The 124036-nt window shown below is 36.0% G+C and overlaps 5 protein-coding genes across 7 annotated transcripts; 3 read left to right on the top strand and 2 right to left on the bottom strand.

Moving 5' to 3' along the window:
• The first annotated feature begins 1018 nt into the window (after window positions 1–1018).
• Window positions 1019–6825, top strand: LOC129274054 (bindin). The gene is made up of 5 exons (XM_064108503.1): window positions 1019–1224; window positions 2002–2073; window positions 3242–3408; window positions 4169–4720; window positions 5468–6825. The coding sequence occupies exons 1-5, from the start codon at window positions 1019–1021 to the stop codon at window positions 5833–5835; spliced, it is 1365 nt and encodes a 454-aa protein (XP_063964573.1). The 3' UTR covers window positions 5836–6825.
• Window positions 6826–17060: 10235 nt separating this feature from the next.
• Window positions 17061–43252, bottom strand: LOC129274043 (sodium-coupled monocarboxylate transporter 1-like). Of its 2 annotated transcripts, XM_064108505.1 has the most exons (16): window positions 42921–43252; window positions 37337–37686; window positions 36826–36891; window positions 35857–35908; window positions 30612–30679; window positions 28575–28729; window positions 27888–28025; window positions 26954–27083; window positions 25787–25875; window positions 24234–24346; window positions 23432–23502; window positions 22934–23020; window positions 20994–21223; window positions 19955–20049; window positions 19057–19196; window positions 17061–18133 (listed from the first exon to the last, which is right to left on the bottom strand). In XM_064108505.1, the coding sequence occupies exons 2-16, from the start codon at window positions 37676–37678 to the stop codon at window positions 18017–18019; spliced, it is 1893 nt and encodes a 630-aa protein (XP_063964575.1). In that variant the 5' UTR covers window positions 37679–37686; window positions 42921–43252; the 3' UTR covers window positions 17061–18016. The 2 variants fall into 2 exon arrangements, with proteins under 2 accessions (XP_063964575.1, XP_063964576.1); XM_064108506.1 differs by lacking the exon at window positions 42921–43252 and having other exon boundaries at window positions 37337–37872.
• Window positions 43253–51197: 7945 nt separating this feature from the next.
• Window positions 51198–77670, top strand: LOC129275038 (sodium-coupled monocarboxylate transporter 1-like). Its single transcript, XM_064108143.1, has 16 exons — window positions 51198–51294; window positions 52845–53208; window positions 54568–54633; window positions 55683–55734; window positions 59206–59273; window positions 59982–60136; window positions 66613–66750; window positions 67430–67559; window positions 68601–68689; window positions 70205–70317; window positions 71348–71418; window positions 71989–72075; window positions 73749–73966; window positions 75170–75270; window positions 76505–76629; window positions 77459–77670. The coding sequence occupies exons 2-16, from the start codon at window positions 52867–52869 to the stop codon at window positions 77594–77596; spliced, it is 1893 nt and encodes a 630-aa protein (XP_063964213.1). The 5' UTR covers window positions 51198–51294; window positions 52845–52866; the 3' UTR covers window positions 77597–77670.
• Window positions 77671–83304: 5634 nt separating this feature from the next.
• On the bottom strand, window positions 83305–104532 carry LOC129274057 (sodium-coupled monocarboxylate transporter 1-like). The gene is made up of 16 exons (XM_054910919.2): window positions 104317–104532; window positions 103685–104060; window positions 103093–103158; window positions 102209–102260; window positions 101548–101615; window positions 100657–100811; window positions 91719–91859; window positions 90645–90774; window positions 90208–90296; window positions 89397–89509; window positions 88744–88814; window positions 88077–88163; window positions 87524–87729; window positions 86687–86787; window positions 85561–85697; window positions 83305–85120 (listed from the first exon to the last, which is right to left on the bottom strand). Exons 2-16 carry the CDS (start codon window positions 104048–104050, stop codon window positions 84992–84994), a joined length of 1911 nt encoding a protein of 636 aa, XP_054766894.2. The 5' UTR covers window positions 104051–104060; window positions 104317–104532; the 3' UTR covers window positions 83305–84991.
• Window positions 104533–106256: 1724 nt separating this feature from the next.
• On the top strand, window positions 106257–121286 carry LOC129275039 (uncharacterized). 2 transcript variants are annotated; one of them, XM_054911813.2, is made up of 9 exons: window positions 106257–106825; window positions 107744–107855; window positions 108602–108763; window positions 109082–109258; window positions 109850–109923; window positions 110423–110620; window positions 113365–113592; window positions 115514–115657; window positions 118779–121286. In XM_054911813.2, exons 1-9 carry the CDS (start codon window positions 106589–106591, stop codon window positions 118902–118904), a joined length of 1458 nt encoding a protein of 485 aa, XP_054767788.2. In that variant the 5' UTR covers window positions 106257–106588; the 3' UTR covers window positions 118905–121286. The 2 variants fall into 2 exon arrangements, with proteins under 2 accessions (XP_054767788.2, XP_063964214.1); XM_064108144.1 differs by lacking the exons at window positions 113365–113592; window positions 115514–115657; window positions 118779–121286 and adding an exon at window positions 111939–112248 and having other exon boundaries at window positions 106260–106825.
• Window positions 121287–124036: the final 2750 nt, after the last annotated feature.

A 124036-nucleotide genomic window follows, 5' to 3' on the forward strand; every position in this document is an offset into this window, starting at 1 on the left:
ATCTGCCCTTGTCCCATCCGACTATGGACTAGACCATTTGAGATGAGACCAAACAGGGAATTAATCAAAGCCAGAGATTTACATAGATCTAGATCTAATTTAGCAATCTAAACCCTTTTGAGATTTGCTATCAATCCTCACTAGGTTGAATACTAGTACCATTCAGTGCAAAAGGCCATCGCCGCATAATTCGATCCTCCGCGCATACAGTCGACAGATTGACAAAGAAAATATCGACAACAGATTACCCTGGAAATAACAAAGGTGTGAAATTAAGATAAATTCCCTATTTCTAAATATTTTGGGGAATATGTCAAAATCTTTGAATTATGCCGGGTTGAAGTACCCATACGGTACTTAATTTGATTTTACATCTAGATTTGCCCCGGGGACCTCGACACGTCTTAAGACAGTACGTGTTCGGGCTGCCGCAGTAACATCTAGATCTACTACTACTAGGTCTAAATGTTTTTATTTTTTTTATTATATTAATGTCACGTAGATCTGCGCATATTTATGTATTTCTTCACATCGATCGGAATTTCGATATGTTTATTGATTGATTGATTATAATTATATAAACCTATTAAGTTATATAGGCCTATATTATATTTCTACCCAGTTGTTTTGTGTCCGGACAATCGATTTCAAACACACATTTAATAAAAAAGTTACAGAAAAAAGTTTCATCAAGTTTGAGTACCATAAACAGTTATTAAGCAATGTTGGTATCTATGATGATGTTGAGCCATAGAGATAGAAAACTAGTATTACATCTCTGTTTTGAGCCCGGCCGCACCCGCACCCCCCCCCCCCCCCCCCCCCCCCCGCTTGATTCCTGCGCCTGTTTCTAACTGATGATCTTGGTGACTACGATGTACCCGCTTCAGCCCCTGCCACACTTGATCCACACATGACCAGCAATGATTACGATGAAGAAGAATATGGTTAACAAACGGTTATGATAGATATATTGGAATAATAAGTTCCCTGTTTTTATTTCATATATTTCAGCATCATGGCTCGTCAATTATCATCAGTCATTCTGGTTGCTTTGACTTTGACCACTGCCCTGGCGGAAAACTTCCCATCTCGCACATCGGCGCCATCTGACTGCCCCCAAGCCGATCAGGGGTGCTGGTGCCAAAACACCTTTGCACAATGTTGGAGAACGTACGACCAATCAAGATTAACGGAAGAAATTGGGAGCAGGATTACTCGATTGTAAGTGCATACTATCCTTGGGTATCAATTACCCATACTTACTTGATGATAATAATTGCATCCCATTATCAAAATAACAGTAATAATAATCCTCAGCCATAATAAGTGTGGCGATGCCGGTAAATGGTAATAATGAAATGATGATAATGACGATGATGATTCACTAGCTCCCTCTTAGGGTTCTTAGATAGTTCTGTACTTGTCCCGTATAAATGTTCCGCAAAGGCTCTCACGTGTAACAGCCACTTGGGAATATTCTAGGTTCTCTATTAAATCGTTTAATTTGAGCACGTTAAGAACCTTAGGAACCCTCTTTATCGAGGGTTCCAATACGGGACATAAAAGTTTAAGTATATATGCACCTTTTTCTCCAAAAGAGTGTATTCAGATGATTATAATTATGATGATGATGATAATGATGATGATGATGGTGATTATGATGATGATGATGAAGATGATGATGATGATGATGATTGATAATGATAACAAAAAATATAATTCATAATTATGATAAATGACTATGATGAAATAATCGATGTATGTCATATCAAACATAGAATAATAATCAGTAAGATATTAATGATAATTTAATCAATTACAAAATATCAATGTCACTCAAAAACATCAGTTAATAGTTATTGGAGCTGATACAATAGCAACATACTTAATAGATTAACCCAAAATTAATAAAATCATCATACTTTAAGGACGCTTATCATCAAAGCAATATAGAAAAACATAATTCCTTTTCTTTCTTTAAATAAATTATTACCACAGAGAGTTGTTGTACCAGCCAAACGAAGAAGTTGTGACCTACATAAGACGTATGAGCGCCTTGAGGGAAATAAGGTAAGTTTTCAGTCACAACAAAAGAGTGTAAGACAAGAAAAAAGACTCGACCACTTAATTCATCTTTACAAATCTACCTGTTGAATGGTAATAACAGAATGATTTAAAAATAAAACGGTGAAATGGAACAAGGAATGAATAACCTATTGGCACGAAATACATGTATGTCTGTTTATAAATGAAATATTACATGAAGTCCTACAGATATTCAGTGGAAAACACGCTCCGCCGTTCGAAGTTCAAAAGGGTTCATCATCATTTTGAACCTCACGAGATAATCGTCTTGAATGGTTCCTGGACAAAGAAAAACACCATCTTTTCCGCGTTTTCTTTCCTGGCCACCACCTTAAACTTTCGATAATTTCACGGGAAAATAACTACGTTTTTATCTGTTAGAGTATAATTCTATTGGATATCACAGGTGAAAAAATGTAAATGGCATAGGGTTGGTGTTGATGCCACTCAAAGAGGCATCCACGACCCAGTCTTGCTCCCCCCCCCCCCCCCCATCCTGACACCAATTTGGCTCCCTCGTACTATATACAGATATACAGGCTCAGTAGCCGCAATTAATATAGTTGATTCCTTTGAGCTTTGAGCTTTATTCATCATAATTGCCAGAGTTTCATCGTTTTTTTTATTGTGGTGATAGGGCCGACCAATACTTTATTTTTTTTTCAAATAAAAAGCAAAGAAGACATTTAACTCCAGAGCGGATCAAATTGGCCCTATGAGTGGCGGTTTATATTCATTTCGCGTTCACACAAATCCCCCGTTGTACGAGTTTTAGACTTCTTTATTTTTTTCCGGAAGGGGGGGTGGAGGTGTATTTGGGCTTTTTGGACATCTTCGATCATCATCATCTTGAACCTCACGGGATAATCGTCCTGAAAGGTTCCTGGACAAAGAAAAACACAATCTTTTCCGCATTTTCTTTCCTGGCGGATGCTGTTCACTGTCCAATGGCAGTGATCCTCCGGGGAATTTAGGAATTTCAGAAAAATGCTTTATTTCGATGAAATTCTCGAATGACGATCGGTTTTCTGCCATAATATCCTATCCATTCTAAGTGTTCCCAGTCAAAGATATTATACTTATGATTATTGCTGTTGCATTCATTATCTTCTTCCTTATACACTTTACATGTTTCAAAATACACCCCTCACAGAATTTCAGAAGACGGAATGAGCTTAGACTGTTCTTGTGACCTTGTAGACGCCATGGATGATAAAGGGATAACACTCGTCAACCAGGATGAGCTCGAGATCAGTAACTGCCGCCAGCAGGGTTGGTCACGTGATACAATGACCGCCCGCCCTTTCCTTATCGATTGCCGTAAGTTGACAATAGGGAATTTTCGCACAGCGACGTACGGAGTATTTAATAGCAGAAAAAAATGTGTTGTTCAAATGCCCTACACGACACTGAACAACCCAGAAGTTTTTTGTCGAAAATTGGTAAATCGAAACAGTAGTATCGTCAGGACTCGGGACAAACGACACGATTGCAATCTTTTGACGGCTCCGAAACTTGTGCCGAAACTGCTGTTCCTGTTCATTCATTTTCGACAAAGACCTCCCAGTGATCTTTGTTATTTGAATCATCCGTACATCGCGGAACAAAAAGTGGCCTAGTATGAACCCTACGCCGCCAAACGTTCGAACTTATACGAATATCATTCTTGGAAAATGAAAAAAGAAATATTTTTTTTAAACCATCTCAAACTAGAATCTAGAGTTAGTGGCGAAATGAGCCCAAAATTTTTAAGGGACTCGATATGGCGTATCGGGTAAAATTAATAAAAAGTTGCGAGCTTTCGAAGCGAGCTAGCAAAAATTTCGGCATTATTATTTTTAAGAAAGTCTGTGATCATCGATTTGTACATAATATATTGAAAATAATATCGTATTTCACACTTATCCCTTTGCTTTTCTTTATTTTTTATTCTTGGTCGTGATTTTTTTTCAAGTATCTTTGAAAAAAAAGGCGAAAGACTCTGGTCAGTTGCATATTGACCGTAAGACGTATTACAAATTGAACATTTTTTGTACCTTTGCCACAACCTGTGTTGCATATTTTTTACAATTAATTACAGGCCGTTTTCGCATCCAAGACGACGACAGACGTAAGAGGAGAGAAGCTGATCAAGACAGTGACGATGTCAGCAAAAGGGCAAGTCCTCGGAAAGGCGACAAACCAGCTGGACACAAGCTCAAAGATCTTGCTCCTAAAGACACGCATCACCTTGTCAGCATCGATGATGTCGAAAAACACCCCGCTACCGATTTCTTCAACTTCATCTCGGGACATCGTCGGACTCGACGTTCAACAGATACCAACAAGGAAGTCTCGGACGATTCTGGACGAAGCGCTCGTAAAAAGCGTTACGGCAACATGAACTATCCACAACCGATGAATCAACCAATGGGCGGTGGTAACTACCCTGGACAACCACCGCAACAAAATTACGCTCCTCAAGCAATGGGTGGACCAGTAGGTGGAGGTGGCATGGGTGGAGCGGTGGGTGCAGGAGGCATGGGTGGACCCGCCGGTGGAGCTAATGGCATTGGTGAATCAGTTGAAGATGAAATGTCAGTCGATTCTGATTACAGTAGCTTAGAAGGTGAAACAACAATCAGTGCAAAAGGTATGTTTTACTTTTGTTGAAAATAATTTTTCTTTCCACCAAATATGTAGAGCGAGAGCAGCAGTTGCCTACTCTCGGAACTCGTTGAACACTTAATTATGCAGATTCATGATACTCATTTTGTACAATGCAATTTTTTTAAATATAATTATTGTAAAGAAATGAAACGAAAAACTCACATAAGGTACCTTGACCAAGGTACTTATGTATCTTTGGGGCATCTTAACAAGGGAATATTTAAGCAGGGAAAATGATGGGACTCTGGCTCATCGTTGGTGCACTGTAAAACAAATAATAAAAACACGTAAACAAGTTGGTATCAAGTAATGAATAAAGCATTTATATCTATTTGATGCAGGATAAAAGAGCACTGTTGATAATAAAAAAAAGTGCCTTGGTCAAGGGCCTTACCGGCTATCAAACCCCTTATGCAAAGGTCTCACCGATATTGTATTTTTTTTCATCAATGGCTTACATGAATTAGCAGAGTTTCAATGTACGTGCCCTTATTTTCATAACTGCACCTTTTAGTTCTCAACGACATAACATAATCACCAAGCAAGTGTTTTTTTTTTTTTTTTTTTTTTTTTAAATAGTACATCGTCGGTGGCTTTTTTGAGGAAGATAAATTCTGCCACTGTCGATTTATATTTGAATTCATGCCGAAAGTAAACCATATCATTTATGATTAATAATTGTTTCCCCTATACAAAAAAAAATCGAGCTATTTATTTTCTTTCACTGCAGTTATGCAGGACATTAAGGCGGTGCTCGGTGCCACGAAGATTGACTTACCAGTTGACATCAATGACCCCTACGATCTTGGACTTTTGCTACGCCATCTCAGGCATCATTCGAACCTTCTAGCGAATATCGGGGACCCTGAGGTCAGGGAACAGGTCCTCAGTGCGATGCAGGAGGAAGAAGAGGAAGAGGAAAACGATGCCGCCAATGGTGTCAGGGAGAATGTCTTGAACAACCTGAACGCAAATGCACCTGGACAAGGGGGCTATGGTGGCACTCAGGGAGGGACGTATGGCGGGCAAGGTGGGGGCGTGATGGGCAATCAAGGAATGGGTGGACAAGGTTACAATCAGGGTTATATGCAAGGGTAAACCTTCCGTCACATACCGGAAATGCGGATCAGTCTCAAGACGTTTGCAAGATGAAGAGACTGTCGTCCTTTAAAATGAAAATCATTATTTCAATTGGCTTCCCATTTTCTATTTAGTGGAGGAACAGAAGCATACGTTTTGCCTTGTCTCCAAAGTCAACCCTGAATTAGAACGACATTAACCAGTTGGCTATTGGAACCGGGTGGCCCTAGTACAAATCTTTGGTCAGTTATAGAATTCAGTAGTCAAAAGGTTAACATAATTAGTGGGATGACGGAGATGTGATAAATATATTGCTACAAAAGTAAGACGGGATTATGGTACAGGATGCTGGTGGGAGCACTAATGATTACAAGGAAATTATGAGAAAGTTCATCACATTTAAAAAGGAAGGACAGATAATGAATGGTGGGTGCGGGATATAAAAGCAAGTTTTCGCGGGGACGGATTCTACAACATAGAAAATCTTTGGGAAATGCCCATTAAATCAAATTAACAGCTGAAGGGTTTTAGTCGAAAATTGGTGAACAGGGGCAGCTGATCGTCGTATGATTATGAGCTGACAAGAAATTGCAAATATGTTGATTGAATATGAATTTAATACCAAACATCACTGTCAGGTACAATTACATGGAAAAGTACATCACATATGAATAAAACATTTAGTAATTGGAGCTAAAAGAATAGCAAGATGCTAATCGAGGTCCAGAGTCCAGTACGAAATTTGGTACTTTGATTTTTCAACGATTTTCGGCAAAGACTGATTTGTCATGAAGGGCTTTTGCGAGTCGATTTTCTATGCTGTAGAATCCGTCCCGTCGCGATTGCGAAAACTTTCTAATGACATGGAGCGGACAAATTGATATCCAATGTGGTTTCATTATTGCAATCATTGTACTGTATGAACACTGTGTAATGACGATCATTGTACGATGGTGGATATTTTTGTGTTGCCTTGAGTTATCGATAATAAACATGGATACAATTTTCAACAAATATAAGAAAATATGTCTGTGTTCGTATGACCTATAACTAGTGATATTTTCAAAACTAATTTTCCATATTTCGTTTCATTACGTCAAACCCCCGTTTGGAGAAAGACCGCAGTTCAGATTGCAATCTGCGGTTCTATACCCCTTTTTCTGTTTGGAATTTGAAAAAATCATTTCCAAGCGCCGATCAACCCTGATTGGCCAGGTAATCCCGCTGTCTCAATTTCTCCTCCACAGCTAGCCAGATTATGAGCGTTGAGCCAAGGACGAAATGATAAACAACAGCTGTGCTATTACGTAAGACTTCTCTGCCTGTAGTAGGACCTTCGGAATGAAATTATTGTATTCGATATTTAATCACGTTTTCAAAGGCATATTGTATTCAGAAATCCAATGTTAGCCCATTTTCAATTTCGAACAAAGAAAATCGACCTCGAAATTAGGAAAGTAGGGGGATAAAATGACGACATGGTTTGCAGGGATGCTACCGCGCTCACACATTGCCCATAGAGCTCTATGCATAGAGCTATTATGCTCTATGCACTGCCATATATCCATTTTGTGTGGCCCCCTACTGTGACTGTATATGCCGGGCTGTTGTTATCTTCGGACCGAGGTCAAGACACAGGTGTTTTGATACTGCTTGGGGCAGTAAGGGTGTGTTGTACTTGGAGAAGAGAATTGATGCGGAGGGAAATAGGGGTATAGTGTTACCAAATGGAGGTTTTTCGTCATGTAATGACGAAAAAAATACAGATTACATAAATTTGTTTATATATTAAACAAATATATCAGGCTTTGAGAAAGTATAGTGGAATTATTTATCTGAGGTCGGTATAGTATCCCTAAATTAGACCCCAAAAGAGCCAATCTGGAATAAAATTATTGGAAATGTTTTTTTGACTGATTTGAGTAGGTATGGGTGTCAACATTTACCAAAAAAAAGTTAGGAGGAATACGGGTTGGGGAAAGTGCTTTTTTTCAAGGTCAAAGGTCAATGACCTTTTTGTACATACTGTATAATGGTATCTTTGAGATGGAAAGGCGCAGGTTGGTGATAATGGTGTCAAAATGCACAAATTCTTACCAGAATATCAAATAGAATAAAATTAATGACCTAGAATGCACATTCACCTATAAAATTTAAGGTGAAAGCCTTTCAAAAGGTCAATGACCTTTTTTACATTATATACCATACCGTTTAATGGTATCTCTGAGATGATAAGGTACATGCTGGTGATCATGGTGTCAAAATGTACAGATTCTTACAAGAAGATCAAATAAAATAAAATTAAGTACCTAAATGCACATTCACGCATAAAGTTTAAGGCCAAAGGTCAATGACCTTTTATACTACATATACCATATTATATAATTGTATCTCTAAGATAAAACGGTGCAGGTTGGTGTTCTTGGTGTCAAAACACGCATATTCTTACAGAAAGATAAAATAAAATTAAGCATCGAGAATGCACATTCACCCATAAAATTCAAGGACAAAGGTCAATGTCCTTTTTAACATTAGATAATGATAATGGTATCTCTGAGATAAAACACTGCAGGTTGGTGATCTTGGTGCCAAAATCCAAAGACTTGTACAAGAAGATTAAACAACACTAAAATAAGTATAAAGAATAAACTTTCACCCTTGAAATCCTAGATCAGAGGAAATATATAATCTATATGATATAAAAATAACCAAAAACAGTATCTTTTGTGTTCATATTTTATATCTGAATAATGTAAATAACCATGGCTAATTTGTAATGAAAACATGGCGGTTTCATAATTTCGGTCTGAAATAATGAAGGCCATGGAGAATGTATTTAGGGGTCAGAGGTCAATGACTTTCCAAAATATCAGTGGAAATTAAGTTTAAAAAGTTGATAACCAAATAACACTTTTTCATATACTGCGATGCATTGCCAAAAGCACTGAAAAAATAAATGAAATCAAGTATATAATTTGAAATGATTTTTATCTTAAGTAGCAGCATTTAATGCATCATTATATCTAAATCAAGGTTGTCGTGTCTTTTCTCTCCAGCGATAGGCCACTCACCTCAATGCTATAATAAATACTATAAACTATTAGCTTAATCTTCTGAAAATGGATAGGACAGGTCTAACTCTCATGTCACAGCTAGCATCATCTGAGAGCATTTCCAAACAGCAGAGGGATGATGATGATGATGAAATGAAGGCCATCATTAGAGCTGCAGCTTCTGTCATATACATGTAGTAAATTATATATATATCAACTTCAACAAAGGTGAATTCCCGTATTATTAGTACCTTTCATCAGTTCATTGCGAGCTGCCAGAATCTCTTGTGATGCTAATGCTGCAAGACAAAACTTCATATCTCCTCTCTGCCGTACGTCACCCATGATGCTATTTCTACTAGGTATCAGTTTGTACAAGGATCATGTTTTTGGTCCAGAACAACTGATTGTTATCATGCACAAATTAGGCATATAACAATGAAATTCAAAAGGAGATAATAGCTTACAAGTACACATCCATCGACCTTACAAAACTCCTACAGCACCACTTCCAGTTCTTGAGAATCAAGCTGTGCAATTATCAGTAATAATATAGATCCTATCATCCTGGTCTGATATCCCTTGACAGAACGTTAGGCTTCCATTGAATGGGCCAGATCAAAGTCTTGAAAATGTCAGAAGGTTTTCAAGAGTTCAATTACTCTTTGCTGAAGTTGAGACACTTAACTTCATCTATGACAAAAAAAGCTGCAGCTCTAATGATGGCCTTATTTTAATTCTTCGTCATTGTCCCTTGCTAAATGAAAATGTTCTCGGATGATGCTTGCCATAAGACTTAGGCCTATCCTTTCCATTTACATATTAAGTTATAGTGTTATAGTATTGATTGTAGCATTTGAGGTTAGTGACCTATTGCTACAGAGAAATTAGTACCTTGATTTAGGTTTATAAAATGCATATCTAAATGCTGCTACTTTAGGTAACGTCACCATTGTCACCATTTCAAATTATATCACACATTATTTTTTTTAACACTTTTGTCAATGCATTACAGTATATTATAAGAAAAAGTGCTATTTGATCCAATTTTACCTCGAACTTGTATTTTGACATCATCATTGGTCAAGGATTCAACTATTAAATTTGTGTTCTTTTTCCACGCAGGTCAGTCTTTTTCCCATCAGAATCACTATACCTACATGCCACAATCACGTTATATCGACCTATTTACTTAAATTCCCTGACGCTATTGACATAGTTTGATTGACCTTTAACTCCTAAATATATTTTCGATGGCCATTTTTTCTCCTTATTTCTTTCAGAGTGAAATTATTAGACTTCCAAGTGTTCATTACAAATAGTTATCTTTCATTCTATTATTCACAAATAAAATGTGAATATAATGGATTAATTTCTTTTTTGGGGGAATCATGCATGGATATATAAATATTTATCAACTTTTGACCTTTGACTTTGGATATTGGATTATTCTGTATGATTATTTTGAGTCTTTTTTATCTTCTTGCAAAAATTGCTTTTTGACATCAAAATCACCAACATGTAGCGTTTTATCTCAGAGATACCTTTATACGATATATAGCCTATGTAAAAAGGTCACTGACCTTTGACCTTGAACTTTATGGGTTAGTATGCATTCTAGGTGATTAACTTTATCTTATTTGACCTTCCTGTAAGAATCTGGGAATTTTGATACAACGATCACCAACCTGTGCCGTTTCATCTCAGAGATACTATTATACAGTATGATACATAATGTAAAAAAGGTCATTGACCTTTGAAAGGCTTTTACCTTGAATTTTATAGTTTAATGTGCATTCTGGGTACTTAATTCTATTTTATTTGATCTTCCTGTAAGAACCTCTGCATTTTGACACCAAGATCACCAACCTGCACCTTTTCATCTCAGAGATACCATTATACCGTATATGGTATACAATGTAAAAAAAAAAGTCATTGAACTTTGAAAGCTTTGACCTTGAATTTCATTCATTTGGTGAATGAGCATTGTAGGTACTTGATTTGATTTCATGTTATCTTCTTGTAAGAATCTGTGCATTTTGACACCAAGATCACCAACCTGCGCCTTTTCATCTGAGAGATAGCATTATACCGTATATGGTATATAATGTAGAAAAAAGGTCATTGACCTTTGAAAGGCTTTGACCTTGAATTTTATTGTTTAATGTGCATTCTGGGTAATTAATTTGATTTTATTTGATCTTCCTGTAAGAACCTCTGCATTTTGACACCTAGATCACCAACCTGCACCTTTTCATCTCAGAGATACCATTATACCGTATATGGTATATAATGTAATAAAGGTCATTGAACTTTGAAAGGCTTTGACCTTGAATTTCATGGGTGAATGAGCATTGTAGGTACTTGATTTGATTTTACTTGATCTTTTTGTAAGAATCTGTGCATTTTGACACCATGATCACCAACCTGTAATATTTTATCTGGGAGATACCATGATACAGTATATTTAAAAAGGTCATTGACCTTTGACCTTGAAAAAAAGCACTTTCCCCAACCCGTATTCCTCCTAACTTTTTTTTGGTAAATGTTGACACCCATACCTACTCAAATCAGTCAAAAAACCATTTCCAATAATTTCATTCCAGTTGGTTACTAATTACGGGATACTAGTATGGCAATTACTATTTTTCCCGAGGGGCGAAGCAACGAGGGAAATATAGTAGCTTTGCCAGTCCAACCGAGGATTAATCAATAAATTTATTTATTGATATATTCATATTCCACAATCATCAAAGTACATTTCGTAATAAATCATTTTTATTACGAAAGTTAATAATTTCCACTATGCTTTCGAATGAAACGCCTGATATATTTGTTTTATATCCTACTTTTAATATTATTCATAACCAAAATCTATGCGCTGAGCTTGCAAAGTCGGGTTACTTGCGTTGAATTACCTACTCTTCTCCGAGCCACCGCGCTCAGCGGAACGCAGATTAGTGCCTGCGCCGACGCATCACGGGACTTGCCCGGGAGAGAGAGCTTGCTGGCCGGTGCGCCCAAGAGTCTAGCTAAATATCCAGTTTTCTGAGATAATGACGTCAGAATATTGGTATAGCGAAAAATATATCGAGGTCTGACGTCACGCAACATCATAGTTGAAATATATTTGGTCACATGATGCTATTTTAACCAATCACTATACAGGATTCAATCTATGTATAGGATATTAAACAAATATATCAGGCTTTGAGAAAGTATAGTGGAATTATTTATCCGAGGTTGGTCTGGCAATTACTATTTTTCCACGAGGGGCGAAGCCCCGAGGGAAATATAGTAGTTTTGCCAGTCCAACCAATATATCAGGCTTTGAGAAAGTATAGTGGAATTATTTATCCGAGGTTGGTCTGGCAATTACTATTTTTCCCCGAGGGGCGAAGCCCCGAGGGAAATATAGTAGTTTTGCCAGTCCAACCGAGGATTAATAATTCCCACTAGCCTATGCTTTCGAATGAAACGCCTGATATTTATATTTGTTTTATATCCTACTTTTAATAATTTATAACCAAAATCTATGCGCTGAGCATGCAAAGTCCTGTTACTTGCGTTGAATTACCTACTTTTCTCCGAGCCACCGCGCTCAGCGGAACGCAGATTAGTGCCTAGCTGCGCCGACGCATCGCGCTGGACTTGCCCGGGAGAGAGAGCGCGATAGCCGGCGCGCCGAGATATCCAGTTTTGTGAAATAATGACGTCAGAATATTGGTATATCCAAAAATATATCGAGGTCTGACGTCACGCAACATCATAGTTGAAATATATTCGGTAACATGATGCTACTTGAACCAATCACTATACAGGATTTACTCTATGTAGGATATTAAACAAATATATCAGGCTTTGAGAAAGTATAGTGGAATTATTTATCCGAGGTTGGTCTGGCAATTACTATTTTTCCCCGAGGGGCGAAGCAACGAGGGAAATATAGTAGTAATTTTTGCCAGTCCAACCGAGGATTAATAATTCCCACTATGCTTTCGAATGAAACGCCTGATATATTTGTTTTATATCCTATTTTTGATAATTTATTACAAAAATCTATGCGCTGAGCTTGCAAAGTCCGGTTACTTGCGTTGAATTACCTACTTTTCTTCGAGCCACCGCGCTCAGCGGAACACAGATTAGTGCCTGCGGCGACGCATCGCGGGACTTGCCCGGAGAGAGAGTTCGCTGGCCGGTGCGCCCGAGAGTTTAGCTAAATATCCAGTTTTCTGGAATAATGACGTCAGAATATTGGTATAGCGAAAATATATCGAGGTCTGACGTCACGCAGCATCATAGTTGAAATATATTTGGTCACTTGATGCTTTTTTAACCAATCACTATACAGGATTCAATCTATGTAGGATATAAATACATATATCATTCATGAGTCCACTGTGTCCCCTCTTCAAACAGTGGACTCATGAATAAAACAGCATACTTAACCATGAGAACTGGGTGGCGTTTCATGAAAGGACTTGTCAGACATTTTGTCCGACAGTTACCATAGGAATAGTGCCTCTCAGCCAATCAACATAAGGGAAAGATGTCAGATCTGGGGCCCGTTGCAGAAAGAGTTGCGTTTAATCGCAAGTCAGAAATCAATCGCAAGTCCCAAATGCACGCTGTTGATTGGTTGAAAATCAAGTTGCGCATGATTTTTAGAGTTGCAATTGATTGCAACTCTTTCTTCAACGGCCCCCTGACAACTTGTCGGGTGAAAATGTTGATGATGCTGATGCGCGCTTTTGTCACAGTGCGCCAAATTGACGCCTGTTACCATGGTTAGATACACTATTTTATTCATGAGTCCACTGTTTTTATTCATGATCCACTCTTCAAACAGTGGACTCATGAATAAAATAGCGTATCTAACCATGGTAACATGCGTCAATTTGGCGCACTGTGTCAAATGCGCGCATCAGCATTGGACATGTTTTATACACGCGCCCGATACGCGCTAAATTAAGCGTAATTTATACAGGAAATCTGCATAAACCATGGAATCAACCGTGGGTTTTCAAAACCACCTTTGTGAATTCGGGCCTCAGTGTCCAAAGTGTTGCGAGTTGGCTTGAAAATCGTCTAAAATGCGCCGAAAACATGCAAAAAGTCTGATAAAGTGATAATACCGTCTTAAATGCGAATGGTTCAGTATTTCTGCTGAACACTCAAAATCCATGTCATTTTCATCATACTCTTTAGAATTGTAGAGGACTTTATTTTGAAGATGTTAAAACATTAAAAATATGGGGTCCATGTGCTCGTTTTTAAACTATCAGTGTCCAAAGTAGTTGCGAGTTGGCTTGAAACAGCCCAAAATGTGCCGAAAACGTGCAAAAGTCTGATGATACCGTCCAAAATGTCTAAAATACGAATGGTTCCGTAGTTCTGTTTCCAAACATTCAAAACCCATGTCATTTTCATCATACTCTCTAGATTTGTAAAAGAATATATTCTAAAGGCGTTAAAATACTTAAAGTTTGGGGTTCATGTGCTCGTTTTTAAACTTTCAGTGTCTAAAGTGTTGCGAGTTGGCTTGAAATAGCCCAAAATGCGCTGAAAACGTGCAAAGTCTAATGCCGTCTAAAATGTCTGAAATACGAATGGTCAGTAGTTCTACTCCCAAACATTCAAAACCCATGTCATTTTACTCGTACTCTACAGATTTACAGAGGAATATATTTTGAAGACGTTTAAATATTAAAAATACGGAGTCCATGTGCTCGTTTTCAAAATATCAGTGTCCAAAGTATTGCGAGTTTACTTGAAACAGCCCAAAATGTGCCGAAAACGTGCAAAAGTCTGATGATACCGTCCAAAATGTCTAAAATACGAATGGTTCCGTAGTTCTGTTTCCAAACATTCAAAACCCATGTCATTTTCATCATACTCTCTAGATTTGTAAAAGAATATATTCTAAAGGCGTTAAAATACTTAAAGTTTGGGGTTCATGTGCTCGTTTTTAAACTATCAGTGTCCAAAGTGTTGCGAGTTGGCTTGAAACAGTCTGAAATGCGCCTAAAAACGTGCAAAGTCTAATGCCGTCTAAAATGTCTGAAATACGAATGGTCAGTAGTTCTACTCCCAAACATTCAAAACCCATGTCATTTTACTCGTACTCTACAGATTTACAGAGGAATATATTTTGAAGACGTTAAAACATTAAAAATATAGGATCCATGTGGTCGTTTTTAAACTATCAGTGTCCAAAGTGTTGCGAGTTGGCTTGAAACAGTCTGAAATGCGCCTAAAAACGTGCAAAAGTCTAATACCGTCCAAAATGTCTAAAATATGAATGGTTCCTTAGTTCTGCCCCCAAACATTCAAAATCCGTGTCATTTTCATCATACTCTCTAGATTTGTAGAAGCATATATTTTAAAGACGTTTAAATATTAAAAATACGGAGTCCATGTGCTCGTTTTCAAAATATCAGTGTCCAAAGTATTGCGAGTTTACTTGAAACAGCCCAAAATGCGCCGAAAACAAGCAAAAGTCTGATAATCCCGTCTAAAATGCGAATGGTTCCGTAGTCTTGCTCCCAAACATTGAAAAACCTTGTCATTTTTATTATACTTTGCACATAGATACTTTAACACCTGAATATTCAAAATATGCAAAAATTAATAAGGGTCCATTTGCTTGATTTTTTGCTATAGAGCTTCAAAGTTTACCCGAATGGATGTTCTTAAGAATTGTGCATGCAAAAAAATTTGTCATTTTTAGATCTCACGAGATCACAACAATGAGTTTAAAGCTCTATTACTCAGTCAAATTCATGAAAATTTCATCAGATTTCGAAATATAATTAATAATTGTATCCTTAAGATGGATAATCAATTTATATTGCTATTAATTGTTTGCTCTTTTAAGTCTAACAGCACTCTAAGTTCTTAAAAATTGCGCGAAAGAACTACAAGAAATGCTGTTCTTTATTCAAAACCTATGTCATTTTCACCAAACTTTGCAAAGTTGTGGAGGAAGGTATACCTAAGGCTAAGAGGTGCAAACATTAAAAGGTATGGGTTCATGTGCTTGTTTTCAAACTATCAGCACTTTTATTAGAGCAAATGTGCTTTTTAAAACACCCCAAAACGCGCCAAAAGCTTTGTATCTATGAGAGGAAAAATTCCTAACCACTCTACCATCAAACTAATGGTCATACTTCGTTGCTTTGCAGCACTACAGAATAAATAATTTTGAAATAGTGGAGGAATAAAAAAAACATGGTCCTTGGAATGATTCCAGTTTATTAGCTTCATAAAATAACACATCCGGATCTGCAGTTAGTGCAGATAAATCACCTGCTCATCCATTTTGCTCATCCATTGTGACTTCAGCGCGCAGAGGAGTGTAAAATATGTGCAGAAACATAACTGTGGAACGTCCTTAAACCCCCATTCCAAGAAAGCAAGACCTCTGAAAGACTGCTGTAAGACCGTGAAAATTGCTTGATCTTTCAAGGGTCTTTCAACGAACTTTCAAAGACATTCGAGGTCTTTCACGATTCCTGATGGATCTTTTCAGTGGTCTTCGTGGTCTCCATGATCTCCAAAACTTTTTGAAACGGTTCAAACGGTCTTTCAGCGGTCTAATACAGGAAAATGGTCTTTTGATGGTCTTTCAGTTGTCTTTCGTTGAACTTTCAAAGTTCTTATTAGTCTTTGCATGATTTTTCGACAATCTCTCAAGATATTTACGGAGATCACTGTAAGACTAAAGGTCAGTGAAAGATCATTGAAAGACCAGGCAAAGTCCATGGAAAGAATTCTGAAAGATCACTTGTTTCATAAAATATCTCTAAAAGACCATTGAATGATCTCTATAGGACTAGTCTAAGACCAGTAAGACAAGAAATATCCATCAGTTTTTCAGAGTTCTTTGAGGGGTCTTTCTGAGCCATTCCGCAGAGATTACAAATTTCAGTGATCTTGGAGACTGCTGTATAAGACCTTGTCAATTTTTGGTCTTCCAAAGGTCTCCCCTCTGTGGGATGGGGGCCTATGAAGATACAAGCATTTTGACGCATTTTTTGTGTTTTTAAAAGCACATTGGCACATGTCCACACCTCTTTAGTTTACCTTTCTCTACAACCATGCAAATTTGGGGAAAATGACATGGGTTTTAAATAAAAAGCAGAATTTATTGTACTTTTTAAATTTGTTATGTAAATTTCTTTTTTTGTTAGATATGTTTTTGTTACCTTTCACACCTTATTTTTGAAATTGAAGGTGCTCCTTCTCTTTAAAGAGACGAATATCAATATGAGTGGATCCTTTATATAATTCTGAAGTACAATGTAAAATTTTGTGAAATTTACTTGGATTGTGACTGATTAATAGAGGTTTGCACTCAATGTTGTGATCTCGTGGGGTTTTAAAACGCAAAATTATTTTTGTTGCGTATTTCTCGAGACCTTGCAAATGGAGAACTTCAAAGCTCGATAGCAAAAAAATCAAGCACATGAACCAACGTTAATTTGTGTATATCTGGAATAATAAGGTGCTAAAGTAACTCTGTGCAAAATTTTGTTGAAATGACATGAATTTCCTTTTAACTGTGGAACGTCCTTGAACAATAATTTTGACTAAATCACAAATTCACAATATTGTGCATAAAATTCAGTATTAATTCTACTTTTTACTGATACAGACAATTGCGGCCATTTTCAGTGAACGTATTTACATTATTTACGGAAAAATATCCTAATTATTCACAAAAATGTTTATACTGAAATTATTTGTTTTTAGGCAGTAAATACAATACCATAATGAATAATTATTCTGTCAGCATTAGCATAAATGTCGGGTAGGTGCATCTTAGTAATAATGACTGTATTATAAATATAGATTATAATTGCAGTTATGATAAAAGTCTACGACGGCAACTTTTAATACAGCGAGCGGTAGGCTCGTGTTTGTTTCTGTTTTCTGAATTGACATGTTTTATCCCACGGTTGTCATAGGGCTAAAATTGTTGCTATACATGAGATACATTTTTGCATAGGCCTACATTTTTGTAATACATTTACTAAATGAATCGAACCGTGTTCAGAAGTTGCAATTAAGTCAGTCATATATGAATGTCGTGCTGATACATGGACATTCTCAATGCCACGAGGCCTTAATTTCTGTCTTTTGGTCTAGATCTCATTTTGTTCATCATCATTCATGAAAGAATTATTGAATCCTTGTCCGTTGATTTCTTTCATTTCTGTTCCATTCACCTTAGCTTCTTTAGTATCTACTTCTTTGGTTTCCTACATGTCAAGAGAAAAATAAAAAGGAAAAATCATATTCACACGTGCATGTTATACTTCTGTGTTTCAAATGCATTAATAATTAAACTGGTGTGCACTGTCTTCTAATAGTCAATAAATGATGGTGAAGGGACAGTAAGAGTCATAGTCATAGGCCTATTTTCAGTTAAAGGAAACATTATGGTGGTGATTTATGGTGCATTGGCTGTTAATGTTCTTAAATACAAAGAAAATTAGCCTAAACCCGCATGTTTAATGAAAGTGAACTATTTGCGGAGTCCGTAGTCGTTTTGAATGATGAATTTGTTTTATTTCATTTTTCAATAACGAAGCCTGACTCTCGTTATACATGAAATACCCACACACACACACACATACACACACAGACGATCATCCATGTATAAGTATCGTTAAATCATTTAATCAGCTTGACCTATAAGTGAGTATTCTAAAATGAACATTTTTTTCAGTTTGCGTTTGAAATATTAACATAAAAATATTCTTTAAAATATTGAGGCACAGAATTATATTGGGCAGTCCCGGAGAAGACAATTTTGTTTGCAAATAAAGTTATTGTTGATGGATGGAAGGTGATAATAATGTCGTTGCATTGTTGAGTAGTTGCGGACATTATGCATATAATTTATTCTAGAAAATAACGGGAAGATCATCCTTACTTAAATTGAACATGAATTGACCAAGTTGGAAACGATATATGCAATCTACTTTGAGAATGTTATTACAAAAATAAGATATCAGTATGGAATCTAAAGTGTGTTTAAAAATATTATCAGGGCTTTTTTATTTATTCGGTAAAATAAGGGTGAAATGAAAGAGTAGACATGATTAATTTGATCCAGTTTAAAGCTCTTGATTCGAAGGGATCTCAACGGAAGAGTCACCAATGAAGAAACATATTTTACCCATGGAGGTGGAGAATCTCGTTTGATTGGAGGACTTCCACAGCGCATCCTAAACTTCACGGATTCCGGTAAGTACCAAAAGAGGGCATCTGTAAAATGCTCTATCAGATTCGGATCAATGGTGGAAGGATCTTGGAAACCTAATATAAACATGGACAAAGTTGTTCAGTTCATAATCGTGAAAATACCTTGATCACAAATACAACGGATATATACATTTTTTCATTAAAAAGTGGCACCCTACGATTTCAATTTTTGTTTAAGCGTGCGTGTTTACACATTGCACGGCGCCAGTTGTGGAAATTGGTGCATCAATTTTTTTTTCAGATTACCTTTCGTGTGACCAATTTTGCGACTCTTTCAAGCAATTCAGCATTGTTTTGGGAACGTATGCGGTGGTACTTTAATGGATCATCAGCAAAAATTTCGGGTATTTATTAGCAATGTCATTGATATAAAGTAATATAAGGGGGCCAACAACAGTTCCTTGTGGCACTCGAACTGATATAATACAACATATTTCTCACTTTCAGTTTGAAATTTCGAGAAATAGAGTCTTTTCTACATACATACGTATGTAATCTCAAAACCATTATCATGAGATGACGTCATGAAATTTAGGCTGTTGAGAAGCACAACGAATCGCATAACAAAATACTGCATAGAAGCTAAGAACTGAAAATAAATGGTACTGATTCATTCAAGCTTTAAATAGTTTTTTGGGCTTTCGACACGGTATTAAATAGTAATTGCAGCTTAAACCAATTATTTCTTACCACATCCCCTTTACATACGCAAACGCGCGCGCACCCCTATCAATACCCCACACCAAAGCACCACCCTCTCTACACACACACCCTCACACACACAACGGCTAAGCTCGTTTGCTACAACCTACCTGTAATTGCACTTACTACCATGGCTATTACAATCGTCAGAATAAGTGCAATGGGGTAGTAATAGTAGAATGATACGTGGTAGAGGTGGACCAAGCTAACGAAGAGAGAAAGAATAAAAAGCAGATGAGGGAATCAATAGAACAAAGTCTCATATCAGATCAGAAAAGCAAAATGATGGACAGACTGCATGCATATGAGGCATGCTAGATATATATATCTTTCTTAATTGAAGCTGAGGAAAGATGCCGTGAACATCCAGCTTTCCAAGGAGGTGATAGCTCGCCGCTTCAGATGAAATCAAGAAGTGATTAATTGCTTCATATTTCAAGTCTTAGCAATTTAAAAATCAAGGAGGAAATATAGTTCCAAAAAATAATCGATACAAACATCAGGTAAAGAATTAAATGCAAGACGATGGTTATTATTTTGTATGTTCGCAGGTATGTTATCTGTGCGCGCGCAGCTTGCTCCAAGACGGATATTGTGACGTCACAAAAACTTTCATGATACTGCATGTGATGAAAAAAGATGCAAAACCAACTAAGGAATAATCGAGTGACAGTGCGCTTAAATTTCGCGGTACTCAAGACAATTGATTACGCGATATGACTCCATGGGCCGAAGTGATTCGCGAACACAAAACGTTTTATGACCGCGATTGATGATTGAATTACCAATCACAAGCTAGAATCTAAATATGTGTTTATTATAATGCTTTATATATCGATTATCTTCATTTCATCAATGTTGCGACTCGAGTAGACCATAGCACTCACGAGGTAAGTTTTTGTTTCATTGCTATTTTAAAGAAACAATTTTCGCATTAAAATTATATAGTGCCCTTTTATTTAATATACATCGGTTTTACATTTTATTAAATGTCAACTTGCATAGCGCAGCAATGATATGCTATATGCATATATACTACGCTAAAGACGTGATATTGTGCCATTGTATAGGCAATAGTCAGAAAAGGACTATTTTGTTAGGCCGACAAATTTCAAGAAGAGTTGTGAAGCATATTACAACGACACTCACCCAGAGGGTTCTTCCGGAACCACCGTGGTTGCTGCACTCTGCATTGGGTCAGATGATAAGGTCATGAACTCTGACCCCATAGAGGTGAAAAGCTCTGTCGTTGATTCGTTAAGAGAGGGACAATCATCGATGGAAACCGGGCTTCTTCCTCTGCTATTGGGGTGAAAGATGGCCCCAATCCTCATCCAACAAACGAACATTATACTCCCCAGGAAACCCGCCAAAGCACCCTGTCAACATGAAAATCAGGGACACCGGATCGAGATGATTATCGTATTTGTAAATTATTGCTATTTTACAATTATAACATATTAACGTTCACAACCATGATATGACATGACAATAAAAATCCCCAAAACAAAAACAAAATGCATTAATACCATATAGAGTACTGAAGTGATGACGTAACAAAAAACTTTTTTACTTTTTGATTTTAGCGTATTTTATACCATACATCGGCAGGGTATGATGAAAAATACCCATTACCAAAATTTGGTTGGAATTGGTCCATGGGGGGTGGGCATATATATGACTTCAGGATTATAATTAGCCCCACTGAAGTCAATTTATTATTGCCCTGGTTCCTGAAATTTTCGAAACAATGCAGGCCAATGATACATTGGGGCTAATTATGTATTCATGAGGTCATATCTAACATGTCTAAAGCCCGTCTCACACTATGCGATCCGTTTCGGCGCGATTTTTCAAGAAATTGCATTTTTCATTCCAAGAAGTCAAATTATTTCATTTAAAGTTTGGCATATTGTTAGGAAAACTAAAATCATATTTTTACTTTGCGGCAAGCCCTATGGTCGGAGTAAAGTCCAAATCGGCTTCAAGTCGCAGCCAATGATGACGTCATTATGATTTTGATTTTTTTTTTTTTAATCATTCAGGGAGGCTCTAAATGGACTGAATTTCGATTTCAGTAGTCCTACCACTATTTTGAACTCTGATCCGTAATATTTTATCAGTTGGAATATCCATATCTAATGTTATCAGAATTATTTTGAAAATCGGATCGCAACGAATCGCATAGAGTGAGACGGGCTTTAGGCCCCCACGGACCGATATGTACCAAATTTGCATTGTCGAGGTAGGCCTGTTTCATCATGCTCAACCGAAATATGGTATCGAAAAATGGTTAACTACCAAAAAAGAGAAAATTGATGATGTCACACTTCGGTACTCTAAAGCTTTGCCACTTTTTATACACTGTCTCGCTTTTAAATAACAGACATAACTTGTCTCTTAAAATGACTGGGATTTATCGTAAACATTTAAATTCAATATTTGGACACTAAAAGTATCCAACCTTTGGGTGATTATCCCCCCTCCTCCCATTGGCCAACACCTAAGAAACATGCCGTTTCCCAAAATTAAGTAGCCCTTAAAAGAATTGGACAAAAGAAGAGGGAAATTTTGCCAACATGAATGCGACCACAATATGCTAAGAATATGACGAACAGATTGAGCGGCATTTTCTCTGTTCATGTTGCCAAATTGATGTTGATATTGATTATGCATGAAGTGCAAAGTTTTTGTCAAAACCCTAAACAACGATGTGGTGTTTTTACAGAGCTTTAAGGTTTATAACCAACCACTGTAAATATCATGAGTGTAGGCAAGATAATTATGTACACTAATTTAGCTTTCTTTTGTGTTATTCTAAGTACGCATTTTAGTTATCATTTTGCAATTAATTGATAATAACATTGACCAAATCAAGTGATGTTCAGTACGCATTTTTTTCATTTTAACATATCCTTTTCTCTCTCTATTTTAGGAGGAGGGGGGGGTGGCGGTGGCGGTTGCTAGGTAAGGGCGTAGAAGGTTTATATTATGATGTACGAGTAAACATTATCATCGCGATTTGTTATTACCTAATGTGACACAGCATGACATTGTTTTGCCAACGTTACCAGTACCTTGAAACTTACCTTTCCATTACATCTGTGGAAATATACTCCGAGGAGAAAGACCCCAAGGAGTGATCCGACGGGTATACCAGCCACGGAAAAAGAAACCTATGTCCAAACGACAGTCAATGTGAATATTATAAATTAGCGGTATTGATTAAACAATTAATTCTGGATTTTTATCACAATAAGTAAAAATGATAGCCATGTTTGCTCTTGTATTTCTGTCCGAAAGCATTTATATTTTCTGTTTTTTATTTATTTTTATTTTTTCCTGTTCTAATCTGGCTACTCTATAATAATTTTACGGCATGAGCGTTTCCGATTCAATAATTTATTCATTTGATTGTTATATGTTCACTTTTTATGTATTTTCTTGAGGGGGTCGATTTAAAAAGCTCAGTTGGAGGGATACCGAATGAAATATCTTTAATAAGCTTCCTTTTTTCGCATTTTCCTCAAAAATGATTTGAAACGATAGAAAAATTAAATCAGTCCCGTCTATCATTCTGATCTTACCTGTACGACACCTGTACCTAACAGTCCTGTTAAATAGGCAAACATAAGTGTTGTTCCGCCTTGAAATACAGCTGAAAGTACACAATTCAAAATGACTATTTACATGAAAACAAATCTGTTGTACCAATGTTTTACAGACGTTGGACAATGAGCAATATTTAATGGAAAATACAAATTATTTTTTTAGGTATCCCCATAATTGTTCTACTTTTTTTTTCTTTTAAATCGAACCATCTCTTTAAAGTGGTTCGACGTATAGGTTTGTCTTTACGCAGATAAACATGTAGGCTCCTTATAGAATTCGACAACCGATACACGGATTTAGATAGGATACAATATTTGTTTTTAAAAAAGCGAAACAAAGAGCAGAAATACAAATAAAACAAACACGTATAACCAGGATAACCGAGGAAGCCCATCACATAAACACACGAGAGCAGGAAAAAGATTTGCTTTCACAAACTTCTGATTAAAATAGATAACAGAGGTTTTCAAAGTATTTATCGAATTGAAAATTTGCCTTATAAACATTTGTTATAAAACATCACATGGGCAGATACAATTAGACAAACTTGGATTAGAAAGCGACAGATACAAGCGAAATTCCTCAGGATAAGGTAAAGCTTTTTCAATAAAGATGTAAAAGAAAAGATGATAAGTGAAGAAGATTGTCAGGTAGAAAAGATCAGACAAGAAAATCAGGTGGTGAGAAAAGTGTGTTTCGGATGGAGAGGGAACAAAGGAATTTAGCAAATGTTCCAATGCTTTGGACCGCTTTTAATACTTCAGAATATTGACTTACTCAATCCTTTAAGAAGCCATGCGTAATGACCTGGTTTCATCTTTGGGAATAAAGGTTTTATGATATCCTCAGCAGTCACTGTAGCCAGAGCATTCATTCCAGACGACAGAGAACTAGGAAAACAATAAAAATGATGGTGATGATGATGGTTACCATAATAATAATAAATCAAAACACCAAATCAGTCGTCATAATATGACAACTGATTTGGTGTTTTGATGTATGATACATGCACAGTATATCATATTGGACTCTCATGAAGCCCAACGCTCAAGGAAACGTTAGTGACATAACATAACATAACACACATATAGACCTCGAACACACACACACACCCACACGATACATGCAAGTCATTCTTATAATAATAATGATAATAATAATAATAATAATAGTAATAATAATAATGATACACACAATATACTTATGCACCTCCTCCACCCCTTGCGCTGTGAAGCAAGTACCAAGACTCGATTACTATATAGGCATTATAGGCACCCATTTAACACCAGGACATGTAACTAAAATTCTTAATGCAAAGTAAAATAAAAACGTCTGTCGAAATCTAATATTGTATGCTGAAAATCTATTTATGGATCTATTTGCATAGGTAAGGAACTGGTACATCTAAACGTTTCAGCCAAGGTATGCTGACGTACATGAGTATACGTAGGGAACATCATGTAGTTTTCTTATTCCTTTTTCTTGACATCAAGAATAAGATAAGATTGATTTTATTTATTATACACGGTTAAGAATTGCATCTTCCTTACAGTATAAAGGATTCCTAGTGATTTCTTGATATTCTTGTTGTTAACAAACATGCAATTTTCGATATAACAAGTGAAATACTTTTACTCAATAGGGAGAACTCAAACAAGCATAACGCTGAAAATTTCATTAAAATCGGATGTAAAATAAGAAAGTTACAATTTAAAGTTTCCCTTTATTTTTCACAAAACAGTAATCATGCACAACTCAATAACATGCAAACGAATGAGTCGATGATGTCTCTCACACATTTTTTTTGTTATACATGTAATATAATAATAATATTAATATAATAATTATACAATATTTCAATGTTTACAGATTTGACAATAAAGACCAACCTGACTGAACCATAAAATATCAAAACAATGGCAATGCCACATGACTGTTAGGAGAGGAATTAAACTTTATTTCACAGGACAGCGGGAAGAAAATTTGAATATATGGTATGTCATATAATAAAGTAAAAAAGAAATAGTGAGTGAGTGATGCCATCAGTCCCATCATTTGCATACCGACCACGGAATTGTGAATATAACTGTTTTGTGAAATTATGCGAAACCTCTAAAATGTCATATAAATTTCTTATTTTACATCCGATTTTAATGAAATGTTCAGTGTTATGCTAGTTGGATTTTTCTCTTTTTAATCAAATATGTTGGGATGGTCTTATCCATTAATATTAAGAAATTTGATGAAACGAAAATATAGCCAGCCACACGTAGACCTCGGTTTGAATCGTACACGGGTGACAGCCACCTAAACGAATCTTCAAAACAGACCTTAGTGAACCGGCGGCAACAGCTGATAAGAACAATCCTGGTATCCCTGGCATGTCTCTAAACAGTTCCATCACCATCAAGGGCATTATCTGCAATTTTAATGAAGGACGGACACAGTTATTTTGGTGCGCATATCCTATGCTACGCGCATTGACGCATTTCCTCGTGGTCTATTTATGCAAATAATTAATGTTATGAGTGCAATGGACAAAATACTCCATAAGGTGAAAGATGAAATGAATGATTCATTCATTTCTTCTTTCACCGAATGAAGTATTCTGTCCATTGTGTTTTTTTTTATAAAATGACCGATTTTAGATCAAGATTTAATTCGATTTGGTGCCGATCAAAATAAAATATCTGTGTTTTTTTGTCTTGTTTAAGACCTTCTGAAGCTTGGAATGGGCTGAAAATTTCAAGATTTAATCTCAAAATTCTATTCCGACCGAGGAATGCGCGCTGTGCTGGAAAAACGTTCTGAAAAAGTGTGACCTAACTTCGCGGACCAAAGTTTTTGTGGAGATTTAAACAAAAACTCAAGCTCAAAAGGTGAAATACAGATTCCGACGAAATGGTATAGAATCAGTCAGTACCACATTTAACCCACATCTGCTTGCAAAATGCTGATATCTTGATGGTTGTTGAGAAATCAGATTTCTTCGGAACGGGCGCTCGAAGTTTAGATTCACTGCCATAATAAAAATTTCAGCTAGCGCTTCGCACTCGTGTTTTATTTTATTAGTTAGATGCACATCTTTTTCATGATTTCAAAAACTGTACGCATGTCTTATTACATGAAATGTCCAAAAGTTTGAGATCGCGATTCGCGCTCGGAATATCTCGCAAGGATGCCCTTTTAACAGCAATTAGGGTCATAATTGCCGAAAGCAAGATTTACAACTTTAGATTTGCTCACTACACTCTCTCGCAGAAAAAAAAGCCTGAATATATATCTTCAATAAAATAAGAAATCACATCAAAAAGACAGCTCGACTGAATTGCTACAAAACACATAATTACTTCACGCACATGATAATCGCATGGTGAAAATATCCGATTGCACCAAAAAGTCAATTTTGACATATAAGTGCCCTTTTTGGCCCCCCCCCCAAAAAAAAAAACGTTCCGCCGCCGCTTGAAAATAGAAATTAATCATAACAAATATACCTGATCTTGAGACTGAACCCTGCCTGAAGTAAGGGGATCACATCCGTAGAAATATGCGTACATCACTACACCTGATATCTCCATTAATAGCATGAGGACACAATAGCCAATGGTCGATATGAAGAGTGCTCTTGCAAAGCAAAATCAATAGAAAATTGAGAAAGTATAATTGAAATATACCTATTTTTCGTTTTTTGATGATCAGACGAGAGAGATGACGCAACTGATGATGATCTTGGCGGTGGTGGTGATGATGATGATGATGACGATGATCGTGATGATGATGATAACGATGACACTCATTATATTAATTTACCACTGATACAATGACGATACTAACGCTATTATTCAATTCAGTTAACATAAAATTGACGTTCTTCCATTTTTCACAAAATATTATTCATTAATATGAATTATCATTTGTCAAAAGTATAATTTATAACATATTGTTAACAGTTGGTGTAGTTTCCAACAAACGGCGTCATAATTATTTATATTGCTGCATTATGCTGCTATACCAAGACGACGGCGACTACTACTACTACAACATCTACTACTACTAATACTACTACTACTACTACTACTACTACTACTACTACTACTACTTCTACTTCTACTACTACTACTACTACTACTACTACTACTACTACTACTACTACTACTACTACTACTACTTCTACTTCTACTACTACTACTACTACTACTACTATTACTACTACTACTACTACTTCTACTACTGTTACTACTACTGCTACTACTACTCTTATTACTACTACTACTACCTCTGCTGCTGCTACTATTACTACTACTACTACTACTACTACATGTACTACAACTACCACTGCTGTTACTGCTACTTCTACTAGTACTATAAATACTAAAAGTCTAGTCCATGTTAACCGCTGTATTTGAAGTTAATGGAAGCAATACTAACTGAGCGGCTTTATTCCGGTTACCGCAGGAGATCAACCGCTGGGCCATGATCTGAGTAATACCAAGTCTAGCGTGACCTACTGACAATCCAATCAGAACAGTCCAGACAGAGTATATAATAGTAGGATCCGGGTTAAGCCTACAGAAAATATAGGGAATATAATTAAGATCAACACCCTGTGGAAGGCGAGTCCAACGCTTGATGATTTTAACGACTTGTTAAAATTTGACGCCACAATCCCTTAATGAAATAGATTGTACTATTTAACGCTTTTCACAAAGGTTTTAAAGAGTTGTATACTGATATTAACATACAGTTTGTAAACACGTGCATAATAACGTTGAAATTTAATGTAGAAAACTGAAGATAGGGGAAAATTTTCAATAAATTAGGTAAGAAAGAGATTACTTTTTGTAAGAACAGATCTGAAAGTAGGTATATCCTGGAATTATTTTTTCTGAATGCATTAAAAGATGCATGTATGTGTATGAAATATTTATATTATATTTGATGGCTCAGAATGGAATATAAGAAATATTCAAAGAGTTTGGGCAAATATTTGCCCTAGCGAGTTTAATATTTCTGGTATTCTATGAAATATTTCAATGGTATTTCAATAGTAACCATTGAAATACCATTGGCGATTTTTGTAAGGGTATAAATGGTGCAATTTTGGAAAATACTTACTCGAGAAATCGTATTCTCTCTCCTTCCACCCCGCGTCTCCAGACTTCGTCAATGCTACCGATATCGAAAGTTCCCTTGACAATCACTGCAACAACGCCCGCAATCATGATTACAGACTGCATTGTGTCCGTCCAAACTATTGCCTTTATTCCACCCTGGTACAATAACAGAAACAGGATTTAAATGAAGTGTATCATCCATGGTCTCGCCCCATCCTACCTTCAAAATCGTATCTCTCTCTGTCACTCATCATCTGCAACTCAGCGTCTCCGATCTTCTTCTACTGCTCACCTTCGACTATCTCTAGGACCCCGCACTCTTACCCGTTATGGCGATCGTGCTTTTTCTGCTCTTGCCCCTAAACTCTGGAACAATCTCCCCATCTCCATCCGTAATGCATCCACTGTCGAATCTTTCAAAACACTCCTCAAATCTTACCTCATTAAGCAGTCCTCTTAATTCTATATCCTGTTCTCTTTCAGTGTATTTTGCTACTTCTTTTTTCTCTTTCCAATGCGCTTAGAAACTGTTGTATTAAGCGCTATATAAATGTTAATTATTATTATTATTATTATTATTATCATTATCCATATCAGACATAAAGATAGCGTTTTATGAAAGGACTCGCCGGCCCCGCCGGATGTTTTGTCCGACAATGAATTTCTTATCCGAAGATAGGAACTGTGCTGCTCAGCAGGTTATATATTTTTTTTAAATGTCGGATCCGGCAATTAGTCGGCCGGAAAATATTTTAATGACTCGTCTCCCTGAGCATAGTTATTTGAAATTGATTTTTATTAAGCGATTTTAACAAATCCCCTAATGAGCGGTCAGAACAATAGTTTTATTGTCCGCTGCAAAGTCAATGTGACTTACCATGTCAAATAGCAAAAAGTTAATTGCTCTAACAGCTAAGCATTGCTGCTCAGGGCAGTAAATCTCCCTCAAAGGTAGTCCATATTTAAATGTATATTATTATTTTTATATAATTATCAAAATACCAGTGGTTGCCACTTCAACTTTCCCCGGTGTTATGTTCAGATTATAGGGTGTAATTTTGATTACTTCAAGGGGTGGTCATTTTGGGAACCAACCGGTGTTGGTTTTTATCACCCCATTTTTTTTAAAGAACGTTTGGTTGGGTGCGTTTACGTGCCACTTTTTTACCCTAGAATCATGATCTGAATCATGATTCGAATCATGATTCTGCAGAATCACGATTGCGTTTAGTCAAAAGTGAAAATAAACGTTTGTCAAATTTCAAACATGAAACACGGAAAAGGGGGCGTTTGGAAATACGTTTCTGTAGAATCACGAACGAACAAGGTCGTATAAACGCAATCGTGATTTGAATCATGATTCTATGACGTCACTGTGTCGGGCTACTTTCGGTTTGACTCTTGCCAAGGTCAAGGCGCTCTATATGATCAGTGTATGCACATAATTATGTGCTATACATGCGTTTCTTGTCATGTTCAAGTTCTGTGTTGGTCATCACATCGTCCACTACTTTTCTTTGTTTGGTCATGTCTTCAACGTCAAGTTCTAGTAAATGAACTGGACAATGACCTCAGTTGTTGAGTTAACAGTGTCAATATTAAATTGGATCTACGCTGAAATTCACTTCCGAACATCATTTTCGATAAACCGAAAAGATGAATAGAAGCATGGACCCTATGATAGAAGTAAACAAAATGAGGTATAGTAGACTGAATTATGGAAGTAAAAGATTTTTCGAGAGCCGAAACACGTGCGAAAAACTTCCTCTATCAAACTGCGCACTAGTGATTCGCACTGGATTGGCCCGAATCTGAGGAGAAACGGCATTGGAATGAAGGTCGTCGAAACGCTGATTCTGTGATATTGTGATTCATGTTTGTGTTTTGAATCATGATTCTGGCTTGAGGTCGCATAAACGTAGCCTAAGTCATCCAAGTTTTTCATGCACTGAGCGTATATCGGAAATGGAATTAGAAAGTGTCGCAATCTTCAGGGTGCAAAGTTGCACATTTTGTTTCTAAGCGTGTATAAACTTACCAACGAAGTATAGAATGTGCATGCTGCTCCTGTTGTTAATATACTTGTCCACAAACTCATTCCAGTAACTTGTATTAAAGAAAAAAACATGCATGAAAGAGTAGAAAGAGTAGGGAAGTTAATTACTTATGATTATCTATTTATAAACATGTTTTGTGCTTGTATTCACAGGGGCCGTGGAAGAGTTTAGAGTTTTGAAAGTGTGTGGGGGGGGGGGGGCAGATCATGCAATTTATCAGAAAAAGATGGTAATTTGTATATGTTTTGTACGCGTTACAGACAATTTTGAGGTGAGGGGGGGGGGGTGGTAATGAACCCCCTCAACTCGGCGGCTCATAACGTGTGATAGGGGTAACCACGAAACTCGACTTTTTCTGAAATGATCCTCATTTGTAATTAAAATCCTATACGGAAGATAGATATTTCATATTTTTTCAGAGGTGTTAATTATATATTTAAAAAACCCTGCTTTTGAGCAAAGTCTCGTTTAAGAGACCGTTCCATCTATTTGGAAGTCGATCCATAAGAACGTACATACTGTACAATTCAAGACAATATCAAGCAGAGGTGACATGGGGTGGAGGAGGGGGGAGGGGTTAAGACGCCATCATATTAACGTCATACCATCTAAAGTGAACTTTAGATAAAGAGTTACAGTGGCCAGACTCATGACATTTCTTATACCCTTTTTATTGCTTTCGTCCCTTTTTTATCTTTCAATAATTTTTTTATTAGAAATACTTCAGACAAACAATAAAAAAAATCATGCATATATATATATATATACATTCCAAGAGAACAAAGAAAAAAACCCACAAATATAGCAGGTGTCGGGTGCACATACCTGAACATCTTCTCCTAGAAAATTCTTCAAACAAACCACATTCAGTAACTGGATAACATAACTTCTATTTTGTTTTTCAAAGTGGCCCATACATTAAGAATGATGTATGCGGAATTTTACATTTCTTTTCAAATTATGTATATATTAGTCTATTCTTAATACCCAGTTGTTTTTCGATAAAATAAATTTGTTTCAACTTGAACCAGAACAGATCAAATATTCAAATGTCTGCATTTATAACTTGTTTACCTAACACTTAACATAGATCCAAGAGCATGAAGAGAGCCATGTGAGGCCTTCCAACTAATATAGCAAACAAAATATCCTCTTCCTTTATTGTAGGTCAATATCATATTTTCTATGCCAACATTTCAAAAACTCTACCCCAAACTCACAAGCATGTTGACATTGTACAAATATGTGCTCTGGACTTTCTTCTCCCAATTTGCAAAAAGCTACTATACATATTTCAGATTCTGCAATTTTCTTTTTATATAATATTTTTATCTAACAGAAGTGTTCTTGTATTTATTTTATATTGAAAGTTCTCTACTCTTATTATGAATTAAACAAACAAAAGGCATTATATATATGGTCTTCCATATTTCTTTTCGATATTATATTTATTGTTCCAGTAAGTTTCTGATGTAGGAGCCTCAATATGTTTGCCTTTTAAAATTGAATTGATATTATGTGTTATCATCTTCATAAAGGCAATATCATTGCCTTTTAGATTATACGTAACGCTTAGAGATAGTAACACGCATTGATTTGAAAGGCATCTCAATTTCAATTCCTTAGGAGGAGCACCATTTCATGTTAAGTTTCTTTTCCACTCCTTTTTTACCCACGTATTAAAATTTATAAGTTTACCTTCCCTTCCATATAAGTCTGAGATAGGCCTATACCATAAACGAGCCATAAAAAAATCTCTGACAAAAACACGTTTACCACTTACCAAAACACTCTCATTATTCCCTAAAATTGTTATAATTTGTCTCTATACTTTGAATCTAAATATCGAAAATAACAAAAAGGCTGGCAGTATACCTTGTCAAAAACTTGGGCAATGGCCCAATGATTTTTTAACATATCATATACAATGAAATATGAATTCACCTCCAAATTTCTTCAAAAAATATATAATTAAAGTACACGAAAGAGAGCTGTCATCATTAAACAAATCTTGAAATCCGTTTCATATTTCGTCCCTTCACCATTTCTTATCTTTTCCTATTCCCATCTTTTCTAACTACATGATAATGAAGGGGGCACCGCTCCCCTGCCCTCCACCGTGTTAAACGGCTTGCAACGTTTACTCACATAATCACGTCACGGCGCGCCGCGGTGCGTTGTCACGTTCTGTATACATTCATTAAAAAAAATCCCTCTAATCTACAATCAAAGTGTTGGGTTATGTGACCCAAGAATTCTGGAAAAAACTGCAAGCAAAATACGAATCTCTACGTAACGTTACAAAATAATTGTAAATTGTCATTGAGAACAGACTAACACCTTTGCACGGTGTATGGCCGACCACCGGGCACAGGTACTTTTGTGAATCGGATCTAAAAACCATAAGGGTTCCATGGAACACCCCCGAAATTTCTCTCGTTACGAAAATGCAAATATTTACCGAAACACAAATGGCAGGTTACGATCGGAGATTAAACTGCTTCATATGTAGGGGCTTCGGAAATGGGGAGGGGGGGGGGGGGGGCTGGATGTGATTGTGATTAGCTTTCGTGATTCTAATCATGTTCTAGTTTGGTTTCACACGTGCTTAATAAACGTCATTAGCCTTATTTTTCACTGGGATCATCATTCAAATTACAATTTTCTACCATGTGAAAGGGCGGATAATCTACTCCGGAGGTGAATTTCAGTTAAGTTTCACCCACATTACCGTAAGGATTTTCCGTCCCACAAAAAAGGGAAACCTGCTTTTAGAGTTATATTTCACAATCATTGAATATGTTTCACTATAAATTTCATACTTATGGTAAGAGTGGAATCTTATCTTTAATTTGAGACCAAAGCTTAGCAAATCGTCCCCGCATGGCAGTTTAAAGGCGATAAATATTGAGGCATATCATAATTCATTCAGGTCATTTGCGCAGAAACTCAAGTGTGACTCTGAATCCACTCTCATTTCAGGGATCAGTGAGGGAAACGTAACAAAGAATACAAAAGAAATGCTAATGAGCCAATCGTCGAATAATCCCGGTTGTCGTATTACGAACCAATCTCGTTCAATCTTCCGCGCAACCTGATTTAGACATTAAAATTTCAAAATTGTCTTGCACTTAAAATCCGTGAACCGTTTTTCACATATTAGGTATCAGAAAAAAGAGAAATAATTGAGTTATATGATGATGTAAATGAATTATCGCAATTTATTGTGTCTTTGAAGAAAAGGGAAATGGGAATCCCGGATTCCTTCTTTTCTGGGACGCTCTGTATATTAGTTTTTAGTTTGTCTCACGCCACTGCACTGCCAAAAGTAAAGGAAACTTAGGGCCTTTTCACACGTGAATCTTGAATCATCATTGTAATGATGATTGCAGGTATTCGTGATTCTAATTATGTTCTAGTTTGGTTTCACACGTACGTGCTAAAAACAAATCATCATTGGCCTTATTTTGCACTGGAATCATTCAAATTACGATTTTTTTTACCGTGTGAAAGGGTGGTAAATCTAAAGATTTTTCATTCTTTCACAGTGCACCGTCAGTGCAGTTCATGGCATGCTTACTTTGCATCACTACACTCTTAAAAATGTTGGGCAACATACGGTCCACACAACAATTGGTTAAAACTTTATCCAATTCTGGGTAGTTTTACACCAATAATGTGTGCTTTGGGTGAAAACTAAACAGTATTGGTGTAAAACTACCCAGAATTGGATAAAGTTTTAACCAATTGTTGTGTGGACCGTATGTTGCCCAACATTTTTAAGAGTGTATATTAACATGATTAATGGGGGCTTCAGTGTTTATGTACCATAGTCACGTTTTTAAAATGATCAAGGCATAAAAAGTTATTATGTTGTTATTAAAAAGATAATAAATGTATTTATTATAGTTATGTCAAGAGAATATGCGTATAAAATTGTTATAAAAATTATGTGGATATCAATAGTAATATACATCATGATGATGATAAAAGTTGATTATGATGTAATAAAAAATCGCTGTTCCTGAATGTAAAATGATAATGTCTCCTTGTAGGACTTTCTGTAAATATGACTCGCCATATAACACTGATTCTAGGCAGTGCAATCACTGAACTTCTTTTTAGCAAATAGGGAAGAAAGTCACTCAACTTTTGGAACTATTTGACTGGCGGAGGAATTAGAGATGTTTTATTGTTTTAGGTGATAAATTTGATCCCGTCAGGAGATGTCTTCATAAATGCCGATTTTTTTTTTTAATGAGTTCATCGAGATACCCTTTTATTGTCAGATATGAAATGTCTCAACGGTAGTAAACATTCGACCCTTTAATTTCATCCTTATTTTAAGTGCAGTTTTAACACACGAGTCTATGGGAAATGTTTTACACGCGATGCACCTGTAGCCATTGATCACATTTTCCACACGTGATTTTAATCACGTGATTACGACTCCGATATGTAAATACAGAGACATCATTAGGCACCTGTGTATTTCTGAGTGTTCTTGTTGTTGTCTAATGTATTTACTTGTCTATTCTTTAATCTAAAGCAACTCCTGTAGGGGGTGGCCCAGTGGATTAGTCTTCTGACTTTGAAACAGAGGGTCGTGGGTTCGAATCCCAGACATGGCGTAATTTCCTTCAGCAAGAAATTCATCCACATTGTGCTGCACTCAACCCAGGTGAGGTGAATGGGTACCTGGCAGGAATTTATTCCTTGAAATGCCACCGCGCTGTAGAAGGCTGTGGGGCGACAGCCAGGGTAATAATATCCAAGTCCTTTGGAAGCGCATAGGGACGTTATGACATAATTTGATATGCGCTATACAAGAACTGCGTTATTATTATTATCATTATAATCACCCTTAAGAGGTAACGCAGGAGGAGATTCGGTTCTTGTCTCTTTTAACATTTGCTTTCACTCGCATAGTGTTCTTTAAAATGTTTGTGGTGTTATTGGCTCACGATCAAAGTTATTGAAAGTTTCCCAGATTAGATGAGTAGTTTTTTTCTTCATAAATTTGTTGATAAAATAGTTGATCGTGAGCCAAAAGCGAACATCGTGTAAACGTAGCAATACTATACGGAGCTATTTGCAGCGATGTGATTTTTCCAATTGAAATTATATTTTGTCACATGATCACGAATTGACCAATCGTTTATCTAGGATACTCTTATGAATATTCATGAGAGGGATATGAATGTACAAATATGTATATATTCTCACCTGCACTTATCGCAAGAGCTGGGGCATATGTAGCTATTCCCATATAGAGTCCCTGTGAGGAGAACAAAATACGTATTTTGGGTTGGTCGAGTGTAATGGAGAAAATGTACTTATTTGAGGATGACTGATCTGATCGGATATCCCGCCACTCATGCTCGTCTAAAAAAAATGCCTTAACTTGTTTCGCGCCATTTGGCCTAATTGGCATTTTTCGTAAAATAGGAATGTTTTCAATGTAAATTTTCAAACAGTAGCGATTTCAAATTCGAAATCCTCTGCTATTTTTTTACACCTATAGCGTTATTTGTATCGCAATATAGAAAGTGCTTTCGATACAAGAGTGAAAATTTTACCTCGTGTAATATACCATTTATCTTCCATTTTCCAAGTTTGTTGAAGCAATAAAATGCATCTGCCTGTTTAAAGGAGAATGAAACACTTGGAGCAAGTTAGCTTTTGTGAAAGCAGAAAAAGCAAAGAATAAGATCAACAAAAGTTTGAGTAAAATAGGACTAGCAATAGAAGAGTTATGAGCATTTGAATGTCGAGATCACTAATGCTATGGAGATCCTCCCATTGGCAATGCGACCAAGATCTATGATGTCACAGATGAACAACTCTCCCCTTTTGGACACTGAAAATATACCCCAAAACATCTCTTTTTTTCTCATTCTAATCATATGACAAACGATTCATCAATGATATAATGTTGTGAAACCTCTGTACTTGTCCTCTCATAAAGAGAACACCTCACCTTGTGCTCTATAAAAATGAGAATATAAGTGAAATAAGTTCTAAAGTAATGAGGGAGTTGTACGTGTGTGACATCACAGATCTTGGTCGCATTGCCAATATAATATATTGGCAATGCGACCATATAATATATTGGCAATGCGACCATATAATATATTGGCAATGCGACCATATAATATATTGGCAATGCGACCATATATATATATATATACTTACGGTTGACAGTAGCAGGCTACAGGTGGCGAGAACCCTCAATGCTCTGTTGAATCGTAACTCCAAATACTGTCAATAATAAACGGACAATTGAAATGTCAATTCAGTTATTCATTGTTTCATTAATGTAAATCGTATCGATTATATTGTTATGATTCTTTTTATTCAGTCAAAGCATTACACCAATAGAAATGGTGGAAGGGGAGATCATTAAGGCAATTTGAAATGTTATTTTTTGCACAGAGGCCATAAATGAATCCTAGAACGCAACAAATACATTGAAGATGCAAGTCAAATTACAATGAAGTCTTTGTCGAGGGTCCGTGAATCGGAACAGCAGATTCGTCCGACGTTTCAGAGCTGAGGAAAAATTGAAAATGTGTCGTTTACAGTATGTTGTTTCGATTCAGCGACCCTCCACAAAGACTTTATTGTGATTTGACTTGCATTTTCAATGCCTTCGCCGCGTCATACAGGATTCATTTTGCGCTGCTGTGCGAAAAGTCCCTATTACCTCATTAACGCTGGTAATTTGAATTCGGAAGTACAACGGTAGGAATAGAAGCGCTACGAGGATGCAGGCAGGAACATAGGCTACCAAGCCCCACATCAACATCGTGTTGTAGCTATAGATCTCGCCTGGTGTCCCAATGATCGCTACAGCCGAGATGAGCGTAGCCATGATCGAAAGTCCCACGGGGATGGGATTCAACTTGCGATTGCCCAGGATTATTTCTTCGGAGGTTCGTTGACGTCCGTCGGAAAATGCCGAATAAACGCCGATTGCTGCCGAGAGCACGAGCATGACGCCGAACACGACATAATCCCACACGGAAAATCGGAGTACCTCTTCCATGTCTAGAACTGAAACAGAAACAAGTGGTTGCTTTAAAAAATAGAAACTGTTCATGCACCAAAAATGTAATGCTTAATCGCTATTTGCTTGAAGGATGTATAATGAAATGCTCTAGAACATAGAACGAGGTTATGAATTTTCGGAAATAAATCATTCTTTTCAATCTTTTGACATCAGTTCACTTGTATTACACTACTTTCGTTGACCCTCCTGTTTAGTAAGTATACTCCAAAGTTCAAAATATCCACCCCTAAACCTATCAAATGATACAAAAGGAAAAACTTTACAGGCGATGAACTTCCCTCCTTCCTACATGCCCTTGGAAAAAAGTTTGTGTACTATGGACCCTTTCATAGCTGACCAGGGACAAATTCGAGAGTTTCTAAAGAGTTTCTAAAATTAGGGAGGGGTGGAGTTAGGGTGGTAAAATGCCGTATTTAAGTGGCAAAAGAACTTTACAAAGCTAGCCAAAGGGCAACAACCAGATCAGATTTCTACTATTTTTGTAAACCTTTCTTATTTTTTTTTTCATTTCTTAGTTGGGGTGGAAAATCTCTGAAGAATCAAGATATTCGACCCTAAATATTAAAAAAATTCCAACTTAAAGTTGACATTAAAATTTTCCCACATTTCTCTTCGAATTCATTTGTCTAGAGTTTTCTTTTGGGCAATTCAACCAACTAAAAACACCTGAATCGCAATACATATACATTTATAAAATCCGGTTTACACATATTCACGCACACAGGCATACCCACCCACACATGCAGATATACCTAGTTAGTCAGGAAAAAAAAGTACACCTCAATAATCGCATCTTTCATAAAGCCCTTGTCATTAACACATAATTATTATATATGTTCTGAAAGGGTATCTTCTCACAAATTCTTTTTTATGACATTAAAAATGTGGTATAGTTTACGATTGGAGAGCCAGGTGGTATTTGTGCTGTGATGTAAATTCGATTTCTGCCAAAGTAAGCCTTCGTCATCCAAAGAGATGCAATAAACATGGTAAAATTCATCACAAACTATTTTTCCTTAAAGGACAAGTCCACCCCCAAAAAAATTGATTTGAATAAAAACAGACAAATCCAACAAGCATAACACTGAAAATTTCATCAAAATCGGATGTAAAGTAAGAAAGTTATGACTTTTGAAAGTTTTGCTTAATTTCACAAAACAGTTATATGCACATCCTGGCTGGAATGCAAAAGAGGAGACTATGGCGTCATCCACTCACTATTTCTTTTGTATCTTATTCTATGAAATGTGAAATATTCTTATTTTCTCCTCATTGTCAAGTGATACAATGATTAATTCCTCACTGAACATGTGGAATTAGCCTTGTTTAATACTATATGGTTCAGTCAAGTTGGTCCCTATTGTCAAACCTATAAAAATGAAATACTGTATAATTCAAACAAGAAAAAACAAAAGAAATGGTGAGTGATGGACATTATCGACTAGCTCACCTAGTTGTGCATATCACTGTTTTGTGAAAAAATAAGCGAAACTTTAAAATGTCATAACTTTCTTATTTTACATCCGATTTTGATGAAATTTTCAGCACTATGCTAGTCTGATTTTTCTCTATTTATTCAAGTCAGCATTTTCATTGGGTGGACTTGACCTTTAAGAAAATTAGCATGATCATAATAGCATGCTACAGGCACCAAGCTGGGGTCAATCCCTATGTTAACTTTATTGGAGGAGGCATTTGGAATGAAATATTCTGCAACTCATGTAAGATTATGATTTCATAAGGAGCTGGTTCATTCGGTAGGAGTTGGGGGATGCTACTATGTGAGTGAAAAAATGATAAAGTTACAAAAAGAATGCACAACACCTTTGACCCTCTATTCCCCTGATCTCCCCCCCCCCCCCCTCTCTCTCTCTCTATATATATAGATATATATATATATATATTTATATATATATATATATATATATATATATATATTGTCATCCATTCATCCATTTCTTTCACAAAATATTTAAATAAAAGAGTAGCCAAAGCTGTTGTACATGTATAATTTCACACACACATATATATATATATATATATTTTTTTTTTTTTTGAGAGCTATGCTCCTTTTAAATTATTTCCACGGCATTTACTAAACCTTTTGTGATTACTTTATTCCATATGCCGAAGCAGACTATTTCTATATATATATATATATATATATATGTATATATATGTATATATATATATATGTATGTATATAATACAAATAGTCTGCTTCGGCATAAGGAATCAAATAATCATAGAGCTATGCTCCTTTTAAAATCTACGATTTAATTTCTACGGCATTTACTAAACCATTAAAATCTACGATTTAATTTCTACGGCATTTACTAAACCATTTATTAAATGGTTTAGTAAATGCCGTAGAAATTAAATCGTAGATTTTAAAAGGAGCATAGCTCAAAAGAAAATTTAAATGGTTTAGTAAATGCCGTAGAAATTAAATCGTAGATTTTAAAAGGAGCATAGCTCTAAAAAAACGGATTTTGAATTCTCTTTTAATGTCACATCATGGGCACTGACAAAGAGTGTGACTTTACCTTTCATTTTTTGAGAGCTATGCTCCTTCTGAAATTAGAAAGTCAAAAGGGGCCTAAGCTTTCGATCCTAGCAGAATCTTCGTCGGAGGCAAAATGACAAACATATAAAGTGGAACAACCATAATATAGACCACAGACAAGCGACAGCAACACTAGAAACAAGTGAGTAGCGAAGACCAATCAGGTTAGTGAAGGGGATGAAAGAAAAGGAGTAGGCAGACACAAAGGGAAGTTAGTGTAAGTAAGGCCAGTAAAAGACCTCAAGCCAAGAGGGATTAAGATAATGAGGCAGGCAACATCAAACAGGATCTGGAACAAAACAGTGATAGAGGGTATGAGGAAGAGATGAATAACAAGAGAATTAGTGAGAGGTGGGACAAACAGGTTACAAAGAAAGGCATAATAAACTGGTGCATAAGAGTGGGGGGAAAAGGAAAAGAATGGGGAACAACTGATAATGTACAAAAGACATATAAGTATATATGATAAAGCATTAAACAAACTAAGAGAAGAAGGTAAGTGTAAAGATGTATCTATGAGTGATATGTATATAAATATATCAAAAAAAGAAATGTATATGAAAAAATATAAATACACATATGGTGTAACTGATATTGTAATCCGCTATATAGGTGTGACGGGAAAAAAACATAAGGGGGGGGGGGGAAGAAGAAGAAAAAAAACCCGTTAAAAGTGAAAAAGAGGAAGCAAATTTGCCTAAAATGGTAAAAGCAAATATAGAAGAGAGGGGGTGTATTATGAAGAAACCATAGTATACATGTAAATAAGCAAATGTGGTAAATCTAAAAGAGGTGAGTGGAGAAAAAAATATTTATATACAATAATTATTATATCGCCTGAATAAGGAAGGAAAAAATTGGAGCTGAGCTTGTATGAGATATGGGAGGAAAGAATAGGAAGAAACTATAATGTAACTATTCAAAGGAGCTGAGGGGAAAAAATATATGTAAATATAAATTGAAAGTGGATAGGAAAGAATAATCAGTCGTTCCCCACTTGGATGTTCAGGCCATGAGGTTGGGTGGTGCGAAGTCGTCTCATCCAGAACTTCTCTCTGCTAGTACGGACTGAGTCAGGACGGGTACCTAAAGATTCGATGCCCTGTAGCATCATGTCAGTGATGGAGTGGTTGGGGAGGTTAAAATGGCGGCCAACTGGAGTGTCCAGCTTTGCTGTGTTGACGGTGGATCTGTGCCCGTAGAATGGTTTCTTGAGTGTGGTCTTGGTTTCCCCTATGTATTGTACCCTACAAACTCTGCAAGTGATGAGATATACAACATTTAGTGGTAGTGCATGTGATGTTGCCCTAGCTTGATTTGGTGAGACAGGCTGGTAGAGTTGCTGGTGGAAGTGTCGCCCCCGTGAAGGTGTATTTCACATATGATGCACCTGTTGCTGGTGCATTTTAAGGTGCCATATGATGTATGGGAGAAGAATGGTTAGTGAGGAAGGGCACTTCAGCACGAACAATGAGGTCCCTGAGATTCGGTGGGCGTCGGTATGCTAGAAGGGGAGTATCGGGAACGATCAGAAGTGTGTAAAATGTGGTGGTTATCACACAGGATTTTGCGGAGAGGGGGTAGATTGGGATATGGAAGGTGGTCACAAGCGGTATTCTGTTGGTAGTCTCCTTGTCACTCCTTTTAATATCTACGATTTTATTTCTACGGCACTTACTTAACCATTTATGATGATATATATATATATATATGTTTTTGTGTTTTGGGGCACGAATTGTGACATTTTAGCATAACTCAATACTAAATATACTATACATGTATTGTTTGTGGGCTTTACATTTGTATTAAGACTATAGTGGAAATTTGGGGGCATTTGGACTATTTTTCCATGAAGTTATTAAGCAAAACAGTGTATAATGCTGTTCAGTGGACACGGTGTTCGTGTAGCATCGGGATACTTACATTTGGTCCACAAAGTTAAATTAATGCAAATTAGACTGACTAAAACTTGAAACAATATGTATATTGTACTTGTTAAGTCAGTTAGTAAAATACCTCAGATTTCCTATGCATAGTTTCAAAATATTTTATTTTATCATCCCGGTGTCCATGTAGCATTGGAAAATGTCCCATTTGTTGGACACTGAGTAGCATAGTGACAATTTATCAATTTCCATTTGAAAATAAAACTATATTCAAAGGAAATCTGAGGTATTTAGCTACCTGACTTTAACAAGTAAATGCGCATATATTGTATCAAGTGTTGGTCAACCTAATTGCCGTAATTTGAATTTTTTTGACCAAATGAAAATATCCCTATGCTGCACGGACACCGTGTGCCTGTAACAGCATCATTCTATGTTTTGCTCAATAACTTTATGGAAAATTAGTCTAAATGGCCCAAAATTTCCAGTAAAATGCATGCGTTTAATACAAATATAAAGCCTACAAACAATAAATGTATAATACAATCAGTCTTGAGTTATGATGAAATGACACAATTCATGCCCAACTTCATGGAAAGACCCACATGTACATTCGCATTAAGCATCCTTTATTATATATATATATATATATATATATATATATATATATATATATATATATATATACATACAAAATAGGACAAATTATAATGATAATATTTATGTTCGACGGGTTTGAAAATTTTGTTGAAATATATTGACTTACCATGCGCATCTGGGAAGAAAATGATGAATTGAATAAATCTTAAGACATTTACTGACGCGGCAGGTAGGTCTTTCTCTCTCGCTTTGAAGTCGTCAAATGAAACTTCATAAAATAAAATAAAATGTTATAAATTTACTTAGTTACGACTGCTAACCAAATAATATTTTGCAGCACCAAATTTGTAATAAGAAAAAATAAAGTCATCGAAGGTAGTATCTCGCATCGATGACCGCGTTAGCAAATAGATAAAGCTTTGACCTCTAACTACACTATTTGAAATTGACGAGCTGTCAGCCCTTTGCATGAACATGATGAACGAAGATTTATAGTCTGACTAAAGCTTTGGTATAGGGGCAGTAAAGTGAATTGTACCCAGTAAAACCCCTTTTAAAATGCAATAAAACGCTTTATGGACAATTATAAAATATGTACATAATTGTCACTAAATTCAAACTATGTTATGTGGGACTTGTTGTATTAGGCGTATGCACTCCGGTTTTCTTGGAAGTAAATAGAATGTGACACAGAATGTCACACTGAGCTTCGATATAAAGTGAATCAGATTTCGAATGAATTCGACTTGGAATGGTGTGACATCATCTAAAAAATCCGAATCGGAATCGAGTCACTGAAACTTGATAAAAACCCTCAAAGCTGGCTCCATTCAGAGTCAAATTTGAAATCTCAGAAATAAGAGAAAATACGTCTACTACAATGATGAAGAAGTGTTATTTTAAACTAAAATAATTATCGTCGTCATCAATTCGCGCAGCTGAGTTTGAAACATAGTGACGACATTAATCATCTCTGTCCTTTCCCAGCGTGTCACTCATCACTATTAACAGCATTCTTTAAAAAAAAACTTTTAAATTGTTAGAAAGTAGCTGCAACTCCTGTAATTTATTGGGAAGTGATTAATGGATTCTGAAACTGTTGCGGTTGAAAAGTGGTTAAGTTACTATAGAAATTATACAGATCATGAAGGGTTTGTGTTAGAAATAAGACATCAAGCGTGTTTCTCAAATTTAGCACAATGCCATCTAATCGTTTGATTACCAAAGTCGATCAAACGGAAATAACATTCTTACAAAGTGTCAATATTTTTAGTAGGCTACCATCATTTTCGAACATTGAATTCATGTCATTCAACCCTTGATTTAACAATATTCGATATTAGGTATTTTGCTTAAATATGTTTCTGCGTTATGTTCTCTCACTCTCTCTCTCTATCGTTTTGTACTTTGCAATTGAAAAATAGTATGATATCACTGGCGTAAATCCTTGCGTCACACCTATTGTTCAAGGGGGAGGGGTGATCTCTTGTTCCATCCCCCCTTGAATAGCACGACGTCACGGATTTTTACAAAAGGTGTCATTTACTTACGAAACGCAACCTTTAACATTGATAAGAAGTGATTAAATGGAGCAGTGAACAGTTGCAAATAGGATGTTCTGATGAATTTATTTATAATTCATGCGTGCTATTATTTGGAAAGTTAGTTAATATAGATGCAGATAAGCGCATAACCCATCGGCGGTGTTGAGCATGGCATCAAAGGAAATCAGCTTCCACCCGCTCCTTTTCATACCTCCCTGCTTTAAACAAGCTTACAATAGCAACAATCGAGATTAAGCATAAACCTAACATGCCTAATATATCAACAGGATGAAATTCACACAACTAATACTCCACCGCTTCATAATATCCCTCTATTATGTTTATCATTATTATCATTTATCATTATTTTAAACGCAATTTAAATGCGCATAAATGATAACTAAACAATTAAGATGATAATTAAACGGCGTTAAATTCACGAACACAACATCGAAGATCTATAAAGTCAACAGAGAAACCAAGGGATAGGAAACTATACCCTTTAACGACGCCTGACGAAAATCATCTTTCTGATCTTTCTGAAACGCAATTTCAAACAACACTTACAGAAGTTCGTTATTGTTTATATTTTTTTCTTTTTTGTTATTTTCCTTATTGTTATATTATTATATCTTATTCTATCGCCGATACCTTTATCATTCAGTAATTTATTTAATTTGATATTCAAAATACTCCTTTCGGAATTGTAACCCAATCTGATGAAATTTGAAATATTTCAGTCTAAAATATTGAACTCGAATCAGTGAGTTTAAAATGTGTATGCTATGATTGGAAAACACGTACACTGCAAAAACTCTGGGGTTGATTTAACACCAGCCCGGGATCTATATATGTCCACAACAGAGAACTATTAAACAACACCAATTTCGTTTTTCTTCTAACACTAGATAGGTGTTTATACAACACCAATTACTATTAAAACAGCATCGGTTTGATTCCAAACTGGTGTTGTTTCAATACTTCTCTGGTGTGGACATAATATAGATTCCGGGCTGGTGTTAAATCAACACCGGAGTTTTTGCAGTGTAGGTTTCTGCCCTTAACCGGGGTATTTCAAAGTTTGTTATTACCGGGGAGTGGCCATTATGCTCACGCACCCCCCCCCCCCGAGATATCGGCCATGTGTCGCCCGATTGCCTCAAAATTTCGCACAAGGGTCAAGGATTATGTAATCTACAAAGTTGTATAGCTAAATTTACGGAAGTCCTTTTATTTTTTTGATTAATCAATTTATGCTAATTTATGCGAGAAATTCAACACAATGGTTTAGTTTCGGTCATGTTCGCTCATTTGGTTTACGTAGCAGACGATGCAGCGTGCTAGTTTATACTATATGTACGCAGACCCTACTGCAAATCAAAATCGATTCCGGACTCGATACTTCTAAGTATTTGCCCTCTCAAACTTTAGCTATATTATATATATATCAGTAGACAAAGCTTAATAGTACAAGAACATTTTTACTTTCAACATTAAATGTGTTAGTTAATTTGTTTGGATTGTATTAATTGTTCAAATGAAAAGGGTCTAGGAACGGAAACTATCATACGTTAGTCACGTGACTTTGTACACAGAAATATGCCATGTTCTGCCTGCTCGATCTAAAAGTTTGGGAGAAAAATGAGATGTAATCATAATACCAGTCATGAAGTATTATACATCAACATGTAGGTAATCTATTTAGCATTGAGTTGACAATCAATCTCGACCTTTTTTACATTTACGGATATTTCAGTGGGAAAACAAAGATGGAAGTGTCTCGAAAATATGGGAGGTTTCGGACCGTTTGCTAAAGCAAGAGTTGTGAACATTGACAATTTCAAATGAACATCGAGACGTAAATAGTGAATTAATTGTAATAATATTTACATCAAATTATTGGAATTGGATGAAATTTTCACACTATTATCAATTTAGGGCCCATTTCATAAAGGTACAGCGTCAGCGTCAAGTCCCAAAACAGCGTCAAATTTTCACTTGCAGCGTCAAATTTAATATTTGACGCTGCAGCGCATTTCATAAAAAGTTGACGCTCCAGTGGGAGCGTCAACTTTTTACTGGAGCGTCGAGTATGGTTACTGGAGCGTCAAATAGGTTTAAATATTTGACGCTGGTCATGGGGGAGCGTCAAGTTGACACTGTAAAAGGTTTTTCATTGTGAAGAATGGCATACGTTGTGCTCAGGCATGCCCAAAGGGCTCTTACAAGAGAACGGATATCTAGAGCAATGTCTATGATAAAAATGCTAATGAAGAATATATTAAGGTAATGCTTTCTAGTAAAAATGCCGTTTCTTTTTTTTTGTCCTATCCCCCCCAAAAAAAAATGTTAAAAAATTCCTCCGAAACAGCAAATTTTTCAGTCTTTCCCAGGGCAGGCAAAGGGAAAAAAAGGGAGGTTATAGACAGACTTTAAAAAAAAAAAAAAAATGGAGAGGATTTTTTTTCTTGTGGGAAAAAATAGAGGAAGGTAGATCTAGGGCCTATTATGTGGAAGTGTTTAATTCAAGGCCTAAATTAAAAAAAGCCCTAGGCCATAAAAAAGGTTACACTTCGGAATTCCGAAGGTTCTTTATTCCGAAGGTCTGTAATTCCGAAACACGTAAATTGCCTATACCTCGACGTTCGTTAATCTGAAAACGTAAAAGGGTTCGTTAATCCGAACATTTGTGGCGTAATTTCGAAGGTTCGACAATCCGAAAACGAAATAAGGTTTGATGTTCCGAAGGTTCGTTAATCCAAGAACGAAATAAGGTTCGTTGTTCCGAAGGTTCGTCAATCCGAAAACGAAATAAAGTTTGTTAGTCCGAAAACGAAATAACGTTCGTTAATCATTTCGTTTTCGGACTAACGAACCTTCGGAATTACGAACCTCATTTCGTTTTCGGATTAACGAACCTTCGGAATTACGAACCTCACTTCGTTTTCGGACCAACGAACCTTCGGAATAATGAAGCTTCGGAATTACGAATGTATGCGATAAAAAAATGATTGCTTTTTTTTTCTGTTTCTGACTTTCTCAAAAAAAAAAAGTTGTGGCCATGGCATTGTTGAATCCATTTACTGAATGGTTATTCACCGTTGAAACCGATAACTTAAAAATCATTTCCATTTTGAACAAAAATAATCTTTTAAGGTCATTTTCGATGTTTCATGCATAATTAGAGCCTACAAATTTACTTGCTTCAGGGTGATTTTTAACGGCACTGCACCAGCAGTGGCCTGTGCCTGCCTTGTTGTTGATACAACCTTGCATTACCGACACAAATAGTCAAGTGTGGGACTGGGATTAAACTTGTACGGTAGAAACTTTGTTGAAGGTGAAATTTCGACCGGCAATAATGATGCCTTTTCACTTTTTTCAAAATAATTTTTTCCATGGCATAGGGCTAAAATATATCAATTCTCTGAAAACTTACACAATGGAGAATAATGCTATGCCATCCCAGGAAAAATTAGTATTTTCTTCTTACTCTCTTCTAGAATTGCAAGCCAGGCATCACCATAGAGCCATCACTCTGTATCAACGGCTAGTCTTATGCTGCAAACCATGTTTGCAGCTGCTAAATAACAATTTCGCTCCCAAAAAAATTTACAAGCAAAAAAATATATATATTCTCCTTCAATTTTGTTTCTTCTAATTTTGCTTCTCAAAGGTGGGGGGGCACAGGCCGGCTGTGCCCCCCCCCCCCAGATCCGCCAGTACTTTCTACCTAAACTTATGACTTGAATTGAAAACAAAAAACTGGAGAGAAAGGGGATTTCCCCCTAATCAGCCTCGTACATGACTATTCAAATAATTCGCTGGAAAGTCAAGCTTTTATGAAATGCAAAGTTGCTAGCATAGCAAGTTGCTAGCATAGCAAGTAAAAGCTGCTATTCTACCAGAGTTGCTATCATAGCAACTTGCTATGATAGCAACTCTTTATGAAATAGGCCCCTGGTGTGAGATTATTAATAGTTATAAAGATATACCCCGATTTTTGCAATATTACGCTCGTGAAAACGACTGTTCCCTGTGTTGAAGCTGTGTGTGTGGACTTTCTGACACTCAAATGCACGCGACTAAGCATTATATCATAAATTTTAGTATTTCTTACTAAGTAAAGCCTCTGGAATAGCAATTTTTGGTAAAAATGTCTTTCATAACTCCCTCATCAATTCCTGAAATAAAATGTAGGTCGTGATAATTATTTCTTATGTATCTTATTATTTTTCAATTTTCTTATGTATTTCTTTGTTTTTCGTCAAGATTTTTAGATGCGTATTTGTGGGGGTGTGAGGGTGTGTGTGTGTGGGGGCGTGTGTGTGTGGCAATTATTTACACTATTTGAAACAATGAAGATACTTACTAGAAAAGTATTACATTAATTGGAAAAGCTCCTGATTTTGTCCAAAGGGTTACACACATGCAGGTATATGGAGAAATACCAACATTTCAGCGACATGTGTTCGGTAAACGTAAACTGACACCCGCGCGGTAGGTCTGATCGCTGTAAATTTGGCATCAAAATGTGCGTGAAGGATCAGAACAAAAAGTCATGAAATTTCGTCACGAAACTTTGAGGCGTTAGAAAGTACCGACACAAAAATGACAGAGGGGATGGGGCATTTTGCCCCACGGGAATATTAGAATATTGATTGTTTGTGTTGAATGATTGAAAGATGCTTATTCATATTTATTGTTGAACGTTCATGATCGAATTTAACTTAAGCTCCTTAGTTATTAAACCACAATGAAAATCAACCCTAAAACTCCGGATGATTCGACCAGTCCCTATTGGGACAATGTAAACACATATGGAAGAAGTTTCTTCATTTTTTACATACATAAATCAAAGTGCAAGAACTAGTCAACGCTCACAAAATATCGGTATTGCTGGGGATGTAGACAGACGTATTAATGAATCACTTGAGAAAATGAACATAAATGTGAATATTTTGGTGCATCAGGTGACATTTCGTCCAGAAGAGCTGAAGCCCAAATCAGCTGTCAGTTTTATACATCTTAATCATGTTGACACTTTCTTGAAAGAAATGTATTTACTACTACCAGCGTCAAAACTTAATTGATTCATTGAATTTATACTATCTGTGAGACTATTTATGTCTTTCGCTCACATAAATGAGAAGATAAATATCGATGTTTTGAATATACGTACATAATTATGTCCACCATGTATCATCTTAAAGGTATACATTCCCGTGATCAAAGAGGGCGCTGCTGGATCTAAGTACGCAGTCAACCCCCCACCCCCTTCCCACTCTCAGGGGGAGCAGCTGCGTATTATATCAGATACAAATACACAAAAACATATAATGATCACGTCCGTATATAATAATAATAATTAGACGATACCGTAGTGGAAATTGGATATGTAACACCTCTCATAATATTATCTGTACATTTCAAATTATACGCAATAAATAATTAACTCCATTTACATATCCAACTCTAATTTAGGAAACTTGATGAAGAATTATTATTATTATTTTCCTGCATTTATGTTACTCTAAATAATTTTCTATATTTGTATTTACGTGTTTCTTGTTTTGACCTGCCATTTGTTTGGAATGGAAACGGTGGACCTGGTCTCTTTATGTATATATATTATATCAGTGTCTTTGAACTTGAATAAAGTCATGATGAAACAACAACATGTGTATTGTTCTTGATTTTAGGTGAGAGGGGAATTATCTTTATCATTATCTATATCATTGTTATTATTACTAAAATACTCGTTATTATTATTCAATAGTTATTATTATTATCATTATTATTATTGTTATTATTATAATTATCACTTTTATTGCTATTATTATCTTTACTATTATAGTTGTTGCAGTTGCTCCTGTTATCATTCACACTACAGATGTGAAATAATATTTTTTTACGGCAGACCCGAACCTGACGTCGAATTTGTTTTGATGAAAGCAGAAAGTGGGAAGTGTCATTATAATAACATCAGTTCGTAATTACCCAGGGGATCAACTCTTTTCATGCAATAATGATAGGACTATGAAAGGAGAAAGAGAGAGAGAGGGGGGGGGTACATTTGCTTACCATATACACTCACCATATACAGGGGCCAAAAAAACTATGTAAAGTGAGATTTATTGAACACTAACTTTCACGTTTCAAGTTTATTTTCTATTTTTATAAAGAAAAACATGACATACATTAAAGACTTTTGTTTTGTTTTTGAAATAGCAACTAGTCTCTGTCAATATGCATTTAATGACTTTGTCATGTATTTACGTTAAACAAGCATCATTAAACTTCCTGCAAATCTGCCATTCAAATAAAAACAAAATAAGGTCATGGGCGAAAACTTCTCTCTTCCGTTGTCTTAAATGACACCTTTTACCTAGCCTTTTGACAAGGCCTCGCGACGTGGCTCTATTTCTCATCAATCAGTGGCTGAGACGAGACTAGCGGCAGACGAAGAGAACTGACGATACCCGAGAGTACGGGACCGAGTTCGTTTGCTTCTATGGCATAGGGTCATACAGGGTTCACTGATGCGAGCAATACGCTCGCTGATTGGCTGCTTCCTCTCAGGTAGCAATTCGGATTCGGAAACAATGGTTGACATGAGAAATCCAAATCAGATTCCTAAAGGCCCTGTGACTGACCACGAAATCCTCTTACTCACTAGGCTTTTTGCGAATATTCCTTTTTTCCAGTCGGTAGGTATTTGATATAAATATCACAACAGACACAGGGCCCTGTTTAAAGGCTACATTTTACCTCGTTAAAATCCATGATCATGACCTATTTTATTTTTTTATCATCCACTTGATCTCCTGGACCATTAAAACTTATTTGTTGTGGGCGTACTTCATGCGTATAAGATGAGTAACAAGTTTACATTCGGTGCCATACATGTATGAATGATAGACAATATAAGACGGACTGCAGCAACTTAGTCAAGAAATTCCACCTAATTGAGGTTCATCACTTGTGAGTTCTGTCGTAAGTAAAACAAAATGTATATCTTTCTCAAATTTGATTTCGTTGCACTCTTAAAAAGGTTGGGCAAAACAAGGCCCAGTTTTTAACCATCACTGGGCAACATACTGTCCACACAGCTATTGGTTAACATCCGTCCAAATTGGGTAATAAACATTAATATTTGGGTAATAAATTTGCTAAATTGGATAATAATTGCCCAAAATATATATGTGTTTTTACCAACATATATTACTCAACACAGTGGAAAGTATGTTATCGGACAATTAATACAAAAAAAAGGGGGGGGGGACTTTCGTCTTCCAAAATTTACAAATTCTTTTTTGCAAAATAGATCAATTAGATTTCAAGGATCAAAATTTGAATTCTCTAAACTGTCATTTAAAGGGTATTTCGAATTACATTTTATTCAAGAATAAATTAAAGAGCACAATAATTATTTTAATGATTGTGGTTATTTCTTTAATGTTAGTTAAAATTCTAAAGTTTTCATATGAATTAATTGTTATATTTCTATTGTTATCTATGTCATATTATTTCGTATCTAATTTCATTGTTTGATTATTTTTGTTTATGTCGAGGGTTGCTTGTTTACAAGTTCTTAAATTTTTGTTAGCAATCCTGGTATTTCATGCGCTACATTGTTTATCTCAGTTATTGTATCTTGATTTTGATCTTATGCAAAATAAATGTTAATCTGTTAATCTGAATGTTGCCCAACATTTAAGTGTGAATGTTTGCAGTATGTACCATATGGTTTTCCGACACGGGAAAGAACGACTATCCATCAGCTTATGACTATCCATTTAGCCTGTAACTAATTTCAGATCCAAATTGATTGCGATAATAATTGAAATGATTGGAATACACAAAGGATTTTTTTTTTCATTTCGCAGTTACTACGAGAATCATATATTAGAGTTATGAAGTGTATGTGATTACGAATACCACATTGTGTTGATGCGAATGTGTTCACGAATATGTAAATCAAAATATGAAAGTGGAATTTTCGACTTTCTTCAAAAGCATGCATTAATACATCAGCTTTTCAAAAATCTTATTTTGAACCATCCAGTCAGCAGGAATGTTCATACAAATATTAAAAATGATAATGATTATGCCAAACTTTCACATTTTTATCCCCTGATCAACCTGCCGCTTCATTTTTTTTAAATTTATATTTCTACTGTATTTTGTCTGCAGCCGTATTGTACCAGCATTGTTATGTATATATCTCAGAATAAAACAATAAAGACATGTTTAAACATCAATGAATATAATGATAATGTTCAGGATAATGCCAATTGTGATTATGATTGTGATGACGATGATGATTATGATACCGATATTAATAGCTGCCATAAATACCACCTCTTCCTCTTCGTCAAACTCGGATAGAAGTCAGTTCTGTGCGGCAGGCTAATGCAAAAAAGGGGGTGGTAAAAACCATATTAAAATAATTGAATGACTGACTGACTCCGAGCAGAACAATATCCATAATGTGTATGTATATATTTGTATGTGTATTTATATTTGATTGTTTTCATTCCCAGTTACATACATTATTGACGAACGATGGAAACCGCACGTCACTTTGCAATATGGGATTATGTCATCTTCGGGGTAATGCTACTCTTCTCGGCAGCGATCGGCATCTATTTCGCCTTTTCCGGTGGACGCCAGCGTACGGCCGAAGAGTTCTTTCTAGGAGATCGGAAAATGGGCATGATACCAGTTGCGATGTCGGTCGTTGTCAGTTTCGTATCTGCCATATCGGTCATCGGAACTCCAGGCGAGATCTACATGTATGACACTATGTTCGCTTGGTCACTAGTGTCATACGCGGTTTCAAACTGCCTAATCATACGCCTCTTTCTTCCAATTTTCTTTCGTTTACGCATTACCAGTGTTTACCAGGTATAAAACTGAACAATAGTTAATGGAACTATCCCCCATACTACGTAGATTTTGTTTCTCATTTATTGGTAAATGACAAGTGTTATATAAATTAATGTCCTAAAAAAGTACAGTTCGCTATACATGTATAAAGCTTATGTCACAGTAGTCATAGTAGTCCAATACGGTTCCGGACGACGCTCGTAAACTTGAACATGCCACATCGTACGATCTCCCTACCAGGCTTACTGACATCGTATATCCTATTTTAGCATTTTTTTTTGTCGCTCGACATATTGTCGAGTCTCAAAAGTGTCTCTTATTTTTTAATTCAATTTTTTTTCAGTTCAATTCGATTCAATTCTTTATTATTTCATTTCCGATTTTGATTGGCTGAGATGTCCAGTTGAATGACCAGTTTGACAAAACATGCGACATGTTTCTTTAATGGAACCCACCCTTGATCAAAATAAATTCCATGCAAACTAGATACACATTGTAATTTTGCGCATGCACTGTGTATCGCATAGCGTCACTCCACCGACTTTGTGTCGTGAACGCAAAAACAGGCTATTATGACGTACTTACGTTACTTCCGCTAGTGTACATGTAGATCGAAGTCCTGAGTAACGTCTTTGTCGGACTTTACCATGTTTACCATGCAGTTTTCGCTCAGGGACGTAGGGAGGGTTCAAGTACAGATAAAATGTATTGTTAAATGCCATTCATGAAAACAAAAACAAAACGGCAGCTCTTAAACGATGACGAAACTGCTGTTCCGTTTCACCAATTTTCGACAAAGAATTATCAGTTGTATTTGTCATATGACAATACACTTAACGGTGTTCTTAAATCCGTCGTGCATCGCGGAACGAAAACTTCAAGATGGAGTTCTTGTTTCTAATTTTGCTCAGCGACATACGGATGATTCAGGAACAATTTGAATCTATTGTGAAATGCCCATCATGGCAAAGAACAACACAGAAGTGTTTGTCGACAATTGATGAATCCAAACAGAAGTCTCGTCCGACGTTTCGGAGGTGGCGAAAAATTGCAAATTCGTCGTTTGTCCATAATCAACAAATACAAAACTGCTGTTTTGATTCACCAATTTTCTACATTCTTTTAGTTGTTCGTTGCTATTATTTGGATATTATTTTTTTCATATCGTAATAGCGAAAAGAGCTTAATATACTTTGTTCTAATAAACATGCAACTTTAACAGGAAACTAAATATTTTAAGATAATCTTTCTCTACATGAATATTTTCAGACCTTCTCCCCTGTGCAGACCCACCTAGGTTTCTCGTTGAAAGTATCGAATGAAGTTCTGACCGAATTCCAGTTAATATTTCATGACATTTCGTTTCTTTTCATACAGTATCTTGAGATGAGGTTCAATCGAAGGGTAAAAACTGCCTGCACAATTATATTCTCAATCCAAACAGTAAGCTACAGTCTTAGCCAAATGGGTTCTTAGATGGTTCTATGCATTCTTGTCCCGTACTTGTACTTTTTAAGGGTTCCCTAAAATGTTCTAAAGAGTCACTTTGGAACATATTTTTGGTTCTTTCTAGAGCTATTTATTATATTCTTAAGCCCGTAAAGAATATTTCAATCCCCCATTTTTCTTGAGGGTTCCAAATACGGGACAAAAGAGTTATAATTCGCACCTCTCAGTGAAGGGTTCTGATTTATCATAAAACTGAAGAAAAAAAATGTTGTTTGTCGAAGGAGCATTCAATTAGATGGCATACCCTTGTTGAAAATATTATTAAAAATATGATTTTTTTCTATTATTATTTCGCCCGTTTATAAATGGAATAGATAGAAAAATAAAAGAAAAAAAATAAGTCTGAGAATGGCAGGTGAGAATGATTGGTAAATCTGCTAGTCCAGCATGGTTAATTTCAACAAGGAGGTATAGCTCGTGGAGGTTGAACCAAATGCTTCACATAGAATCAACTGGGTCATTTGCATAGAGATGGAACATTTATCTACCTCTATGGCAATCTGCCAATTGTGACAGGAGGTTGTAATATGAAATATTCCAGGTTCTGATTTTGTTTGAAAAATCATTTTAACAAATGTTTACAAGGGAATGCCGCCGATATAATGAATTAGTAATAAAGTATACCCCAAAAAAACTTGTCTAGTTCTAAGAACAAATATATTCAGGGGCTGGCTTTGGAGATCTATGGGTACAGATATGATGGATAGCTCCTAGCATGTGGTTATCTCCATTTAAACTGTATCATTTTTTTTTTTTTTTTTTTATCTTAAATAATCTAAAATAGCTTACATTGCAGACTCTGCTGCTATCACGGTATTTCATACTGAGGGTAACGTCCTCGTCTACTAAAATTGAAAGCATTTATTTCATGTATCATTGTTAATAAAATCGGTACGTCAGGAGGCCAAGTTGATACGCCAAGGTCAGGTTTGATTTTGGATGAGTTTTAATCGTATTTGTTTTGGCAACGATTTCCTTTGCAGGTAGTCTACATGGGAATTGCAATGTACACACCCGCACTCGCGATCAATGCAGGTCAGTTGATTGAGATATTGAAGCTGTAAACGGAAATAAACGAAGTCACAAAATGCATCCTAAAAGGGTCATATAAAAACGACTATCAAATCTGAACACCACAGTCTTAGTGCATGATTTAGCATACACCATTTCATTTTTATAGCATGTTATTGAATTAGTGCATAAATGACCCAAATCGCTCTGTTTATAAGTCTAATAAAAACGACGGTCTCATAAATCCAACAAATCAATATCATAATATATCATTTCCCCTACGATTTTATGAGTGCACTTATGTTGTTTGTCGTAAACAAAATGTTTCAAGCGTTTAAATGTCTGCACAAAGCCCACCAAGATATTTGATAAAGTCGTATGACACGAAATACTTCAGCCCCATTTTTATTTTCTTTGACAGTGACAAATATGCGAAACCTATTATGTTCTTTATATAATAACATAGCCTACCATTATGGTATGACTGTAGCATAACAACCAGGGCCCTTGGAACGATTTTTAAATAAGGGGTGCTCTGGATTTTTTTACAGATAAAAATGACATGCACAAAAAATATACATAATATATATACATACATACATACATATATATATATATATATATATATACAGTGCGTCCCAAAAAAAAATATACACTTTTGAAATGGCTGCTAAATAAAAAATGTAGTTCTTTGGGGGAAAAAACTTATAGATATGGAAAGCCAATAAAGTCAACTTTCAAATGACACCAAAAAAATTGGAAAACTATTCATGCTTGAGCGAGCACTGCCCACTGAAACAAAGGGTATGAAAATTAGGGTGGGCTGGAATTAGCCTTCCAATTTATGTCAGTTTTTGAAAGGCAAATCCTTTGGAACTTGCAAAGTTAAGGGCGTTGTGATAAATGTATGATCACCGTGACCAGTTATGGTTGTTTAAGCATATTTCCTAAAGTATTAAATTGAACTTGAATGCATGAGTGAGCACAAAATACACTTTTTGGGCAGCATTTAAACTTTATTATGTGAATCTCAGCAATGTGTTCATGGGAGTCGGGAGAATAGGGGTTGAGAAAGGACTTAAGTGGGAGAAGTAGGTTGATGGAATAAGGGTCAACAGAACATTTAGCCCCCGCCCTCCCCTCTTGTTGAGAGACTGATTGCTATTGTAGGCCTACGCGTGAACTCCAGAGCAGAATGTTGATCTAATGATAAATTCTGAAATGGGGCATCAACTTTTTCCTATTAATCAACAATTTATCAATACATCAACTCATTCAATGTGCAATGTGATCAATCAAACATTCAGTTCTTTCAATAAATTATTTCAAAAATCATCATAATTAAATTTCTTGGTATTCATTCAATAAAAAAACTGACCATCAGCCACCGGTCACTTGGCAGTTAAGTTTTGAATAGGCTACAATCCAGGAAGTGAGACAGAGAGAGGGAGCCTGGAAAATGGAGGTGGAGGGGGGGGGGGACACATACAAGAGGAATGTCCTTTTAACCAAGTCTTACCATATCTCGCCCTCTTGCTTGTAACAGGTACCATCACATTACTCTGACTCTTACGATCACACTTCTGAGGTCCACAAGATGAATATGGTACACTAACATTACAGTTCCTGTTCACTCATGCATTAAATTTCAATTTAGAAACTTATGAAATTTGCCTAAGAAACCAAAACTTATCTCACTAATTAATTTAGCATAACACCCTTAGCTTTGCAAGTTCCAAAAAAAATTGTAGGCTTATTCCTGCCCAGCCTAGCCGAGCTTAGTCTCTCAGGAGGAGAGAAGTGGGGGGGGGGTAGAGATGGAGGGAGGGGTTGCTAAATGTTATGTTGACCTTAATCCCATCAACGTACTTCACCTACTTAAGTCCTATCTTATCCCTATTCTCCTAACTCTCATGAACACATTGCTGAGATCCATATGATAAATTCAAAATTCTGCACTAAAAAAATGCAATTCATGATCACTCATGCATTAAATTTCAATTTAATAACGCATGATTTTTTTTCAAACAACAAACTGGGCCCCGTAACACAAAACTTAGCAAAGATCGTAGGACATTTTTTCTACGATTGATTCCATTGACTACATTGTACGATCAATCGTAAAAATCCAGCGTACGATCAATCGCTAACCTTTGTGTTACGGGACCCAGATCACAATTGATCATTAATTCATCACAAAACCCTCAACTTTGCAAGTTCCAAACAAAAAAAACCTGAAAGAAATTGGAAGGCCAATTCCTGCCCAGCCCAAATTTCATACCCTTTGTTTCAGTGGGCAGTGCTCGCTCAAGCATGAATAGTTTTCCAACTTTTTGGTGTCATTTGAAAGTTGACGTTATTGGCTTCCGTATATATAAATCATTTCCCCAAAAGTGATACATTTTTTATTGGCAGCCATTTCAAAAGTGTATCGTTTTTTGGGGACGCGCTATATATATGTATATATATATATATATATACATATATGTATATATTAAATAAATGAAAAGTAAATGAATAATACAAAAATAGGGTTATTGCTCCATATCTATTTAAGATCAATAACATGTTTCGTTTTGTTCTGTTTTTGTTTTTGTTTGTTTTTTCTTGGGGGGAGGGGGAGGGGACTTGTCAACTTGATTTCTGGGAATTCTGCCTATCAATGGCAAATAACATCCACCGGCACCGCCTCTTCCCAGGGTCAAGATAAAAACAGATCTTTCATACTGATCATGGTGAAGCAACTTGATGATTCTGGCAAATACAAATATCAACTCGATTTTCGTACACATTAGAGTACTCTTTGAATGAAATACATCATTTAAAATGAAGTGATATTGACATTTCCTAGAGTTCAAACACTATGCTTTGCCAGTCACACAAACCATGCCAATGAAACCGATTTATGTTTCTTGGTATGTTTCATGTTCTCCCTCTTTCTTAATTTTCTATAAAAAAAAAACAGAAACACAAATCCTACAAGGAAATGATATAGGCCTATATGAATTTTGGAATAAAGTTTCAAGTTTGTACATCACCTTTCGGGGCGTAATTTTGCATCTTACGTAGAAAAGGTGCAAGAAATACACCCTCATGAGTTCTTTTTTTAAGAAGAGATCAAACAAAAGTGAATAATAATGATGATGATAACTTCAAACGTTATACCGGAGAAGTTAATAATTGGCTATAAGTCTTTGATAATGTCTATTCAGTAATTTTCGGTACCAATGTTGCATTATGTAAATCAGTTTACATTCATAGAAAACATCATAAAAAATCATAGGGTGTATTTGAATTGGATCATGTAGATATATACATGGATGCTGGACTTCATATTTTGGTCCTTTCTTTTCTCCTAATTTTACTCAGTCTTTTCAAGCCTCTTTGCCACTTTCCTTCCCAGTTGCACCACTTTACTTTTATCCTGTTTTATTTGTATTTATCTATTTACCATTTTATCCACTTTAAATTAAATTAATCTCTTACAAAATAAAGTTACTGGAATGAGTCTGTGGGCTTGCGTTGTTTCTACTGGTGTCATCTGCATATTTTACACAACGGTGGTGAGTCATTTATATTTTCTTAAGAATGCACTCATGTATTTCGTATGTTTTCATACAGATCAGAAAATTAAAGAGGTTTGATTACAAAGGTAGCATAATAGATCAATTTATGCTTATAGTACGATCAGGGGCGGTTCCAGGATTGAGTTATATTGTTTAATTTTATTTTTATGGTACTACTTCTCTCTCGTTTGTAATTTAAATTCTACATCGCTTTCTTCCACGTTTTGTTCCTATTGGCGCCACTCTTTGAACTTCTCGCTATTGATATCATGATCAAGTTATGCTTGTTCCTAATAATTTGTTTTACCATTGTAGCATTTTTTTTTTGTATTCGGTTTTATATCATAGATAATTATGTTCTCAAATTCCATGCGAATAAATGAAATCATTATAATCACCGACACCATTATCATCAGCACCATTGTTATCATCATCTTTCTCAATATCACCATCACCATATCATTTAAATCAACATTATCAACACCGACATGATCATCATCACCATCATCATCACCATCATCATCATCATAAGCATCATCATCATCAGCAGCAGCAGCAACAACAACAACACCACCATCATCTTCTTCATCATCACACGTTTATTTTCCTCCTCCTTATCATCACCATCATCACAAAGCCATCATAACAAGTAGTAGCATCTTGATTATTATGGGAATTTTCCAACTTTGGTTCAATATTAACTAGGGCGGCATGAAGGCCGTGTTGTGGACCGACACACTACAGACGGTCATCATCCTGATCGGCGTGGTCGCCGTCATCGTCAAAGGATCAATCGACGTCGGTGGCGTAGGGGAAGTCTTCCGCATTGGTCATCAAGGAGGAAGGATCAAGCTTGATCAGTGAGTTTTTAATATTAAATAACTAATACTTGGCCATCCCTGCTGAAAACACAGTGTGCTCACAGTATGTTTACGTGGTGGACTATGTGAACATGACCCACTGCACTTACGGATGCAAAGCGGATGTAAAACGTGAAAAACGATATGCATCCGTTGTGTACTCGTTGCATACGTGTTACATACGCTCTATCCATCGAGCATCCATCCGCTGTGATTAAATCCGCGCGAAAAGTTTTGAGCTGCACAAAAATTAAGGCACGGTCCCACTGGACGTACGGATGCAAAGCGGATGTAAAACGTAACAAAAAAATTTTGCCATCCGTTGGAAAACGTTTTGTATCTGTTGTGTACTCTTTGCATACGTGTTAATTTATACGCTCTATATATATCCATCGAACATTCGTCCACTGTGATTTAATCTTTCGTCCATTTTGTCCAATGTCTGGGGCGGATGAAAACGGATGGAGCCAACTCGAAATTCTGATTGTCCGCTGTATCCGTTATGAATACATATCTATCTTTTATACTTTTTTTTCGTTTTTTTCGTTTTTCTCCATTTTCTCCCATTTTTTTTTTTGATTTATTTTTAAATTCATTTATTTATCTATTTTTATTTTGTTGTATATATATATATATATATATATATATATATATATATATATATATATACTTTTTTATTATTTTTTTTTTTTGGGGGGGTAATCATTAAGAGGGAGGCGGTAGCCCCTGCTCCCTTTGCGCTCCCGTGTATTTGCCTGGGTCGTAATCAAACCAGCTAATAATATTCTTGGTTTTATATAACCTGTAATGGTATACGTTGATTCGCTTTCATGCTCCCGTTGATAAATACAATGAGGTTGAGGGAAATGTGAATCTACGAGGCAATTTCCTTTTCAATATTGTTATTTGTATATATTTAATGACATTGGCATGAATAACCCTGATCTAATACCGCAATACCCTTGAACTTTTCCGAACACACTGAAATGTTATATTACCGAAAGTCCAATATATCTCTATGATATTTAACCATACTAGAGTTCGACTCCTGCATGATCTCTTCCGGGGATTTGTCTTCGGATATCTTTTCTTCCGATCTCTTTTTTTGATAGTGTAGTAAATGAGATGTATTCTAGATTAGTACGCAACATAACATGGCCCGAGAAGTGGGGGTGCTGAAGCAGCCTTAAACTTTGCCTAGGGGTGCTACGTGTATCATTCTATATAGGCACCACCCCCTGGAATTCTAGTAGGTGTGACAAAATTGACAAATATAACTAAAATGGCTGAATTTTGTAAAGAAACCTTTTTTTTTTGGTCAAATTTGTCGGGACCAAGATGACCTTCATTTTGAAGTGAAACCCTTTTTTCATTTAAAATTTACATCAGCACCCCCTTTGAAAAAAATCGTTCCCATGGCCATGCAACATAACTCACTCACATCACCGAAATTATTATAATAATCACCATAAGGTCATTATTTTTTTTAATCTTTAGTAAGACATAGGCATAATTATTCTTGAGCGGAAATCCCTCCTCAAAGGTGAGGGGACACAATCGAATTTTCCATTGTTCTTAATCTTATAAACATACATATAGGCACACCAATCCATATGTGTGTGTGTGTGTGTGCGTATATACATATATATACAGTGCGTATCAAAAAAAGTTTACACTTTGAAAAAATCCTGTAAAACTATACATTTGTAATATCCTGAAGATTTTTCCACGTTTTAACATTTTTACAGATCCATTTAAGGACGTTCCACAGTTAAAATGAAGTCCATGTCATTTTCACCAAATTTTGCAGAGAGTTACTCTGGTATCTATGCATTATGAAAATGCAAAAAATAATATAGGTTAATGTGCTTTTTTTTTCTACGGGTCTTCAAAGTTGCCGTATTTGAATGATATGCAATTTTGCGCAATCAAGAGAATTATGCCTCTCTTAGACCTCACGAATTCACCAAATGAGTTTAAATCATCTTTACTCAGTGGATACCGCATCAAACTTCATCAAATTTTCAGGATATATAACAAAGTGTATACCAAAGTAAGAGAAAGTCTTTCAATTGGTAAAACTATATCTGTTTGGAGTCAGCAGCGCCCTCATTTGGCAAGAACGGTGCAAAAACTCTGAAAAAACAAATCTTCAAAGCCGTGAATCTACTCAAAAATTAAAAAAGTATTTTGTAAGCTGCACATTTTTCAAAATCCATGTCATTTTCATCAAATTCGGCTAAATTGTAGAGGAATGCATATCAAAGGTGTAGGGAAGTTAAAAATATGGGGTTCATGTGCTCGTTTTTTAACTATGAGTGTCCAAAGTGATGCGAGTTGGCATGAAAATGGCCCAAAATGCGCCCAAAACGTGCAAAATTATAATAAAGCCACCTAAAATGCGAACGGTTCCGTAGTTTTGCCCCCAAACATTCAAAATCCATGTCATTTTCATAATACTCTCCAAATTTGTAGAAGAATATATTCTAAAGACATTAAATTATTAAAAATATGGGGTCCATAATGTTCTCGTTTTTAAACTATCAGTGTCCAAAGTGTTGCGAGTTGGCTTGAAAATATTGAAATCCACCTAAAGTGCGCCGAAAACAAGCAAAAAGTATACCGTCTAAAATGCAAATGGTTTCATATTTCGCTCCCAAAGATTCAAAATCCATGTCATTTTCATCATACTCTCTAGATATGCAGAGAAATATATTCTGATGACGTTGAAATATTAAATATATGGGGTCCATGTGCTCGTTTTTAAACTATTGGTGTCTAAACGGTTGCGAGTTTGCTTGAAACAGCCCAAAATGCGCCGAAAACAAGTAAAAGTCTGATAATACCGTCCAAAATGTCTAAAATACGAATGGTTCGGTAGTTCTGCTCCCAAACATTCAAAATCCATGTCATTTTCATTATACTCTCCAAATTTGTAGAAGAATATGTATATTCTAAAGGCATTAAATTATTACAAATATGGGGTTCATGTGCTCGTTTTTTAACTATGAGTGTCCAAAAAGTGATGCGAGTTGGCATGAAAATGGCCCAAAATGCGCCCAGAACGTGCAAAATTATAATAAAGCCGCCTAAAATGCGAACGGTTCCGTAGTTTTGCCCCCAAACATTCAAAATCCATGTCATTTTCATAATACTCTCCAAATTTGTAGAATAATATATTCTAAAGACATTAAATCATTAAAAATATGGGGTCCATGTGCTCGTTTTTAAACTATCAGTGTCCAAAATATTGCGAGTTGGCTTGAAACAGCCCAAAATGCGCCGAAAAAAAAGTAAAAGTCTGATAATACCGTCCAAAATGTCTAATATACGAATAGTTCCGTAGTTCTGCTCCCAAACATTTAAAATCCATGTCATTTTCATCATACTCTCTACATTTGTAGAGGAATATATTCTGAAGACGTTAAAATATTAAAAATATGGGGTCCATGTGCTTGTTTTTTAACTATCAGTGTCCAAAGTGTTGCGAGTTGGCTTGAAACAATCTATAATATGCCTAAAACGGGCAAAAGTCAATTACCGTCCAAAATGTCTAAAATACGAATGGTTCCTTAGTCCTGCTCCCAAACATTCAAAATCCATGTCATTTTCATCATACTCTCTAGATTTGTAAAGGAATATGTTCTGAAGAATTTAAGATATTAAAACTATGGGGTCCATGTGCTCGTTTTCAAATAATCAGTGTCCAAAATATTGCGAGTTGGCTTGAAACAGCCCAAAATGCGCCGAAAACAAGCAAAAGTCTGTTAATACCCTCTAAAATGCGAATGGTTCCGTAGTCTTGCTCCCAAACATTGGAAATCCATGTCATTTTCATCATACTTTGCACATAGATACTTTAATTAGCACCTGAATATTCCAAATATGCAAAGATTAACATGGGTCCATGTGCTTGATTTTTTGCTATAGAGCTTCAAAGCTAACCCAAAATGGATGATGTTCTTAAGAATTGCGCATACAAAAGAATTTGACATTTTTAGACCTCACGAGATCACAACAATGAGTTTAAAGCATTACTACTCGGTCAAAATCCATTAAAATTTCATCAAATTTTGCAATATGACTAATAATTGGATCCGTAAATGGATAATTTATCTGTATTGCTGTCAATTGTTTGCTCATTTTAGTCTAACAACACTCTCAGTTCTTAGAAATTGCGGGAAAGATACTCAACCTCAAAAAGTTCAAATTTCAATAACAAACTTGAGAAGTAAAGAAATGCTGCACTTTATTCAAAACCAATGTCATTTTCACCAAACATTGCAAAGTTGTAGAGGAAGGTATACCTAAGAGTTGCAAACATTAAAAAATATGGGTTCATGTGCTTGTTTTCAAACTATCAGCACTCTTATTAGAGCAAATTTGCTTCACAAAACACCCGAAAATGCGCCAAAAGCAGTATCTATGTGAAGAAAAATTCCGAACCACTTTTCCATTTATTCAAACTTAGGGTCATATTCATCATACTTTGCAGCACTACAGAGAAACTATTTTGAAATTGTAGAGGAATAAAAAAAAATGGTCCATGGAATAATTCCAATTTATTAGCTTCATAAAATAACACATCGGATCTGCAGTTAGTGCAGAAAAGGAGAAAAATCAGCTCACATTACCTCCAGCTGATTAAATCACCAGTTCATCTATTGTGACGTCAGCGCGCAGAGTGTAAAATATGCGCAGATCGTGATGCGCACAAACATAACTGTGGAACGTCCTTAAGCAAATTACGATATAAGTGTCGACAAATATTTCCGCTTGAGTGAGCATCACTTACTTTTTAAAAGTTAGTGAAAAATGATTTGCGCAGAAATATTTATGCGAATGAAAGTAGACCTTAATCATGAAGAACACGTGGAATTTAGCAGTAAAATTGATTTGAAGATATCTTTTACCTTTTTTTAACTGGTTTCCTTGCCCAAAACACTTCAAAGAGTGCATTGCACCCCACCCCACTCCCCCACACACCGAGGCCATCGTAACGATATTTGCTTTACAATGAGCTGTGATTTACATGAAATGGCTTAGGCTTGATTTTCATTTTGTTAATCATTGTCAAGCTGGGGAAAAGTGTTGAGAAACAAGTATTAAATGAAAATGAAATGTAAGCCAACTTTAAATGACAAAAACTTAGTGAAAAAAATGCTGGAGATGTCTGATATAAACTTTTGTTCAGATTCAGTTATATCCTCAGATCCAGCTGGCACAAAAAGGGTAAAGGTTGTGCTTACTAAGTGTTGAAATTTCAATTTCGGTGCCAAAATTGTTACAAAATGCTTGAACGTATTCGTTTTATTTCAATTGACTAAAGTGCAAGGGAAATGTATGAGAAATGTTTTGCAGGTAAGTTTAATTACACCCTTTCCCCTTGACACAGCGTGAAAACGAGCATTTCTGCGCAAACAGATTTCCGCGAGCTTTAAAAAAATGGACAGTGCTCACTCAAGTGTAACATTCTGTCAAAACTTTTACTTTCATTGGATAGATGAGACCCAAACCCAAGATTATATGTGAAAAAATTACCCACATGTTGTTTATTTTTTAATTCCTAGGGCTTTTTCAAAGTGTAAACTTTTTTTTGATACGCACTGTATATATATATATATATATATATATATATATATATATATATATATATATATATATATATATATATATATATATATATGAATTTGAATATAAATATAGATACATAGATGATTTTTTAGCCTTCTTATATCAATATAGATATATAGGCCCCTAATTAAATAGTGCGAGCGATTATTAAGAATTCATGAAAATGTTAATATCTAACTTATTAATATAATAAGCCTGATAAGAGCGCGAAATTAAAGCCAGAAAACTGCAAAGCACTTTTGTAATTATGAACAGGATGCATGAATTTATATATTTTCAACAAAAACAATGTGAGCGCAAATCGAAATGCGAGCAATCGGGCCTGAAAAGGGATGAATACACGAAGAGAAAATGTTGATATTCAGAGCATAAAACGGCAATTTTATTGAACACTAAAAAAAAATCAATTTGTAAATCAAACGAAATAATGAAAGCTCAATGTCCAAGATATTTTTTGTATATTGACTTCAAAACTTGATATTTTAAGCTCTATATCAATATATTGAGCAAGATATGTATCTTATAGAACTGGCAATGCGAGCATGAAGCGTGAGAGAAAATTGTATATGATAGTGACATGAAAGATGTCTTCCTCTCACCATGCTCACCTTATTTTATTCACTCGTTTTCCTCTTCTTATTTTTCATATTCTTTTTTCTTTCTCCGCCCCCCTTTTTTTTACTCCTTTCACAAATAGTGGGGGGGGGGGCATTTGATATTTTGTCCCCCCTTTCAAAAAATAGGGGACGCGTACCCTCTGTTCCCCTGAGATTTCCACCCATGGGCATATCCAGATTTAGGATATATGAACAATTTTTACCGTTGAATGATTCTTTATACAGGTTTAGTGTCGACCCACGAATCCGCTACTCAGTGTGGAGTATGATGTTGGGGATGTTAACAACGAATATTGGGTCAGGTGTAAACCAAACTGTTATCCAGAGACTCTTTTCATGCGGATCGAAAAGGAGGGCTACACAGTGAGTACTGTAGGCCTACTTCTAGGGTTTTAGATAGTATAGTGCGTTGCATGAGAATTACATAAAATTAAAAATTAGCCCCATTTCAATCAATGTTTATTTACTTGATGGTTAGAAAGATTTACGAACCGGGCCACTTTCAGTGGCCGCTGGGAACGACTTTTTTTTTTTACTGGGGGTGCTGATTTTAAATTTGACAAGCAAAACAAAAAGGGTTTCACTACAAAATGATTTTTTTTGTTCCCCCGAAATTTGACAAGAAAAAAAGGTTTCATTAAAAATGTATGTGATTTTGGTTACATTCCATCGTTTAAAACACCTACCAGAATTCCAGGGGGTTGCTGCCTATGGAGAATAATATACGCGGCACCCCGAAGGAAAATCTTGGGGGTGCCGCTTCCCAGGGTCATGGCCACTTTACAGCACACTAAATTCAACGAGGCCTATATGTAGGCACCTATTTATTTGATAACATCTTATGACCCCATGAACTAATTCCAAGTTTGGTGTGTGGATTTTGGTTGTAATAGTACTCTACCGAAATGTGATAATGAGCATGCTGAAACGGAAAGAAAAAAAAATGATTACGTCAGAGTTTGTTTCTAAATAAGATGTAAAGTACATTTCGAATAACATGTATGATGCTGAATTGTTAATGGTAATGTTGTATTATTCGTAGGGCGCTTATACTAGCTACAATCATCAAATTCATTACTGTGGGACTATGCATCTTCTCCGGTGTAGTTATGTACGCGTACTACGTAGACTGTGACCCCTACACACAAGGACTCGTGAAGTCAAGGGATCAGGTAGGTTTGATGAAGCTGGTCCTTCCCCTAAATGCATCATATCCATTCTCAATCAGGGGCCCATGTCATGAAACTTGTTATAATAATAACTACTGAAACCATTCGATTTGATTGGCTGATAGAGAACTTATTGTGATTTTTTTATAAATATAACAAGGGCGAAAACAAAATATGACTAACATAATTCAGCCTCAACTTAACGTGCTAAAATTTGAAATGTCAAGTATAAGGAAAAAAATTTATAAAGTTGTCTTAAAGAATCGTTTGTGGAGAGTGTGGGAAAGTGTGGGTTGGCCTCCTTGCCAAAGGACGCTAGGCCGCGGCGGGATTCAAACACACGACCCACTGAGTCCGAACCGCCACACCACGACGCGTCGCTTCCACAGCTTCCCTTATTTTAAGAAAATATCTCCATTCTCACACATAAAATTCATCATTCCTACTATTACATTCTCCGAACAAAGATGAAAATAAATAAAAATACAAATTATGGCGTACCTTAAAACAATTTATTCGTGTCAATAAAGGCCGATATTAGCCATTCGGCGTGGACCCATCGGAACTACAAAGGTCCTTGCTATTTTAGCGGAGTCCGTATTTGGCATCACATTTTCGGTTTTATATATTTACTTAATTGGTCTACTTCTGAGAAATACTATCACATTGGCCAGATGACTACAAGCCATTTAGTCTATTACCAATTGGTTTAAATTGACATTTGCAAATTGAGCTGGTGTAATTCACAATTCTGTGGTAATTCGTGTAATCGATATTTTTACTTTGTCAAATAAACATCAAGTTCATTTAACTAAACCTTATAGAATAATTTGTGTCAGATCAAGTTGACATGAGACGAATTAGGTATAGCCTTAACTGAAATTAGTCAAAGTGAAGTAGGAATAGACCATATCCGAAGATGCCAAAACGGAACGCAGACGCACTAGCAGGCGTTGGCCCATCGGCAATGCACCCCCATTTTCCATGAATTAGTGGTCTAGTTACAATATGTCGTTTTTTATTCTGCCTATACATTTTTCTTAGATCATGCCATTGATGGTTATGGATTTGCTTGGTGATATGCCTGGCCTCCCGGGTCTCTTCCTTTCAGCTGTGGTCAGTGCTTCCATCAGGTAATTTCTAGGGGCATTAAATGTTTAACCAAAACTCATTACGTTTCTCAAAAAGGTCTTAGGTTCTTTCACGATATCCTGCCTCTCATCACTAAGCTGTTTAACCTTTCTTTGTCCTCCGGTCTCTTCCCCCAAACCATCATCTCTACTCCTACCTCTTCTCAAGAAGCATACACTTAACCCAATTTCACTAAATAACTACCGTCCCATCGCAAGCCTTCCCTTTCTTGGTAAGGTCCTTGAGAGAATTGTATCGTCGCAACTCAGAGTTCATCTTAAGGGGTTCGGCATGTTTACTTTGCCTCAGTCTCCTATAGGAACAATGACTCGACAGAAACTTTTCAATGATTTTCTGCTGGCTGTTGACAAGGGCGACCAAGTAGCATTCGTCCTTCTCGACTACGCAGTCGCTTTTGACACTATTGACCACAATCGGCTACTCGATCGCCTTGAGAAGGAATTCTCCATGACTGGAACTGTCCTGCAATGGATCCGCTTATATCTCCATGGTCGGTCCCAACAAGAAATCATTAATGATACGCTTTCTGAACCATTCCCCCTAATTTGCGGAGTTCCGCAGGGTTCCGTAGTTGGCCGTAGTAGTTAATTCCCACTCCGTGTTATTCTTTATACCAGTCCACTTTCCAAACTCATAGAATCTCAACAAGGTGGTCAGCATTATAATGTACGCTGACGACACACAAATTATGTTACTCGTAAACCCAATGCGAAGGCTGGAGCAGCCCAAAGCTCCATAGCTGCCTTGAGGACATTAAAGTTTGGGGTCAGAATAAGAATCTGCCTTAATGCACGAAAATCTGAGATTACACACATATCTTCAAAATCAAGACACACTACTCAATTCCCTGACTTATCAACTGATAATATTTCCCTGAAGGGTAGTGAGTGTGTTTGTAAGCAATGTACAGTGTATGATGATTTTAATGAATATCAAACAAAGTACAGACACATTTAAATAAATTGACAGAGCAGCGTTCGTCAGTCATATTAGTTGTTTAAACGCCTAGACAGAGATCTACCAACATAGAGACATCAAACCTGCGACCAGATCTCAACATTTATATTAACTAATCCTCAGTAACCTTTGGACTTATTTTTATGGTAAAATAAAACCTGTGAATCTTCTCCCCCCCCCCCCCCCACAAAAAATAAATAAATAGTGTAATAATAATATAATGATAAATAAATCAAAAATAAGCAAACAATAATAATTAAAAATGAAAGCTAGAAATTAATAAATGAATGAGTAATGATCTAAGATAAGATAAATATAATAAATAGATAAAAAAATATGAAGGAATAAAATTAGATGTATAGAGGAAAAATAAGAAAAGCATTAAATAAAAGTAAAGGAAATACAAATATACTTAGATTTAAACAAATGAAAAAATAAAGGTGTTTTTCTGTGAACTAGATTTTACGCATAAAAATGAAAAAAAATCGATGTTGAGCCTGATTGAAATTCGACCCATTCATTTTTTGATCTTTTGGCAGCACATTGTCTTCTGGTGTGAACTCATTGGCAGCTATATCCGGCGAGGATGGCGTGAAGGTCTTCTGGCCTAACATCAGCGAGACGAACTACGCCAGGGTTATCAAATCCCTCGGTACTTACCTAACTTGAGGGACACATAAGTAGAATTATATTTGTTTTAATGTTCCTTTCTTATGCAGTTTACCTCAACAAAAGACAATAAAGTGGGTGTGTTTTTATGGCAATGTCTAGCAAGTTGGAGGCATGCAGGTGAACCTTTATCATTTTTTGCATGAAAATATAAAACTTTAAAAAGGGGTTCCTAATGACCACTGGAAGATGCCTATTGGGTGAAAAATATATTTGTATTTATCATCAATATTCCCATCTGTTTACATAAGGGTTTGAAATGGGTACCAATGTTCTTTTTTTGTCCCTATTCTAAACCAGAATCAAAGCGGATTTTCTCATTTGAGGGTGCAAGGAAAGTGTCAATTGCCATGTTAACTTTACTTGGAAAGGTAATTTACAATGAAGTTTACTGCAACCCGTGTTGGATAATGACATCATGGATATCATGGATGTGTTTGATCGTAAAATTGTTCAAGGTTATGATTGCATGAAAATCAAAGACCCCTGACATTTTCCACAGTGGCAACTTTTTTCTGCACGTCTTTACACTCGAAAAATAAAAATGGAATTTACATCACCCCAAAGAATACCTTCTGATTGTCTGAGAGTATACATGTACTTAATGAGAATGATATCGAATAGTTTAGGAGGGGATCCTCTTTCAGAACACACTTAACTGTTTTGTTTCATGCTCATGGTTGCTTTTATTATTATTGTTATTATCTTTATCATCATCATCATCATCATCATAATCATCATTATTATTATTATCATTTTTATCATTATCATAATCATTAATAATATTATTATAATTATTATTATTTATATTATCATTAGTATTATTGTTATGATCATAAATATCTCCAAATAGAATACATATGTTTGAAGTGATTAGTTGTTTGGAAGACTCTGTAGATCAATTATTTTTTTATAAGAAATATAATTTCTTGCTCCTAAATCTATCCCAAATGATTTACCACTTTAAAAAAGACCTTCAAGTTACATGTATCTTCTTATGTCTTATGTTGCAGCTGTGCTGTACGGTATTGTGAGCATCGGATTTGCCTTCATTGCTAGTAAATTAGGACAAGGTGTATTGGAGGTAAGTAAGCAAAAGCAGCGATGTATAATACAAACTGTGATGCTACACAGGAAAAACAATGTGAAGCAAAAACAAATAAGCAGCTTCTAATGGCACCACCTAAAATCCTTAACTACTAAAAACTGGCCCGGTTCTTCACCCACAATGCAACTTTCTGAACAATGTAGTCTCGTAATATATGCCCACCTGAATGATAGCACATTATTTAAATTCACTAATCATTAAATTCATACCTCAATAATCATGACATTAAGTAGTAAAATAAGTACCTTCCCAATCAAAACGTTTAGTTTCCATTTAGAAATAAAGATGTATGCTCATTTACTCACTCCATTATTAATTAGTACCTTTAAAAGGTACATTTTGAGACTAGCTTGTTATGACATACATTCAAATATAGACTTAAGTTGATTTTCGCAGGCTGAGTGAAAACCCTTAGAATTATAGAAGTACATATTCAAATACAAAAGAAATGTATTTGCCATTAAATTTCTATATTAGAACAAATAGTTTATAACATATTCTCTTAATATAATTCAATATTATTTCTTCTTTTTTTTCTTCTTGTAGCTGTGTCTTTCACTCATCGGTATCACATCTGGTTCAATAATTGGAGTATTCTTCCTGGGTATATACATGCACCGGAGCAACGCGAAGGTGAACACTGATTATAATTTTTTTTTTTGACATCTCAATTTTGGTTCAAAACACCAATAGATATGATTTTTTTTTTTAACAAGTGCACACCTACACCTACACATGTAGTTACCAATAATGCTTATAGCATTTCCATTTATTTGAAAGCAGGATAAAAGAGCATTGTAGATTAAATGCCTTGCTCACGGGCATAGGTGCCGCGGCCGGGGATCGAACCCCGGACTTTCCATGTATAGCCAGGCGCCTTTGACCACTCGGCCACGGCACCTCCATGATATATTCCATTTTATCGATAATGATTTCAATTGTACATTGCAAACAAAATAAGTGGAAGGATTGGAGTATTGGAGTATTGGAGTTTCATAAATAATGCAATCTCTGACAATAATCAATAATGATCTACGATCCATGATCAAGAACGTAAACAACAGCAATGGATCAATAGAAATACGAAAACTTTTGACCCCCCCCCCCCAAAAAAAAAAAGTTTACGCCAACGGGTGTCTGTGTTAGAATCTGATTACTCTTTCAAGACAGGTGACCGAGTAAGCATTCATGAAATTGTTTAATTGTCGCAAGTTATCGGAACGTATTCAACATAGTAAATATCGAGTTTTTGTAAAGATCTGATTTTAAGCTAATTATGAAATGGGTAGGCCTATAGTACTAAATTTGATTAGCTGTTTGATGTCTTATTTCTAGCAAAAAACTGCACAGCCAATTTATAAGTTTCATAATTTCTCCTGTGATTTTAGCTGATACTCTGCTTCCCTAGGCCTACATCAATACAGGACAGGGGCGGATCCAGGATTTTTCAAAGGGTGGGGGGGGCAAATTTTTCGGATGAAAATTTTGACAAGCCAAAAAAAAATAAAAATAAAAAAAAGGTCAATTTCTAAAGAGGGGGCACACCTCTGTTTTAATGGCATTTTTACATTACAATTTTGTTTTGCTTCTCAAAGGGGGGGGGGCACGTGCCCCCTGTGCCCCCCCCCCCCCTTGATCCGCAGCTGATACAGGTGAAGAACGGCATGTCGCATGGACTCCAAAGCCAAGTGGCATGTTACGAATCCCATCATTACGCTTTAGACCAGCGCTTCTCAACCTTTTTTTTACCCGAGGACCACTTTGACCTTCAGATTTTTTTCGAGGCCCATCAACCAAAATTTTCAGATAACATCCATTTTAATGAAAAAGTGTTTCGTGATATTTGAACACAAAGCTCTGAAGCACATTCGAAACAAACAGTTTGAGAACAAATCTGCATTCGCAAATGTCCGGCAAATGGGCGACAATAATATGCATGCACACGAGGTTCACATCAAAGTTAGATTGAAACCATCATAGTGTTCATGTGCATGCTTTGCAACATGCATAATACCTATAAGCGTGCTTAGTTTTGTTTGGCCCACGTAGACCGATCGGACGGAACATGTTCGGACAGGTCTGTGAAGTATATACTAGTTTTCCCAGGGAGTTTTTCCCCAATTTTTTTTTTCTCTCTTGAGCTTTTCGCGGCCCATCGGTTGCGAAGCGCTGCTTTAGACCACTTACGAGTGTCATATAAATTACAAGAATTAAGGCTCCTTCCTAACAGCTTCCTGGATTAACTAATAAGCCGTTACTAGGAAAATCCACCTATCATGGCTAACGTGTTTTTTTGTTTCTTATAGGGTGCACTCACGGGTCTCGTGACTAGCGTGCTTTTCGTCGGTTGGATAAAAGTCGGTTCCATACTTTATCCGTCATCTCGAGGCAGGAATTTCCTCTCCGTAGAAGGCTGTCCGGTCCCAAATAATACCGAGTCAATGGTAACCAGCGAACCGGTTACCATGATTACAACACAGTTTACAGACGCGTTTTCACTGCAAGAGGATAAACCAGAATCAAGGTAAGCCCGACGCCCACCCTCTCCCCCTCCTCGATCATTCAGCAAAGATCATTCAGCAAGAAATTTACCCACATTGTGGTGCACTCAACCCAGGTGAGGTGTCGTAGTATTAGTAGGAGACGTAGGAGCAGAAGCGTACCTAGGATTTTCGGGCAAAACCGTCCCTAGGATTTTCGGGCAAAACCGTCCGCCAAAAAATTTGACAAGCAAAAAAAAAAAAAGGTCTTCAACAAAAATTGACGAGAAAAAAAAAAAAAAAAAAGGTCTTCAAAAATAAATTGACGCTAGTGGGTAGGAGTATTAGTATTAGTATAGTAGTAGTAGTAGTAGTAGTAATATTTATATAGTAGTATAAATATTAGTAGTAGTAGAATGAGTAATATATAAGTAGTAGTAGAAGAATGAGTAGTAGTAGTAGTAGTATTAGTAGAAGTATTAGTAGAAGTAGTAGAATGAGTTGTAGTAGTAGTAGAATGAGTAGTAGTAGTAGTAGTAGTATTAGTAGAAGTAGTAGAATGAGTAGTAGTAGTAGTAGAAGAAGAATGAGTAGTAGTAGTAGTAGTAGTATTAGTAGAAGTAGTAGAATGAGTAGTAGTAGTAGTAGAAGAAGAATGAGTAGTAGTAGTAGTAGTAGTATTAGTAGAAGTAGTAGAATGAGTAGTAGTAGTAGTAGAAGAAGAATGAGTAGTAGTAGTATTATTAGTAGAAGTAGTAGAATGAGTAGTAGTAGTAGTAGTAGTAGTAGTAGTAGTAGTAGTAGTAGTAGTAGGAGGAGGAGGAGCAGACGAATATAGCCTTGGCATCTGATTTGATCTCTGGTTCCGCACCATGTGTCATTATATTCCTTAAAGGTAAAGGTAAACTGTAAAAAAATCAAATTTCGTCGAAGTTGAATACCATAAAATGTTTACACATGTTTTTAAATTGTTACAATAAGGCATATGTATATTATTATATATCGCGTTCTTACTTTTCAGTTCGAAGTGTGAATTGGCTATTAGGGGCATCGGGTGGGTGTTTCATAAAGCTGGTCGTAAGTTACGAATGACTTTGCGAACGGCTGGTGACCCTTTCTTGTGCTATAAGATACATCCCTGTGTAGCTGACTTAACAACCAAGAAAATGTTCCAATGAAAGTCGTGCGTAAAGTTGTGTGTAACTTTTGCAACACCCCATTATTCAATTCTTCTTTAAATCATGCAGGCCCGGCATAGCTGATTTGTACGCTATATCGTTTCTGTACTATTCCATCATTGGCCTAATCATCAGCACTGTTGTGGGAGGTATAGCGAGCAAGATCACAGGTACCATTTTCTGTATTTTTCAGCTGGTTAAAGGGGGAGTGAACTGTGTGTGGTTTCTCATTGACTGTGTGTTATAAATACATAGTCTTAGAATATACGTTTTCAGATATTTACTAATACTACAGAGAATAAATTGACCTAAAATTGTATTTGTATAGAGAAACTAAAATGTTTTGAGAGGAAAAGTACAGGTAATTGTTTTGCTACTTGATAACATAATTATTGCGGTATAAATGTATTGAGTAGTTAATTAGCATGTTATCATTCAAGTGGGTCTATATTACTAGACTACAATAGCATTATGGGTCAGGAAACTGGCCAGGTATGAGTAGTTGAGGACTCGAGATGGCGCTATTGGTTCGTATCTGCTTTAAGGTTCCAGCTTATTGTTGCTTCGTTGGCTCATTCGGGAATATCCTATACCGCAGTGAGCGAAGCTCTGCACATAGGACAGCTTTCGCCGTTCTGTGGCCGTTTTGAAGCCGTTCCTTGTATACAAATAACCATTTTTATGTAGCCCCCTTTTCATGAGGGCTACAAAACAGCTTTTCAAAAACGGATAGAAAATGGCTACCATAATAGCAAGTCGCTTAATATGTACAGTAGCACCTCATCCTCATAATTTTATTTCATTTATATTTTTGTACATTTCCTTTATATTTTTTATCTATTTTTTATTATATATTTTCAATGTATTTTTTATCTATTTTTTACTTATTTATTTTCGTTTATTAATTCATTTATTTATTTTGTTTTATTATTACTATTTTTTGTTGTTGAGGGCACTTATCATTTTGGGGCAGTTACTGATAACCGGCTATGGTAGTTTTGTAATGTATACCCACACTACCCTCTCTTTCTGCAACGGGCCCCTGATTTTTTTATATTTCGTAATATGTACCTAAACTGATTTCATTTTAACATACTATATTGGGCTCCATCAGGGTGAGTTATACAGACTGAGGTACGTTTTTGATGGGGGTTGGGCACCCACTATAGGGCTACTCCAACAAAACAACACCAGGTGATACCCATTTCTAGACTCATGAAAATTAGCAATCGAAAACGATTGCGTGTATTTCCAAATTTATTTTTTGAATTTCATATTACTCACCAAATGGCCGAGTACAAGCTAATGTGAAATATCACTCTCTTCCCCCTCTCATTTCATAATTCTCCCTGCATTTTTCTACCCCCCCCCCCTCCTTTTTCTCTATCTCTCGTTGATCCACAGGTTTCACTGACCCAAATACCATCGACCCAAGACTAAAGAACAACTTGACAGACGCCCTCTTTTGGTGGTTCCCAGAATCAATGAAAACTAGGATGCGATGTGGAATGGAGAAAGTCATTTATGATGTAAGCAAAGTTTATCTTTGATTCATTCTATTTTTTGTTCCTGCATAAGACAAGATTTTGTTTTTATAGAATTCGTTGCTCAAAGGCACAAGTGCCGGGTCAGAAATCAAACTTCGGACATTGAGAGCCATGGCAAAGTAACTTAGGAAAAAGTTAAAAGAAAATGCTAAAAGTTGGTACAAATGATGCCTCAATCACTGCCATATGTTTATAAAACAGCCGTTAAAATAACGTTTCGTAGAGCTATTTGCAACCATGTGGGGGTGTTTCATATTTAAGTGTGCCTTAAGAATCGGAATTAACTTTCAGTTGAGTTCGGAATATAACGATATTGGTCAGATAATACGCACGGGACACATGTTCGCGTTGGCGCAAGTCACACTAAACTCTTTGTGAAACACCCCCCCCCCCGGTATAATTCTCAGATCGTCTCACACAATCACTACTCCACCCGCTTTTGGTTCTAAATATCATTACGCCTAATCTTACTCTCTGAAACATTTTAAAATAAAAAAGTCCTAGCTTTCCAAAAGGGCAAAATAATGAATATATATATAGAGAGGCCCCATTTAAATCCTGACATAATTTTATATAATTATTATTTAATATTAATTATAATTATTTTATATAATTATAATGTTTTGTATAAAGTCAATCGTAGTGTTCAATAATATTACGAGACTTTTTTTTTATAGGCCTGTGCAAAAAACATAGTGCTGACCTCTGCGCGCATGAATTACCCATGTGTGCCCTACATAAACTACTTTCGTTTTATCATAACTGCCAATAATATTTGCGGTTGTTTTTTTTTTTTATTCCACTTTCGAAGGACGAAGATGACACTGACGAAGTCAAGGATAGTGCTGACTTCAGCGGCACAAATGGGAAAATGAAAGAAATATACGCCGATGAGAACAAAATGAGGCTCGTGCCAGATGATCGCAAACACTCCGGTACACCAGTATAAAGCGTTTTCGTTGAAAACTAATTTGAATTATTAATTAACAGCTGACGTCATTAAATAATAATAGCAGGGCCCGCTGGGAGAACAGTTTTCGGAATTGAAGTGGCTACCCTGGGTAAATATACCTTTATTATTATTATTATTATTATTATTATTATAAATGCAACTGTAAATTGCTTTTTTGTACAGTCATATTACTTTCCATGGACATACACAGTGGCGTAAATACGGGGGGCTTGGTGGCACTTGCCCCCCCCCCCTCCCCCCCCCCCCCTTATCGGCTGGCAAAACAAAAGAGAGAAAGGAAGAAGGGAAAAGAAGAAACTGGGAAAGAAGAAATTATTGTTCATTATAATGTTATATTATAATTATGTTATGTTACTGTATGTTACATAAGAACCTTTTTTTTCATAACTTTATGAAACATAATTTGCTGAGGACCTATGTCTTCATTGTTCCTGGTGCTCGCATTTTCTGTTTAACTAGATATAATAGATCAAATATTTTTTCGGGACACTATAGTTTTCAAGTATATTTGAGAGACCTGACGTTGTCAAATCAAGTCAATATACACCAAATATATTTCTTCGCACTTCGAGTTATCATTGTTTGATGTAGTGACATATACTTCTTTTTCATGACTACTTAAAGTGATTGCCCTATTCTAAGGTCTTAATATAAAATATTTCCTGTCCATGCTTACGTTCGCATTAGTGGATTGGTGAGATATGTCTGCTCTTCATGAATTCCTAAAATCAGTCCTTAAAATGTCCCTTTTTTTATCTGAATATAAATATTTTTCAGCATGCGCTTCGCGCTCGCATAATTTGATTAGTGAAATACGTATCGTCTTCGTGAATTCCTACAAACAAGCCTTAAAATGCACCTCTTCAGGTCTGAATTTCCTAAATTTTCAGCTCGCGCTTCGTGCTCGCAATATTTGATTAGTGAGATGCATATGTTAATCATGATTACAATGACTACAAGTGCTTCCTGTATTTAAATGTAATTCTAACAAAATCAGAAAGCGCTTGGCACTCGCATTAGATGACTATGGTGAGATATGTATACTCTTAATTGATTCCAAAATATAGTCCTTAAAAATGTCCCTGTTTGGGGTCAATATATACAAAAATTTCAGCTCGCGCTTCGCGCTCGTATTGTTTGTTTAGCGAGACAGGTACGTATCATTATAACAAAATTTTGCTTATTATGTCCCCTTTTAGGTCTGAAAAAAGATCAAAAAATTTCAGCTCGCGCTTCGCGCTCGCATTATTTGATCAGTGACATTCATATCCGTTTAAATGGCACTGTCCTTGAAATGTCTCTATTTGGTCAGTATACCTGGCAACTGAGCACGCTTCGCGTTAGTGACTCTAATTTTTTGCTGGTGCCCCCCCCCCCCCCCCCATGGCGTGACCCACGGTACGCCACTGGCCATACAGCAGCCCGAGGCTAAGCCGAGCTTGGCAGAAGAATTTCTCGCTGGTACATCGACTTTGTTTTCCCCAAACAAGGCATTATCAATGCTTTTAACAAAGTCCTGTGTCATCAATTAATAATCCACCTTCCATGATAACTGCATGATGCACATGTAATAACCTCCATCGTTTGTTTTGTTAAAAACTGATAAGTCCTCGGAATTGGATTTGTTTTTTTATTGATACCTAGTAATTCCCAAAATGGATCCAATCAATTTAGAACACCTAGGAACATGTTTTCAAATCAATTGAGAGTCGGTGCAGAGTAATTAACGATTATACCGTGTGAGTAAAAAAAAAAAGACACCTCACAAACCTTTAATCTAAGGAAAAAATATTCATAAACACGTAATTATTATATTATGGCCTGAAAGAATATCTTCTCCCGAATAGTTTGATAACTTATTTATGTGGTATGCCTTCGCGCTTGGATTGGATAATCAGTAGGTATTCTTTACAGGGATATACATTTTGATTTGCGCCAAAGTAAGGCATGACTGCAATGAATGAATCCAGATATCAAAGATGTCATATTCCTACATGAGAGAGTAAACATATTTGCAAATTCCTTTGCAATGAAATTAGCTTGAGAATTGATACTGCAAAGTGTTTATTAACCAATTATAATGTAGTTATAGAAAGGTGTTTTGGAATGGATTTTAATGCAACCCTTTTAGGGGGTATGCCATTGTGAGTGTCACTATAAATTTCACGCTCTGGTATTTTTTTTAATAGTTTTCCCTTCGTAATTTAATTGTAATCTGCATTTTCCTCTGTTATTATCACTGCATTGTTTATATAGATTTTTGTATTCTATTCTACTGTATCATACTGTGTTTGTCTATTCTTATTGAATTTTACTTTGTCTATTTTTTGTGTCTGTGTGTGAGCTTTGATACAAACAAAACTGAAACTGAAATTTTCTTTTAAAAAAGAATGCAAAAATACTTTGTAAGCATGATCAGCAGTAAGGCCAAATGGCATTTGGCATGTTCCGGACTCGAAGTGCTTTTAAAAGCGTAGCGTAGCAGAATAAAAAAATAAAGTAGAGTAGGGGTAGTTGAAAACGCTATATAATTATGTACCATGTGAGTCAAACAAAAACCTTGAAACCTCACAAATCCCCAATTTTAAGAAAGAAATATGTCATGAACACATAATTATTTTATATGACCTGAAAGAGTATTTTCTCCCAAATACTTTGATACCACATATATGTGGTTAATGAGGAGTTATTTTTTACTGTGATGTAAATTTCGATTTGCGCCAAAGTAAGGCATAGCTGCAATGAATGAATCCAGATGCCAATAATGTCATAATTCCACAAGAGTTAGTAAACCCATTTGCAAATTCCTTTTCAAGGAAAATAACTTGAGAAATGGTACTAAAAAAGTGTGTGTTAACCATGTGTTTAATGTTAATTATTGAAAAGGTGTTTTGCAATGGATTTTAATGTAACCCTTGTAGGATTAGGACATCCTTGACATCTGGAGTTAATAATTGCAGTCATGTCTTACTTTGGCGCAAAGCAACATTTACATCACTGCAAAGAATACCTACTGATTATCCAAGCTTGATGATATACCACATCAATTCGGTATCAAAATATTTGGGAGAAGATAATTATGAGATGTGTTCATATTTTTCCCCCTTGAATTGAGGATTTGTGATATGTCAATTTTTTTTTCTTCTACTCAGTGACACATGGTAGGCCCTATATATATATGTATATGGGGGTGTGGGTGGGAGTATGTGTGAGTGTGTGTGTGTATTGTATTGCAAATTTGTTTCTCCTGTTTATTGTAATGCTATTTCCATGGTGGATATGAGAAAAATGAGAATAAATTGAACTGAATATATATTATACCTTTATTTATATGCTTATGTTTCTAAAGAAATGCATACAATAAACTCTGTCTTTGTATTGAGCCAAATGATATTCAAATATCCACAAGTAAAAATTAACATACACAATTAATAAATGAACTCAAACAATAACAATACTTTAAATTTATCTAAGGTTAATAGAGAATGAAGTGGCATCCATTCAGTATTGATTTGTTAAACAAACCCGATATAGGACTAATTTATCTCTCATCTTCATAACACCTCGAATACTGAGTCTCAAGAATTGATTGCCTTATCAATATTTCGCTTTCCTTTTCTCAAATGCGACTTTATTCTACCAATGAAGAGTTAAGTAGCAAAAGTGGTTAGGTCCACTTTTTACCATTCCAAGAAAAACCATGTTTTTTATTCTCACTTACTGCAATATTCTCATGAGAAACTAAATTGTCATGATGTACTACCCTATTATGTGAACATAAAATTGGGTATAAAGGAAATCTACCTGTCTTCAATTTTGTTTCTATATATTCTTTTAAAAATATAATTGTGGACCTATCCCCTATTGCAAGTAAACTGAAATGAATCCAATCTAATTTGATTAAAAAAGTTAATTTTCTTTACCACTTTTATTCACGTTTTCATGTGAATTTCAAATTTTCTTTGTTTTCATCAGAACAACTAAAAATTTAGAGGTTTTGAGACTGAAAACAATAAAATCTATGAACAGTGGACCTAACCCCTTTTGACAAATGAGTTCTTCAGAATAGTTTGTTTCCGAAAGGGCTTAGGTCCACTCCAAGAAAATCATTTGTTTGTTCTCCCATATTGCAATATTCTTCTGCGAAACTAAATTTTCATGATATCCTACCATGAGAACATAAAATAGGGTATAAAAGAAATCTACCTGTCTTCATATTTTTTAAAACATTCTTTTCTTTAAAAATTATGTGTGGACCTAACCCCTTTTGCAACCAAATTGAAATGGACCTAACCTCTTTTGAAAAAAGTGATTTTTCTTTGCCATTTTAGATCACTTTTTAATGAGATTTCAACTTTTATTTGGTATCATCTTATAGAGCCACTAAAAATCTATACATTGAGACAAAAAGAAAATCGAATTTGATGAAAAATTGACCTAACTCCTTTTGCAAGAGAGCTCTTAAAATTAAAAATCCGTTAACACTATACCATGTTATGTCTCAAGTACAGGTGTGCAATCCAAGCCCATGAATTTGGTCCATTAGAGCAATAAATAATGTCAAAACGTTCAAGGGCATAATGGCATGTTGTAATTTTTTATGTTGAAATTTCATTTTTCAATCTTATCAAAGCAATAAAAAATTGAACTGTTGTCTACCTGATGCATTGCCTATTTGTGATTATTATTCCACTGAAGAAAAACATGCTGATCAATTAAGCGTCTGATCTATGCTGATAATGATAACGAAGATTATATTCATGAGCATGATTATCATAAAGGCAATGATATATATCCTATTTACCATGATAGACCTTGACGTCATAATCTCATTGCGCTTTCCCTCAATCACGCTAGCTGCATGGCAATAGTTTCAACATCTATAGATGGTGGCGTGATGACGTCACTACATAAGATCTGCTGATATCATTTTCATTAGCAGCAGGCACATTAGTTTTTCTGCTGCATTTTATAAATATTATTATTATACGTTTTCATGGAAATAGTAAATAAAATGATAAATCATTATCAACAAAACTACAATTTAATTTCTATAAAGGTCAATTTAGCAATTAGGGTTGCCTTACCTCCAAGCTTATTTTCATTATTGCCCACGAGCATGGGCGGAAATCCCGGGGGGGACAGGGGAGACGTGTCCCCCCTACCAAAAATAGTAGGGGGGACACAATATCAAATGTCCCCCCTACTATTTTTGGTCTTTTATGATGGAGAAAAATGCATCATTCACATTCGAAATAATAAATGTATTTTGGACTAAATGACCTTACATTTTGGGTGAAAACCTTCTTTTTTTTTATTGGGGGGGGGGCTTGTCAAATTTTCCAGAGTGACCAAAATAAGATGAGGGAAAGACTTGGAAAATAAAAAGAATCTTTCATGTCACAATATGAAATTTTCGCTCGCGCTTCGCGCTCGCATTGCCTGTCAGGTGATTTTTCAATATGGAGCTTAAATATCAAGTTTGGAAGTCAATATACATTACACATTTCACCTCGGAAATCGAACTTTCATTATTTTCTGTGATTTACAAACTGATTTTTTAAAAGTGCTCTGTAAAAGTGACAGCTTCATGGTCTGTATATTGACATTTTCTGCTCGCACTGAGCGCTCGCAAATTTCGATTTATTAAGTACCTATTATTTTTGTGTATTCTATTTAGTTTGAAAAAATCAAGTCTGATTGTCAAAACGTATCAGATAGCGCTGGCTACTCGCTCAAATTTTAATTGGCGATTTATTTATGTCTCAATATTGATTTTCATGACAGTTTATCAAAGATTTTGGCTCGCGATTTGCGCTCGCATTAATGGTTAAAAAATATTTTGACTAATGCATTCTATTCATAATTACAAAATTGCTTGAAATGTCCAGTTTTCAGGCCATAATATCATCAGATTTCTCGCCCTAATTAGGAATTAATAAATAAGATATTAATAATCTAACGATTAAATTGTCCCTTTTGTTTCATCTCGCGCTTCGCAAGAGGAATAGGAAGATAGTCATCATTTTCGTAATTATGACATGTCCCAAGGATGTCCCGGTCCTATGTCAAAACTCAAATAACAATGAAAAATATCAGCTCTTATCCACCTCACAATTGTCCTACAAAGTGCTTGAAATATATAGCTGAAATGGACTCTTTTTCAGATTTTTCATGATAAAAGAGGTGTAGAATGCCTAGATTCTAGGTCTAAATCTGAAACACGCGCATGTTTATTCAGATATTCAACTTGTTCTCTATTTAAATCATTATCCAGTTTCAGATCACAAGATCAAAAATTTTCTGCTCGCGCTTTGTGCTCGCATTATTAATGTAGAAAGATCCCCTATTACTCATCCTTTTCATGATTTACAAAACATGAATAGAGTGTCCCGTTTTTAGGTCTAAATCTCGAATTTTTCTGCTCGCGCTTAGCTTGCATCAATTGGTTAGTTATATAGCTACTATATGTTTCAGTTACAAAAAGTGCTCAGAATTTCTATTCTTTAGGCAAAAATTTCAAAAAAATTTAAGCTCACACTTCGCGCTCGCCTGATTTGATTGTTGAAATATGTAATGTATTCATGGCTAACCTTTTCCATCAGTTATCATCTGCTCGCACTTCGCGTTCGAGGTAATTATTCAGTTGCATATACATCTTTTCCAGGATAACAAACATTGCCCAGAATGTTCAAATTTTAGGAAAAAATACATAAAATTTCCCCTTTGCGCTCGCATTATATAGATAAGGATTATGATATAATATATTTATGTTGAATTATAAGAATAAAGCTAAAAAGTGGCCATGAGGACTACTCCTTCAATGAAACAAACAAAAATCATCTTCGAGCGGCCGATCGGGGATTAACATATGGCTGGAAAAAAATTCGCCCCCCCCCCCCATAGGCGAAGGCTGGATCCGCCCCTGTTGTCCCCCCTACCTTTCGGGACAGATTTCCGCCCATGCCCACGAGTGCTATTTACGTACTAGAAAACCCTTCCTAGACCCCACATTTTATAAAAGAAAAGTGTTATTGTGAGGTTGAATCATTTTATTCGTCAACATTCTAATCTTTTTTTAGTATCGACCTTTGATGCCCGAATCATGAATGAAGGAATTTGTTCAAGGAATATTTAAAAAATGCACCATAGCAAAACTCAGCCCATCTTACACTGTCTAACGCATTGCGCCTTTATAAAACTATTTACTTTTCTAGTTCAGAAGAAAAAAAAATCTTGCTCGAAAGTTTCATCAAGATAATTCTTCACTGCATGTACTTTAATTTAACTTTATTATCAGGACTTATATAAAAGGTAAGCCTAACCACTTGCACTTTAACAAAACGACACGCGTGAAGAATGTGGTGACCGTCACAACCACGTCGTGGTTTCATAATCCTGGTGCGAATTTTCAGTCGGTTCTTCTCGGATATCTGACTGTAATTCGGATGCCTCATGATCCAATGTCTCCTTGTCGTTCTCGTTGGGTTTTTCATCGATCTACGAAGAAGGGTTTTAAAAGATGGAAGAAATTAAATAGACGGATCGAGCCCTGATCAAAGTAAGTGTATATATATATATCTTCATATATCTTCTTCACGTTCTTCTCGTTTACAGGCAGGTAACCTATGGTGTCAATATTTTTGCTTGAATAATCAACACTTTTTTTCGACTTGGTAGTACTTTTACAGACAATCTAAACCTTGTACAGGTTGAAAAAGTATATCATGCAAAGCAAGCGTTATAGATCTATACTGATGAGCCTTATCAGTTAATTTTCCACCAAGATATGTGGCTTGTAGATGGTTAAGAATATTCTTTTTGTGGTTTGATATTGAAAATACAACGAGCTTTAACCCAACCGCTGATCGAACGGTTACGATATTAATATATAGATCTATTCCTTATATTATTGTTATCACAAATGAAATTTTTCTTACGCTTTGTGGATATGTATATTCCTTATGCTGACCATCTCTTCGTACTAGATCCTTCAAACATACGGGTAAACAGCACAGCAATGAGTCTACAACATACAGCTTAAGCCCAGGATCCACAGAAGCCGGATCTCCGAATCCTAGAAAACAGACGAGACATATAGACCAGTTTTGATTTGGATGTTTTGTAATAATAGTCTCTAATTTAGGGCTTCAAGTATGCCTAGCAAAATATGACTCGTGTACCGACATAGCAACACACCTGGTTAATTGCATAATCCATTGAAAGATCATTTGCTCTTCTTTGGAACTGGAAGCGCCCAAGTTATGGCCGCCAGAAGTTGCAGTGCTCTGAAGGCGAATTACTCAAGATTAGTCGAAACAACGCGGGGTTTTTTTTTTACCTACAAGGATCGCAACTCATTTCGGATTATCATCGTGATGTCAGTGGAACTGTGTTTAGTCCGGTATCATCTTGATCACCGAATATTACGTTGTATCCGGGAAAACCGCGGATTAGGATATTGGACAGGATTATCTGTGTTGCTCTTCGTAAGAAAGCGAATTGCGCCTTCAACCTGAAACCGAGTGCACCTGACATGTGACTGAAAATTTTTATGTTACTCCGTTCTCACAACTTAGACAGACAACAATTTATTCAGATCTGATGGAAATAATGACAATTAACGAATCGTATCCCACGAGCCTCAAGTCTTCATAAGCATAGACATATGCCTGTAATTGCCAAATTGATTGATTTCTATTACAAGTGATTGTAAAATATTTTATCTGATACATGAAGAAAAAAGCTGACAAAAGCTAACACTTGAACTAAAGTATAGGTACACTTTTTTTTTACTTGTTCTCTATAATGATATAAGATATCATTTAAAATGCAGAGTTGAACAGGCGACCCTGACGTCTTTGTAAGACAATGTTTCACGGACAAGTTGTAACAAAGTCATTTATGGAGGAGTATTTGGGCCTAATAGTTTGAGCCCTTTGTGTGAAATAACTCGAGATTTGGGACTGCTGAAACTGTCAACGATACTGAAATTAATTCCCCCCCCCCATAATTTATAATGAAAAAAGCACTTGAGTGATCTGATTCAAAAGAAATGTTATTTACCAGAAACGGCACTTGCAATCATGCCCAGGGCTACTGTGACGACCAGTCCTAATGGTGCATAATATTGGTAGGATAAACGATACAAGCCTGCCAGAAACCTCCTGGTTTTCAAGAGAAAGTGGGAAAGTATAAATCTTTACCAGAAGAACGCAAAAATGAAATAAAATAGTGATATTCAATTCACGAAAGAATAACATGTGTGTCACAAACATATAGTAGAAGTCATGATTTAGACTCCGCCGCGTCTTGTTTAAAGGATACATTGCAACAGCCATAGGCCTATTCTAGAATTCCATTATTCAATGTGTATATGGAGGATTGTAAACCCTGCCGAGACACTCTGCTCTGATTTTTTTTATCTGCCTTATATGACAACTCTGCTCACCAGGTTAAGGCCATTTTTTTTTCACTAGGGGCCCAACAGAACCCCCCCCCCCTCCGGGAAAATGTAATAAACAAAGAATAAAAATAAGAACTGAAAATTAAACAATGGAATAGAATCAATCAGATTAATAGATCGAATAAATTAAGAAAAATAAAACATACAAAATGAAAATATAAGTATCATTTAAAAATAATGAAAAGAATCACTTCATTGCCGAGAACAACTAGGTCTACTCGTTTTTACGCACACCGTTCATCAGTCAAATTGACAAGTAGTCAGCTGGGTGAAACATATTCTAGTCACATTTCTGACATACATTCTACTTAGAAATAGCTCTGTTATAGTAAAATTCGGCTAGAAAATAGTCAAATAGGACTAAAATAACAGTTGCACCCAGCTGATCCTATTAACTAGTCATTTTGTACTGATTTGATTTTAGAGTGTATTATTACCGTCTTTGCGGGGCAACAGTTGTGAGCAATACAGTGGTTGCGGTCGTCGCCGCGACGTCGTCCGCTATAGTCGTTGTATTGATGTACTTGCACCCGCCAACGACCAGGTTGTTGAATTCCCCAAGCGATCCCGACGATGAGACTGTGGATCCGAGCTTCAACCACACGACGACAATTAGGCCTAGCACAGCTCCGACCATGGTTCCCTGAAGAAAAAGATTGACGAATTACAGTAGAAAAATCACTGCCATATCGACCCTACCGAATCACACTTCACAATCACCATAATCACCACATATCAATATTGTAAGATCTTTAACTGCAATAAAAACCGACTACTTTTTTTCTAAATTGAATTACATTGGTAATATAGGGTAACACATAATACTTCTCTTTCTGTGCTCTTATGTCTTCTCGTTTCCCTTTTCATCCTTCTTCCTCTTCTTTCTTCCCCCACTACTTCATAGAGGGTGGCCCCTGCCCCCCCCCCCCCCCCCCGTGTGATGTCGTGGTCGGAAACAAGTTAGGCAATTTAAAAAGGGAGAAAACAAACCTGAGACGAACTCCGATGAAAGAATACTCCTAGCGTGAATATCCCTAATACAATTCCACCTACAACTCCAAACAGAGAAATAGTAAGCTGCAAAGAAAAAGAATAGTTTATCAAATCACAGAATGACTATTTCGAGATTGTTATCCATTGCCATAATTCATTACAATTCATCAAAATGTGTAACAATGTAAGCATTATAAAAATATATGCATTATTCGAATTGAATTATCCTGTTTGGCCGTATAAGGCACTTCATGTTACGTTGATTTTTTTTTCTCGGTAACTTATATATATATATTTATTTGATTTATATCGAACTCACAAGATCACCCTTTTATATTCAAGTGTTCAAAATTGATGTCCCGTCCTTCTTGGAGGGTTAATACGTTGACTGAAAAATATAAGCCCACCTTACCTTTATTCAATAAGAGCCCGTTGTTATCAAATAGTTCAGTGAGTCAAACTGCGATTGATATCATTACCATTACCCGATTACACGGAATCCAAAATAGAGATTAATGTCACTTGAGTTTATTTGATAAATCGCAAATATTTTAAGACAGGCATCTGAAAAATCCTTTCAATTGAACTATCTTCGACTTTTACTCTATGCTGAATATTTCACCTGCTGTGTGTAGAAAATATTAGCTTATATTAGAGGACTCACGGGTAAAATACTCTCTTGTAAGCTACTCGCAAGTGCAGCAAATCCAAGTGATACAATCCCATAAAGCAATGCTGTAAACATGAGCAAAAAAGAGAGACGATGTTTCAGTTAATCATCTTAAACATACACGGTACCCCCTTCTGATAGCTATTAGAAAAGGACTATTAACGGATCCAAATACTCTTTCAAATTAATTGAAATCAGGAGAACATTTACCCAATAAGGGGTCGTTCCCAGACTTTGGGTTTAATATTTTACAGTGTTGAACAATCGTGATGAACAAATTTATGACGCTTTTATTAAAATAATACAATTTAAGAATTAAGTCGTCTCTCGTGCAAATCAAAATAGCCTTAGGAAATATCACTAAGTAAAATATGCGTCATAATGTGCATAACATTATTTAATTTACTCTTTTCTCTGGAATTTTTTTAGAATCACATTTGAGGAAATACGAAGAAAATACGAAGTAGTAGTGGTGGTGGTAGTAGTAGAAGATGTAGACCTTTTAAAGAGAGAAGGGGAAGAAGCATTTTAAAAAAGAACAAGAAGAAGCATAGGAAATGAAACAAAGCATAGGAAAAAGCACTGTTGATACCATTATGTTAATTATCAGAACTATCGTTATCATGTTTCCAATATTTTTAACTTACTTAGAATGCGTAGAATCCAGCTGTATTTATTGAGACTAATATTTGGCCAGAATGCTTTAAGAACGTCTTCACCTGTTACCGCCGACAAAGAGGTTAGACCTGAAGATAGTGAGCTGACATTTTGAAGTAAGGAAAAATCAGACTCGGCATTGACCGAATAAATATGATGCCACGTTACTCAAAAGATGATGTAATTAAGTTTTGTCTAAGCAAACATTTGAGGGTCTCTTACTGAACTGGAATTGGCCAGTTCAATGTGGTCTCTGTTATAGGGATTCTAGCAGAGTTGTCCAAATTTCAGCACATTTCCTTTTAAAATCAACAATGATATATAAAGATTTGCAAAAATTTAGTTTCATAATATTTAAAAGCAAAATTAGAAAACATATTTCCTTAATCTCATGGCCAACGATACACTTTTTAATGGGGAATGTATGAAGGTTGACGTTAATTCTACTATTTTCGCAACCTTGTCCCTTCTTTTTTACTCTCATACACACCCAAACACATCCAAACGCACACACTCCAGCATTTCTCAAATATCATTGCAATGTTTCCATACTCCTAGACATCTGCACCCCCTTTCCCATTCCCGCCTTCTCTCCCCCTCTTTATGTCTGTTTTTTTTTTTCTCTCTCCCCCTCGCACACACGCAAAGAGAACTCGCTGAAAGATCCACACACCCACTTTACAATTTCTCCATCCCTTCAATGTCTTGGGATCTGCCTGTCTCTCCCCCTCCCTGACCCCCTCCCCCATTCCCTTTCTCTCTTTTCTCAGACTTTATTCCTAGCTCGTCGTTGCTTCTAACCTGATGGATGCAGCCAGTATTGTTGAAACGAATAAACCAGGAAGTCCAGGTTTAGATGAAAACAGATCCATCACAAAGAAGGGCGTCAGCTGGAAAAAAAAAAGCATCTTTCGAAATTGCATATTTATCGAACTAACATTGCAAGTTGATCTATTTTCATTTATTTCATTTCTTTTACCACTGACATAGCTTGCCCCTGTATAAATGTGCTTTATTTTATATACCATTTGTGATCAATCATTTAATTCATTTGTGTCTATAACTAAGACATATTAATACTTTTATATGTTGCAAATGAGTCATAACTGCTTCCATAAACAATCTATAGAAAAATATTATCAAAATAGAAAAAACACTAACAAACAATAAATAACAAACTCAAGCACACCCACACATACCTGTTCAGCTAAAGATAAGTCAGATGTTCAATTTCTCACCTGGTCAATTTGCGAGATCTGTCCAACAGTGTAAGGATCGCAAAGGCTGTAAGCAGCATAGACTACTAGGCCTAGTAATACACAGAGTGACACTACCACCACCTTTAAAAGTGATGATAACATGACGGCCCTGGTAAAATATAAAGCGTAACGTTCAGTTCAAACTCATCTCAGTTTAAACATAAACGAATTCAATTAGACATATGCGATGTAGGGGTAAATTTCCGATTCGACTACTGCCAACTCGTCCACTCACCACATGGTATACTTTCATTTAGTCTAATACCATTCCGTCCATCCACATTTCGTCTAACAACAATTTGGTCCAATAACCGTTTGGTCCAATCATTACTTAGCCTAATCACCATTTAATCTATGACCATTTTCCATCATAACTAGTTGGTCTAATCTAATATCCATTTTGTTTTCATCCATTTTTCACAATTAAAACTTATTCCAATAAAACTAAATGGCTATTGGACCAACCGGTTATTCGACGAAATGGTGAGTGGACGAATTGACAATTAGACCATATGGATAGTGGACGAACTGACGGTAGACCAAATGATAGTAAACAAGTTGGCAATTGGACGAACTGGCATTAGACGAATCGGAAATGATTTAGGTATGTAAGAGGAGGAAATATGGTATATACCCTGTCGAAATGGAGCGACCTGGGAGGGGAAAATGTCCCTGGCACATATTTCGTCAGGATTTGTGGCAAACAATTAGTTGGCGTATATTTGTTAACCTCATAAGTCAAGGAATCACAAAATGTATATAGATTGTTTGATTTTATTCTCCTTCCTCAGCAAACATTGACATTTACAATTTGTGAGTCGAAACAATTTAACAAATTTACTAATGGCTAGATCATAAATGCATATACAATCTCAAAGCGCAAAGAGCGGAAAAGTTGGAAAAAAGGGTGGAGGGTGGTAGCGTTTTCTTCTGCGAAAACGCAGTCCCAATGTTCGACGGTTTTCGGGGTAGATATACCACGTGTCATCCTATTCAGGGAATAGGTTTTTCATATAACAAATTATGTAACAAATTATGACACCTGAAACTCACATTTTTGCCTGTGTTTGTGACTGTAGACTTATGTACTTCTGCACGATGACTTGATTGGTTCCCATTGTACCTACTACAATGACAGTCATACCGACTACTACTGACCATACGGTATGACGGACAGTAGGATCAAAACTCACCCTACAAGTCAGAAAAGAAAAAAAATGTTTTAAATGACAAATATACCCCCACCTTCCATCTTCATTGAATCCAAATTAATTATGGTCTATTAGGCAGCATTTGCTAGAGTATATTGCACATGTTCTACATTGTATATACAAAATTTGCAACTAGTAATCACATTAAAACTAAAAAATACACAGACTGCAATTAGATGAAACATTAAAATTTAAACAAAGACAGATAAATTCATCTTTACTCAAATATGTAAACGTTCTTGTAAAAACAGGTTGCGTGAATTGCTGATCGACTTAAATCAGGGAAATCAAAGGCCACGCGAGGTAGTATTTAACAAAATGAACAGTTATAAATAAATAAAATATGTTGAATCGAGGTACCCGGAAATGGACTACTGGAGAGACTTTAGAAAAAAGAATTTAGGGGATGGGACATTGGGCATGGGGTAAAAATCCTCATGACGATAATAATCAAAGGCGGTGCCCGAATATCTCCTATTTTGCGTTTTCTCTTTCTTATTATTTTCCATATTTTTTCTTATCTTTATCAACCATTTGAAAAAATCATAGGGGTCTGCCGACCCCTGCCCTCCGTCAAAGTCCATGGAGCTTTCCCTGCTAATAATACTCTAAGGAACAAAGTGCGTTTTAAGGTGCAACCTTACTCATTTGTATGTGCAGGTAATTTGTTTGTGTCAATGTTCACGGTGTTACATATAAGAAGAATTGTAAGAGCAATTAGTCTGGTAGGGAGGTAGGGTTCCCATGCACCCGAATGATATATTTTTTTAACCTACATTTTTGTAATCTGTAAGATGTGTAGTGAATGAATTTTGATGTTCCCAAAACGAAATATTGTCCCATGGGGTTCAAATTCAAGATGGCGTCCAAAATGGCCGCCATATTCATGGGATTTGGTTTTTCGTACATAGATTCCGACACAAACATTCATTTGCCACAAAATTAGTGTCATATGAAAGATAAATAAATTTTCTACAAGTTGATACTATTCACGGGTGATGAAAAGCTAATTCGGCTGAGATTTTAATAGGAAAAGTGCAATTTTTAGAATTTTTTCCAAAAAATTGAAAATTTGCGAAATTCATAATTTACCATAAATCTAAAGAAAATAAAGGAATCGCCTCAAAAAATTCTAGAAAACTTTCTTAATATACAATTATTAAGTGGACGAAATTCCAAATCGATATCGTTTTTAGTCACAAACTTATAATGTCTCAAACTTGAAAATTAAATTTTCAGAAATTTAGCTTTTTTACTGCATATCGGAGACTTGGATACACTAATGTATATTGTCACATTTTCAACCCAGAAAATGGAGAAAGGCCTTAATAAAATGCAAAATTATGTATTATTTTGTTGGTAGATTTTACTACAATCCCTTTATTCTTCGATTTAAAGTTGGTTGATATAGTTTTTGAAAGAGTTAAGACTTTTGGCCAAAATTTGTATGTTTTTGGTAAAAAAAAAATGCATATGCACTGTTATTGATCAGATTTATCATGAATGTTAGTAATAAATGCACAATCTCAACATTCGATATGAAAGAGGATGTATCAACGAGAATATTGGCAGCCTTCATGCCACCATAAGTATCTTCATTTGCTTCAGATAAAAGGAAAATATGCTGAATGTATTAAGCGATTTTGCGCTAAAGTGATGCCGAAAAGCAACCTCAGTGTGGCAGTCACACCCATGAAAACGATTGCAAAGTGATGAATGGTATGTCATTCAAATAATACAATAGCTTGGATCAGCCTCTCGCATCGATTGTGTTGGTATGACTAACACACCGTAATGTACAGTATGTAATGTGCATGGTAATAAAAATGTGAATCAGAAGGATGTAAAGGCAAAAAAGGTGTTTCTGTTACATTATAAAGAAATTTATTAAATGAAGTATCTTAGAAACAGTTATAAGATACACTTGCACTGCAGGTAATTGAGATGAAGTTCTTACACATCAATACACAACTCAAAGGAATATGTCGAAAGCTACCCCCACTTTATCTGTATTTTGAATCTATGGCCTGTATTCCTAAATCAGGTTTATCTTCGAACACGAAATTAGTGTCATATGAAAGATGAATAAATTTTCTACAAGTTGATATTATTCATAGGTGATGAAAAGGTAATTCGGCAGAGATCTTAATAAGAAAAGTGCATTTTGAAATTGTTTCCCCCAAAACGAAAATTTGCAAAATACTTGATTTACCATATACATGTATCTAAGGAAAATAAAGGAGTTGTCTTGAAACTTTCTAGAAAACTGTCCTATATAATAATATACAGTTATTAAGAAATTGAGTTGTTTTTTACTGCATTTTACAGACTTAAATGTACTATATTGTCATTATCTTTACCACCCTTTTCAACATATTGATAAGTTTTTCTAACCTACACCTTTTCAATCTTGGAGTCGTATACTGAATGAATTTATTTTGATCTTCTGAAAACTTGAATATTGTCCCTTGGCCGCCACCTTGACCTTGGATTATGACAAAAAACTCTTAACAGAACTTTTCAATTCGACGTCATAGGAAAACAAATTACAAATGTTTTGAGGGTATTCTGATTATGAGAAATTAATTGAGTGGGTTATCTTTATTCTTTACGATTTGAATAAACAATTCTGGTACATTAAAGTGGCAAAAAATGACAAAAACCTCTGTTGACCAATGTAAAGAAGGGGAAGGTCTTTTTGGAACATTGAGATGTGTATGGTTGTGTTATTAATCTATTTAATATTTTCAAGAGTAGAAAATGTGGTGACGAGTCAGTACCAGGGAAAAGGCCTCCTGTAAATTGCATTTTACAACTTGCAACAATTATATCATGTCAAAATGTAAGCTTTATGGTTCTTAGGGAGGACTTTGCCGGACAGGCAGTCAATTTTAGAAGTCATTGGCAGGCTCATGTGCTAGATTTGGGCGATCTTTTTGAGCTAAAACTTTGTGCCAATGTGATCTTGAAAGCTATATTCCTGATCCAGAAGTTGTAAACTTTGGACTGGAAAAGCAATTTTGCTTGCTGCAAAATTCAAGAGATTTTTTATTCTCTTTGAGAAAAAACCACGGAATTTTCTTGGTTGCCATCCAGGCAACCATGATGGCAGTTTTGGTTGCCAATGTCACCCGGGCACCGCTAATTTCGAGCCCTGCTTTGGAGTGGGGATGGTGGATGGAAATTCCCTCACGTGTGATCTGTTCCTTCTCAAGATTCCTCCGCTCGGCTTTGATACTTCGTAAGACCTGGGTTCCTCACAGACTTTGGATGCTTTAGCTGGTATCCAAGTGTGTTATATTGGATGTATAACTCTCACTGGCTGTCCTACATGCAGAGGTGGTAGATTAGAACTTGCATGTCGATAATGCACTTCCTTCACCTTGTCTTGCCATTCAAGAGAAAATCAGTGGTAGTAGAATCTCTCGAGAAATAGTGACTTGATAATGTGGTTCTGATGGGTCTACCAAATAACATTTCTGCTGGTGATCTCAAGTTACTTTCGACTGGTGTTGCTCTCAGGTTCATCATTGCTAGTTGACTGTCTTGGCCAGTCTGAGAACATTTTGTCAAATGATTCTTGACTGTACGAACCATCCTCTGAGCTAATCCGTTTGATCCTGGATAGTGTGGAGAAGAAGTAATGTGCTTGATATTCCACTTCTTTCTTCTGCTGCCTTGCTTGATGTTTCTGGCAAGTTTCACTCTGCTTTATCAACTGGTCGATGTCCTTGTTGATGTTTGACAAGAACTCTGTCTCACGAGCAAGTCGTCTGGTACTTTCGATTCCCATGTGTCCTAGGTGAAGCTGTCCAATGATATCATTCCTCAGTGACTTCGGTACGATGACTTGACTTCCCGTGAAGAGTACTCCATGTGATAATCCTATGTTATCTCTATATGACCAATACTGCCTAAGGGATTTCAATAACTCTTGGATTGTTTCAGGCCAACTCAGGCCAAATCTGCCATAATGATCTGGGAATTGGATCACTAGCCGTTTCTCTCTGAAGTTTTGTCCTCTTGTGTCTTCCGAAGAGTAATAGGTCGATCGCATATGCGAATATTTTTCCTCAGAGCAGATGGATTTAACTCTGACACCTAACGGTACATCGCATGCTTCCTAGGATTAGGAAGTCGACTCAACGGATCGGAAAGAATCATGTCGTAAGATTTCCCTCTATGTTTGAGTAGTCGGAATGTGCAGTGGAAAGACTTTGGATGCAAACGCAACAGGTTACCTTCATGAAGCAGGCATGCTCCTAGATCTTTCATTGATGTATCTATCTTGACAGTTCTCTCTCTCTCTCTGGGTCATAGAACTGTAGACATGCACCTGATGATACTGCACATTTCAGGCTGTTCAAGGAATGTTCATGATCATCGTCCCAGATAAACGGTAATTCCTTGTGGAGAAGTTATCGAAGTGGTGCTGACTTTTCCCACAAATTAGGAACATATGTTGCTAGGTATTTGAACAATACTAGGCATTTCTGAACATCCTCTTTGTCCTTGGGTAATAGTACTGTGGTAATGTGTTTGGCTTCTACCTTGCTAGGATCTGGGTAGATATCTGATCTAGTGCACTTGGAGCCAAAGAAGTTGATAGCTTCTTTCTTGATTGTGCACTTGGAGCTGTTGAACACTGAGTCTTCTTGCTTTGCCGTCTCCATGGACAAATACATATTATTGTTGTGTTCCTCCACGTTGATCTCGATCTTGTCCTTCAATTAGTGTGCTAGACTTGCGTGGTGCGTCTATGGTAGGTTTAGCGATGTCCTTGACATGAAGCATCGCTTTTCTTTTGAAACTACCAATAGCATCGAAGTGCTCTGGAAATGCTTGTTCGAGATCCTTATCACTTGTGATAGGTGTTTGTTTAGGTTTAGGGTTAGGTGTAGGTGTGTCATAATTGTACATTGAGTGAATTGTGATAATTCCAAGGTCAGTGCAACCTAACAACCCAAGGATAGCTGAAACCTTGACATCTGGTACATAGAATGTCTGTGTTAACCATTTCGGACTGTAACATTTTATGTCAAGTGTACCTTTACATTTCATTGGAATCTCACCATAAGCTTCAAGTTTTACTGGTGTTTGTTTCACTAATGATTCCGACTTTGAACTTTATATTTCCTTGGCGTACGTACTATGATAGTGTTAGTACTTGCACGTGAGTCAACTCTTAGGTAGAGCTTATGTTTACCGACTCTGTAGGCATATGCAAATGTTAGCAAATGCTACTGTACCTTCTGAATTTACAACTGTGTGTGGCCCATTGGTGTGTATTGTGTCAAATTATGCAAAGTTGGATAGACTGCCTTTAGACTGATAATGATCTTGATCTGTGATAGTATCGTGTGCTGTGTCCATTTCGCTGATTGGATATTTTTTTTAAAACAAGTTCACACCTAGTTACCAATAATACATATAGCATTTCCATTTATTTCAAAGCAGGATAAAAGAGCATTGTAGATTAAATGCCTTGCTCACGGGCATAGCTGCCGCGGCCGGAAATCGAACCCCGGACTTTTTCATGTATGGCCAGGCACCTTAGACCACTCGGCCACGGCACCTCCACTTTGTTTTGGTAAACGATCATCAGATATCATGTCAGATCTTCGGTCATCTGAACTACGTTATGGTTTTCAACTATGATCACTTTTTGACTGGCGACAGAATTACCCCCAATGACTTTTACTGTGGAGAGCCAATTACATTAATATGGACCCCCAAACGGTTCATAGTTGTCTGAGAATGATAATTTAGGTTTTTTCCTTCATTATGAAAGCAAACGGAACAGAGTTGTAAACATAAGAGATATACAATCAACATAATTTTTGCTCTTCATAAATTTAGAAAAGAGTTAGAACGTGTTGGATAATAAACCTGATTTTTGAATACAGGCCATAAATTCAAAATACAGATAAGGTGGAGGTAACACAGTTGTGTATTGATGTGTCAGAACTTCATCTTTGTTACCTGCAGTGCTAGTGTATCTTATAACTGTTTCCAAAAGACTTAATTAAATAAATTCTTTATGATGTAACAGAAACACTTTTTTGGCTTTACATCCTTCTGAATCAGATACATTTCTATTACGATGCACATTACATACTGTATATTAAGGTGTGTTAGTCATACCAACACAATCGATGCGAGAGGCTGATCCAAGCTATTGTATTTTTTGAATGACATACCATTCATCACTTTGCAATCGTTTTCATGGGTGTGACTGCCACACCGAGGTTGCTTTTTGGCCTCACTTAAGCGCAAAATCGCTTAATACATTCAGCATATTTTCCTTCTTCCTAAAGCAAATGAAGATACTCATGGTGGCATGAAGCCTGCCAATATTCTCGTTGATACATCCTCTTTCATATCGAATGTTGAGATTGTGCATTAATTACTGATATTCATAATAAATCTGATCAATAACAGTGCATGTGCATTTTTTTAAACCAAAAACATACAAATTTTGGCCAAAAGTCTTAATTCTTTCAAAAACTATATAAACCGACTTTTAATCGAAGAATAAAGGGATTGTAGTAAATTCTACCAACAAAATGACATATAATTTTGCATTTTATTAAGGCCTATCTCCATTTTCTGGGTTGAAAATGTGACAATAAACATTAGTGTATCCAAGTCTCCGATATGCAGTAAAAAAGCTAAATTTCTGAAAATTTAATTTTCAAGTTTGAGACATTATAAGTTTGTGACTAAAAACGATATCGATTTGGAATTTCGTCCACTTAATAATTGTATATTAAAAAAGTTTTCTAGAAATTTTTGAGGCGATTCCTTTATTTTCTTTAGATTTATGGTAAATTATGTATTTCGCAAATTTTCAATTTTTTGCAAAAAATTCTGAAAATTGCATTTTTCCTATTAAAATCTCAGCCGAATTAGCTTTTCATCACCCGTGAATAGTATCAACTTGTAGAAAATTTATTTATCTTTCATATGACACTAATTTTGTGGCAAATGAATGTTTGTGTCGGAATCTATGTACGAAAAACCAAATCCCATGAATATGGCGGCCATTTTGGACGCCATCTTGAATTTGAACCCCATGGGACAATATTTCGTTTTGGGAACATCAAAATTCATTCACTACACATCTTACGGATTACAAAAATGTAGGTTAAAAAAATATATCATTCGGGTGCATGGGAACCCTATCTCTCTCCCCTACTAATTACATTCATTTATTTAGTTATTTCCCCTTTAAGGATAGCCAAGAATGATAAAGAACATTCAAGAACGTGTTTGTAAAAGCTTTTGTCCTGCAGGCCTCTTGCCTATTTAAAGGCCAAGGAGTTTTATTTTTGAATAGGGAAAAGCAAACAATAGATTCCTCAGGCAGTGGAAGAGAACAATAGGATTCCAGTGGTAGTGGAAATAAACAATAGAATTAGCTATGTTGTTGATTTCACTGAGGTCATTCAAGAATGTTTTAGAAATGTGGACTGCTCCTGAAAGGAGAATGTTTTTTAAAGACAATACTAGAACCTTCCATGATAGTGTATACTAGAATGTTCTAGAATAGTTGAAATGTGCATATATAAGCTGCAGTTTCTACAAGGACTTCATCACATCATATTAGATCACTTGATCATATCAGATCACTTCATCATATCAGATCAGAACTCAGAGTTTCACGCCAGACTTTATGTCAGAGCAGAGTTTATTTCCACCTGGAATATTTATCTTCTGTGGAATTATTTGCCCGCCATCAATGAACTGTTTGCAGTTATTTTGAGAGAGGAATTTTCAGTTCTCATCGAGATCATCAACATCATCAACATGTTCAATGAACGCTTTTCAACCCATGGATTGCTGAAATTGACTGTTAATCATCATCAACATCGTCTTCACGGACATTTCAACTCGTTACAGTGACTCTTGTTATTAATCGTGCTTCAACATCAGTTTCATCATCGCCATCATTGTGGACTTTTATCTGGATACTATCATTTGGATCATAAAGTTTGAATAACACCAGAACTGATTTCAAGAGACGTAAGACCATTATCATTTTATGATTTGTTTGTGTATACTTAATTATTTCCTGTAATAAAAAGAAGGAAATTCAAACTAAATTTTACTTGTTATTTGTTGCAGTATCGTAACAACGGTTGGTGTCAGGGTAACTCGATAAGGGCAAGACGACATGTTATGATTTAACGACCCATTCCTTTATTTGTGATAGAGTCTCTTTCTTTTTATCCTTTGTAACTGATTAAACACACCAAAGGGGCGATCGCCCCCAGTAAGCACTGTCCCTGCTAAATGCGTTTGTGAGCGTGAATGTGAGTGTGTGCGTGGGTGTTTAGCCGTATATGCATGTGGACTCCCTGAAGGTTATAGGCTGCATGTAGGCCTACGTGTGCATGATGCATGCAATCTAAAGAAGATGTAGAGTACTTGGGGAAGGGAGCGTCTATTTCGAGGAGTAAATATTAGGAAAGCCATGCTTCATGTAAAGATATTCACAAAACATTGTTTTATTATGTTTTGACAAAAATTGATGGTGTGTTATTCAAAGAGCACATGGCTTCTCTCAACCTATTTCACTGAGACTGTACGAGCTCATAGTACTTGGAAGACTTAATGGCTATTTACATGTCCTTGCAAAGTGCTATCCCAAGATAGTACTTCAATTACGAACGGGAAACCATCAACGTCTTGCAGATTATGATTGTTTATGGAATTAAAAATGAAATAGAGTGCTAAAGGTTAAATTGAATCAAATAATTGATCGTAGTATGACGTACACCGCTAGTTTGAAACGGTCGCTCTCTCGTGCTATTCGCATCACCTCTCCCATTCCTCCAACCTGGTTCGTTCCCATGACAACGGCAGCAATGAGACCTAGGAGAATGATGATGGTCTGATGAACATCTGACCAAACGATTGCTCTCATTCCTCCCTGTGTGAAGAGGACAAGGAACATGAAACAACAACAAAAAGAGAATCAAAATCGAATGACTATAATCTCTCAAAATGATTCAACGATATCGTGCAAGCTGCACCGTGGTAAAACCGACAGTGGTTTATGAAAACCTTGCAGGAATTTACTTCTTCAGAATAATGTTTGTGCGTTGTAATAGTATCATAGTCCCTTAGGAAGGGCAGATATGTTAAAAGTTACATGGTATATGCGCTATAAAAGAACTGAATACATGAATAATACAATAATTTATTATTATAAAAACCCTATATTAGGTTACATAGCGCCAATTGAATCTTCCATACGCAATCGAGACAATGTTTTTTGTTATTCTTACAATAAATTCGACAAAAGAAGAATATCCATAAACGCTTTTAATGCTCAGTTTCATCGTATTTCTTTAATATCCATGATAACGTTCATTACCATACAATATTCATTAATTCTAATTGTAATCTTATGCATTCATTTCTCCTCCTTTCACAACAAAACTATTATCATTCTTTTTTTTATTGATGTCTTTCATGAATGGGTGGTAACCGCTAAGATCAAATTGAATTAATCATCTTAATGATGACTAATACTTTCAGAAAAAATGTCCATGGATGCACTTGATTTGATGATAGTAAATTCTATGCATTACTCTCGCTAACCAATTATTCGATTAAAAGATGAATCGAAAAAGTACAGAAAGAAAGATATTATTCAGTCTTACCACCGTTGTAAAACTAAGAGCAACGACCAGGATTATAGTGTGACTCGCCCATAAATTGAAGCCAGTCACTATAAAAAGAAAAAGCACGACACTTCAAGCAACCTAGGAGCGTACATGTGTGAGCTAATATGACAAAGATTTGATAAATATGCAAAACATCATTTCTATCACACAGCACTGATCCACAGTTGCATTCACAATAATCGTCACCCCTATCTTACCCACCCACACGCACACGCAGTAGCGTACCGTGAACCGGAGGAGACAAAGCATTGGGGGGGCACTGCATTGTCTGTGAACAATGCTGTGCCCCCCCCCCCCCAATGCTTTGTCTCCTCCGAGTCACGGTCCGCCACTGCGCACACGAAATAAACACAGCTTATGACGATCATTTTGAGCAGCTATTTCTTCCAAATTTTGACCGATTGATCTTGGCATGCACTGATAGCAAACTTTGTACATTTCTAGACCGATTCTAATCAACAGTGTGCTCCCAAACGAAATTTATCAATTTTTAAAAGTTTTTGACATGTAGATAAACAAAAAGAGGCCTACAGATGTATTCGTCACATCGAATGCTGTCATTTTATCGTAATAACTTAATAGGCCATTTTAATGAAATCAATTCTCCAAATTTCTAATTTAAGGTCAGTGTTCTTACCAGTTTGAATTACTAATGATGGCACATACAAAACAATGCCGAGATATACCATCTAAAAACGGAAAAAAGAAAAGAATCCATATTATCCTGCAAGGTTAGGGGCATCTCCTTATTCACTAACTTTAATATTATCTCAGATAAAGAGACAATGGCCTACAAGACAAGACAACAACATTTTCCTCATTCTGAAAAAAATAAAATCAATGCCCTTTTGTGGGTAAAGATGTAAAAACAATTTTCTGAGTGTAATTAATAATAATTAATACAATGCAATGCATGAAATTGATTTTGTGGGAACGTTAAACAAAATAATGTATAAGATTTATTGCTGTATATTTCTTCCACATAAGATTGCAAAGGGTATAGGAAATCATAACAGTACCTGTCTTGTTTTTTGATCAGCATATGAACAGTCGTTAATTTGTCTATGATTAATTTGTGACCCCTTGTTTGTTACGGCACATTTTTGTATATTCCACATTTTGGTTAGTTTTGCAAAATGTGCAATTTACCAAAATATGCCGTAACTATGTTACGACACATGTTGGTATTATGCCTCTTTAGTTAAATAACTACACAGGGACACTGATAATACCTGAAGTCCAGTGGATTAGATACTAGCTCGTCATCATCACGCCCATGTTCGTTGTGGAAATGGACGTGGTAATAAAACAACTTAGGCATGTTATAGGCGTGTCAATCATTATGAAAAGAAGGAGGGGTTTCGCCATTTTAGAAAACGAATGACCCCAGAATAGGGGTATTTTGTAAATACCGCTGAAATGGGTTATTCGCTATATTTGTATATGATTGGGTATATTTGATTATGTTTATTTTATTCGTTTTATATGAAAGTGCATGCAAATAATCATTCAATAACTCACCATCTGTACAATAAATAGTAGACTGCAGAATACTCTCACAGTCTTGTTGAATCGAAGCTCTAAATACTAAAGCAAGAAGAGATTATTTATTTATCATCATACATTTTCAGCGTCAAAATTTAGCAGTAAATATCAAACATTTTGCAGATGACAGCTTGCAATGAAATATAAAAATAGTAATCGAATCCATACAAAACAACATCATTCAAATCACAGAAACTGTATTTTTTGCTTTTCCTTCAAATTCTATTAGAGAAAGAAAAGCTGATTTCGCGTTTCTTACCCACACTTTTTTAGTGCAAATATGGGCGATGCCCTATAGAGTGACCCCCCTTGCGTTTGTTTTCAAGAAGAGAAGAAGAAAAAGAAGGCAAAGTAAAAAAAATTGGTCTGAGTCATACGTACTAATCTTCGTATTCGATTAAAATAAGATGATGATAATTAAAATGGCGTCACCTTTCAATCGGCTTGCCCCACTCCTTATCAAATGCCATGGCGCTGCCCCTGGTCCTGAATTTCAATATCAAAATATATATATATAATTTGTACAATCATTTTTATTAAATCATCATTCTTTACGTAGTTTCCTCACCTCAAAAGCGCTTACAACGCCAATGTTGAAATACAAAGGCACAAACATCCGACACACAATGGCACCACCGATGATGTAAGCCAAACATATCCACCAAAACATTGTATTATACATATACACATCAACCGGGGTGCCCAGGATATTAATAGCTGCTGCGAATGGGATCGTCATTGACATCGAAACGGGTATGACGTTTAGACGTCGACTGCCAAGAAGGAAGCGTTCGGAGGTAATCCGATGTCGGCCACGATGACGGCGTTCGACGTAGGCGGCAACGAGTCCGATGACGAGCGACAAGACAAGCATGGTGATACAGACCGCGTAGTCCCCGGGAGTGAAGAGTTTTGGTATTGTGTTGCTCTCCATATTTCTATTACTGAGTGTGAAACAAAACGTGGAACGTACAAATAAATGATATAAAAATACCATCCAACGTTCGATGAAACGTTTATAGGCCATGTAGGCATATTACAAATGAAATAATCAAAGCAATATCAGCAATGTTAATTTAGGAGTGACAATAAATGAATAATGCAATCTCAACTAGGATTATGCATTTTTTAACAGAAATTATTCATAACTTTTTCTAAATGATGATAAATTATGTTTCTATAGCCCTGTTTCATGCTTACCTGCTGTTCTGTGTACATGGAAGATTCAGCAACTGTTCCCCATTTTTCGCTCACAACATCCACAACATAAAAACTTTGATATATTTTCAGTTCGATTTTATCTACCTCCAAAGTCTAAGAATGTTCAGAAACACAAGACATGTAATGGAAATGCCAATAACATGACTTATTTTGTCGCCACATAGGGCAGCATAATATACTTATCATGCTTTGTTTGGACTTTGAACGATATTCTTTTAAGTAGGCCTACCAATGACTAATAGGGACAGTAATTAATAAATAATCATTCGAGGAACGAAGTCCTTTATTCTATACGAAATAAACGAGCAATTTGCAGATTTATCTCTAACATTCACATCCGCCAATTGGCATAGTTGTGTATATTGAATTATCCTAATATAATATACATGTATATCACTTTTTTCTGTCCGCTTAAACGGAGTCTTGAGTTTCACTAAGTCAAATTGGTTGGTCTGATTTATAGGCTTAGTAAGTGGACAAATAATAAATAGTAAGGACGGACATAAGGATGCTCAGACTCCATGCTTTGATCAACTGTTTGAATCAAATTTCATTCGACAAAGTACAAAATTAAAGGGTATGGGGTAGGCTAACTACGGGCTGAAAATAATTATATCTACATAATAGGAGTAAACTTCACCTAGCTAAACGGTGAAAATTTTATAAAAATCTCATAACGAAGTTATTGAATATTCAACTTTAACAATATTTTGTGAAGTACTTATAATCACGTCGTCATGAACATTAATTAGTGGGTTGATGATGTCAAACCCCGCTTTTATTCTCATGTAATACTTGTCTTAAAATCTTATTTTAGATGTTTCTTTTACATGTGTGTATGATAAATTATAATAAAATGTGTTGCAGCAATTAATGAATATCTTATGCATTAAATCAGTAGTCAATCCCATCATTTTGGTGGACAAAATTTGAATGAATATGATTTCATAGAATTAATAAGTGGGACATCATCAGCTTGCTCATTCATTTCATGAGAACATGCAGACCTGTATTACCGAAGTAATGCAAAATGCCCGGCAAAATGTTGTCATAACTTTGGTATTCCTTAATCCAAGTTTAATGAAATTGCTTTGTCTGATTTTACTTTGTCTGTTCAAGTAAGAATCGTTTCCAGTCTAGAGTATGATTATCACCCTTTAAAGACCATCATGGGCTTGAGACTAAATGTATTTATCAGAAAACCGAACGGTGATTAAACAAAGATCGGGATAGGGCGATATGAAAATCCCTTGTATGTTGCCTTATAAAACTACGGAAAAATAATACAAAGAACATTGGCCTTATTTTGGAATATTTGTGTGCTTTCTTTCTTCAAATTTTTAGCAACCTTAAAATCATCATCTTTGGCATCCAATACAATAATCACCGTCACTATTCCTTATAACAAAATAGCCCTTTCATATACATGCACATTGCAAGGGGCAATTTAGTCAATTACCGCTACCACCGCAACCATGATTTTTATCATCATGATCATCAACATCATCATCATGTGATGCATCTTCATCATCATGTGATGCATCTTCATCATCATCACCATCATCATAATCATCATTGTCGATCCTTATTCCTATCATCCTGAGCAGATCGAAGGCGCACTATTCATCATCGTCATCGTTATAATCCCGTTCATTATCACCATCATCAGCATCATCATTATCATCATCATCATAGGCCTATATAGGCCCTAAATCCCGGCCCCTCTAGGCAAAATTCGAAGGAATAGGCCCCTATGATTTTTTTTTTTAATGGAAAAAAAGAGGTGGGCACAAACTTGAGGCCTCAAAGTCTTGCTTGAAAAAAAAAAAAAAACACCGACTACCACCATGCATCCATTCCATTCACCATTACCAACCAGCCCCCCCCCCCCCCCCCCCACCACCACCACCACCATCATCACCACCACCTGACCACCAAGAACAAGAAACAAGTGCACACGGTTGCTGTCCGTCCCAGCCCGTGGCACGTACAACCGACCGATGTACGGCGCCGTTGCAGCCGGAGCTTGCCCTGGCCTAGAGCTAGCGAGAAAGACCGGCGTACATTCAGCCCGCAGCGATTCCTGTGTCTGTGAGTGTGAGAACAAGATCAGTCTTATCATAGTTATACAAAATTACAAGGGCAAAGGCAGGGACGAGCTTAACTGCTAATCGGGAGACTTAAAGAAACTTCAGATCAATTTTAATGCTAGACACCGAGTCAGTTGCACTTCAAACCGACAGTACTAATCATGAGTAATTCCGAATTTAAAGGCCAAATTTTGATATATTCTATCGTTGGATGCCCGTTCTGCATGCGAGCTAAACAGACTTTGCAAGATCTTGAATTGCCTTATTTGGATGTTAACCTCGATTCTTATGGTGAAAAAGTACGGAAAGAAGTCCGGGAAAGAAGTGGTAGGAGTACAGTTCCACAAATCTTCTTTAACGCAAGACATGTTGGTGGCTTTGATGATTTACAAGCCTTGGTAAGTAGACGATCATTCCCTTTCAAAAACATTATTTACCTTTTTACTTCAGTCCCGTCTACTGCGCTTTATGTGTTGTTTTAGAAAAAAACCTAATCCATATCCATCCATCCATGGTATTGGTAACTGAGCTGCAACTGAATACAGCACCGCGACCATGCCCATTTTCCTTGTTTCTACCTCTAGAGCATTAGCATTATAAAAATAAAGTATGAATATTAATACCAGAACTTAAGTTAAGGCAGAAAGCATGAAATAGAAGTTTAGATACCTTTTCGCATAAATAAAGCCTAAGTTAAAGGGCTAAAATTAAATTACATTACACGTACATGTACGTACCGTAATGTAACTTTTTTAGATTTAAAGATGAACTAAGTCTTTAAAGATAATCTAAGACTAAAAAATAACGTTAAGTCGACCTGTTTGATAATCATGATGACAGAGACTGAAATTTTACATTTTCACTAGAACCTAAGTTTGACATTAACTTTCAATGAATATGTGTCTGTAACAGTCAGTGTGGATTGAGCTTGAAAGTTGAAGATGGACAGATTGTGTTCCCCGTGATATGAATGTGAGTTGTGCATTTAGACCCTATCTTAATTAGAATAATGTGAAGTCCTGCTTATTTGTTTATGACATGGTGTATCACTTCCTAATATGGAATTTTTCTTCCCATAAAATTAACTTTTTACATGCATACATACATTGCTTTGAAAATACTTTAACATTTTATTATTTTCATGCAATTGGCTGTATACAAAAATATCTGTTCAGTGTGATTTCATTTCTATTGGTGTTCGTTGTAGCTGTGATATTTTGTCATTGGGGGATTGATGAAAAACAGATTTTTTGCTAATCTTTTGTACCTGTGTAAATTATATTAACTATTATATGTTTTGTTCTCCATGTTATCAGATTGCTGATAAGGATAATTTTAATCACTTGATTGATGAAGTGCGGAACAATGAGGCTCCTCCTGATGCCCCCAAAATTCCTGATGCTAGTGAAATGAAGCAAGAAAAAAGTGGTAAGACGAAGTACCTATGACTGAGAATGGAACATTTTCTTGTTCTGTAGCATCTGTATTAAGACTTAATAAAGTTAGAGATTATTTATTTTAAAAGTGTTGTGTTAAAGATTTACACTAATATCTGGTATGAAATTCACTCTTGAAATATCTAAAGCGAGTGAAAATTCGGGTCTATTTCTGTTTTTTTTTCTTCTTATATCACTCCTAAACCATTTCATTTCTCGTAAAAACATGGATCACATGTTTTTGGGGAGAATCTGTGGCTGTAGACAGTAAGTCCAACACTGAATTCGTCAATACTTGGCATGCAGAAACACATGTGCCTGAAACCAACAGCTTTATTCCCTGGACAGTAAATTATGCATTAAGTTAATAATAATAATAGGCATTTATATAGCGCCATCTAGCTAGAAATATTATATTCCGAGGCGCGTTGTTATTATTACCCCGGCTTTAGCTCGAGCTGCCTTTCAGCGCTCATTCATTCAAGGAATTAATCCTGCCAGGTACCAGCTCATCTCACCTGGGTTGAGTGCAGCTCAATGTGGATGAATTTCTTGCTGAAGGAAATTACACCATGGCTGGGATTCGAACCCACGACCCTCTGTTTCAAAGTCAGAACACTAATCCACTGGGCCACAACGCTCCACAAGTTATGGACCCCCTCCCCCTCATTTCATACTGTAATTCAAAAGAACAATGTGTGATTTCAATTTGTTATTTTTTTTCACATTTTTTTGCAGATATGGAATTCACCTGTGAGCTAGACGAGTATGCCGTCTTGATACGAGAGCTTAAGACAAGCGGGATCATCAAAGATCATCGGAAAGGCCTTTCAACCTACAAGAACACATTCCAGGCGAGAGAGTTTGTCGACTGGATAGTGAAGGCAAGATCATTTGAGGGTAAGGTGTGACAGGTTTTCGAGACTTGATCATAGACCCGAGATGCACTGCAAAAACTCCGATGTTGATTTAACACCAGCCTGGAATCTATATATGTCCACACCAGAGAAGTATTGAAACAACACCAATTACACGTACTTAAACTGTGCATTTAATTAATGTGATATCAAATCTTATTATTTCAGAAGAATTATAATTGCAGAATTGTAGATTACATTGTACACTACAATTTTTTTTTCCTTTCCTTGTAGAATGTTTGATTGAACCAAGCTCAATCACATTCTTTCTATTATTTGATTGATTCTATTCACTTTATAGACCGATCCACTGGGATCGTAAGCGGGCAGGACCTGATTGATCGAGGTTTTGCGAGTACTGTGAAAGGATCTCATGACGGACGGTTTGAAGACAATGATAGCCTTCTTAGATTGCTAGAACATGATGAGAATACTGCGCTCAATTCAGGATTGTCAAGTGAATGTGAAGCTAGACCCGGTGAGTGACTGTTGAAATTTCAGTATCAATAATAGACTTGTAACCTGCTGCATGAGCCCCCAAACACAATCTTTGATTCCACCACTGGAATGTTGATTATAAAGAAAAAAATGAGAAAATCAATGGGGATTCGGTGTACTCTTTCTTAGCCTGCATTTAAGTGTTCAAGACCTAAAATCACCTTTTCTATGAACTTGGGGAATAAAACTATTCTTTTAGTTGATGAATGCCAACATGTTTTGATGCTGGGGTTCAGTTTAGAGCCTTTCTATGTAGAACAGATTTGTGTAATCAGAAAACCCTGTTCTGAGACCTGTACCTTTTTCTGGTTTAAGAGAAAGTGTGCGGGCCATATAATAGTGCATTGGTAATTGCCAAAACAAAAGGTTCGGAACTTAATGACCTCACCTGGTTGAAGAGCTCAATACAGCTGTGCAGTATCAATACTGGTGTCCTGACTGTAAGTTAATTTTATAAACACAGCTTTTTAAAAGCTTGTTTGGAAAGCCTCATACAAATCGGTCACAATAATCCAATGCTTTAAAAAAGAAATAGTGATGTGATTGCATTTAGTTTTTTTTTCTGTTTCAGCTTCAGATCTTGGGGAAGATATGAGGAAGCTCATTCTCTCACTGTACAATGAATATCTTTCTTCAGATGGCAAGGTAAGAAAGCATTACTTCACAGCTTAGTTCATTATATGCTTTGCAGAATGATAAAAGGGCTATCCACCAAACCCCGAGGAATGGGCACTTGTATATTGTGATGTAAGATGACACATTTTTCATGCCCCGATTTCTGTTCTCTCTTGATGATCGATGTAAATCTAAGACACCTGTTTGCTCTCTCATTCTTTCCCCCTTATCCTTTGTTGTCTTCCTCTCTTTTCTCTCCACTTTTCCCTTCTACCTATCTCCCTCCAGTGTGGACAACTTGCTATTTTAATCTTGTATTTGTAATGTAGCCATTTCCGATCTCTTTTTAATAACCATTCTGGAGCTCATGAAAAAAGTCTACTTACTGAATTTTGTCCATTTAGAATTCCCCATATACATATACATGTAGAATGGAACATGAAACAGCAACAATATGGCAAATTTGTCCACTCCACTTTGCATGATTTGTTTCACTGTGCTCTCACTCTCTCTCTTTCTCTCTCCCCAGAGAGTGAATTACAAGGGTATAGCAGCGAGTTCACAATTCCAGACCTACACCCGGATGACGGCGCAGCTCTACAGAGTGGATGTGAAGTCCGCTTCTAGGGAGGAGAAGATTGCTTTCTTCATCAACATTTACAATGCCCTTGTCATCCACGGCTATGTCACTTCTGGACCCCCACAGAACCTGTGGCAGAGATACAAGGTTAGAGGTCAAAGGTCATAAAATATTTAAAATGTTCCTACAATGGAAATTAAAGGACAAGTCCACCCCAACAAAGAGTTGTTTTGGATGAAAGGAGAAAATTCCAACAAGCATAACACTGAAAAATTCATCGAAATAGGATGTAAAATAAGAAAGTTATGACATTTGAAAATTTCGCTTAATTTCACAAACTGTTTATATGGACATACTGGTCTGTATGCAAATGAGGGAACTGATGATGTCATCTACTCACTTATTTCTTTTATATTTTATTATATGAAATATTCTAATTTTCCCCTCATCACGTGAAAGAAAGTTTCATTCCTCTCTGAACATGTACAATTACCATTGTTATAACATTTTGTGGTTCAATCAAGTTGGCCCCTATTGTCAATTTTTTTAAAATTGAAATATTGTATAATTCAAACAATAAAAAAAAAAAACAAGAAATAGTGAGTGAGGGACATCATCGATTCTCTCATTTGCATGTCACTGAATTGTTCATATCACTATTTTTGTGAAAAAGTAGCGAAATTTTTAAATGTCACAACTTATTTTACATCTGATTTTTTTCAGCGTTATGCCTGTTTGATTTTTCTCTATTCATTCAAATCAACATTTTTCTAGGGTGGACTTGACCTGTAAAGTTGATTCATATTGATACACAGGTCTGAAAACAACTCATATGGTGCTATTGAAGACTCCAAATGATAATCTGGTTATTTGCAATGCGCTTAAATCATACATTGTAGGTATCTAGGCGCTTCCAGATTTATTATTACCCCGGTCTTCGTATGCAGTCAGTCATTCCCACACAATGTATGCACTTCCTCCACTCCCTTAGGAGCATTCCAGCCATCGCCACTATGTTTTATAGATTTTTAAATAATTTTTGAATAAATATTTTTGCCACTTTCTAAGCTTCTTCCTGAACCATATTAGGCTGGGCTATTTTGATAGATCATAGAGCGGTGGCTCCCAGCCCCCCTCCAGATCTTTAGCTGTCAACCATGTAGCGTTTATTTTTTTAAATTATGTGATTTCAGTGATAATGCTAATTTATGGCGACAATCAGAATTCTGCTTTAAATCAAGAAATAAGTACTAAATATTTTATGTATAATTTTAATATGGGTTTCAAAATTCCTTGCAATCTTCTTAGCAAATCTGTTATAAAGGAAATAAAGATTTTATTAAATGTGAATTTATTTTGCAGTAGATTTGCACATGAAATCACTTTTAGTGGCTGACTGTATTATATCTAAACAACTTATCTTTAAAATAATATATACTATCATAATTATTTCTCTCCTTTTAAGTTCTTCAACTATGTGAGCTACATTATTGGTGCAGAGATGCCAACCGTTACGGATTCGCCGTATTTGTTCCGATTTTATTCCTCCAATTACGGTGTTACGGCAACAATAAAAAGGTTACGGAAAAAACAACTACAATACATGTGTATTGTGTATTGCTTTGCTGTGCATGTGTATATATGCGTGTATTGTGTATTGTGCATGTATATGCGTGTATTGTTTATACATGTATCGTGCATGCAGCGTGTGTGTGGCCAACGGTAAACCAACGGGAGTTTCTCTACTATAATTTATAAACGCGCGCACTGCCTATATACTACGTTCATTGAGTTATGCTTTTATCAAGGCTTTCTGATTAGAATTATCGATATCCTGGCCAATCAATGCGAGCGACAAGTTCCGAACGCACGCACATAGACAAGCACAAATCAGCGGCACGAATCGCGGTATAATAGCGACTGGTAAATACGACTGTAAAGAAGATGACGTCATCCAAGATGGCAACTTACAATGACCAACGAAGGAATCGAGGATGACTAAGTTTTGATCATCATTTGAAAGGAATTAGCGGTAACTGCGGTCTAAGGTACGATGTTTCTGAATTTTATATATTTTCTCGTAAGTTTGGATGTAATTATTTTTTCATAATGTGACATTTGATGTACCAAAAACGATCCGAAAATCGGGTTTCCGCCGAATGTTAGATCTAACGTTACTGCTGCATGCTGATACGGAACTCAGGGAGCTCCGGCCCGAAAAGCGGGCCGGAGCTCCTTGGGTTACGTACGTATCAGCTAGCCCAGAGCTCCCTGGGTTAGCTGATACGTTGTCTTAATGTACGGGCCAACAACTCTTCAGTCTATGTATTGGTGAGTGGAGCCAACGCGGTTCAGCTGAACAACCAAAATACAGAGACTGAAGCTTTTGGTCCGGCGTTCTATGAGAAACACACAACTAACTACCGTCAGTTTTTCAAACCTAATTGACTTCAAAGTCATCGATTACAACAAGGTAAGAAGCCACTTGGTCCCCCCCCCCCTAAATTTGAGGTGGGGGCAGACCCCCCTCCTAATTTTTTTTTTTTTTTTTTTTTTTTTTTTTTTTTTTTTTTTTTTTTTTTGCTTGTCCAATTTTTTACCTGTGACATGTGTCCATCCCAAAATTAAAGGTGGACCCCCCTAAATGTTTTTTTCTTGGACACTGTCCCGGCCCGCGATGAGTTTCAGTATTTTTGGAGGACACCTAGTGGCATCCCTGTATAAACGATGCTACTTCGCGGGATGTTCCTGAGAAACTCCCATTTGTTCCTGACAAATATGGTAAATATTCCTGACAACCATCCCTTTAGGTTGGCATCTCTGTTGGTGGTCAACTACATTCTCTCAACAACATAGGTTGATGCCTACTATCATATCTCTCTCTCTTTTAGTTCTTCAACTATGTAAGCTACATTATTGGCGGTCAACTATATTCTCTCAACGACATTGAGAATGGAATCCTGAGAGCGAACAGGAAGCCAATAGGCTCCCTCTCCAAACCCTTCTCAAAGAACGATCCTCGCCTCCAGGTGGCGCTAGATCAGCCGGAACCACTCATCCACTTTGCGTTGGTCTGCGGAGCGAAGAGCTGTCCACCAATCAAGACATACTCAGGCAAGGTAAGCATTGTAAAGAATTCCCATGTTTTCCTTTATACTACTACTACTACTAATAATAATAATGATGATCATCATGATGATGGTGGTGATGATGATGATGTTGCTGCTGATGATGATGATTACGATGATGATGCTGCTGCTGATGTAGCCTCTTGTTGAGGCCCTGGCGGCTGCTTCCCGAGCAAAGCGAGGGATTTCCTAATTCGCGAAGCGAATTAGGCCTGGCGCGAGCCAGGGCCTCTTGACATCTGAGCTGAATTATATATTTATGAGGAACGTCTTCCTAATGAATATACATGAGTCATGATATTACCGGTCACCTAGTAAACCAATGAAATGTCAAAGCTGTTTCGTCCGGGGTTCGGAATACTTTAGTAGTCCACTATTCTGCAGGGGATTCATTTAATTGCGGGACACTAAAGGGGATATAAACAGCAAAATGCTACAAGTAGTGGTACTGCTACTGCTACTACTAGTACTGGCCGTAACATGCAGACCCATCACCGCCCCGAAACTTCCCGGGAGATACTGGTCAGCCGCTGGTCAGACTTGAGTCAAGGGGAAGCTCCAATCCAGCATTCCCTCACTGCACAGCGGAGATCGATAATCGACGCATAGTGGAATCGCATGAAATATTACATTTTTTCCATATCCTGTGGGTAGATTTACAAAAACATCTCGCCCTTTCAGTGCAGATTTAATTTCATCGACTTGCAAATCCTTAAATCGGTCAATATTCAGCATTTTAGAGGCATATTCAATGCTCTTTGATATTTCGTCGTCACTCTTCGCCAAGAATCCACAGGTCGCCATTCAAGATGAGCTCATGAATATTCAATATGACGTCATAGCGGCCCGCGCTCTCATTGGATGATTTGCACCGACCAGTTCTTGGTCGGAATATTGGTAAAACAAAAGAAAGTCGGTGAAATTCGGCCCAGATGTCAAGAGGCCTTGTCTCGCGGCGCTCTGCTTTGCTCTCTCCCTTGCTTAGCCATGTTCGCTCGGAAAGCAGCCGACAGGGCCTCGACAAGAGGCTACTGCTGATGATGATGATGTTGCTGTTGTTGATGATGATGATTTTTTTTTAATGAATCTTTTGCAAACACATATATTTCAGCCATTGGCTGCCGTATGGGTATGTATTTTTGTTTTTGAAATAAATAAACCGTGAATATGAATACAATGATGTTGATGATGGTGATGGTGATGTTGCTGATGATGATGATGATAATGATGTTGTTTATAATGATGATGATGATGATGATGTTGAAGATCATGATCATGATGATGAAAGAGTAGGTTCACAGCCCTAGCAATATGATTGTAAAAGCTCACATCCTACAGCAGAATGGACCATTGTGGCCCATTGAATTAGTGTCCGGATTTTGAAATAGATGGATGTGATATTGAATCCAAGCCATGGTATAATTTCCTTCTGCAAGAAATTGATCCACTTTGTTCTGGCCTCAGCCAAGGTGAGGTAGATTAGTACCTGACTGGAATTAATTATTTGAAATTCTTGCGCACTGTAAAAGGCTTGCCAGGCCTAAGAAATATCCAAGCTCCCTTTGGAAGTGCAGAGACGTTAAATGATATCAGGATATGTGCTATACACATACTACCAGTATCATTGCCATCATCATCATCATCATCACTTTCATGCCCGAATTTTTCCATGGAGTGATTTGCTCCATGATTATTTAAAATATTATTTTGTGGTTACTTCCTAGGATGTTATGAATGAGTTACAGTTAGCAGCAGAAGCTTTCCTGGAAAATTTTGCTCCATGATTTTTTTAAATATTATTTTGTGGTTACTTCCTAGGATGTTATGAATGAGTTACAGTTAGCAGCAGAAGCTTTCCTGGAAAATTTAGCTCCATGATTTTTTTAAATATTATTTTGTGGTTACTTCCTAGGATGTTATGAATGAGTTACAGTTAGCAGCAGAAGCTTTCCTGGAAGGGTCTGATGGGTGCCAGGTCATTGAGGACAAAAAGGAGGTTAAGTGCAGCCAGATCTTCAAGTGGTACAGGGAGGACTTTGGCAGGAACGATAAAGACGTAAGAATTATTTCCTTTTTACTGTAGAGGTGTATTTGCCCAGGACCCTGTTGCATCAAACTTAGCTATTGATTATTGGGCTGGGCCCTGTCTTACAAAGAGTTACAATTGATCCGATCAATCATAACTATGGAAAGCCAGCAACGTCAGCATCTTATAAATGCATGTTCAAAATATTTTCTAGAAATAATGTATATTCATAAATTCCATGACGAAAAACCTCCATTTAGGATCGCTATACCCCAAATCGTTTTCACCAATTCTCTTCTCCATTCCCTCAAGCAAGAAATTTAATTATCAAAACACATGTTTCTTGACCTCGGTCTGAAGATAACGCGACAGCCCAGCACAGCAGGGGGTCACACGGCACGATGGATTGCAACGTGTCTAAGCAAGGAGATATATCACTCTAACTCCTTGGTCTAAGAGCCTGCTATGGAGTTCCGTGTATACACGCGGTGAAGTGCAACTTTTTTTCTTCTTTCTTCCTTTCTTTCTTTCTTCCTTCCTTTCTTTCTTTCCTTCTTTCTTTCTGTCTGGCTGTTTTTTTTTCTTTCTAGGACTATTTTTATTCATCCACCCCCTTTTTACACCTCTAAAGAACCTGCATTTGCCAATCATATCTGTAGGCCTATTAAAAAAACTATGGGATGCATCGTGTGCGCAGCGCTTTAAGGGCAGTCCCTGCATGCAAAGCATAACCTAATTTTTATTCGCTTATTTTCCTTATTTCGAGGTCGATTTTCTTCGTTCGAAATTGAAAAAGGACTAATATTGGATGTCTGAATACAATATGCCTTTGAAAACGTGATTAAATATCGAAGACAATAATTTAATTCCGAAGTTCCTTCTTCAGGCAGAGAAGTCTTACGTAATAGCACAGCTGTTGTTTATCATTTCGTCCTTGGCTTTACTGGCCTGTGGAGGTGAAACTGAGACAACGGGGATTACCTGGCCAAGATGGGTTTATCGGGGCTTGGAAATGTTCAAATGAGAAATGAGATTTTCAAACGTATTTTGGGGTATAATACCGCAGTTTGATACCCCAACAGCGGTAGAACAACAAATGGGGCATTTTCGTAATGTCATTGTTTTCGTGACAATTTGGAGTTTTCCCCTTTGTATACAAAGGACATTTTGCAAATTTCCTGTAGAAAAAATTATGACACTGATGGATTTCCATAGAGTTATGATTGATTGGATCAATCATAACTCTTTGTAAGACGGGGCCCTGGGGTGGTATTCTGAGATCCATTTTATCTCAGATAAAATAAAATATTTTATCTCCGTTAAAATCAGTGAGATAAAATACCCTTAAAATCTCTCCGAATTAATATTCTGAGAACAATTTTATCTTCATTTTATCTCTGTAAGACACACCTATTTTGTAATCAATATCCAATTAGAAACGCGCTTTTATAGCTCTCTCATATCACTCAACCAATGGAAATCCATTCCGCTAGGAGGTGTGGCGAATGAGTGAGATTGCGTCAATTTATTGACTTCAATACGCTTGCACTATACGCTTGTGCGTCTTTACAGAGATTTCTTTTTAACAAAAATGGCAATACTCTCATCTTTTTTTCGAAGTCTATATCGCATCTTTTCAAGCATCATTTCAAAGACAATATTAGTCAAGAAAAGTCTTATGAAATGCTTCCTGATTGTACAGGAATAACTTTAAGGTGTTGTTCTCAATGAAGATATCATTTTTCTTTATTTTCATGCCAACATTTTGAGTTAATTCACTTAGAAATATTGACGAAATGAACGTCGCGGAGATAAAATAGCCCCTACCCTCTTTTAAGTTTATTTTATTTTTTCTTCAAAGTAACTTGGGCGCAAGCACATCACCCGCGTTGCAATGGCCAGATACGCGATGGGTATGTCTACGCAGCCACTGCTCTGTTGCTCATCATCATAAATACGCAAGATAAAATTTATACGCAAGATGAAATTTTAAATTTTATCTGAAAGATAAAATGTCATCTCAGAATACCAATTTCATTTTACGAGATAAAATAAAATATTTTAAAGATAAAATGACCTCAGAATACCGCCCCTGATCTATAAAGTCTACAATCGATTTCATTGATTCTTGTGTTTGATTAGTGAAAAAAAAGATCGGCCTCACAGTCAATCCATCTTTGTCCTAAAGGCACTCATTTCATATGGAATAGTATTATGGATTGACCATGGGGCCTGTTTTACAATTGATTACATTGATTGTTGTGTTTGATCGTTCATAAAAATCAGACCCCTCCCCTCCAGTCAATCACTAAGTTTTGTGTTACAGGGCGCAGATGATCACACTATTCCCCAATTTTGGGCAACCCATATGAAATTAATTCCTTATGGAGAAATGGTGGATTGGTTGTGGGGGCTGATAACTTATAATTTATTGCATTGATTTTTGTACATGATTGATTGTAAAAAACAGCCCCATAATGCCATAATCAATCACTAAAGTTCATGTTACAGGGTGCAGATGATCACACTATTCCCCATATTGGGCAACCTTATGATTAGATTACTTAGATTACTAGAAATATCAGACTTTTTAACCCTATAATTATGCAACTGATATTGACTGACAATGTTGCCTAATGTCCGAAGTCTAGTTTTGTCACATCTAAATGTAGGTCCACTGGCAGTCAAGGGGCGCAAGAGGGCCCCTCTATATTTTGGGGAATTTATTCATTCATTTATTCACGTTTTATTTCAACAGGGTAGCCCTTTCAGTTTAATAGCAAACTGATTCACAAAGGGGCCCTGCAACACAATAAAAAACAACACAATATTGATATTACAACATATACATAAAACATGTAATAGAAATAGAATGCCAATAATACATACAATAAAAAATATACAATATGAAGACAAAAAAAACTTTAAAAAGAAGGGGGGAAAATAGTTTTAAAAAAAAGAGCCTCAAAAATTACAAAACGTACAAATAATTTTTAAAAACCCCAAAATAAAGGGTTTTTCATTCTGTAAAAAAAAATGTCTTCTGCGCCCCTCTTATTTTCAGATTCGCTCTTTGCACCCCTTTTTCTTTGGAATTCTGTCTCTGCCACTGAGGTCCATCATTCTTTAACATATTTTGTGATTTTGACAGGTAGCTGTATTTATATCCAAGCACATGGGAGAGAGTGAGAAGAAGAAATCACTGCTTCAGGTCATAGGTCACAAGGACTACAAGGTCAGTTATATGAAGTACAACTGGGGTATCAACTCCCAATAGAGAATGGCTTTTCAACGCCTATTGGAAAACACTTCTATGCACATTATTTTACTATAAATTAGTTTACAATACCATGCCATAACTGATTACCAACAATCCCAGGCAGAGTCAACCCAGAATTAAAATAATAATAATAATATTACAGGATTTTGTATAGCGCACATATCCACCTTGCTAGGTGCTCAAAGCACTCCTATATTATCCCGGCTAAGCTAGTCTACCAATTCTGGTGCGCACAGCTTTTTGAGGAATTACTTCCTGCTGGTACCCATTTACCTCACCTGGGTCGAGTGCAGCACAGTGTGGATAAATTTCTTGCTGAAGAAAAACACGCCATGGCTAGGATTCGAACCCACCGCCTTCTGTTTTAAAGGCGAAAGTCAGAACCACTAGACACTAGAAAACATGTGAAATATCAATGAGTAGGTGCTTGGTATGACAAGCTTATTATTGTATTTAAAGTATTATTAAAAGCGGAGTTTTCTCCTTTTTTTGCCCGATATTGTCGTAAGTTACTATTTTCCAGTCCAAACTAAATTGATGTATGCTTGTAATTGTTGTGTAAAAGTAATTTATATATTTTGAATAAATGATTTTAATCCCCCTTCCCCCCCCAAAAAAAAAAAATATATATATATTTATCTGTTAAAGTCAGCCTTGTGGAAATAGTAAAGTGATATTCAGTGAAATTGTGCAAATTTGTGGTATACTTGCAATATACTTATTCAATCATTTCATATGTACATGTACATGTTAATTCATAATTCTGAATTTATCAAAATATCCTTTTCTCCACATATATCCAACATTTTGGTCATAATCCTAATTTTATTATTATGTATAGGTAGCACACTGTACGTTTATGATCTTGTGGAGTTTCTATTTTTAGTAGGTTGATTATTATGGCTGATATTTTTGTATGCATACATATACAGTAGATGTATAAAGATTCATGCATAATTATGTTTAACAATTTCAGGTATCTGATCAAACTGCTGTGTCATTTGATAATGATAATTTTCAGGGTAAATACAAAAGATCTATGAAAATTTCACCTTATTGAAAAGGAGAGATAAAACAAGAATGACATTAGGAAAAGGAGAAAGATATTAAACAGATAATGAGTCATTCAAAAACACAATATCATGCATTCCAACTCTATGTACAGTTTACCTTACATATTTATTGTGTTATGATACATGTGTGCATTTACATGTAGATAGTCATTTATTGCACCTTTAATATGTATTCACTGTCTTTGAAAAGCCTCTTCAAAGTTTTGGTCAATTCCCTAGGGTATATCACTGTTCCATTTCACAAGCCAGCATGTTCTAGAAGTGTTCTGATGTACAATCAATGAGATAAGAACATATTTTTTTTGATTTATTTTTAAGCATTTTACAGGAATGTAAGTATTAATGTGTGTCAGATCAAAATAGAGATATCACTTTCTTTTTCAATTAAAAATACTTCTCAGGGATTGAATGGGCTGAAAATTCTAAGACACGACCTTCGTTTCTGATAAAGATCATCACTCAATTTGAAAAATTAGTATCCCTTTATTTAAAGAAAAGATTGAATCAGTACCAAGAGAGGGCACTAGATATTAATTTTTAAAAAGTTCAAATTCAAATTATCACAAAGAATAAACTGCCAAAAAAGATTTAGCACCCGCTACACTTTTCTAAGATTGAAGTATTAGCTGATACTTGAGGTTAAGAAATATTGTTCATCCTTAATACCGAAGCTTTAAACAGGCTTTAATATCAGAACAACTGAAATATAGAATTCCTCAGAGATATTTTGTTTCATATCATAACTAATACCCTATTTAAATATTTCAAACGATATAATTTTTTCGACGAGAGAGTAGTAGTTTTCTTGGAAAATTTACCTGTAATGAAATGTAAGAAGACACCTAAATTATTTAGACTACCAGAAACTTTGCAATAAACAAACATGTTAATACCTCAGAAGTATATAGAGGAGGGACCAATATTTAAGAAAGCTTGTTTTAAGATGCCTCAGTGCTTGACAAAGATCTGTAAGATTCTATCAAAGTGAATACTGACAAATTATAAACTGCTTGAAATCAAAACATATCAATACAAATTTTATGAACTTTTACCACTTTCTATCTGAGTATTTTCTGTAGAAAATCTGAGTTTAGTAGGATTTGAAAATAGGTTTTTATGGACTGACTGGTCTGATTAATTTCATGTCATACAACGGTGATGGTGGTGATTTTGTTTTACCTGATTGAATGCATGTAAGCAAGAAACCAAAGGACCTAAAAAACACACAAGTACTGAAAATCTGATTTAGATATTAGAGTAAGTTTGTTTTGATAAAAACAGAAAAAAATTAAAAAAATATTTACCTGTATTATAGAGGTTCACCAAATATCTAGAGTTTCTAGACAAGAATAAGCAATATTTTGTGACATATGATGCAAGCAGCTTCCTTGTTTGTCGTATGACCATAAAATGTAATTTCCTCAGAAAATTGAACATGTTTCATGTTACATTTTCATTCATTAGTTTAAATAATTATTTCATGCACACTTCTATAAAAAACTATATTCAATCATCATGAACTAAAATGAATTCATCATTACTTGACATGGGTAGCTGCTTGCTTGATAAAAAAAATATCAAAGCCAACTTATTGTCAGATGAACTTTCCCTTTGGTGATACTGATTAAATAAATTTATCTGAACTCGGGACCTATCGTAATTGATGACAAGTTGCAATGAAAGACAATTGCCATGGTAACCATTGTTCTCAGCCAATCAATCCAAGAATTCCACCCAGATTTGTCAATGTCTGGAACCGTTTTGTCGTTGATAATCTTCATACATTTGTATAATGCATTTCTTTCTTCAAGGACATTATTAACAAATTTTTAAAAGGATCATGTCAGAATTATTGTTAAATTGTCCAAAAGCCCTGTTTCATGAACCCTGTTTAATAAATTCTTGAAAATTCATTCTCGACCATCAAAATCAATTGTTTCAGTAGCTTGTAACTGTCCAAATAGCAATGATAACAAATAACTCTTGGTGAGGAGGAAGTAGGCCAGGTTATAATGTCTTCATTGTAACTGATTTTATGCACTTTATATGCTATTGTAAAGGTGTCTTTCACATGATATCATGCAGCTTATTTTGAATAGACGTATTTTTCTTATTGTGATTGACCTTTGGTTTTAAGTTTTCCCTCCTCTATGGATTCTGGCAATAACAAAGTCAGCATGCATTTTACTTCACTTATATAACAAAAACATTATGTTCTATCAGCATTTGAATGTGTGACAAGGATTATCGTATTTGGATTCGAAATATGAAGAAGCTGTAGAAGAGAAATAATCCTTCATTTTTTCTGTTTCCTCTGGGAAACATATTTTTGACATTTTGGGTAGAACTGAAGTAAAATTAGTATATGAGTATCAAAGTATTTCTTTGTCTTTACTGTAATTAACAATAACATTTTTTTTCATGAAATGTTGTAATTTGTGCAAAGAGATCATATATATATAGGAAGCTTGGTTATCTTCATTTTCTGTACTATGCGAAAGTGTCATGGGAGATGATTCACACAGGGTATGATGTACAGATGCACTTAAGTTTAGTGGAGCTCACCCAGATGAAAAGTTGATTGTAAAAATAGCAGAAAAATGTATTAAAAAAAGATTGGTGAAGGTTTGAGGAAAACCCATGAAAGACTTTATACATGTACAGTAGTTACTACAATTTTATTTTTTGATTTGTGGTATCATGCATATGCTAGCAGCTTCCCATATACACTGTATCGTGTGTTTAAAAAAAATCAATAAATTGTCATTTTCTCAACAACAAAAAAACTTTTGATAGTACCTTGAGTATAACAACAAACAAATCATTTAACAAGAGCTCCTGAAAGAAACAATTTTATTTCATTGTGAACCTTTGAAAATTAAAAAATTTACATGCATTTTGTTTACACAACATACATGTATGGGGCAGTTGCTCGTACATGACGTCACAAATTAAAAACTATAACTTTCTTAATCTTTGATGGATTTTCCTCAAACCTTCACCAATATTGTTGTATTTTTACAACAGATTTTTTGTCTGGGTAAACCTCCCCTTTAAATTCTAGTTCGGTTTGGTATATAACACATGTGAATACCATTAAAGGGGAAGTGCGCTATTGTGCACAATATTAATTGTGCATTTGATATCATGTATATGTACGTGTCGATACTGACACATGACTTTAATTCACACTTATATCTTTGTAAAACACCCCCCCCCCCCACGTGATAACATTTTGGACGATTTGTTAACAGTTACGCACAAGGTCATTCTTTCAAGTTATTTATCAGTTTACTTGGTTGTGATCAAACTGAATCTCTCAGGGCTGTTTTTAACAGCACTAGATAATGTTTTTTTTCCTGAATTTAGATTTCTTTAAAGGTTTATTTATGGAGGGTCATTTGTGCTGGAATAGATTTTATATTTGTAAAGTGAGAGTATTGTTTATTTTGTTGATATTGAAACGTGTGAAGATAATGACCATTACACTAAAAACATCATAATAATGAATGGTTATCATGTGTAGTTATTTTTAAAAGTGATAAAAGTTTACAGTTCTATATTTGCTGTATTATTTGGTACTGTTTTATGTTGATTGACATTGATCTTCACATTTGTTTCTTTTTAAAGATGTTTCTGGAGAATGTTTTCAATCTTTTTAAGCTCCTCTTCTCAAAAGAGAGCTCCAGCTAGATCCCATTCCTGCATTACCCAATATTGTTTTAGTGAGCTGACAAAGGGACGGCGGTTGGTAACCTTAATTACCAGAGATGACCACCTAATAACCATCCAAATTTCAATATCCACTTTCAGATGATGTATGCTAATATTTATTTATTTATTTATTCACGTTTTTTTTTAAAAGATAGGATTGTCCCGTTAAAGCCTGAATTGGCCTGCTTTTTAAGAGAACCCTGTTAAATTGACATATAGACATGACATATTCAGAACTAAGAACAATGAATGAAAATAAATAATGACAAAGGTTTTCTTAGAAAAAAATCCTATATGAAATGAGTATAAACTATGGAAATAATATATTAACACAAAGACAAT

This window comes from Lytechinus pictus, chromosome 13, assembly GCF_037042905.1.
Source record: "Lytechinus pictus isolate F3 Inbred chromosome 13, Lp3.0, whole genome shotgun sequence".
Classification (NCBI taxonomy): domain Eukaryota; kingdom Metazoa; phylum Echinodermata; class Echinoidea; order Temnopleuroida; family Toxopneustidae; genus Lytechinus; species Lytechinus pictus.

Coding starts and splice junctions, on each gene's coding strand:
- LOC129274057 (XM_054910919.2), bottom strand. CDS start 104,050: ATGGAGAGCAACACAATACCAAAACTCTTCACTCCCGGGGACTACGCG. Junction 101,616..102,208: donor ATCATTAGTAATTCAAACTG/GTAAGAACACTG, acceptor TTCTTTTTATAG/TGACTGGCTTCAATTTATGG. Junction 90,775..91,718: donor TCACAAACACAGGCAAAAAT/GTGAGTTTCAGG, acceptor ATATTTTACCAG/GGCCGTCATGTTATCATCAC.
- LOC129275038 (XM_064108143.1), top strand. CDS start 52,867: ATGGAAACCGCACGTCACTTTGCAATATGGGATTATGTCATCTTCGGG. Junction 66,751..67,429: donor TCGAAAAGGAGGGCTACACA/GTGAGTACTGTA, acceptor TATTATTCGTAG/GGCGCTTATACTAGCTACAA. Junction 73,967..75,169: donor GAGGATAAACCAGAATCAAG/GTAAGCCCGACG, acceptor TAAATCATGCAG/GCCCGGCATAGCTGATTTGT.
- LOC129275039 (XM_054911813.2), top strand. CDS start 106,589: ATGAGTAATTCCGAATTTAAAGGCCAAATTTTGATATATTCTATCGTT. Junction 108,764..109,081: donor GAAGGCAAGATCATTTGAGG/GTAAGGTGTGAC, acceptor TTCACTTTATAG/ACCGATCCACTGGGATCGTA. Junction 109,924..110,422: donor ATCTTTCTTCAGATGGCAAG/GTAAGAAAGCAT, acceptor CTCTCTCCCCAG/AGAGTGAATTACAAGGGTAT.
- LOC129274043 (XM_064108506.1), bottom strand. CDS start 37,732: ATGAACAGTTTCTATTTTTTAAAGCAACCACTTGTTTCTGTTTCAGTT. Junction 25,876..26,953: donor GGGTTCAGTCTCAAGATCAG/GTATATTTGTTA, acceptor TTAAAATTGCAG/ATAATGCCCTTGATGGTGAT. Junction 19,197..19,954: donor GGTAGTAAGTGCAATTACAG/GTAGGTTGTAGC, acceptor TGTTTATATTAG/GTTTCCAAGATCCTTCCACC.
- LOC129274054 (XM_064108503.1), top strand. CDS start 1,019: ATGGCTCGTCAATTATCATCAGTCATTCTGGTTGCTTTGACTTTGACC. Junction 1,225..2,001: donor GGGAGCAGGATTACTCGATT/GTAAGTGCATAC, acceptor TTATTACCACAG/AGAGTTGTTGTACCAGCCAA. Junction 3,409..4,168: donor CCCTTTCCTTATCGATTGCC/GTAAGTTGACAA, acceptor AATTAATTACAG/GCCGTTTTCGCATCCAAGAC.